Raw genomic sequence first — 144,179 nt, 5'->3', positions numbered from 1 at the left:
AAGGAGCTGAAACAATTGATCATGACAGGGTTGAGTGAAGAAACGAAGCAGACTCTGTGGGTTTGAGCGACTCACAGGCAGTTTTAGACAGAGTGGGCAGGGGCAGAATCAGGCAGCAAAAATCTGGAGAGAGCAATTTAGGCTGAACTTTACCACATGAATCAGGCAGGGAAGAGCTCAGGAGGTGGGGCTGGCCATGCCAGGATGGGGCTTCATGCAAGAGATCATCCAAAGGGACTAATGTGCCACCCAATTCACAGCACCAAAAGCAAGCACTGCCCTCAGGTTAGAGTTAGCAGAGGGATTTCTCTGCCTTCATTTCTCAGGTGCTTGGTAAAGATGTGCCTGCATCACATTTTTAAAGGAGTCTACTTCACTGCAGCTGTGCTGAGGGAAGCGTGGTGCTGGTGTTCCTAACCCTGGCAGTGGGGTTCCCAGTGCTGCTCAGGGAGCAGTGGAGTTTTGGGGTTAAGCAGCCTGGAGTAGCTGATGAAAGCAGGGTGGTGGGAACAGAGTGAACACCTCCACTTCCAGGAGAGGCTCAACCTCCTCCTCATAACCAGCAGCTCCAGGGGCCAGGGGAGGCTTTGTGGTTTAGGGGATGCAGTGGCAGTGCTGGGGGGATGGTTGGACTCTGGATGATCTTGAAGGTTCCTTCCAACACTGATGACTCTATGGTTCTATGAAAATATTTTTCACAAGTCACGTATCAGAAGATGAATTGCCTTCTAGTGCCCTGCTTGACTCTAGGCTGGTTCATTCAAGTGCCACAGCCTTTAAGAGAGACATTGAAAAAGAAGCTGGCTGCCTGGAATCACAATAGAGTGGATGGACATGTTCCATCACTGCATTAGTGCTTCTCACTAGCCCACATTCAATTCCTTGGCCAGATCCAGCAAAGGACAGAGGCATCTGCAAGAAGAATTTCAATAGGATTCCAGATAATTACAATGGAATTACACAACAGCACAGAAAATATAATTTATTGGTTATTATGGCTTGTATTTTTGTGGATTCCAAAAAAACTCAGCTGGGTGTAAATATTCCAAAAGCCATTGGAGTCCATTCCCCCTCTGAGAAAAAACCAAAAACCCAAAACCCCAAACCCCCAAAAACCCAAACAGGCACATATAAAGCTCTACTCAGTGTATTGTTGTTTATTCATTCAAGAACCCTTTAAAAGCCAGTGACACACAGACATGTCAGCAACAAGTTGTTCTTATATCAGAGAGGTTTCACTGAAGAGTTAGGCTGGAGAAAACACAAACCATCAGCTAGAAAGAAGAAAGGACAGGTGACAGATGAGGTTTTGCTTAGACTGCAGTCTCTGGGGGATGCTGTTTTTGCTCTCTTTGTGCCATTTCCAGCACAATTGTGGCCCTCAGCTCTTAGGCTTCACTGCAGTAGAAACTATAAATACCACCAACACAATAAGGTCTAAGATATTTTAAGGTTGGTTGTCTGGAGGAAACCATTAGGCATCCATCATGTGGCAGTGTGAACATAAGCTCTGTATGCCTCAGATTGGGAGGGTTTTTGCTGAGTTTTCAAAATTGTTTTCAACTGAAATGTGCAGTTAATATGACATGTCAGCTATCTCTGTATCTATTGATGCTGCTTTTCAAACTACAGGCATATTTATTGCTGGGGAATCCTAAATACACTTCATTTTTTATCCTGCTTTACACTGTATAAGGACAGAGACAGTTCTTTGATTACGAAAGCCTGGTTTGGTTTTGTTTTGTTCCCCCCTCCCCGATTTCTTATTGACATGAATAGTCTTTGTCTTTTCCTTTCCCACATTGCTGGAGGATGGTAGCAAAGCCATTAATGGATTTGGACCAGCAACACTACTTAAAGACTGTGAGAGGAGAAAGAAAGTCTCATTCTTCACTACTGAAGTCTGATACAAATTCACCAGTTCATCCAGGGCACCAGCTTTGTTGCCAATAGATGCAGAGGCTCCAGACACAAATGAGCCACTAAAAGGTAAAAAGTCTTCAACCTGATCAAATGAGAATAAAACATAAATAATCTCATGCAGATTCCCATGCCAGATCCCACTGATCTTTGCCTTACTGTCATGTAGCAAAGACCATCATGTGAGTATGCATTGCACAGAAAAGTATCTTTATCTCTCTGTCAGCAAGTACTACAGTTAAGTGATTTTTGATTCACTGAATATGAAATCAGAAAAAAAGGCCCTGGCAATAAAATAGAAATTTGTAGGCATTTAGTGAGCTTCCAAATGTAGAGGTCAAGCATCCTGTTAAACCATGAAAAAAAATAATAAAAATACCAGTTACAAGCTGCATGAGTAATCAATAATGAAATGTGATGCCTTTTAATCATGGGTTATTTTAAAAAGCCTTGGAGAAAAAAAAAAAAGGAAAGAAAGAAAAAAGAAGAGTGTGTAATTGCAAGAGCAATATTTGGTACTTGGGAAGTTGAAATCAATTTCCAAACTCCAGCTTTCCAAAAGATAGTAGGTCAGAGTTAGGGTGTTGTTAAGCAACAGAGGTCATAGCACTTACATTATCATTGAGATACAGGACCTGTTTATTTAAGTGAATTCATGTGGTTTAGTGTACTTTCTATGCTCAAAGTGCAATCAGGAGAAGGAAGTACCCCATCCAGAGAATTCCCTTCAGACCTCTGGCACAGCACCTGCAAACAAAACCTGCCTGACCACAACCTCTCAACAAACCCAACAGCTACCCCAAAGTTATTACAGCGCAGAGGCAGCCATTTCCCCAAATTCGAATGGTTCCAAAGAAGATAAAAACATCTGAGCAAACTGTTCTTTTGCATTAAACTTTCCTTAGCCAATGTGTATTATTGCCATACCAGAATATGTTTTGGAGGTCTTTTAAACCAGTTTTATACAACTCTGAATCTCCTTCCACAGCTCCAGCACATCCTGCACTGCACACAGGATGCTGGGATGCTGGGTTGGGCTGGAGCTCTTCTTCTCTCTCTGCCTGTCTTGTTCTGCATGCCACAGGAGCAGCTGGCACGTGGGGGCTTGCTATTGCTGAATGGGCACCGTGGAGCAGCTGGGATGGAAACAGGGGTGTTTTTGCCATTCAGTCAGCTCCTCAGGAGCAGTGCTTTGGCACCTGAGACACACCTGCTTCTTGAGTGCTGCTTTTTCATTTATGTGACCCCACGTGACAGCTCTCTCTCATGAGATTTCCTCTAACTTGATTTGCTGAATCTGAGCTCCAGCTGTCAGTTCCTGGGAGCACAGACAGCCAGAGCTCCTTCCCAAAGCCAGGGGAGGGAGGGCCATTGTGTGCAGGGCTGGGACTGTGCTGTAGGAAGAGCTTCAGCTAAACCATGGTCTTCCACACAGGAGTGCCTCTGCTTAGCCTATTCAAGGAAGTATTTGGGAAAATACCTAAGAGGATTTCTGCCTTCAGATTAAGTGATTTCTAGATGATTTTACCCATAGCAAATCAGCAGGGGGTGAGTTTAGCTGCATTTTGCCTACTCCAGAGGAAGAGAGGCTCACTCTTCTGAAAATCATCCACTAAATTAATGAAGACATGAATCTACACTAGGCTGAACCTATTTAGCTTATTAAAGCTTCTCTCAGATCACTTCCCTCTGTGTGTCTCTACATCACAGGCTCTTCTGTTTGTAATTTCCAAAGTTAATAAAAAAAAAAAAAAAGAGATTTAATCTTCTTTAGGGGTTACCCTCAGCTTTTAGCAGTCAGAAGCAATATGTACAGTAGTCAGCCTAAAATCCCATAGCAAGATTAAAGACCATGCTGTATGCAGTTATTACAATAATGACAACTTTTACCTTACTCATCTTTTACCTATACTCATCAAGCATAATCTGAGGTGTGTGCCACTGTTAGAAAGGAAGGAAGAACCTAAATGTGATGCCAATTTATGTTCTGCTGTGTTGGACTTATTACTGGAATCTTTGTTTTATAAAATTTTGGCTAGGATCATTCTTACTCTCCTGAGGGAAATAAAATCTTTTGTCAATGCCAGTTTCTTTGACTCCTATTGTTTTCACTGTCTTTGGGAACAGATCCTTATTTTTTCTTTATTTTTTAATTCTCTTTTACATCCTCCTATCTAGTGAATAGTCTGATGCAAGAAATCAGCAAAGAAGGGAAACTGCACTGATGGAAAATAAGGAAGTTATAAAAAAATTTACAGAGGCCATGTCAGGAGAAAGCAGAACAATTTTCTGTAAAATGAAGATGTACACTCTTCTTTTACTCTAAGAGACACTCAGAATTTTTCTGCTCTTACTGGGCTGAGGTTCCCAATACTTCCTGCATAGTTTTTGTGCTGTTGAAGTAGGAAAAAAAGGAAAAAAATCCAGGATCACGTAAATGACACACACTGTGGTCAGTGGTTCAGTCGTGCAGCTTCTCACACCTCTCTCCTCACAAAGAGGACACAGTGGACATATCTATGGACAAACTTGCCTTCCAGCCCTAAGAAGACCCACAAGGAAAACAGAACCTTTCCCAGTCAGAATAAGAACTTCAGCACTGCAATTAACTCAAATTAACTCATGAAACAGATTTTTTGAGTTTACTGTGTCAGCAAATTAGGTTCCTTCCAGAAATTTCTGGATGAAAAAATACAATGTTCTTTTGCATTCATTCAGCACCTGGTGTTCATGGGCTGAACAGAATTTTTAAAAAGAGGTATCATAAATTCTCCAGCCCTACACATTTCAGTGGGTGGAGAGTGGCTTTTAGTCCAAAGACTACTGGCAGTGGTGGGGATGCTCTAGCCCTGAAGAGCTGCCCATCTCCTCCCAAAGAGGGATGGGGTGTCCTTGATCCTGCTGCTGCAGTAACTCCTGTAGGATTCAGTGGGGTCTTAGTGCAGAGCATGGACCCACAGCTGTGCAGGAAGGTCCTTGGCTGCTCTCTTCCCCAGCATTTCATGTTTAGTGACCTTGCTTTGATAACTTTTTACTCGGTTTTACTTTGCTTTTTTTATTTTTTTTCCTTTTTCCCCAGCTACACTTCTGTCAAATCCCAGCTTCTACATGAAGTTTTGCACCAAACTGAGTGAAAGCACCAAGATAATCTATTTGTAATAAAATACTTTTCCCTCACTTTAGTAAACTTAGTGCTTCCCTGTAAAAACAAACTCTTTAGTTATTCAGGTGTGACTAGTCACCGTATTAAATCACCATATTGCCTCCGCAGTGTAATAATACATTTACTTAAAATTGCATTTTAGAACAACTCTTCTCTTGCTGACATTTAATTTTGCACAGGAGTAACACTATCATAAAAGAACACAGGTGTAAAAATATTGCATTTTTAGTAATTATGTACTGTCCATTACTACTAAAAACTAGTAAAACCATCAATATTTCTCAAAATTGCCTGGAATTACTAAGTTTAAACATTTAAGAGGAACCATTTAAGAGCTATGCTGCAGCAGTTACACTTGACCACTTGCTGAGGTATTTTTTAAAGTCAAATTAAAACTTTTGCACAGCTAACCAGCATATTTTAACACTTGAACATTAACATTGCTAAGATGCAGCTCAGTTCAATGCAGAAGAGCATCAGGAAGAGGAGAGACAAAGACGAGTTGCAGGTTTGGTGAATGCCATTTTGACAGGTTTGTGTCTTTGGCTTTCAGATGTTCTTTTGGCCTCCCAAATGAAGCTCAGGTTCTTCCAACAGGAACAATTATCACTGCAATACTTTCAGTTCTTGTCGTCGGGGCATTTTCTTCATTTTGATAACAATTTTAGCCTTGACTGAAAAATCTCTCCCAAGTGCTGTTAGAACCAACATGGTTCCCCTGCCCTGACCAAAAGAAAAAGTTTTAAGTTTGGAGAAGCAGCCATACAGACGTTCCTCCAAATAAAAGGGCTTAAATTACTTTTTTCCCCAGCAAATTCTACTTCCAAATGCACATTCCCTTGTAGGGCCTGACCCAAACATGTAAAAGTCCTCTGGGTGATTCTTTTTAATTGAGCATGGACCACGTGTGAGCTGGATGTTTAAAGCTAAACAAATCCTGAGGTTGCTGTTGAGAAGAGAGAAGCAACCATGCACCCTGACTCACCTGTTGTAGGTGCCTGCTTCAGGGGGGCATGAATCATCCCCTGGAGCTTCTCACAGTCTCACTCACTGCAGCCTCTATTTCTCCATGAATGGAAACATGCACCTAGTTGATAACCTGTTAGTCACCTCTTTGTTAAACCACACTGCCAAAGCTCATGGAGGTTAATTCCAGTCTGTTTTATCATTGACTTGGGTTAGACTCAGGATCCCTCAAGTTCCACTGCAAAAAGCCTCCAATACATCAAATTAAGACAGAAAAACATTGTGATGTTTGAGAGATGGGAGAGCTCTCACCAGTAGGCCTGAACGGGCAGGTGTGAAGGTCATTGCACTAATGTGTGCTGTGATGAGAGTCTTTCTCTTTTTGTTAATGTAAAACACCAGGGAGTCATGGCTTCATTCTAGCACAGACCAGATTAGACCATTTTTACAATAGAAGTTTTCATAGGCTAGAAAATATTACTTCCCCTTTCATCACTCTAAAGAGTATTCCAGAGGGCAGACAAAAATCTGCGCTAAACACAAGCCAACTTTGCATTTTGGCTTCCATGCAGGGGCCAATATTATCTTTTCTAGGCTAACAAGAGTCAGTCCATTCAGTTTTGATGCTGTGAGACTTAGACTATACTCTGCTATTTGTTATTTGGGCCATTGCTGCTGTCTCAGAGCCTGAGCAGGGGACTGAGCCTGGATTGTGCTGCATCAGGCCAAAAGAGCTGAAAGAACAGCCTCTCTCACAAAGGGAGAGCAAGAGCTGGGGTTTTCTTCCAGACCTGACCTGTAGCAGCACTGTGTCATAGTCCAGCTTCCTCCTTCAGGCAGAGATGCTTAAGGTGAGGCAGAATAACTGGAGTGTTTTTCCTCCTTTTGTGATGCTCAGAGACTGGGGAGGCTCTCCAGAGCTATCACAGCTTCTCAACTCCATGTTCTCACACTTTTCTTTCCCTCATGATTTTCTCTGTTGGCATTTCAGCACATCTAATCTCTTAGATTTCTCTTTGTCCTTATTTTTCTCCCTGATTTCTCTCAGAAATTTTCCACACGTTGTTATCTGCAGTTCCCGTCTCTGCCTCGTTGATGTTCTTTTTCCCGAGCTGCAAGTGGTTTGCATGGTGGTTTCTCCTGTCATGTTTTTATCAGGCATTCTCCAGTAACATTCCTGCATTTGCCCATTTTTGCCCAAGGTTTCGTTTACCTTCTCTATCTGCTCTGGGTCCACATGTTTTGGGGCTGTTGGATTTCTCATAATTGCATGGTTTGGGTATTTTTTTTTAAGGGTTGGGGTTTTATCTTGCTAAGATGTGTGTTTCTCTTTTCTTCTTGCATTGGCCTGTACATTTAAAAAACTTTCTTTTAATCAAATGAAAGGAATTAAAAATGAGGAGGGAAAGCCCAAGAATTTAAATTCCAGTCTTCTTTCTACCACAAGGAACCAAGAATTCTTTCTATTTAAGACAGTCACAGATTTTATCATTGTGACTGGTTTCCATTAACTTTGTAAGCAGAAAGACATTTAGTAAAGTTGAAAGCTGTCTCTTACATGATGACAGACTTTGCCTGTTTTAATATTTTTACTGGTTAACTACCAAATCCCAAGTCTACCACTGTCTACAGCCAACATTTAGTGTTCACTACTCCTCTGGCAAGAAACATGACTTAGAAATACATCTTTCCTACTAAGCTTTTGAAAAGTATAGTGTTTTGTGTTAGAAAAACAACAGTCTCAACATGTGAAAGAAATTGCCATAGCAAGGCCTCCCATCAGAGAAAGAAACAGCAAAAGAAAGGATGAGAACTGTTAGGCAGACACTTTCTTCAGCAAACACAAGGAACAAGAATCTACTTTAACAAATCCTGATGTATACACCTCAGGCAGGATGAACTGGTTATATAGATTGAGAAGCTGGTTAAACCAACAATGGTGCCTGCTGGGATGCAGTGATGCCAAGAGGAATTTTCTTTCTGGAAGTCAGGACCCAGTTTAGCCACGTTTAAACCCTTATCATTGCTGTCAGCGTGACAAAGGAAGCCCTGGAACCCAGTCTGTCACCTCTTCCCACACCTGGTGCCATGGCCACTTGCAGCTGCTTTCACTCCTCGCTTGGCTTGGTAAAATGGGAGCAACGGGAGCTAAAAGAATTCTGAGCAGCTTTGAAGAGACATTCAAATATAGGCAACACACAGGGTAAACCACTCCAGAGTTTATCTCTGTGCATGGCATATTTGGCTCTATACAAAGAAATATCCGTGGTGATACTGGAATTTATTTAGTATTTTTCAGTGTAAGCAGCATAGATTGGACTATTGCCAACTTCAAGCTCAGGTCCAACCAGTGGCAGGAAGGCACTGCCAGCCCAGTTCTGCTGTGAGGGGTAAAAACACATCCCCCTGGGAGAGTTATTTTGGTAAAAATGGTTGTTTAGGTCAGAGCTGATGTCCAAAGAGCTGCTTCCAGCACAGCTCACTCAGAGTGACCCTATGAAAACCAATTCTGACAGCTCCCATGGTCCTGGATGGCTGCGGGGCAGGGAGCACAGGGGAGTGCAGTGATGGTCCCCTGACCTGCCCAGTGGTGATTAATTGAGATCCTTCTTCCTCCATCTGGTTTTCCCCCTCCACTGAGGAAAGCAGACAGGAAGCAAGGCATTTTCCTCTGCCTGTGAAAGGTGAAATTTGCTCTTTCTGGTTCTTTCAAGCTTTGTCTTCCATGCTGCAGAGTCTGTCTGGCCCCAGTGCTACACATGGCAAATGTCCCAGGAGCTCAGCAAAGCTGCCTTCACCTTCTGCAGCCAGGCTGCCTCGTGGTTACCAGGTGCTGCCTATTTTAGACTACAGGCCAGAGAAGTCAGATTTGGATAGAGGACTGAGAAGAGAGACAAGCTCCTCTCTTGATCCATATCCTACCTGCTCAGCTTTTTATTCTTACAGTTTCTTGGGAAAGCTTTTCTGTTACAAAAAGTTTTTCTCTGATGTCCCTCTACACTGCTTCTACCCTCAGAATCTGAGCTTCTGAAAGGCTCCAATATCACAAAAAGTTGGAAAAAAATCAACAAAGTAGGCTCACAAAGCTTTGCAAATTTCCCTTCAAGAGTGCTCCAGGGCTCACCAGCAGGGATGGTGTGGAGTCACACGTGGAGTCTCCTCCAAGTCAGGCTGGAGAGGACTCAGTCAACCCAAACATCATCTAATCCCACCTGCCCTCAGAACTGCAGTTTTGGCTTTTCATCCTGAGTATTTGCTACTTTCATTCTTAGTTTATTATTGAAGAAATTCTTCCCTATTTAATTTTTAGAAACAGAGAATCCATAATATACTCAAAGCTGTGAAAACGTAATCCTGGGCAATTTTTTACTCTCTGAGAAAAGTCACTAGGACTGATCTATTCTTTCAATCAAGTACACCCATTTAGTTTATTTTTAACATTCCTTTCATTATGTTATGAGCTTCTTGCATAATGAAATAATTGCTTGTCTCTTTGATTGATCTTTGTTTTGAAATGGAACTTTAATAGTGTTATTTCTAGAGCAGGCTTACAATATAATACAATTAAAGGAAAACATGGCATTAAAGCACATTAAAGCACATGTTCCAATAATTAGACCTACAATTCTCATCAACTAGAGCCCTGTGTAGGGAGGAGTTACTGCAAAAATTTATGAGGGAATAATTCATATTATTCTGCCTAATAAAGCAAATATATCAATAATGGCATTTTATGACCTTGTGTAGCTGTAGCAATCAGTGAACAAGCTCCTTCCCCAGACTGCTCTGGAAACCTGGAAACGTGCTACAGGGAACCCCTGGCATTTTATTTTGTTCACAGGCAAACATGTCAGTAGAAAGTGGTACAGAGAACTAAGAATTCTAGTTTGCACAAATCCCTGTGATAGCAAATGATGGGGGAATTCAAAACCTGATATCATTGGGTATATCTGAAATGTGGATGTGCATACATGCAAATTAGAAGGAAAAATAAAAGGGGAGAAGAAAGCAGAGATCCTGAACCTGGATGCTCGTGCTGCCAGCTCGGAATACAGCTGTGCTGATGAGTAGCCTGCAAATGAGATAGTAATGGCAGATTATACTAGACTGAATAGGCAGGCATCTCCCACAAAGAATTAAACAGAATTGGTCAGAAGAGCCTTTCACCCTGTTGGGACACTGACATAAAGGCAAGGCTGTAGCACTGGGGTCCAGGATTATCTAAAATGTGCTTTCTTTTCTACTTTCTGTAACCTTATTTCTCAGTAGGAAGGCTGAGATCCCAGATAATCAAAATACTCAGTTTTGGTGGGGTTTTTTTGGTCCAGTTGCATTCAATTTAAATATTTGGGGTTTGGCAAGAAAGGGTGGAATGGTGGAAATTTTTGACGTTTTTGAATCCTAAACCAAATAATCTTTTCTTCATTTAAGATCAGTGAAATCACTTAAAGGCAGCTTAAGTTTGGTTGGATTTGTGCTGGACAAACAGCCTGGCCTCTGCCTTGGAGGAAAGGACAAGTGGGTCTGGAGCATCCTAAGGAGCTGTGGATGCATGTGGCCCAATCCTCTGAAGAGGTTTCAGTGATGTTGTAGTGATTTTTTACACCAAATGTGGATTCTCTAATGACTTTTTAACATCCACTCACACGTGGCACAAGCAGTGCAAACCCACATCAGCAGTTGAGCAATATCTGGCAGAGTGATTTGGCAACTTAGGAGGGAAAGGGAAGACTCTTGAGTGAACTAAGAAGGTTTAGGTCATGCTCTGCACTTGTCCAAACTGGAATCACAGGTTTGGTCCTTCTGCCCTTGAGAGGCTGGGCCAATGACCGAAGCTGACCGATGTTACTTCTGCAGTGTGGATGGGATCTCCTGGTCTTCTCTGAGAGCTGTCCTGGCTCTAGGTACATGTAAGAAGCAGTTCAAGCCTGGGACTATCCAGACGTCAGAGTTCGTGCTGGGAAAGGACACTGTCCTTGTTTTTCAGGATGCCTGCAAGCCTGCATTAGTAAACGCAGATGACGGCAATTATGCCTTTGGGAGAATCTTGGCACATTGGGAATGACTGTTTTTCTGATGGAGAACTGAGATAGCAGGAGAAACCTTTATCCTCTGGCCGAGCAAGAACATCTTGAATCTGTTTATATGTGTATGAAAAAAATTAATCAAACCTCCACAGGCGAGATTCCTCAAGGATGATAAACAGTCAGCTAGCTTAGAAATCTTGCACAAAAGTTATGGGTTAACCTGGTGAGCTGTTTAACTCAAGGTACACTTGAGGAGCAAGGCTGTGGGGAACATGTAGAGAAATATCACCAGGAGAGGTCCAGCACATTCTCTGTGCAGAGCAGATACTGGGTTGCTCCAGTTTTACCCACTTGGGTGTCTTTCTAACAAGGCCAACAAATATTACTCCCCTCCTTGCTTTTATTTGATGTCCCAGAGGTCAGAACCTGATCTCTGCCAGGATGAGTAAGGATCCTGGCTCGGTGGCAGATAACCTCTGAGTTTCAGTTTAAGGAGGATTAAAAAGAAATCAAACACAGCAATCAAACACTGGTTTCTCCGGGAGACGGGTAGGGGTGAAAGCCAGCCCAGCCTCACCTCTGCATGACTGAGACAGATGATGGCTGAATGTAAAAGTGGTTTGGTTTAGCCTGCGAGGTCAAACCGAGCCCCCTGCTTGGTTTTGTACCCCACCCCACCTTCCCTGCAGCCCAAGAACTGAGGAAAGCTGCAAGTGAGACAAGTAGCTGGTCAAACCTCGGGTTGCTTGAATCATTCTCTCTCACTCATCATTCCCTACACAGCAAGGTGCTGATGAGAGTTACCTCCTGGGGGGTGGATTCAAATCCACTTCTCCAGAGAGATTTGAACCTGCCATCTCTCACACCCTGGCTGAGTGCCTTAAATATTTGGTAAAGTATCTGGATATTCTCTACAGAGCTGTAAACCTAGGCCAAAAATAGTTTCCAGCTGCAACTATATGACTGATTTGACCTGAGACTACTTGGGAAAGTGAGGGGGCAAATATTTTATTCACAGATGAAAAATAATTGCCCTCCCCTCTTAAGAAGACAGAAAGGAAGAAGCTCTATTGCTACAGGAAATGAGCAATGAGGTCTTTTAGACAAGGTTAGGAGGCTACACTAATATACACCACCTTTTCCCAAGCTGCAGTTTGAAAAAACAGAGTTCTTCTCCCTGTCTCCTTCTGTACACAGCCATGTACTTACTTATGTTTGGGGTTCCAGGATATCTTAGAGTCACAGCATATTCTCATCATGTGCACTAACAATGATACACATTTTGTGGCTGTAACCCCCGGGAGTGCAGGTGGGTGCCTCAAATACACAATGTCTTTCCAGAAAAAAACCCAAACCAACAGCCCACATTCAAATTATAGAGTCATAGAATTATTTAGGTTGGAAAAGACCCTTAAGATCATTGAATTTGGTCCTAGGTTTTAAAAGGCATTTGAAGTCAGGCTTCTAGAATCCTATTTAGGCTTATAAATAAATAATCCGATTTTCACATGTGCTATGTTCAGCTTCTCTTAGATTACATGGTTGCAGCTGGAAGGGCAAAATTTTTGAAAATCAGGATACTTAGGGACTTGAATGCAGACTTGAAACAGAGATTTGCAAAGGGAGTTAGGTGCACAATTTCTAATGAGAAAAGGTTTAGTAGTTTCATAAGCACAACTTTTAGGTATCCATTAGGAAAATCTCGGCTTTGCTGTAAATGCCTCCGGATTCCTGAGATTTCATTCATTTGGCAGCCAGGCACCAAATTCTGTCGTCTGACCAAAAAAGAAATTGGCTGAGTTCTGTATAACTTATGTAGCCTTTCTTAGGAAAATAAATAAATCATTCAACTGGAAATACTCAAAAAGCTGGGCTTATGTCCAGATACAGTATGCCTAGCTTAGTGGCAAAAAAGTTACGGCACACATCCTGCATTGTCAAGGACACTGAATGTTTTGGCTGCCCTAATAGAAAAACAATAATTCAATCATGTATTATAAAGGAATTTCCTGGAGAAGTTTGGCCCCACTCAATCATCCTATTAGATTTATCCTTAATGTGGAAGAACAGCACATTAAATTCATTACATACATTAGGCCAGCTACATTTATTTCCAGATGGGTTTCCATAAAGTGGTCAAAATGCCTAGAAAAAGGCATTTTGAAGATGCCTTTATGTGTAACTCGTATAGCATGATAATAACCCAGCAGTCTTACACCACTGTATGCCCAGTAATTCCTTCTTGCAGTGCAAGGACACATTTAACATTACAACTAGCTGTAAGTATTTTATAAATCAATAATGACAGGCCCACAGGGCTGGGATCATTGTTTTATTTTGCTGGCAGGGGCTCACAAGACTGGGATATTATGCAAAGAGGAGAGAGGATGTGTGAGGAGATAGTTATGCTAATATACAGCATTTCCCCCCTCCCTCTTCCCTCCCTGGAGTAACTGTCTTAGCATTACAGGTGGTGATTTGTCCTCAGCAGTTCCAAATTACCTACACCTGTTGGCTCTGGCACATTAAAGAAATATCCCATTAAAGATTTCTCTATTCACCAAGAATGAGAAAAATGTAGTTCAAAGTGCTCTGCTGCAGCCCTACAACCTTCACCAAAGTGTTCTAGCTAGCTTTCAGATGAGAGGAGCTAGATCAGTATCAACGCTTTTGAAAGTAGGGCTCTTCATGTAATTTTGGAGATTTAGCTTTCCCAGAGCCTTGCAGACTCAGTCCTGGCCAGGGTCTGGGATAGTGCTGCTGGAAAACAGCCCTGTGCTCCCATCAGAGCCTGTAAAGGACAGTGTCTATGATGAGGAGACTAAACAAAAGTAAGGGAGGTGTGTCATCTCTGGAGACAATGCTCCCTTTTCACGCAACACTAGCTAGAATTCTTTTCTTTAAAGCTTCTCAAAGACCAGAACCTCCCAGTTTGTGAAGACTGGTTCTATATTGTGTGACTTTTTCCCAGCTGTCAAACCACAACTCTCAGCACACTCTTGGTGTTGACAGGATGCATTTTAATTTCTCAGGGTCCTTTAGATGTTCCCCCCTCACATTCTCCTTCGTCTCATAAGTGTGCTATGTGTCCAGCTTCTTCTCCCTGGATCAGAGACCTGGATGCTGCTGGTTAGCCAAAGGATCAGTGATCACTTCCCACTGGGATCCCAGGCCAGAGGAAGAGCAGCATGTTGAGGGGCAGCTCTTGTAAGTATCTCTCCATGAGAAAAGCAGAACTGCCTCTTCAGAGGGAAGATGAGCTTATTGTGGGAGTTGGGTGTTGCTGTTCTGATGTACAGCACCTTCTCTGCTAAAAACAACAGACACAATGTGCAGGGATGGGCTGGTGTACTACTTCAAGAAAAAAATCACCCCTGAACTGAAATTGTATAAAACACTCATTACTTTATTAATAAAGGATACTTAACTAAAGTACTTTGTTTTTTTGCTCTATACTTTTTGCACATACAGAGTGCCCAAACCAGAGCAGGACACTGCTGAGATTATGAAGCATCACAGAGCAGCTGGCCCCACTCAGCTGCACTGGGCTGGGTGCTATTTGGGAGCCACTTCTCTGCCAGGGTTACCAGATATGTGGAAGTTCTGCAGCAGGAGTTTTGACCAATGCAGATATGGAGAGTTGTTAATTCCACACAGCAAGCAGCTGCAAACCATCATTTCGACTGTACTTGATGCTGGGAAAGTCTTTACTATTCTTGGATCTGCCACAAAAGACATTTCGAGTTGTTGCAATGCCTCTCTTTGCAAAAAGGCAGAAGGCTCCAGTATTTCAGCTGTGCCAGTGCAAACAGTTTCCTCCTCACCTTCACTCAAGTGTCTCCTAATGATACCCCTGGACCTTGTGTTACACTCCATTACACAGAGGCTGCCACACATGTAAAATACATCTACATTTTCTGCACGTGTAAATATACATGCTTTGCATTCATGCATGTAATACACCTATCACTTTCCTAACTCCACAAGATCTGTAGCTTTACTGGTGCACAAGCATGGCCTCTGCATACTTAGAAATTATATCAACAAGATGTGTGTGCCAAGACTTTTCAGGAAGAAATCTGAACCGGGTGACCGGCCAGAAATTTCAATATGTGCCCATAAAGTACTGTTACATGCACTGGAGCTGTCTGTTGTGCTCCTCCTAGTGCCAGCAGCAGAGGCAGGCAAGATGCTTTGTGGGGACACCCCATCAGGCCTCCTGCACATCCAATGTTTTTAAGGAATAACACCTGGGTGTCCCTCTGTACACTGCTGGTACAAGTTGCCAGTAATATAATTTTACATACATTTGAATTGCTTCTGTAGTCTTAGAAAATGTTGAAAGCACACATATTTGTAAAAACTCTGGGTTGCCTGATGTGCTGGAAACGTGCTAGGTGCCTATAACGTTTCAAACTGAACCATTTCCCTGTTCATTTCTTGCCAGGTTTTCCATAGTCTCAAGGGGTAAAATTCTCATCTATCAGTTTCAAATTACTAAAACCATAAAGTTGAGAATATTGCAATTATCAAAATCTCAGAAATGATAAATGGAGGGTCTATTCAGAATATTTTTCTATGTGATCTCCTGCTGTGCTGAATCCACTGTCCCCACTCTTTAAGCTCTAAGTCCTTTGTTCTGCACTAATGGAAATGGTTTCATACAATTTCCCATGTCCCACTGGAACAGTTCATTGTGGTCATTACATTAATTAATCTTTTCTCTGAACTTGCAAGGCCCCTATTATAGATCTGTGTTTGTTGTCACACACCGTCTATAAATTTGCAAGTTCGTAATTTTCTTCACCTTTCTTGACAGTCAACACCTTCCTTCCTTAGTGTTTGTGATAACCAGAGCAAAAAAAGAGGAAATTGATATACAGGTCAACTGGACAGTCTTTCTGTATATCAGTTAATTTCTATTGTTTATAAAAAATGGAGAAAACCTGATTTAAAAAGTGAAATAATTATTAAGCACACTGTTAAAGCTAGGTAGTAATTTGTTGCTCTTGCTACAGGGAAGCTTGGCGCATTTTTCTTTCTTGTACGTTTTCCAGCCTTATTTTTCTCCATCCCTTAACATCCATTGCAGGAGAGCACAGCCTCTCTCTGAACAAAGCTCTGCAGACAAACTGGGATTACAGGCTGCATTCTGATTTCCCGTATGTTAGAGAAAATACAGTATGATGTCAATTACTTCAGGGGGGGAATGACTTTGGATTTATACCACTGTATCTGAGATCATAATTTTTCTCCTTGTGAGTAATTGGGGTCACGTGTCTTCCTTTTTAACTTTACCACTGCAATGCCTACGCCTCATGCTGGAGGGTGAGTAGCCTGAACCATCCCAGATGACTGAGTCATGAACATTTTTTCTAGATGAATACATGAGAGTTTATATGAGAGCAAGTAATTGCTCTTCATATGTGCCTGGGATATTATTTCATTAACCAAACTACTCCCCGTTCATGCAGAAGCCCTAAAGATTAAGCAGCTGCTAGTGCCAAATTAAGTTTTCCTTGGGGTTAGAGCACAAAGCCAAAACTTTTGGCTCCTTTTTCATTACCTTCCTCAATTTGTGACTTTAGACAAACTCCCTGGGATCTCTGTACATCAGTTACCCATCTATAAAGTGGAATGAAAGCTTAATTTACAAGGGAAAAGAGATGTGAAAGTTAAGCATAAGGGGCCAAATTCTGTACTCTTACTCATACTGAAACAGTCCCAGGCTCTGTGTTCCTTGACTGTTTGGCTCCATGACATCACCGAGGAAAGCTGCACTTGGTGTAAGTTCATATGTTTACCCCGGCTCTCCAGGTAGGTCAAACACTCTGGAACACTGAAATTCTCCAGTGAAAGCTGCCCTATAAATACAAAGTGTTCTTGTGACTCAGGTTCACTCTTTGTTTGGGTACAGATTCAACATCTCACTTCCTTGGCTTATGAGACAGGTTGTTATTACAACACTCTTTCCTACCTCCTAACACCTACTTAAACAGAAATCACTTCTTACTGGTCTCATGTTCAGGGCACAGAAATCTATTTAAACTTTCCTTGTGACATGAAGAAAATCATTAAAATCAACCTCAACCCCTCTGCCCCTGAGGGATTGCTGTCTTGTTACACCAAACCACTACAGGTAAAGCCTTCAGCATGTCTAACTTTGCTTTTCTTAGGAAGGACCTCAGCTTCTGAGACTGAAGAGACTTCTCTGAAGACATGAGCAGCATGGGAAAGCAAGGGCTTGGGGGAAAAGAGGAGTTCTGTTCCCAAAGAAGGAGTTTTAACATGGCTGAAGAAGGGAATTAAGAGTTCAGATTGAGGGTTTAGCACCATGTTAGGTAAGTGACACCCCTTAGCATAAAATCACTGTATGGAGGGTAAGCAGAATATTATCATTTATGTTCATATAATAAAATTTATATATTCTTATATCCATTTCATACATGTGTAAGTGGCTATATAACCTATAAGGCACTAGAAGCCTGTTTCGCCAAGTTTTCCTCCCTATATGTAATGTTTGTGCTACAGTCATCCAGGTTAGTGATAAAAAACTGCTCTTTTCAAAATCCCACAGCTGTAATGGTGGCAGGTTGCTTTAGTATCGGGATGTGGTTAAGCCAAATGACCCTGAGCCCAGCAGATACTCACCCAACACCCCCCCACACACTGGACACTTCTTACCTTGCTTTTCACAAGCCCAAGAGTCCAAACCCAGCTGTGTTCCAGAGATCTATTAGTGCACGCACTAAAGAGCATATTTATGACACCACAAATATTTAAGCATGGTCTCTGCAAGTGGGAGGAGAAACTGCTCTCTCCAAGAGCTTTTGGCCACAGGATTTCGCTTCCTTGCCAGCCTCCATGTGTCCCCCTGAAGCGATGGGTTTGGTGGGGAGGCCTCAGATAATCATCTGACATCTTCCACAGTGCTCATAAAAAGAGCTAGTAAGAACTCCTTACATATTATCATATGTATTTGAGTTTCCACAGGACAAAGCAACACTTCCAGGAAAGGAGGGAGAAGCATGCAGCTGGTGCTGAGGCATTCAGGGAGTTGTCTGCCAGGCAGTGGAGTGGGGAAGGAAGGATCCCGCCAATGTGTCTCAGAAAGCTCTGGCCATCTCCTTCCCTCTTTGCTTTCTTGTTGGGAAAATTCAAGTTTCCTAGCCTAAAATAGAGTGTGACTGTGAAATGAAGCTTATGAAAATGGGTCAGTGTCAGAGGAGATTCCCTTCTGAAGGGCTCTGAAGGGCTCACAAGGCCCACTATGCCAAACAGACTCATTTCTTAGGGAAGTCTGCTGCCTTCCTAGGATCTGGGTCAAAGATGTGGAGAGAAAGCTTTCTGCCCTGGTATGGACATTGGATTTCTATCCATTGCTGATTTTTCAGGTAGGGAGTGACAAATTTGCGACGAGAATTCCAAGCGCAATAAAGAGAGGCTTCAGGGCCTTGAGACAACTGGTTAAGGGATCAGGAGCACAAGCAGTGTTCTCTATCTTTCCAGTTGCAGGGAATGATGGGGGAAGAAACAGGAAGAGCCAGCAGATCAATAGCTGGCTCCGAGCCTGGTGTCATCGGCAGAATTTTGGGGTTTTTGATCATGGGTCGGTTTACATGACACCGAGCTGGATGGCAACAGATGGGGTACACCTGTGTCAAAGCAGGAAAAGGATCCTTGCACAGGAATTAGCAGGGCTCATTGAGGCAGCTTTAAACTAGATTTGAAGGGGGGAAGGGATAAAACCAGGCTTGCTAGAGACAGGCCTGTGGGCAGCACCCCAAAGTTTGAGGGACAGGGTGCTAGTGAGGTCCTTTGGTCTGCTGTCTCAGCGGAGGAAGGGATGGAGTTCTGTTCAGCAACAGAGACACGAGGGTTATTAACATGTTAGAAACTATGGAAGCACCTGAGAAACGTCAGGCAGGAATTGGGGCTTCTTTCTGGAAAAGGTGGCAGGAATATGCAGGAGAGACCTTCCTGACACAACTGGTGAGGGAACCAGCCAGGGAAGGTGTCTGCTGGACCTGCTTTTTGTGAACAGAGGACTGGTGAGTGATGTGATGGTTGGAGGCCACCTGGGGGACAGGGATCATGGAATGGTAAGAGATTTTGGTTGTCAGACAAGTAAGGAGGAGGATCCACAGAACTGCTGTGTAGGTCACCTGGAGGGAAGACTATGGCCTCTTTAGGATACTGATTCATGGAGTCCTTTGGAAGGCAGAGCTGAAGGCCGAAGGAGTCCAGGAAGGCTGGACATTGTTCAGGAAAGAAATCTTCGTGACAGAGGAGCAAGTTGTCCCTATGTGCTCAAAGATGAGCTGGTGGGGAAGCCCTGGCATAGGCTGCCCAGGGAAGTGGTGGAGTCACCAACCCTGGAGGTATTTCAAAGTCCAGTAGATGTGGTGCTTAAGGACATGGTTTGTGGTGGCTTTGGCAGTGCTGGGTTAATGGTTGGACAAAGTGATCTTAACGGTATTTCCAACCTAAGCAATTCTGTAATTCTATGATTCTAAAAGATGATTTAAAGTTGATATTCAGTATCCTGGTTTGGACTAGTAAATGACTTTCCTGAAATATGCTGCTCTACAGAATGGTCGAAGAGAGAGCCAAGCTGAGCCTCTGCAAAATGGAAATTATTCTTGTCCCAAAGTTTACTCTTTCAGCTGAAAACAAGGGATCAGGTTCTCTCCCTCAGGCTGAGCAGATTCTTACTCTGTAAGTAATTGTACTGAAACCAATGGTAGTGCAATGGAGCTGAAAGATGTCCTGGCATGGTGTAGAGGCCACTAGCTTTGATTCCAAGTATCCATTCACCTTGTTTACTTATATATTAAAAAGCTTTAAACCCTACATGCATTTCAGTATATTGAGACTGAGATGCCATGGCTGAGCTTTGTTGTCTGCTTGGCTCTCCCAGCACACATAAAGGAATCCAGGGTCAGAAAGGATGCATCAATTTTGTCCAAAAAGCCATTTTGTTTCTTCTGATTGCATTTTTTGATTGCTTGGTTTTGGATTTTTTGCTTTTCTTCCTCCCTCCAGCCAAATTCCCAGTCACACTTGTAAAGTGAGGATACTTCACTGGACACCCTGACTTAAATAAAGTAGCTTTTCCATTAGCAGATGAAAAGGGTGGGTCCCATGGGCATGGTCCTGCTGCTTCTTTTCCTGAACAAAATCCGCCAATTAGGTGAAGTCCCTGCCCTGTACCCCCTCTGTGCTGTTACATGTATTTCCTTCATTTTCCATGACATTAACACAACTCTACATGTGGTGCCATTTCCCCACGGCATTAATCTGGATCTGCACAGAAAGGAAACTGGAGGAGAAGAGGAGCTCCTGAAGACCTCCTTGGCTCTTTCCTTAGCTGTCACAGAAGCGGGTTGGAAAATCTCAGAGAGGAAATTTCTATGGTGGCAAAATGCCAGGTTGATTAAATCAAAATGAGCCTCCCAGCATAAATCTGAGGAGTTTCTCAGGTTTCCAATGAGCTCAGTGGGCTGGTGACAGGGAGAACCTGGGCTCAGCCCCATTAGAGCCACAGCTCCATGAGATAACTGGGTGTTGGTCACCACTATCTTTATCTGGTTATGTCACTGCAGGAATTCAGTGAGCTGATGTAATTCACACTGGACCGCGCTTGTGGCTTGGATGATGAGGTTATAAGGCCATGCTCTGCTCCTCAAGAGCTTGTGATGGGGCTCAGGAACCCTGGAGCTCCAAAATCTATGCTTTTGCAAATACCTGAAATCACCCTAAACAACACCCAACTACAAACTGGGTCACAAGGGGAAGGTACTCCAAAAATGCATTCAAAACACTTCCAGGTGGTAAGGAGGAGCTCAAAGGCAGTAATTTTGGGTTGCCTGTATCAACTTAATTCTGCCCTGTGTATAAAATCTCCATCCCTTTAGCTGTCTGGTCCTTTTCTCCTTTCTCCTCCCAGCCTGTCACCCAGTCTTTAAGTGGCTTGGGGATCCTTGCCTGCCTAAAGGGCATAAATCTTGGAAGAGTCCAATTATTAATCTCTAGAAGTCTCTACTGAATATATATGATTTCTCTTTCAATTTTCTTTCTTAGAAATAGATTAGTAGTTTTATATCCTTGTTTTTCAGCTTGAGGCAGAAAAATCTACCAGGAGTTTTCAGCTTGAATGATGAAAGTTTAGTGAAGCTGTACTGAATGGCAAATAAGACCTCTGCCTGGGCTGAGCAGCCTTGGCATGAGGTGGGACTCGGGCAGTGCAGGGTGGACTCACAGAATGTTTAGAAGAGCACTCCACTGGTTGTGCCAGACCCTCCAGGGCACTGCATTGAGTGTGTAAATGTATATGATCTGCCCAGAGGTCTCAGGGAAACAAGGATGATTCCTGGTTGGTTTCATGATGTTTTAGATGTGATTGTTCCAGAATCTCCTTAACTTGCCTTTCATTGCCATAAAACTCCATCTTCTCATCCAAATCTTGACGTCATCTTCTCTCTTCCCTCACCAGTGCCCCATTTCATCTGTTCCTATCAAATTGCCTCCCCTCTGATCTGTGGGGATGCCACAGAAGAGCAGAGCAAAGATATCAGAGAACAGAACACTTTTGTCCTCTGACCTCTGCTACCTCCTTTACTGCAAAGGCTTCAGAAGCAGACCCAGCTCTCACTTGATGTCCATGCAAGTGTCCAACACACTGGGGTGGATCTGTAGAGAACTCATCTTTAGTGGCCTGGCAGGTGCTTTGTCACTGCTGTTTATTAAAATTTGCAATACTTGGGATCAGTCTTTTATCCCCAAGAAAATAAGCAAATCTTCCCTGTTTCCACAGAAAAGGCAGGGAATGAGGTTGGTAATGAGTTGGCATTTAGCACCAACTCCAGGGATGTATAGAGCAGGGTCCCAGCACCCTCCCCTGCCAGGCTCCTGGCATCCCCCAGCTCATGAGGCCAGGCTTCATGAAGATGCTTCTGCTCCAAGCAGCCTTGACATGGCCCCATCACTCCAAAAGCTGCAGTTTTTTTCCCCTGGATCCCAAGATTTCTTCCCTGATTAGAAGAATTTTTCTGGCAATGCAAGGAAACAGTCTGTGCCTTAGCTCCTTCACAGTTACAGACAAAGAGGCAGGCGTGCTATGCTTAGGAAAACGGTCTGTCAAGTTCTTATAAACAATAATAAGAAGTAAAATAATGTTTCATTTTCTCCAAATTAGGAGGGTATTTGTTTTGCACTCATAAAAGTCTGCTGGTCCCCTGAAATGGATCAGTAGTGACATCCAGTGGCCACAAACTGAGACAGCCACAGTAATTTTGGGATGTAACAGCTTGGGCTGGATTTACCACTATTTACATGTATCCTAAAAGTGCTGTGTATGCAAAAAAAAAATTATGTAGATTTTATAAGTGCCACCATCCAGGGAATGAAGACAAAAAAAAATGTATATATATATATCTCCACCTAGATAATTTCTTCCAGATCTAGTGCAAAATCTTCATGTACTAGGACCCACTTCTGCTCTGACCCACACAGTGTTCCCTCCATAGATGTTGGCTTTCAGAATAAGCTTAATTCACTCCATAAGGTATTTTGGTGTTAAAGGTAAAGTATGGATGAACTTGGGGTGTCTATGCAGGCTGGCAGCTTGCTTAATCAGTTTTTTCCAAGGGCTTTTTTGGCTCTCAGATGGTTTCTATTCATCTCCTTGGCTTCTTAGGCGTTTTCTGGCAATGCTGTCTAAACAAAGGGGCTTTCTGCACTTAGCAGAGTCATACAGATGTCGTGGCTTCAGTATGATGAGTGAAGGATCTGCTACCAATTCTTTTTCAAAAGGAAATATATATGAAACATTTATTAAAACATTCGCAACCCCGTTTCCCAAGATTTAGATGGCCACTAGATCCAGGTAGTCCAAGTCCAACTTGGCAATCCTACCTCATGAGTGATTTTTTCTACATCATGAGTGATTTTTTTTCTTATCATGTTATCATGTTCCAACCCACAATGTGTTAAATACAGCAAAGGGAATATTTCAAGCATCCAAATGGCTTCCTGACCTTGGACAAGCAGACACAGGGACTGTCTTGGATTGCAGCCACTCGGCTTCACTTCCTGCTGAGACAGGGTTGCAGAGTGACTCCTGATGGGGGATGTGAACCAGGCCACCAAAGAGTGCATCAGCTGGTTTGGACGAGTTGGGGAACTTGAGAAGACCTTGATTCTCTTTCTTGGTGTGTTAGAAAAATACTGACCAGCCTAGTGTGAGCCAGACACAGAATAATTTTTTCTGACCAAGGGTGCACTAGGAAATGCTCAACTCTCCCTCAGAGACAACAGGCTTTTCTTTAGTGAAGTGCTGATGCTGTGACTCCATAAAGGAAATCCTCAGTAAAACACCATTTCTTACTTGACCTGACTTGCAATTTAAGAAGTTAAATTTACACCTTCTCTGGCATCCCTGTGCCTCTTGCTCAGTTCTAATCTGAAGTGACTGCTGTGGTTCAGTTCAGGGTTGGGAGAGATAATCAAGTTACTGTTGGTTGGAGAGTTACTGTGTGCTCCTCGAGGCTGAGGGTTTCACCACATGCATTCTTCTAGACTCTCACAAACATGCAGCAAAAATGCATTATCTTAAATCTTCTTTTGCTGACATTTAAATGAACACATTTTTTCCCAAATATGAGACAGGCCAAGAACATCTGGCTCCACTGATGCTCAGTAAGTAACTCATTACACTGCAGGAGCTCACTCATTTTTGAGCCCTGGGCTTTGGTAATGCTCTTGCCTGGTTTATGGCTCTGGTGTACTTGATTTGTGCTTGAGCCAGGGTATTATATTTAGGCACTTGAGCAACAAGTTTTGCACAGAGATCCAAACCTTTAATTCACAGTTGTGGAAAGTGTTGGAGTAAAACTCTGCTCACTATTCACTGCTTATATTTAGGATACAGATGCTTCAAGGAATGACAATTGAGTCTAAAAACACATGTATTGAAACTAAAAAGCAGAGGTACAGAAGCCAGCCTTTCAGATCCTGCTGATGCATTATCTGAGATAACAGCCTGATGAAACATCCTACTTGTCTGTTCAGGGTGGTTGCTTAAGGACATCATGATGATGACTGGCATTTCTGTCATGTCACTTTTTGTTTTGCCCTCATCAGGATGACTCTCATTTCTCTCCTTCTTCCATTTCTTGTAATGTTTGTTTACCTGGTTGGTAATGCTTAGTCCTCTTTTGGGATTAAAAGATGATAAGGCTCCAAATAGGACCCAGATGGCAGCAAGCTCCTATTATTCACATACAACTATTTATACTCAGCTAGTACTTACAGTCATTTGGTAAATCATTCATATTAACTTCCAACAGAGATGGGTATCTTCAGAAAATCACATTCTGCTCCTCTAAAAGAATACTGGGATGTCTTTCCAAACCATACACAAGGAACTTACTAATACTTCAGCAGTACAATTAAGCACCTCTGCTTAACCTTCTGAACAGAACAAGTCCATCATGATAAAGAAGTTTGATTCCTGTTAAGGAAACAGAAGGGGGAAGTAAGCAGTGCCTGTATCCACAGGAGGTCTGAGCTACTCCCTGAGTAACCCCCTGTCATGGGATGTGGAACATCCTCTAAACCAGGAGAGAGAGAACAGATAAACACTACCAGATATCAGAATCACATCTAAGAAAAATATCCTGCAAGGCAGGAGTTAAAAATGGGAAGCTTTATGTTATTGGTGCCAGGTGGGTGACAGAGCAGGGTGGTTGTAGAAAAGGAAGAAGTGAGTGACAGTATCAGTCTCCAGCAGAGTCTTTACGAGGCAGTATAAGTCTAGCAGGAGTTAACAGAATGTAATAGGATTAAACTTGGCTGAATTCAGAGCAAATAGTAAGATTTGCTTTCTCAGAACTTTGAGATTTGGAGGTTTGGCAGTTCAGTAAGAAATGAAACCTTAAAAGGGGTGGTTGGAGTATATTTTGTCACTATTATTATTACTAATATTTCCAAAAACCCCTTGCAGGGATAAGATCCTTAGGCAACCCACCTGCAGAAGAGGGAATATGTATGGAGGGTGTCTGCAGGCTGAAAGGAAAACAGCTGTTGACTGGTCATGTAGTGCTACCCTGTTGGAACATGGTGCAGTTCTGCTGGGCTGCCCTGGTCTTTCTCCAAGAGCTGAGATCACCAGCACTGCCACGGTGAGGGATTCATGACAGCTACCTGCTGCTGGAGATAGTGAGCATATAGATTTTATCCTTACTGCATGTGGAAGAGGGAGCAGTTCCATTTGCACAGGCAGCAACTGCTGGCTCTGTTTCCATTTTTTAAAAATTCTTGTAGCAAGAAATAAAGGCAGAATTCCTTGAACTTCCTGAGAAGTAAATTTTATTGGAGGAAAACAGAGCTTTATTGCTTTCCTAACTACTTCCCTCACCCCATCCCACTCCTTCCCCCACCTCCCCAAAATAAAGAATGTCATAGCATTGTCCAAGTCCATTAACAAGGCCTGTTCTGCTTTTTTTTCCCCTACAGTATTTCTTCATCCCTGAGCTGGAATAGTCTGTCACTTTACACTGTGGAAATGCAAGCAATGTATGAGGATACACCTTGTGGACCAGATACTGCAGTGAGCCTAAGGCTGCTCTGCATCCCATGGACAGGGGCCAACCCAGCTCCCAGTGAAAATGTAAGAGAAACAGAGAGAGGTACAAAACTCTTTATTAAGTTATGCTAAAAAATATTGTCCATCTGTCCAGAGGAGTCTCAGCTACTGACAATTAGTCAAGGAAGTCAATTGCCAGGAAGTCAATTACTTCCGTGGTGGTGGTGGCACCACAAAAAGTGGATCCCCCAAGGGAAGTAGATTCAATAACTGGATTCAATGCTGGTTTTAAGTGGACCTTACCCAGGATCTTCTGAATGAACACAATTGTGATGTTTGCTGGCTGTCTTTTATTTTCTCTCAGCTGCTCTCTTTGGACCTCTCTAATAGATTGTGGATTATCTACAGGTGAAGTACCACAACTGCATGGTGGGAAATGTACTCATGGTCTTCAAAATTTGTTAAGAAATGAGGGCTGTGCTCCCTGGTGAAGGTAGCAGTTGTATCATTAACCACAGATGAAAAAAAGAAGCCATTAATGCTGCATATTTTTATGCATGAGTTCAGGTCTCCTTGTGCTGATCTACCTCCACGGTGGCTCAATCCGGGGAAAAAATAGGGAAGAAACTGAATATCTTCTTCATTGTAATGATTGCTTGAGTATGTCTACACACCTGCAAAGCTCTTCTGTTGACATCAATAAGTAGAACTGACAAGATATAATAGCATATTATTGCCTGCAAAGGAAGGCACTGCACTTAGGTTTTCCAGCATTCCTCTGCTGCTGGATGCAGTACCACGTTACAGGAAGTCTGACTAGACAAACCTTGGCAAGATATAATGATCTCATACTCTTTGCTGTTCTGTTTTACATGCTGATGTGCAGATGCTGGTCAGTTTTGGAGAAAGCATAGGCTGGCTTTGCATCTTTTGCTATTCAAAAAGAACAAAGTTTTAGAGCCCCATGTCCCAGAAGACCTTGAGATGAAGCTTTGGACCATATTTTGTCTCTTCAAGCCAAGAGTATCTTCAGAAGGAGCTGTTCAAAGGATAATGTATTTTTATTGTGTTGGTTAGGCTTTTAATGCCACAGGAAATCGGAGGGGTTCAGCTACAAGTCCTTGTGTGGTTAACTCCTGAAGCATTTAATTAATGTGCTGAAATATTATATTTCACACTTAGTGAAAAAAAAACAACAAACCCAACCAAACTAACAAACAAACCAAAAAACCAAACCCAAAAATTTTAAAAAGAAAATCACAAACCTCTAGTATCCGTAATGTGATAAGACAGAGGGTATTCTCCTTTATTTCCCACATGAAAATCTATTAATTTTATTATGTTATTATGACCATTCTCTATTTGCTTTTCCTTCCACTTAGTTGTGCTGGTCTACAGTATGTATTTAGCAATAGCCTGTTTGGATCTACATGTCCAGCAAAATCTTGCAAGGTACTCCTTGGCATCTTAATTGCATTTCCAAATAACTTGTTTTTCAAGTTCTCCACCTGCTACTTTTTCATAGCACACAGGAGCACACGTACTGTTTGCCAGACCCATGCAGGACTTTGTTTCCTTGGATGAGCTAAATCAGGAAACAAGTGTAGCTAAAGCAGAATGAACCAAGGTGAAAGCAGAAAAGGCACTGAAAGTTTTGTTCCCAGATCAAAATAAGGGAAAAGAAATGCATGCGATTAATTGAGCATGAAATCTTCAGATGAAGAGGGATCAGGTATTGCAAATTCTCATCATCCATCACGAATTCTGGACTAGAGAAGCACTGAGCACATCAGGGGTATTGCTCGAGCTATGAGCAGTTGGGTCTTGTGTAAGCAATGGGCTATGGAAAAGAGGTGTGTTTGCATCAAAACAAGCACTCCTCAGAAAAGCTGTGAACCAGAACTCTTCACAGCTACCAAGAATCATTCTTATATTGTTTAACCAAACCCAGTGCTTCTAAATGCTTCTCTGTTAGAAAAGGGTACTTTGTATTGTTGGGAAATGGGGAAATGAGGAAGTGTGAAAGATGAGTCACTGAGCCACAGGGAGAGAAAATGTAGTGAGAGCAACCACAGCACCCTCACTGACCCTGTGTTCCTTCAATAGCACCTAATCAGTTTCCTGCAGCCCTGGCCTCCAACAAGAGCTATATCACCTCAGTACTGTGGGTAATGGGAATACTTTTCCAGCTGCCCCAGATGTGTCTACATGTCCTACTTATCTAACCAGCTTGTAATTTTAGTAGGCACATTCATCCTGATCTTACAGGTGTGACTTCAGGGCTTGAAGACCTAAGCTCCATCTCATAGGATTCAGGTGACTAAATACCTTCTGAAGATATGAAGCAACTTGGCTGATGTCTGTGGTGAGAATTCAGGCAGGAATCCTGGCATTGCTGTTTCACAGGGCTGTTCTCTCCAGGTTTGGCATCTGAATCATTATAATAGCCTCCTTGAATGCTGGGATGGGACAGATTCAAAGCAAAACCACCCTGACAGCTGGGCATATTGAGCCCAGGTACAGAAGAACAGAGAAACAAAATATTGAGCCAGAATTATGAGGAAGGAGGGCCGACAGAACTGTGCTGATGAATTCTGACTAAAACCTATATCTGTAGGTAACACTTGTGTCAAGAAAAACCCCAAAACAACAACAAAATGAAACACAAAATGTAAACCAACTAGAGAGTGTTACTGCTAACTCTACTAAGTGTAAAAAGTGGGGGAAGTAAAAGGGGAAAATCAATGATGTGAGAAGAACAGCAATAACTTGCTTTTAAATCTTCATTGCATCTGTGACCTCCTCTTCACCTAAATTTGAACCTGTGTTTGCTGTAATGGCACCTATCTTGTGTCAAATGAAAAATTTCCCCCAGTAAATGCACCTCTCCAATAAAAGACATGAAAAAGAAAGTTGCTGTGGGAAGAGTCACGCTGATGAGGGTAACTGTAGGAATCAAATAAGAACTTGGCCTTGTGGAAAAGCAATATTTTCATTGTTCTGAGAGGGTTACACAAATAACTTGGCATACACTTTGAAAATGTCCTTGATGGTGCCCTTCTGACAACAAGAAAGTCAGCGAGCTCACATTACAGCATCAGATATGCTGAGCAACTGGTGCGGAGGAAGTATTGATGCCCACAGATCTCCTGTGTAAAATCAAACACAGACAATTACCTCGGTTATGAACCATGGTGGTGTAACAGGCTTCAGCCAGCAGCCTGTCCAGCTGCTCCTTGGCAAAGATCCTGAACAGACTGTGCAGTTGGCCCTAAATCTTCAGCTACTTCCCACCCACCCACCCAGCCAGGAGCTGTACTGATTGCATTAAGCATTCACAGAGCTGCTGATGGCTGCCCTTTTCCTAGAGATATGGGCAGCTCAGCCAAATTGCCATCGACAGGCTCTCTCCCAGGCTTTCCCAGTAAAACAGCATGAGTGGAAGTGGGATATAGTCCTGAACAAGGAGAACATCCCAGACAATTGCCATTAGGAACAGAGCTGTAATTAGCTGAAGAAATTTGTGCTCCCGTCCTAACCGAAGAGAGAGGAACACCCAAATACACCAGCTCTGCCCAGGCCAGGCAATTCTGTTGCACAAATGCATCTCAGTGAATCTCTGTTAAAGACCTCTGGCCTCCCCTGGGGAGCTTTTGCACAGGGCAGAATTCAATCCTTTTACCTATCCACTCCTTTTACCCACCCTTCTGCAAACCCTGCTCTTGACAAGGCCTGCTGTTAAATCCCCACTCATTTTTTTCCTGCCATCCTTTTCAACATGCAATTTTTACATGTTTGCCTGGGATTCCCTTCCCCTGCCTTTGATACCCTTTGTGCCCAAGCTGCTCAGAGATGGACCAGAACCCTGTGTACCTAAAGAGCAGGTAATGGATGACTACACTCTCATGCTCCCTGGGTTGTGCTCCCTCCAAAGCAGATCATTTCTGCATGGTACAAACAGTATTGCCAGACTATGTTTTAAGCATTTAAGCTGATGAAGCAAAGATTAGCATCTCAGAAGTCTATTAACAAACTTAGGAGGGTTGTTTTTTTACCAAGTGTGCATATTTATATATAATTAATGAAGTCCATCCAAGGCTTGCAGTACATGCCTCTATCACTCCCATATCACTCCTGTGTACAGCAATGTATAAATTATTCCTAATATTGGTCCTTGCTGGTTTTCTCTTAAGAAGATAACAGTGAAAAGGAAGAGCTTTCTGTTCTTTCCAGGAAATGAAGCCCCAGTACCACTCTAAGTACAGAGCTGAGCTCATCCTTTTTCTACCTGTTTTACCTGCCTGAAATCTACATTCCCCTCTCAAACTGCTTTGCCATCTGTAGGGTTGAGGAATCAGGGGAAAGCAATAGAATTACTCTGAGATAACAAAGATAAATGCTGGTTACAAGGAGGTCTGGAAATCCATGCTTGCCTTAACTCAGTCTTTATGCTGGAATCAGTAGGGGATGAAGCTCTGGGGACACTGCTGTGACAGAGGGGTTTGCAAGAAAAACTCACACACTGCTTCATTTCTCAGAAAAATACTAACATTCTTCTGGCTCCTCCTCCAGAACCAGCCATTTCTGATCCCTGAGATAAACCCAACTGTTTTCTGTTGTTCTTCCTCTCTTGATCAAGCTTTGCTCCCACAGCAGCTCCCCCACTGCAGCACCTGCAGCAGTTCACAGGGCTTTGAGGAGCTTTCCAGCTTCCTCCTCCTCCTCCTCCTTGCCACCTTACCTCCTAACTCTGCTTCCCTCAGCCCCATTCCCAGGCGTGATGAGCCTCCCCAGGCTCTTGTTTTCTACCATTTTGCTGGATCATCTGCCATAACCTGCTCAAGTTTTCCTTTTTAATTCTTTCTATTCCCACAGCTCTTCCTACTCCTGCCAGAGGAGAGGAAGCTCTGACATGTTGATTTTTCAGACCAGCTGCCTGTTGATAAATAATGATGCAATATTTAGTGGATATTTATTGATTGCAGGGGAAAGCAAGCCGGTGGTGATCTGCAGAAAAACAAGGCAGGGATCATCCTTTCAAGCCTCAGCAAAGGACTTTTGTTGGATGATTAGCTCACAGCAGCATCTGCAGTGGAAGCAGTTAATAGTTCCATTTAAAAAAACCCATGAACATAAGACTAAGAGCATTTAAAAATATCTGTTCTTAATGTTGCTACGGAGACCTTTATTGTAGCCACTGTACGTGATGTGCATTGATTATATTTCTCATAGGTAACATTTCTCTCTCAGACTACTAGAAGATGACAACACTCCCACTTGTACGAGGTGGTAGGAGTACACAGGCTGTGGAACTAAACAGCACTTGAGAGCAGCTTTACTCAGTTTTTCAACCCTTAAAAATTTGTACATGTACAGTTTCAGCAGTTTATTAACAGTTTCTTGCCTTTGCAGATATCCCTTGTTTAATATACTCTGCCTTTTTAAAGCAAAAGGGCTTAGGATCAGCGCTTAGGATCATTGTAATTGGGGTGATAAAGGCAGCAATCCTATTATAAAAATAAGGGTTATCATTCATATGGCTGGTGGTGCATGCATTTGGAGCTCCCACAGTAAAATCTGAGTAGTTTCAACACATGGAATTCAAACAAAAACTGCACTGACTGCATCAAAGATTTTATTTGTCTTTGAGCTGAGTTGATCAGGTCACAGTACCAATGGCAGAAAATGTATTGCTCGTACTCAGGTAGTTACATGGGCTGCTCTTTTCAAAAGCTTTTGAGAAAATGTTGCTGATCAAATGCAGTTAAAATCTTGGCAAAAAACCCTCCAAGTTTTTATTACCATATTCTAAGCTTTACCCATTCCAATAAAAATAACATTATTTGGAAATACAGCCCTCACAGAACTTCAGTTTCACTTTTTAGATGACAGTTTTCATCTTCCTGGCTTTTTTTTTTTTTTTTTTTTAATATTGATTTGGATTAAATAACCTTGCAGGGATGACAAAATTTAGCAGAAATTATTCAGGAAGCCAAGCTGCTTTAAGGCTTATTTCAGAGAAGTTTTAAATTTCATATTGAAAATATTTGCTTCAGTTTTTCCATTTGTTAGATGTAGAGCTCAATAAGTAAGTTCAAATAGAAGTGTATGGGCTCCATTTCAGGCAGCTGTGGTTTTAGAGACATGCTTCTTAAATTAGTGGAATAACTGAAAATTTGTAGGCTGGTAGTGGGAGGAAATGCTCAACTGCTGTGATGCTGAGGACAACAAACAGGTTCCTCACTTCTTTTAGCCTGCAGATTAGAATTTCACCTTCTCACTCAATCCAGCATCCTCAGCATCACCGAGTGCCTGGGAAAAGAGAGTGGAAATTGAACAGATCCAAAACTGTACGAATATCCATGAGCTTTGCTTCCTGGCCTAATGAAGCTACAGGAGTACAGTTTGTCCAAAATATGGGAAACTGTTCTTCAGTTAAGAGGGATTTGGATTTTTTGCCTTGACAGAAGTTTGGAAGTGAACATGAAGATCCTTGTTTTAAATTGCATTTCTGCCAGAAATTTCCATCTATTTTTACTGATAACCCAAATTTTAGAACAGCCTCCCCAGTCTGTTGATTTTCCTTACTATTTTTCTTACTTATTTTTGTTACTTCCTTTGTGTAGGCAGTTCACTTATCCTGTTCCTCTGCAATGCCTTATGCACAAAAAAAAGGTGTTAAAAAAAGTGTTAAAAACTTACAGCCTAGACTCCATGTCAAAGGATAAGGCCAGATCTGACTGCTACTACAGAGATAATAGTTTTACAACTTGCAAAATGTTTGTGACATTATGAATTGCTTCTGTCCTTTCAAATGTATCATTTCTTGAGTGTGATCATGAGGTTGTGTTTCTGGGTGAATTTAAATTTGGCTGATGTTTGCCTTGCTCTGAACAGAAGCAGCGCAGACAGCTTAGTATGAAACCAGACTATTAAATAAACTCTAAAGGGAGAATGGCAGGAATTGTAATGTTATGCTTTCTCAGCTGAAATGTGTTATTAATGGTACTCACAGAGATTTTAATATTATAGCTATTTGTCTTACGTAGCTGAACAAAGTAATTCATGTTATTACAAATATGTAGCCCAAATTGACGTGTGTATGTATTAAAATACAAACATATGTACTTATATTAGAATTATCATTCAGATATGGTCGCAATGATTATTATTTGCCATTAAACATGGTCTTTGGGATATTTTCTGAGAAAATCTACTTGAGTTTGTGCAGAAATAAGTTGTGAAGAGAATAAAACTTCGTGCGTATAGATTAGCCTTGGGAGCCCATGTGCATCTTTTAATTCTCTGAATACAGAAGCATCAATACAGGCAGGGGAAGACAGTTGTGAAAACCTGTTAGTAGGAAGAAACAGAAATGAGAATATGTAAATAAATGTTTCCATTTACCTTTCCTGAGCTTCCCACCAGTATAAAAGGTATTTTTCCCCCTAGATTTATTTACATTAAAATGCCTGGTCTACCTTTGAGTGCTTGGAAGAAGTTATAGTCATTTTAGTTTAAACTGCTGGGTTGAGGGGAGGAAGGGCTGACCAAACAGGAGAGGAGATGTAAGGATCTCTTCAGGCATTTGTGAACGGTTCAGCTCCACAGACACGGTTACAGATGCTGAGAAGGACAGCTTTATGTACAGCCCTGCGAAGGTGCCTGAGAAGCCCAAGGCATGAAAGGACAGAGTCATGCCTGCCCACTGCACCTACACCAAACACACCTTCTCCATAAAGTACATGAGCTGATCAGTAATTTCCTTTTTTTTCTTTTTAATCGCTCGAGACCTCATATGAAACTTAGCAGCAATCAGAGACGCTAAGGTGAGTAATGCAGAAATCCCAGAATCTTCCTTCTCTGAAAAAAACTCCAGTCTGAGCTAAAATTACTGAGATACTCCCTCCAGCTTGGAGGATTGGAGCAGGTTCCCTCAAATCTCCTGCTCCCTTACTCAGCTTCTCTTTCCAGCTGAGCCCCATAGGATACACGGGCCGTGCGAGCAGCTGCAGGCATCCAGGACCTGCCACGGCACGTCCCCGATCCCAGGGCTGGAGCTGCTGAAATTGGATTACCGAGTCTTTGCACAAGTAATTGCTCTCCCGAGACCCGGGCACGAACTCGGGCTCGGAGCGTGGCAGTGCCGGGTGGTTCCCTCCCGCTCCCCCCGCAGCCCTTCCGCCCTCCCGCCGCAGGACACAGAGGCTGAGGAAGAGTCGGACACAGAGGCTGATACAGAATCTCCGCTCTGCGCCTCAGCGGCTGCAGCCCGGCCGCGTGTGCAGCTCTGACCTTTCCGCAGGGGTGGGCACCTCCAGCAGCAGGGAACGAGGCAGGGAGCGAGCGAGGCAGGGAGCGAGGCAGCTCTTGCCGTGGCCTGATTTGGCCGAGCTTATCTGGAGGCTAACGAGACACAGCAGATGCTCCGCGGCCGGCGGCTGCCGGAGCTGACAACTACCTGCGGATTGACGCAGGGAATTACACCTTTAATGAAGGGCAAGTGAGGCACAGAGCCTCACGGGGACCCTCATCTCAAACCCCACACTCATCCCTGAAGTGTGTATTAACCCTTTAGCCAGTGAATCCCTGCGCAAACCAAAATTGCTTTTTAATGCAGTTTCCTGAAGCCTCTCCATCAGCCAGAGCCTGCTTTGGACTAATCCAGGAAGTGAGCCAAGCATTAAAAAAAATAATGTGAGGTTATGGAATATCAAAAACATATTGACTATAGTGTAATTATACTTGAAATGGATTAGGGGAAGTAGATAAAACAAACTCCATTCTGAAAAAGATAATTTGGGCGCGTGCAAGAGGGTCTTGGGGAGGCTGCCTGCAATCCTGAGCAGGGATGGTGAATGTGCTTCAGAGCATGTAAGGAAAAGGTACTGGAATGAACACTAAATGACAAATGTGATAATAACTGTCCCAAACATATCACTTCCTAAGCCTTAAGCAAGCTGGCATTTACATGAATACCACAAGTCAGCAAAGGAAATGCAGATAGAAGTGAAATGTGTGTGACAAGTCTCACTCGCATCTGCGAATTAAGTAACAGTTTCTGGACTTAAGATGTAACAGCAGGCAGGGAATAAAGGAAATCTTCAGTTTGCCTTGGATACTGGTAATATTAAAAGCCTGAATTTGTTATATTTACAATTAAAATAGATATTTTTGAATTTTTTTTTTTAATCTTGGAAAAGTTATCTGAGAGCTACAGTTCCTAAGCGGAGGATCTTGTTTCATGATAAAATAAAAGCTAGGTCTGTGTGAGATAGTAACAGAATCCCTAATTAAGAACCAGGATACTTTAAGCTTGAACAAGATGAGCCTCTTGAAGCAAGCATCCAAAGCATCTTTACATCCAAAATGTTAAGCTCTTGATAAAACAAGCAGAACATACTTTAAAAGATAATGAAAGATGAGCTTCAGTGAAAATACTGGGTTTGTATTTGGGCCAAACTAAACCTTGGATACAAACCCTCACTGTCTTTTTTTGTTTTAACATGTTCTGATCCAAAGTGGTTGGGCTCTAAGCCACAATTACCAAACAATTCAAGTGTTTTACTTGTTGCAGGTAAGACTGCAAAGCTGTTCACAAATGAGAGTATCCCTTTTGTGAGACAGATTATACCAGATCTGTAAATTTAAACAGAGTTAAAAACCCTCTTCCTCTTCAGAAGTAAATGTCAATTTGGGGCATCCGCATCTTTACTCAGCTAGGGGAGGTGTTTTGGTTTTTTCCTCCTGCTGCACACAATATTCACAATTCCAAAGTAAATTCTGTAGTTTCTCATTATCTCTGAAAACTGAGGGTTGAGTATCTCAGGAAGGATCCACCAAAAAGCAATATGCAATATGCACTCCTAACTTGAAAAAATAAGCCTTCCAGTGAGACATTTCTAGGATAGGAATAAAACCTCCTAAAATTCTCAGTTGCCATCCTTAAAAATAACTAGAAGTTGGGGGATGCATGTGTCATATTTTTTAGCAGGACAAATGGATGCATTAACGCAATGAAGCCAATGATTTATTCCGGCTGACGAAATGCTGGTGGTTCTCTATAGCACTAACACATCCTAAATACGATTGAGTCACCCAAACTGTATTTTTTTCCCACAAAATTCTGAGTGGGGGAACGTAGCCTGTAATAGTGAAATGTACTTGAGAGATTTGGAAATGAATATGGAGCCACAAGCAATGGGTTCTCCTCTGGGCAAGGAATGGGCTCAGAGTGGGTGAGAGACAAATTCCTCCAGGTCAGTTGAACAAATCTCCCCAGGAACCATCTGGAAGCAGGGTGAGCTCTTTCTGCCAGCTCTGGGAGCAGCCTCACAGTGCAACCTGCCCCTTCGAAGGCAGAATTAAAACAAAAAAAAAGTAGGAATTTAGATGGCATCAAAGAAAATCTCACCTGACCTGAAGTCCCAGTGTTCTTAAAGAGGTTTACACCAATAAAATGCAGAATTGCCTGATATTAAGATAACACGGTGCTTGGCAGGGTTCAGAACTAGAACTGGAAGCAGTACTGATCACTGTGTTTCCTCATTTTTTTTCTTCAACATATCTTCAAAATTGGAGCAGACCAGCTGCTCTCTGTGCAGCATATCCTGTCTGAATTTGTAGATGCCTGAGGACAGTCAAAAGGAAAAGACACCCGCCAGCTGTCTGTCACCAGTGTAACTTCCAGCAATCTTTGTGTTTAATAGCCTTCAATGGATTGTTTTTTCCTCATGAATGTACCTAATCACTTTCTAAATCCTGTTTCATGCAGCACCACGAGAACGATAATCTAATTTTGGTCTCTAAGAGATGTAATACAAAAACAATAGGAGGCCCAGGAAAGAATGAAATCATTTTGCCAACAGATATTACAAAAGAAGGCAGTAATAATTCCAGTCCAGTGATGAAGAAAATTACTAAAACCACTCATTACAAAACAACCCAGCACATCCTGCTTTAAAGAACAATCATTTAGACTACTTTGCAATTTTGAAAAAAATAAAACCCACCCCATCTGTAATTGCCTTTCCAATATTGTGATATGGATGGTTCTTTCCTTGGTGCCACAACATAAACTTTAAAGTGTGCAGCTTTGACTGGTCCTACACTGCCTGGGGTTACTGAAAACTCTCCTAAAGCCTAGTGATCCTGGGATCAGGCATGAGTGAGATGAATTGAGACAAATGTTCCCAAGGCACCACCACTCTTTGCTTAGAACAGGAGAATTGCCTCAAACACATCCCTTCTGTGAATTTATGCTACTTGCACTCTATTATCAGTTAAGGAACTCTACTTATTTTGCAATCTTTGCACACTATCATTGTTGCAATCTCCCACAAAATGTTGAAATTAATTTTGAAGTTCTACACTTAGAGATTTGCTGCCATCATGTCCTAAACTGATTTACAAATTAAGAGTATTTTCCTTGTTTAAATACAGGTAGAATATCCCTTTTAATAAGCTATTTCCTTGTACTTTTTTAAAAGACCAGTATAAATATAGGCTTTTTATTTTGCATGTCTTGTGTCCCATTTAATAAGTTCCAGCTATTCAAAGAGTAAACAACTGAGTACATTCTACACAGCTCTGTGTAACCAGGGTGAAATTGGTGAGATTACATAAACCTTTCTATTTATCTAACTTCCAAAAAATGCAAATAAGAGCTTCCAAATGGAAGCCAAAGTAAAATATGCTCTTAAAGGCCCTTTTTAGATGGTATTAAGATGAATTTTCTCCTCTACCTGACGAATTTAAATACTTTTTTCTTTTATTTCAATCCTGTGTTATATAACATTTTTGCACAACCATTTTGTATTAACTTTACCACATTTGCTATTTCCCTCCATTCTCCCATTCTCATTGAAAATGCTAAAACACGCCCGATTCTTGCTTCATAACGTGTTTTTTAAGATAACATAGCTCCTGTTGAAAATGTTCCCAGGGAATGAGAAAAGCGATTACTGAGCTGAACATTTCAGAGGCTCTTAAGCTGCCATCAGGTGCACAGAATGTGCCAAATTCCCTATTCTGCTTGTCTAACAGAAGAAAATACTCAATTGAGACATCTGCAACATGACTTTTTTTTTTATCCTCCTGCTGTTCCTCCTGACCCAAAAGCAAGGCTGCTATTGCCTTTTTGAATAGATTAGTCCTTATCTGAAAAGCCATTTAGTTGCAAATCCCAAACCTTTCCACTATTACCACATATGCCTGTATTAGCCACGGTAAAGGCCCGTAACAGAGCAGTTCAAATGTTGGACTAATGACCTCTGGTATTTCTATAGAAGTGCTCTGTTAAACACTCAGGCATTTCAACTTTCAGTCACAAGACCTATAAAAAATTCATACTCTGAATCTCTAGTTTCAAACCACAGCACTACATCATTAAGAGCTTTTCAATCCTCCCACCCCACACACTTTACGAAGGGGGATGGGGAAGAGAGCTTTTATCTTCCTGGCAATAAAATTTCACATTTTCTTCTCCTCTTGTTTGCATTTTTAAGCAGTACTGGAGGTTGGGGAAAAAACCAGCCACCAATGTGAGCATGAGCTTTCTTTTATTCTATTAAAATATAACATAATCTGAGAAGTTTTAGCTAGGTATTTAGCTAAACATAAAAAATGGTGTAAAAAACAAGCTTAATCATTTAAGTAACTTTTGTCTCAATTGTGGCTGCCTTTCAGAAATCATAAAACTTCCAAGACTGAAAGAAAAGACTACCCCTGACAAAGGGAAGCACCTGGAAAAACAGTGTACAGCTGACATAGTACATTCCCCAGCAGTATATACAGCTTTGATCTGGCCTTTAAATGAGTCTGCTGGATTAGAAGAACAGGGGTTTCTTTTGGATGCATGTTTATATTTTCCAGTAAAAATATGGTTATTTTCTATGACAATTTAGTAAACCAAAATTGAATACAACGGCTCTTCTAACCTCTCAAAATGTTCAAAACGACCCTTTCTAAAGAGTCACGTTTTTCCTGCATGGTGTAACCCTGTCTCATGTCACATTTCTTCTTTCTATCCTCACTCACTGCTTTTAAAGCAATGCTGTAATGCCCATCCTTCCTGGTCCCCAATTTGATGGGGTCTCACTGGCCGTGCCACATGCACAGAGTACATCTGTCACCTCCCTGAAAGGGTTATGAGCAGCCTGGGCAGTGAGATCTCTCCTCTCCTCTCCTCTCTTCTCCTTTCCTCTGTGATCTCATCGAAGACACCGTTTGTCCTAAAAGAAACCTCTGTCCTTGATCGTCCTACCTACAGGACAGCAGCGGTCTCATGCACATCACAGGCTGAAATATCACGCAAAGCTCTCCGCTTTCTTTTCTTCGTGTTCCTTTTCTCCATAGGTTTGGTTGGGCTTTTTTTACCTCATGTATTCAATGACGACTTTTAAGCACAAGTAGATAGCTAAAGGGGCCGGAAACAGATTTATATCTTATCACCGATAATAGCAGAGCTGGATAAAATGTCATCTAGGGAGCTTTTTTTTTTTTTTTTTTTAATGTGCTAAAAGCATCTCTCATCAGCAGGAAACAAAGAGGTTTCTAGGAAGTCACACAACGCCCACGAAAACAGACTTTATCTCATCGCCTCTCTTCGGAACAATTTTACCGGAACAATCCCCATCCGCCGCCGATTTTTGAAGAGGCTCAGCGTCCTTTTTCTGCCACCGCCCCTCGGCGCTCCTCGGGCGAGCAAACGCCACCAGCCCCGGTCACCTTCCCGCGGGCGGTGCCGTCCCCCGCCCGTGCCCGCAGCGCCCGAACGGCGCCGGGAGAGCGGCGCGCCCACCCCGCCTGCCCTGCCCCGGACACCTCGCCCGCACCGCGACACCGGGCACGGCCCGCCGGGACACGGCCGCCTCAGGAGCGCGCCCCGGCAGAGCGCCTCGGGACCGTGCCCCGGGAGCAAGTCTCGGGAACGGGTGCGAGGAGCGCGGCCAGGGAGAGGGGTCCCCGGGCGCGTTCTCAGGGAACGGGCCGTGGGAACGGGTCTCGGGAGCGAGGATCGGGAGCGCGCCCCGGGATCGCTCTCGGGAGCGAGCGCCGCCCCTCACGGCCGCGGGTGACCCCTGCACGCGCCACCGCCCCGCCCCGCCCACGCCGCTCCTCCCGCGCGCACGCGCCCGCCGCGCCGTGACGCCACAGCGGTGCGCGGAGCCATGACGTAGGTCGCCGATCCCGCCAATAGGAGCGCGCGGAGGGCGGGGCCGGCGCCGCTGGTTGGCTGCCGCCGCCGCCCCCGCCCCGCCCCGCCCCGCGGCCGGCGGCGGGGGGGACCCGGATGAGGCGGCCCCTGGCGGCCGCGGCCGTTAAACGCCGGCCGGGCGCGGGCGCGACGTCCGCGATGGCGGCGGCGCGGTGAGGGCGGTGCGCCCGGGGCAGCGCGGAGGGCCGAGGATGCCGCTGCTGTACGTGATCCTGCTCTCGGCGCTGGCCGGCTGCTGCCTCACGCTCCTGCTCCAGCTCCTGCTCCTCTACAGGAAGAAGCCCGAGCCCCCCGGGGCGGACGGAGCCTACGGCGGTCTCGTCTACGCCCGCGTGGCGCCCGAGCACGGCCTCAGGGAATACCTGCAGGGCGCGGAGCCGGCCGGCGGCCCGGCGTCGGTGGAGCCAGCCCCCAGCCCGGCCCCGGCCTCTGCGCCCGCCGCCGCCCCGGGCCCCGAGCCCGGCCCCAAGCAGCAGCAGCCGGAGCCCCCTCCAGACCCCTCCTCCCGCGAGGAGACGTGCCACTTCCTCAATGCCATCTTCCTCTTCCTCTTCAGGGAGCTCAGGGACACTGCCCTGGTCAGGGACTGGGTCATCAAGAAGATCAAGGTGGAGTTCGAGGAGCTGCTCCAGGCCAAGATGACAGGGAAGGTGCTGGAGGGGCTCAGCCTCAGGGAGGTCTCTCTCGGCGATGTCCTGCCTGTCTTCAAGTCCGTGAAGCTCATCCGGCCGGTGATCTGCAATGGGGAGGGCTGTCCCGAGGAGCTGGGCTTTGAGGTAGACCTGGAGTACAATGGTGGCTTCCACTTGGCCATCGATGCTGACCTGGTGTTCGGCAAGTCGGCCTACCTCTTCGTGAAGATCTCCCGGGTGATGGGGAAGCTGAAGCTGGTCTTCACGCGCCTGCCCTTCACGCACTGGTTCTTCTCTTTTATGGATGACCCCGTGATACTCTTTGAGGTGAAGTCTCAGTTTGAAGGGAGGCCCATGCCTCAGCTCACTTCCATCATAGTGAACCAGTTCAAGAAAGTAATTAAGCGCAAGCACACCTTACCCAATTATAAAATCAGGTGAGTTGTCCTGCATCCTCAGCATTACTTGGGTTGGTGTGCAGCAGAATTGCTGCTTTGCTCTTAATGGGTATTAAGCATGGTACGTTGCTTGTCTGCTGGCAGAAGCTTTCCATGAAAGGAAGGATCATTTTCCATTTATAACAGGTGGAGAAGCCATTGCACGGTGAGGTTGTGGCATGCCCTCAACTGGGTGTAACTAAGTGGCAGAATTAATGTGTATAAAAAGTTTTGGGGTCTTGTTAGGTGTGTGGTAATAGGACCATGATATCCCTCTTCAGAAGAGGTAGGAGGATGTCTCCATGGAGAGTGTATGGGTTTGGGGTGTCCTCCCAAGCGTCTGCCACTGGTGAGCCACCACCAGGGCAAGACTTGTGGCTTATGCTTACCTGTAGAGGTGAGATGATGATTACTTAATATAAGAAAGGGTAGAGTTCACTCTCTAAGGAATATTTTTGAGATCCCATGATATGGGCAGTCCGCTTCTTTTCTGGTCTGCTTAATTCCTTTAGTAATTGGGGGGGGAAGTCTAAAAGTTGATAAGAGAAATATTGCCACTACTGTGGTAAGTAAAACTTTGGGGGACCTTTTGTTTTATTGGTTTCTTTGTTTGGTTGGTTGGTTTTTTATTATAGTATGTTTTCTTTTACAAATGCACACACTGAGCACCGACTACATTATATAGTGAATATAATGAAATGTGCAGTGATACTTCTGTAGCAGAAGTGGCAAGAGGCATATGTGCTTTGTTTCTGTCCTCTGATATTGATATCGAATGTCTTACCACTGTTCAGGTACTGTTTCCTTTCTGTTGTGTCTTACCATCGTAGGATACCATGTTTCCTTTCTCTCTTGTTTGTGCTTTGTAGCTTTTGTTGTGTATTAAGTAAGGATTTCAGTTTTGTTTACCTCATTCTTCTGCAATAAGCCTTTTCCCTGAAATTCGTGAGAGATGACTAACTGAAAATGCCCATTTGAATTTTGAAGTGTAATTAACCTTGTAGTGATGTAATTTTTAAAGCCTTTTCAGCTGGTTCTCCTGTAATTGAATTTATAAGAGCTCTCACAAAAGTGGATTTTTAAAATATCCAAGATTTGGATGGCCCTGTCAGGGCAATAAGTAGCTTTGTCAGGTAGTGTGGTAGTCCTTTCAAATTTTGAGGTACCAAATTGCTCTCCAGAAGAGAGTAACCCCTGGACAGCAGGGAAGCTGTCAAGAGCAAGTTTGCTTCCATTCTCTTGCTGTTTTGTAGAGAGTGAAGCTGTAAACTGTGGAGAAGAGCCCGAAGGAGAGGCTGTGATAGCACAGTCGTGGTGCAGAGTCAGCACTCCCAGCATACCTAGAAAGAACAAATGAACTTTGCACTCCCTAGACCAGCTTTTAGGGTTCCTGTGCAACCAGTGATGATGTGTTTCTCCCCTTCAGCAGATGTAAACAGGCATCTTCACTTTGCCTCTGAGAGATGCACAGGGACAGGAAGGTGTTTTCATTATTTAGTTGGAGATAGTAAGTTTTCCACGTGTTTCTCAAACTTTCTGCCACCAGAAAGAATGAATGAGGCATGTGTGAGGGACTGGAAGGGCAAATAAGGAAAGATGCAGAGTGCAGAGCCTGAGACAGAAGTGGGAAGTGTGAAGATAGAAGGTAACTGACACTAAGAATAATACATGAAGCATAAAGAATTATAAAATGAAGAAGAATTAACTGTTAAGGTAAAGTGTTCTCTCTAGTTAAAGGAGTTGGGAATTTATGAGTGTTTCAGAGTAAAATGCAGTATCATAGCTGATTTCCACACTACATAGTGGCTGGTAGCCTACTGTGTTCAGTGAAACAGTGTCCAACTCTATATGGTGCTTTTGACCTTGACATTTTATGCCATGTATTGAACATATCATTTCAACCCCCTGTGTTGTGAAGGGGGCATTAAGGCAGGACACTAAGCTCATTGCACATTAATGGAATTGTCCTAAGGAAGGAAGACAGGGTCATTGGTGTCCCAGCTGTCCATAACATGGCCTTTAAAGCTTCAGATGGGAACCTTTAGCTGTCCACAGTAGCCCAAGGTTTTGTGGAATACAGACTAAAACTACAAATTCTTCACCAGCATGTCCCAGATGAGTTTAGGCAGGTGAATGCCCAAACTTGATAACAACTGAATAGTAACAATATACTCTTAGGTGGTGGCAGAGCTGAGAGTTCAGGTGTTACTGAGAACTGGTTTGGAAAACCAAGTCCCTTGCTGATAAGATGCAAAACTTGGGGCTTTAAACAGAGTTGTAAGATTACATTGGATTTGGGGTTATGGTATGCTAATATATTTCTTAGCAAAGAATATATGCGAAAAAGTCAGGAGTTTCTCAACTGCTTAATAACCTGTTACTTTACTTAAAGCTTAAAAGTTTCTCAACTACAGGGAATGTGATTATTCTCTCCTAATTTTTTCCTATTGCTTATATGCCTTTAAGTACATAGTCAGTATTTGCTTCCATGTATAGTTCAAAACCTTTTTGGTGTCTCCCTACTCTTGCTCAAGTAACTTTGTAAATAAATCTTTGAATAGCAGTGATTACAACGTTGTAAACAAAAGCACTTGGAGTGTGAGGAGTTCTCTCTTCATCTGGTTAAAAGGGGCGCTTTGCTACTCTGTTGGCTTCCACACTGAAGCCCACAAAAGAGTTTTATCTTGTTTCAAGGTGTTAATCAGCATATAAAAATATGCCATTTTCTTTGGCTTTTGTATTAGGCCACTTCTAGAGGTTATTACTGGGTAGTGGATGGCAGATGAAGAGAACTTTTGCCAGTAGTTGATTTTGAACATCGTGTTTGTGTTACAGATCCTGGCCTCCTCTGTTATTTAGTAATAAAATCCTGTGTTAGAAAAATGTGTCTTCATATGTGTAGTGTCTGTTGCTACAGCCAAATTACTACACAAGTACTTTGTATTCTTTCCAGTTAGGTACAAAGTTTATGCAGCAGAGCAGTGATGAGTAAGATCATATTTTGTATCATCCATTTCTAGGACTGACTTTGTGTGATCTGCATAACTGTACCTTGAAAGTAGGAAAAGGCATCTTGCATTCCTGCTGCACTCCTTAGAGTCTCTAGGGAAAGGCAGTGTAGCCTAGTTAGTGCATTTAAAGTTTGTCTAGAATTTTATGCACTTTTTTCTCCATGAAAGCAATTGTCTACTAATTGAAAAAGAAGGGATGCACTTTATGTCTAAACAAATAAGTAGCAATTTGTGTTTTACTCTAATAGCATGTAATCACTTTTCTCTGTCTCTTTAATAAATGTGTCTGGCAAAACACCCTGTTTTGTAGCTGCTCTACCATTGAATGGAATTGCTATCTTGTATAGTAGAATTTGAGTAAATGGATGTAAGGCTGCTGGTAAAATCCAGTGAATGGTAGGCTGGGTTTTTCCTTTTTTTTGTCATCGTTGATAAAGGATTTATGCAATTGATAATAGCAATAGTTACATTTTATAGTTAATGTGAATGTATTTGTTGCTTTGTAACAGAAATACAAACAGCTTTTCTGCAAATATTTTGGTCTGTCAGAGCAGTGTCTTGTTCAGATGTGGGGAAGATCTAATACAACCTTTTTTATTCTCTGGTATACATGAGTTCTACTGCACTTTTGAGAAACAAAATAACTGTAAGTTAATATTATTTCTTTTTTATTACTAGCTGTAATGAATAATTGCAGGTATCATTTATTTGACTCTAAATGCTCCAAACTCTATTTTGACTTGGCCTAACTTTTTAAATTACCCTTTTTTTTTAGTGCTAAGATATATTGACCAGTGGGTAGAGCTTCAGAATGAGCATGGAAAGCCTTCTCTTCCCTGTTGGTTGGTTGTGATGTCAACTGTTGGTGTTCTGCAGTGGCCACTGACCCACTGGCTGTCTTATTGTCCCCAAATCTTTCATGCTGGCACTCTCAGGAACTGTGTTCAGTCAGTCTTGCATCTGCAGAGCTTGACTTGATGCTGGATTTTTCATGTAGGTTTCTTTTAGTAGAGCAGGGCAGTGAATACTATCAGCACAAAGCGGAGTTTATCTTGTGACCCGAGTCCAGCCTTTGTTTTTTGTTATACACACTCAGTTCTTTAACTGTTCATGTTGGTTTTAACTTTATCATGTCCTTTTAGTAGTGGATATTAAGATGGTTAACACTAAGCTGCAGTTCCTTGCATTGCCATAGCATGTTTAGGATTTAGAGGCACAGAGTAAGGACTATTTCAGGTGTCTGTCTCCTTGCTCGATGATGCTGTTGCAGTAGTCATGGGTTCATCTGTGTTAGTTCTCTAATGAGCTGTACCTTGCTCATTAACCTTTTATTAAGCTGCTTATGGTGACAACCTTGCTGTGCGCCCCCTCACCTCAAGTTTATCAGTACACTGATGGTGTTGTGTCCAGCTTGTTCTTAATAGCTGGGTGTATTTTTGCTCTTTTGCACAGCTCCTGATCTTGCTTTTAAATTTTGGAGAGGTTTGGGTTTTGGGTTCTTTCTAGGCAATAAAAGCACAGTTTGCCATAATGAAGATACAAAGCCTGGTATGTATATGTAAAGTCCTTCTTCTGCCAGAATTTAACTTCCTGGTATTTCTTAAGCAGTGATATAAAAAAAACCTGACAGCTGCTTTATTTTTTTCCTAAATGAAACATCTTGCAAGTTCATCCATTCAGATTCTAAGCAGACCTGGTGCTGCCTAAGCAGTGGGTCAGTTCTGTATATTTTAGAAACACTTTGTTTCTTAGGTTGTTACATTAAAAAACTCGAATATTTCGTATTGATACTAGCCTGCTTTGAGAAACTATATATGCTTTATTTTAATGCATGCTGCCACAGAGGGCAATAACTTTCTTTTCTTTAGAAGTATTCTCACAAAGCATTGCTTCTACCATTTCTATATTGGGTGTTTAGATGACCTCCTCTGAATTTTCCTTAGAACTGATCATTTGCATTATATTTAGTCATGTTAAATAGTTCTGTGCTTTATTTGGAAGCTGGGGCTATATTGAATTTCTCTGGGAAGAACAATTAGACTAGACTATTTTTATTTACCATTATAGAATGCAATCTGAGAGTTACATAGTAGTTTCCTATTTTTGGCAAAACTTAAGCCTAGAAGTCATGTAAATAGCTATTGATTTGAAATGTGTTTTACAACAGAAATTACTTCATAATGAGGAAATGGAGGTATTTGAAAAAGTATAAAATTTTAAAAAGTATGTATTATTCATATGATGAGGCTATATACAGGAGTACCAGAAATAATCAGAGCTTGGACTTGTGAGCATGTCTTTGCTTCAGAGACCTTTCTCTGTAGCTGCTGCAAAGGGAGGGTTTTTCTTTTTGACTGGATTTCTACTGTAGTTGATATGAATCTCTCTACTAGTTAAATCTGTAAGACACTCCTGTTTGAATTTCTCATTCCTACTGGTGCTGAAAAGAGAGAAGAGCCATTTGTTGGGTTTTTTATTGTTTATTTTTTTTAACACCACGCCTATTCTAGATACAAAAATTTTCCAATGTACAAAAGCATTAAGAAAGCCCCCAGGATCTGAGTCCTTTTCTGCTCTGCAAAAATTGATGGTAAAGCAGCACTGTGATTTGCAGACTGTCCCAGAGGTACTGCCCTGAATAATGCCAGCACAGACTATTCTGCTAATGGCAAAGTGGTGATAATTTGACTCAGTAGATCTGTCTGTAGATGGTAGTTTCATGCTTGGAAGGTTATCTTAGTAGTGCATGGACAAGCAGTTTTTCTTAGTCTTACAGGAATTGGATAAATGGGTCTGTAGGCAACCTGGCACACAATAAACACAACCAAACCTCAGAACAGCAAATATTTTCAATTTTTTCAGGGGTGCTACATATGTACAAGGGAGCTTTATAGTGCAGAGCTTTTTACTGTTTTGTTTTGGGAGGCATACATAATTTCTGGAGGGTCACTAAGTACAAGTTTCTTCAGATTGTATGAAATTCTATGGTACAATGTATGTATGTAAATCTTATGTAGCTATCAAGTTCAAATCCGTTGGTTCTAAGGGTTTTTTGAAACATTTTTAGTCATCTTCCCCAGCTCCAGCACTTCATGAGTTTTCACACTGGAAGGATTTAATTCTGAAAGAATGCCAGTTTGAAACTTGTTCATTGTAAAGTCAGATTTAATGAGTGACCAGCTACATACCAGACATTTCCCAGTATACAGGTGGCATTCTTTTCAGCTTAAGAGTGAGACTTTTTCTGTGGTTAGTCAACAAATCTTACATTTTCTATTCTTACCTGCAAGGGTGAGGAACTAACACATCACTGACTTGAGATGGTTTAGTGAAAAAATTGGGAGGTTTAGTCAGGGACAGAGAAAAAATCTCAGTTGGAGGGAGAGATGGATGAAGACATAAAGGAGTAAGTGTTGGTGATTAGTATCTGCCTTTTCTTGCAGCTAGAAATCCAGTAAGCTTAATTGGTCTGACACAAAAATAGGACCTCCTTCAACTTTTCTTCCTTGCAACAATATATAAAAGATTGTGCAATAATAATGAAAAGAAAATTACCTCATTTAATCCTTTGCTGGTTTGTATTTAAAAGTTACTTGATCTTAATTCTGCAATGAACTTTCATGTGGATAGTGAATAAAACTGAAAAATCTGCTAAGATTTTAGTACTTGATGGTGTTTCCTGTTCACCAGCATTGAGACCATGTTTCTGTTCACCTGGGCTCTGATCTTGAACTGATCTGCTGCCCAGTGAAAACAAGTATGGTTCTTTTTATCAGTTGTCCTAATTTGTGTTGCTTTCAATGCATATGAATAAAATACAAACGAAGCAGTAGTAGTGTTTATTTTTTGAAAGGTAACTTATTTCAAAATATAAATCATATAGGAGTTAATCGCTTTATTGAACTGTAGGCACCTAAGAAATGTCTGGGTTTCTTTCTGAGCCTGTCTGCTGAAGCAGGTAGGTGTGTTCAGGCACTGGAATTGGGCTATTCTGAACCCCCTTTTACAGACTGTATTATGATTTTTAGACTCTGTGCATAGATAGTATGGTTAATGTTCCCCACCTGCCACACAGAACTGAACAGTGGGTTTCCCTGAAGGAGATTACTTCAAGGAACAGAGACACAGAATTTACCTGTAAAGATATGTAGCTAATACATCTCTCAGTAGCTCATTTGATGTAAAAATGTAGGAGTCTTTTTTGTCTAACCTATTTATATGTATTAAATGCACAAAACAGTTAATCTTTTATTGGCAAATGACACTTGATCAGAAAGCTCTTTAAAGCAGCCTGGGTAAGGACAGTAGGTTTTAGTGGGGTAGAACAGTGCAGTGCTGGTGAAGCTCAGTCTCAAGCTGCTGGATTCACTATTGGAGCTAGTCCTCTCATGTTCTGGATTTCTGTGGGAAACTGCTTATTCTGCATTCCTGCAGAGATTGCCTAAAGTCACCCAATCTGTTCCTGTGTTTACAGTTCATGTTCCTGCTTGCTTGACTTAAAACAGTCTTAACATTTGAGTATTCTTGATATTATTTTTTCTTTAGAGTATAGTCAAAGACTTTGACTCCACTTCTAGGATTAACAAGCTTTATTTTCTAAAATGAGTATGGAGAGAAATTAGCAACCCACATTAGGTTACATTAATAGATAATTTGTGTCACCCCAGTCTGCTAAAAACCCTGAATTGTGGAAGTACAAAAACCTTTGGATGATGATCTCAAACCATGCTTTCATCCAGAAAAAAGCAATAATCCAATGTGATGATGAAGACTCCTACATCACACCTGCCCAAGGCCATTAGGGTGCATCTTCCTCCCTAGGCACCCTGCCTTCTGGAAGGACTCCTACCCTTGTGCAGCCCTGGACTCTGCTGCAGGACCCAGCTGGAGCCTGGAAGAGTTTTAGACCTCTCTGTGGCCAAACACAGCTCTGCAAAATGCCAGGAGATGCTGGCCATAGCAGACAAGAAAAGAAAGAGAGGGAAAACTTTAAATTTTGTGAGGTAAAAAACCCACAGAAATTGTGTTCAACCCTGAGTTGGGCTCTGGAGAGCTACTTGGTTTGGTATTTTCTTTCCCCTACAGGCTGCTCTAATTCATTTCAGCTTAAAAACTATGGGGTACAACTTACCTTCATAACATCTTAATTCCCCTGTTCAGTGCTGCTGGAGTTCAGCAGAATGGCCTGTGAGGACCAGTGCCCCAGCCCTCTCCATTAAAGCTGTTTCATGTAATGAAAAATACAGGAATTCTACTACAGCAATACAGTTCACACATTTTTGAAGGCTTACCAGATGTCATAAAGCTCTGTCTGAAATAGAGTGTGTATTACAGTGATCAGCTGATGATAGTTAATCAGACTGTTACACGCCCTCAAAGACAGTAATTAATTGCCAGATATGACTAGCATAAAATTAGATTATGATAATCACTTGGGAATTAATTTTTTGGCAATTTTTTGTTGCTTTAGCTGAAAAACCTACAGGGACACTTTGAGATGTAAATTTAAAAAATTTCTTTCTGTCCAATATTTTTAAATTATCTGTGGACATCTAATGGAAATCATAACACTTACATACTTCGTTCTGACTTTCTTAACTGAGACTTAATGCTAATCAGGATATATTCCTGCATCAGTGTCAATGGCAACATTGTTATGAGAAATGCTCACTCAGAAGGAAACGTGTACAAATACTACAATCTACTTTTGTAATGGCATTATGTGTTGTTTGCAAGTGAAATGAAGGTAGTAGTACTGGTAATAACTACTACCACATATGTAAAATGCTTTAAATTATGCTTAAACCTGTGAAAAATACCCGTCACATATGTTTTATATGTAGTATCTTAAAGGTAACCCATTGTGTAGTCACTTGTGCAGTAAATGGCTTAAACCATTATTCAACCATTATTCCTGTTTGCCTAAGCTCAAATAGGAAGAGTAGAAATGGAAGATCCCAGTCTTGCACAGGGCTTCCTGGTGGTGTTTGGATCACCTCTGAATGATCCGGCTTGGTGAATAGTTCCTAAGTAATTAACCAGGGGTTATGACTCAGAAAACTTCAACAGCTGTGTGGCTTTTTGTTGGTTTGGGGTTTTTTTTTAAGAATAACTGCATACTTGCTAACAAAACCTGATGCAACATGTCAGAAGAAACAAAACAAAGCCTAATGTTTCCAAGCAAAGAAAGAGCCCAGTGAATTAAAAAGGGAGGTGGGGTGGGAACAGCAGTGTTAGTGGTATTGTTTTAAAACAATACTACAAAAACTCAGATGGTTTCTTCTTTTCCTCTGTTCCTCTGAATGAAGGGCAAATTAGAGAGAGTATTCAAATTCCTAATGAGGTTGGTAGGAAAAGGTTATACTAATTTGAGCAGCTGCTTCTATCAAATGTAATCACAAGTCCTAATTGTAACTTGCCATGAGGGATGCAGGATTTGGAAAGGGCAGGAATCCTTCGTGTTAATTAATCTTACAAACCCTTCCTGTGTTTGACTGTCAACAGTGGTGCCACAGGTCATGTTCAGACTGAGCTTCTGTGTTATTTGATCCTGTTTACTGTATGGGTCTATTAATAAAATGCTGTGACTTGCCTTGTGGTGTCATCTTTGCTTGGGGGACAGCTGTACATGGCCATGGTGTGTCCCTGGGTCCATTTGTGCCCTCCCCACCACTGCAGACCCTGAGCTCTCTAAAAAACAGGCCCATAATGACTGCTGTTTACAACTTCAGGGTGAGCTGTCAGTCAGTCATCTCAGCTTTCAAAATGGTACTACGAAGCCTGAGCTCCCAGGCAGTGAATTGGAGCATCTTCTGTCTTGTCAGAAGTGACTGGATAAATGTAGATTGAGGAGAATCTTCTGCAGTTCGAGCATTTTTAAAACTAACTGGAGGAGCGAGGATAAACCTTGGGAAGCTCTCTTGCCTAGAATTCACAGTAGACACAAATGTTTTTTCACTTTTGGTTTACAGCTGTCAGAGACTGCTTTCAGCAGTGAGACAGTTGTTTCCTGTCTAAGCAGCCTGAGAGATGTCACTTTTTTCCACATGGATATAGGCTAGGGTTTAGAACAGAGGATTAAAACTCTTCATCTCAATGACTGAGTCGTGTTCAGAGCTTAGACTTCTCACAGAACATCATCTTTTTGCTCTAACCAGGATTGCAGACAGGTGCTGTTTGTAGAGGCTTGAGACTTCCTTATGGGAGAACATACTGCTGAAGTGAGCAAAAGCTAATGTTTGCCTAGCATCAGTCACTGGGACCAATCTCTAATCCATCTGGCTAAAGGTAGACTTCTGGGGTGGCTTCGCTTTTATTTGCTTTTCTGTGTGTGAACTTTTTGTTTTATGTTGTTTGGCTTTTTCCTGCTGCTGTTGTCCTTGAATGCCTAAAAGCTGGTTGCTAAACCACACCTACTTCTCTTTCAGCTCTATGTGAACATAAGCACATTCTGTGTTTTCTGTCCCATTTGGAGCAAAGCCACAACAATTCAGGCTTTTTGGTTAGACAGGGAAATTTTGTCTTCATCCTGTCTGAATTACAGCAGGATTTTCATCTCTTAATTTGAATGAACAGGATCTGAAAACTCAGGGATCAAACAGGCATTGACTACATTGAGTTAACTAAGCTGTTTCAGTAGTTTTGGAATTTAGGATTTGGGAAGCTAGTCTTCTTGAAATGCAAAAAAGTATGCACGTGGTCAAGTTGATCTAGTTTGTGCTGATAAGAAAGAAGTTTTGGTAAGATTTACTTTTTACCTGTGGCTATTTCAATACAGGCAGTAAAACCATATTGTTAAGACTCTCCACGTTGTATTTGCAATTTCTGTCATATAAGCAAGAAAAAAATCTACTGTCTTTTTTGAAAAAGTTACTAAGTTGTTTGCATTTATTCTTTTATTTGTTCTTGTGGAAGCCAGAAGTTTGAGAAGTGTCTTGTCTCAAGTGTATGATTCAAAATATACCTCAGAATTACTGAGAAGATAGAAGACTGTAGTTTAAGAATCTGTGAAACTTCTTGGAAGAAAAAAAAGAGAACAGTAAAATCCTTGCCTTTTTTTATTTTTCTTTTGAGGACTTGGTTTAAGGAAAAAAAGGGCACTGTTCATATATTGAGAACTTGTGTGTATGAGCCTCCTACATGCGTGTGGCAGAATATCCTGTAAGACAGTGGGTGGATTACTAGATCTGATTTGCAGTTTACCATGACTCGTTATAGAAACCTACCATAATTTGAATTGTTAAAGTCCCCTGAGTGTGAATACTGACACAGTTCAGTAGCATTATTCCTTGAGAAATTAGTGGAAGCTGGGGAATTGCTTTTGTGAAATGTATAACTAAATCTATAAAGAAACCAGTACTGCTACTTTTTTTTTTTTTTGTTCAAAGTAAGGATGAGCTCCATTTTTATATCTTCAGTGTGAAGAATGATATAAGCTGTTTACAATATAATTCCTGACAAGTATAAATGTTAGCTGATAAGTAGTTTTAAATCTTACTAAGGTGATGATGTCTTTTTAGAAGTGGATTGTAATATTTTAGATTTTTTGTAGAAGTAAAACTTCATCTTAAATTACACAGTGTAAGAATAGAAGGCTGTTTGTATCTTAAAATATCTGGTCTCAATGACTCTTTGAAATTTACACACTTTATAAGTGCCTGACTTATGTTTCTGTGACTCAGGTGAAAAAGGCAATCTAAAAATGACTCAATTCTGTTGTGTAGTTAATTAAACCTTTTGATTACTCCCCAAACTAAAAATAAATTCATCTGTTATTCTTTCAACAGCATTTTAGATACTAGAATCTTCAGATATGGTAGCATTTACAAAACTGAATTGGTGCTCTACTAGAATTTGAAGTAAAAATTAAGACTTGCAATGCATTTGAAGTAGTCCTATGCTGAAGATACTTGCATTTTTAGTTGATGGGTTCTTCTAAGATTAATTTTTTTTTTCCTTCTTATTAATATTCAAATGTAACTTAAGTTCCTAAACCTGAAAACGTTTGATCTTTATGTCAGTAGAGTAGTGCTGGGATTCATATCATGCAAGTGTTTAATGTACTCTTAAACAGATGTTCAGTAATTTTAAGCACTGTTTTAGATACCAAACTTACTGTATAAAACCAGAGAATAATTTAAAACTTTTCCTATAACTTACTCTAGAAAAATATTCTCTCTTCTGAGTAAAAGCTCTACGAAATCCCACCTCCTCCTGCACTTAGAAATGAAACTGTAAGACTTTCTGGTTCTCCCAAGTAGGAGATGGAGTACTGAGAGCTTTTGAATTTTGATCCTGTTTCTGTTTAGCTCTGAACAATTTATTATTGTTTTTTTTACTGTGATTGTGTATATTCTTAACTGATGCAGTGAGCAGACACAGAAGCATATGGTTATCATACCAGATAAATCATTTTTTTTTTAAGTTCTCAATAGATTTCTTCATGCAACTAAAAATATTGTTAAGTAGGTACTGAGGGGACCAGTTAATTTAGGTAATAGGTTAATTAAACTAAGGTATAAAAGACTTCTGTCCTCTTTTCTGTTAAAAGCTGGTTAAAGGACTACAAAACAATCATCACAGAATAGTGAATATAAATTAAAGGCAGTGTGGGTCAGACATCTTTAAAACTTAATCACTGAATTACAGACTTGTTCCGTGTAGGTGAGTTCTGCTCCCACAACTGGCAACTGGAAGGGAGAATTTCCCCCATTCAGGGCTGAAAGCACTCAGAATGAAGGGAATAATCTTGATTTGCTTGGGGTTTTTCTGGATACACTTTTGATCTGGACTTTGATGAGGTGATGGTGAGAGGGAATGAGTCACTGAAGAGCAAATGAGCCACTGAAGTGACTCTGAAGTCTGGCACGAATGGAGTGTAGAAGTCCTTCAAGTGAAGGAGACACGGCCAGCAGTGGCTGGAAACATTTTTGCTGTGCTTTGTGTGTGGAAGAGCTTAGTATTGTGCTATTTTAGTGTACACCTTTAATCCTATATATTAATTGAGTAACTTAATCTTAATTACTTTCAGTGTAATCATCTGACTAATTCCTTGTGTGAAGTGGAATTTTTTTTGCTTTTTGTATCTTGCAATATTTTTTAACAAACACTTCTACTCTACAGCTTCTTTTAAATATTGCTTCTGTAGGGTTGTGGTTTTTTTCACTTGCTAAAATTTCACATGAAGTTTGATTGATGGGTATTCCTCTTCATATTAATGCTAGGTTTTAGCTAGCATTCTCTTAATAGTGTGCTGTCTGAATTTCACTTTTGGACAAATAAGATGAGTTTGTGGAGGGACTCTGGTAATTTAAAAACAAGTTGAAAAGGCACTATAAGCATTTAATATAAGGCACTTCTAAAGACTTTCTGCAGAGAGCATCCATTGCTGGCCTGCTGCAGTCCAGCCAAACAGAAGGAGAGAGATGATGGCTCTGTAAGAACGTGTGCCCTGCTTTTAGAAGGTGGGGAAGCTCACAGGCTTTTCCTGCTTTGGGGAAAAAGATGGGAGAACTGTGCTGCCTGTCCCTGTTGGGAGCATGGATTTCCTGTGCATGGTTTTACAACACAACAAGGGAATCGTCCCACCCTGTTACCAGCAGTCCCCATCTGGGTCTGTATTAGTTCACCAAATCCCACTGGGAAAGTCTTTCCAAATAAATAATGTTGTCTTGCACTTAAATATTCTGACAACAGTTCAGTTCCCTAATATGTAATTGAAATCTACAGGAAATAGTTTAATTTTGGAAATGCACAAACTCTCTGTAAATTAAATAGATAAGTGCTATGATATAAATTTGGAAGGCTTCAGAGTAGCACTCAAACATTAAAAATGCATTTAATATGGGATATTTAGCTCTTTGTATGTTGCTATGGAAATGGATGATGTGTTCCTTTTTTGCTAAAGATTTTGCAAATGAGTTGTGGCGATAAGAATATGAACATAAGTGCTTGTTGTAAATTAAACATGGTGTTGAGGCTGCCTTTTAATCCCATATTTGTAGGGAGTTTAACTAGTGCTGCACAAAGTCCTGCATACACTGCGAAGTGTTTTGCATATTGTTGTGTATAACTGTATTGGTATTTTAGAATTATTTTGCCTTTAATTCACTGTTGTATAAATTTGTTAACTTTTTTTTTTTTTTTCCAAAATAGAAATCAAAAATATAGTAAACATTGTCTTAATCTAGCAAGGAAAATGGCTTGCTGGGGATTATTTCATGATACTGTGCTGCAGCAAAGGCTTGCAGTGTGTGCTGTACTAACACTTTGTTCTGAAGTCACTTGAGGATGATGTTTTTGGTTTGAATGTGTAGGTGGATATGTCTGCATTCTTACTGGAATCTGTTATTTTGCTCTTCTGGTTTGTTCTTTTAGTATTTAAGATAGATTTGTCCAGGTTTGTGTTCTTGCTAAATAGGCTGCAGGATGTGTGCATATTGTAAGCGAAAGGCCTTCAAAATACCAACACTTTTAAGCATGGTATTTGCAGAAATTGGAAGAGCTGAAGGTAGCCTATTGAATCTTCTATCTTCTTTGTCATTTTTCCCTGCCAGAAGTCTTGTTTCAGTAAGTTACTGAAGCTTGGAATGGTGGTTGTGCGTTTGATACTCCCATGGAAAACTGTCTTTTTAATAGGTTTTAGGAAAAGGCGTATTGGCAGTTGCTGGTACTAATTGAAAAGTAGTTTATTAGTGCTTAAAAATCCTCAAACCTACAAGTATCTATTCACTCAAAACTTGGCATTATTTTCCAGGTTGTTTGCCTAACTCTTCTGCCTAATGAAATCTGAGCTAAGCCTGTATTTTGAGGGAGTAAAATCATTCCTAGCAGGTACCATTGCATGTGCTTAAAGTGAGAAACATGAGGTGGGTCTGAGTGGGGAGGTGGCCAGGCCCTGAAGTGGTACTAAGTTCTGTAGAGTCAAAATAGTGGGGTCATCTTGGTGTTTTTTCCCTACCCTTGTGATGCTTACTATTACTTTAGTAATTCAAGAACTATTAAGGAAAACTATGAGTAAAATACCAGACCAGTCAGTACATGCACAGGGCATATTTTGAGTTGGTTATTTGTGGTATACTCATAAACCTAAACCATGGCCAGGGTGATTTAATAGCCTCATATTTGTCATGCATAAGACTTAAAAAAAAAGGTGTTTAAAACTGAGTATTTTTATGTGACATATTTCAAAATGGTTTTCTTCATGAAGGAGTTAATGAGGGAGAAACTTGGAACCAAATTAAAGTTAGAAGTTGAATTGGATTTCAGGAAAATAGCTGCTGTGTTGAGTTGTGTTTATTCACAAAGAGAACAAAAGAAATGTCTTTCTCATGGCTCTGTACGAGGCTGTTGCTCGTACAGAAACGGAGCATCTTGAATCAGAGAGCACGGAGCTCCCTCCCAAAGTGTGTGCTGACAGTTAAAGGACGCTTAATTATTTATTTGAGTTTCTGAAACTCTTCAGTTCAGCTCCATGTGACTGTTTCCTGAACATATTGTGATCTCTGAATGTGACAAGCAGATGCCTCTGATGGTTGAGCAAACAGTACTTATGAAAGACTTCTTTCTTATGAAATGGCAGAGACATCCTGCAGGCTGTGCTGCTCCTCTTCTGCTGTTCGTAAGTCTCCGCACAAATAATCGCTGGGAGGCTGTGTCAGTGACAGAGGATGGAAACCAAAGCACAAGGCAGTGCTAGGAAATGAGAGCAATAAATAAAGACAGAAGGAAGGAATACCCTGTAGGAGGGTTTTTTTTTTTTTTTCCAAAAACTTTAGTACAGATGCTGTGATATCTTCTTTGTGCAAGGTTGTGGCCCTTGCTGTTGGGATTGCCTGTGTGTGTCAGCCATGTGATGGGGCTGCAGCTGTGCAGCCTCTCCTCCTCCTCCCCTCCCTCAGATAGGGGCTGACACTGGAGCACTATCACTTAAAAACCAAATTGGTATTTATAACTCAGCATTTTCTAATCCAAAGGAGAGAATTATGTGGTGAGATAGTCAGTGTTTTACACACGTTATCTTGAACATGAACTGCTTTTCCTGTGAATCACATGCTGCAGTGAGGGAAATAAAGTGTAAGGGCAAATATTTAGAATACCTGTACCTTTATTTTTATTTGAGAAAACTGGCTAAGAAGAGCAACTGAAAGTTTTTTTACAAAGTGGAAGACTCAATCTGTGTAACTAAAGGGAACTGTTCATTAGGGTGCGCCAACAGCACTGTCATAAAAAGTTGAAGTTTTAGGGTCATAGCATATTTTATCTTTCTATGCTGTGATGTTTATTCAGATGAACTTAAAGACCTGGGAAGATATTTACTGTAATAGGACTCTTGTATTGAATCATATTTGCAATCATAAACATACTGTGTGATTTTTACCAGCTTCCCACTTTCTCAGAATTTCCTGTGCTAGTAAATGTAACTCAGTCTATTCCTGTGAAGCAATCATTGTTTATTGAAACAAACATTGTTTATAATCTGCTGCATTTAAAAAGCTTTGGTAGCTCCTACTCATTCCCTTTGACCAATGAATATGTAGGAATGGCAGTATTTTTCTTAAAGAGTGTTAAAGATTATCATCCTGTTACCTTTTTTATAATTTTGTGTGTTCATATTATTTGTGTAATTTGAATTAAGAGAAATTTCTTCTGTATTTTTCAGGTTTAAGCCATTTTTTCCATTTCAAGTATTGCCATCTGAGGAATATGAAGATCGAGACCTCTGTATACAGGATTTTCTGTTGACAGAAGGTCGACTGAAAGTCACATTAATTGAATGTACAAGGTATATTTTTGTGCACTTTTGCTCGTTCTTGACTAAGCAAGGGCCAGTGTTTCCTCAGTTTATAGTAATTATAGCTGTAGGCCAGTTCTGATTCACAAAGTGGCAGCTTTGGTGTTGTGATTGCACTCTAATCAAGAAATGTACTTTCCTTAAAGTAAAAATGAACAAAGGAAATTGCAGTTACTTTGAGAGACTTCTGTTTTGTGTGGGTGCAAACCTTTGCATTTCTGAATTTTGCCTGGTTACAAGCTAATCTGTGCCTCCTCTTATTTGTTTGATTTGCCTTTCTGCCACACCAAATTAGGAGTCTCTTTCCAGGGCAATATAAATGTTGCAATTATATTACTGTATCATGTAAGCAGAGGGAAATAATTGTTTCACTCACTTACTTGGATAAATCCAAATCACTTTTATAAGACATTATTTATTGTCTTTGTCTTGAACAAAATAATGGAAAGAAATAAAATCTGTTTCCTTCATTCATTGAAAATTGCTCTCTTCAAAGCTGGAGAGAAGGTGTGTGGGCTCTTGGTTTGTTGGGGGTTTTTTTGTCAGGCCTCTTGGTTTATGTTAGATCTTATCCAAGTAGTGCTAAGGCTTTGATCTAGTCATGTGCAGTTCTATTCTTTATGAACTAAACTGCTTTGCAGCAAGACCTTTTTTTTTTTTTTTTAACCTGTTCTTTTCATTGCTTGCATTCCCATGTCAACTCCTCTTGGCACTTTCTTTCTGTAGCACTGTACAACCACTTGAGCTGTATTTGCTGTACTAGTGTGGTTTATCAGTGCTGAGGATTTCCAGAAGATGTTCTTCTGCTTCTAAGGGTTCTGTCATGACAACAGTGGTTATATTTTTGTGTTAAAATTCCTGCTTACCTATCTCCCTATGTTTGTGATGTTTTCTGTGGATAATCCAAGGATCCCAAAATGTCTGTCTGAGTTCCTTGTCCACGAGGAGCATTTCCCCCTTTGCCTGTACTGAGTAAGGGAACTCTGATCTCTCTTCATAGCAATTCTCCAATTTCAGCCCAGTGGTGCATTTCTTTTTATCATAAGGGCCAAAATGACCAACCTTGCACTGTGTGCAGTGATTCTTGGTTTGGAAAGTAATCTTTTAAATGTTGTCTTTCCTGAATCTGAAACACTGTGCAGCATCAACTCTTGAGTTTCTTTGCACTGAGAACCCAGATTGCTCAGTCTGACATCACCATCTGACCTCTCAGTATTTTCAGCTGTCACAGATGCTTATCAGATGGCTGGGAGAGGATGCAGTTGCTGATTTGTCAGGTCTGGCATAATCCAAGTGTTTTATGCAGCTTGGGCTTTCTCAACACACCCTTCTCAGCCGAGATGTCTGACTGTTGGACCCACAGTAATTCCTCAGATCTTCCAGTTGCCCCATTTTTTTTTTGAACAGAACAGCTACAACTGCTGTCCATAGAGTCCCTCAGTGAGTAAGTACTCTTGCTTTGCATCTGAAGATATTGATGAGGTAGAAAAAGAAATAGGGAATTTTTGTAGTGAAAGAAGAAACATACAATATATACAAAAGTAACAGTGATCAAATTTCCCTTTTCCACCAGCCCTCTGTGAGTGGTGTGAGGGTTGGCTGGGCCAATTCCCAGTGCAGCACTTTGTGCTGACGTCCAGGGCTTTTGCACTACATCTGCCACAGAGACCCGATCATTTTTCATTCTTTCATTCTCATTCCAGAATGAAAGATCACTTTAATTTCTGTGGTTTTCAATTTTGCTCAGTGCCCCAGAAGGTTTTATATTTTCTCTGTACAGTAGGTGATCTTTGACTTCTGTACAGAGTTTGGAGTAGAATTCTTCCATCTAGTCAGGTAATGGAGTTCTGCTGCTTCTCCTGTTTGAATCTGGACATCAGTGGTGAAACTATAGTGGTAAAACATTTAGCAGACTTTTTCTATGTTGTAAACGGCCTATTTAATTAAATTATGCTCTTCACATGACCAAATACTTGCACTTCTTGCGCTTTTTTTCTAATTGCAGGCTTGACCATAGCAATTTTCTGCTGTCATGTTTCTTTCTGTTGAAAGAAAAATTAAATTTTGCACATCTTTTAAATCAATGAAAGGATGGGAATTTTGGTGTAAATGAAAGGAGTATGTTTTGCTAGTTTTTATCTGACCTGTACGAAAACCTCAAATTTCTGTCAGTGTGATGCCCTCACAGAACTTAATTGTTGCAAAAATGCTGTTATCTGTCATTTTCTTCAAACTTTGAAGAAAAAGGGAAAAACAAAACAGCATTCTGCTAAATTTTGAGTTGTTTGTTGTTTTCTTTTTAAAGAGACACTATGAAGAAGGTAACAAAGCCTATAAACTCTGATTATATTAGGTGAGAATACGCTTCCAAAACTGTGCCATAAAGTGGGCACTTTTCAATTTGTAGGCTATAGATATCTCTTTAATATATAGTTATGTATAATCATGTCAGTCTTTATGTGCAGCCATCTTACAGGCTACAGCACCTTTGTTTGCATATTAATGGAGATATTGTTCAAACAAAAATTTTCTTAATGTAGCAGCAGTTAAAATTTCCCCTCTGTCTTTCTGAAATTGCAAACTGAGCTCCAAACTCCAGCATGAAGAGCTCTTTAAAATTTTCATGTGTAGTTGGGCTGTCTTGTGATGTATTTCTTCACCTTTCACCAGGTTAACAGGTGCTGTTAACCTGCTGTAAGGTGAAATCTCAATATGGCTCTTTGTTTTCCTTGTGACTTTCATGTTACAATTCTAGCTAAAAATTGTTCTATTCCTGTTTTGACCTATCTCATGTGCTTGTTTTTCTATCCAGTATAGCTAAATAGCTTCCGTGCTGGTATTTTGGAGGGACCATAAGTACCCCTGAAAAATTCCCCAAGAGTGTGTCTAAGTGATCAAAAGCAAGCTTGAGAGCTGTCACAGTCACAAAGGTGTTTTCCTGGGTTGGCTTAATTTTACCAGTTCTAATTATTGGTGGAAGTTGTCTTCAATAGCTTTACTTAATTTTCAAAGTATATTTACTACAAATCTCCACATCTGAAAGAAGAGGTGCTTTTTTGATTATAAATATTTAACCTAGAAATATTATTTAACAATGTCAAGATAAACAGAGAAAATTGACATGTTTTTCTGACAGCTTTTGTCTGTATCATCTAAAGAGCTGTGTAACACATCACAGTCACAAATAAGATACTTTGGATGAGAACTTAGAAACTGTTCTTGTCAAATGTATATAGAAGGTTGAGGGGGAATTATAATCTAACAGCTCTTTTGAATGACTAAGGTTTGTTAGAAGTTTTTATTCCAAAATATTTATCTGCCTCCAGCTACTGTGAGATAAGCTGTGAACAACTTGATTGTTGTTCTATAGCCTAAAGTTTATAGTCTGATTTTTTTTCCTTTTCTAGTACTGATATCAGTCTGAAAAGCTTTGTAGCCTTCTGGAATAGGGTATCATGCATGAAGAACCACTCTTTCATTTGTTATAAATGTTACAAAAATCACAGATCAGAGGATCCCAGTTTAGTGAAATACAACTGTAAGCAGTGGTAAACTGTGACTTTAATCTACGTAAGAACTCTCTTAAACCAAGGAGAGCTTTGCATTGTGATGTTTAGGACTAAAGTGGAAGACTCTGGTGGCTGTTCTTGGTCTTCTTAAAATAAAAGACAAGTCCTTTATGGAAAAAATGCCAATTGAACACTTTGTTTAAAAACAGAAAACCCAAACAAACAAACCCAAAACCAAACCAAAACAACAACAACAACAAAAAAAAAAAAAGGAAAGCAAAGTAGGAAAAAAGTCAACTCAAAAAAACCCCTTAGCTAAAAATTCTGTTGTATTTTACATTTTTGGAGTTCTTCCACTAGAGGGTGGCAGTGGCTTTCCTTTGCTGTAGGGCTGTGCCTGTGCAATCTGTTCCGTCTGGACTTCTATGTGTACATATTGGTACTAATAGTGTATAAATGAAGGATGGGGAGTTTAATGTGATATCTGGGGTATATGTAATGGTATTGCAGTTCTTACTATTGGCTTTTCTCTTTCAGGTTACTGATCTTTGGATCCTATGAAAGAGAAACAAATGTTCATTGCACAATGGAGCTGAGCAGTAATGTTTGGGAAGAGAAATCAAGAAGTTCTATTAAAACGGTAAAAAAGAAAAAAGGGTGTCATCATTGCATATTGCATGCAGTTTGTCTTGTGCTCCTGGTACATCATCTAGAAAGTGTGTCTTTAGGTAATCAAATGGGTGATATAACAGGAAAAAAAAACAAACCCTAAACGTAGCAGACCAGTTAGTTTTTAATCCATTGTCAAATTACCACGTATGGAAAACATCGCATTCAGTTATCACAACTGTGCTTGAAACTATACCTGGTTTGAATATACTGTCAGCTGTCCAGCTGCATTAAAACAAATAGTGGAAAATAGGCATTTTATAATGCTGTTATATTTGGGTGGGGCAGTGTTTAGAAAGCAGTGAGTAAGATTCACCTGTCTTTGCCTGGCCAGTATTGTAAGGTAGTGTTTTACTAATTATTACACTTGATAACATGAGTTTAGCAGCATACAGCCTATAGATTGCCTGCCTTTTTGTGTGTGTGAGGGTGAGAATGACCTTCCTTTTGTATCTTCAGAGAAGAGGTGTGATGTATGAAAGAGCCTTTCAGTTTTACATTAGAGGGATATTGTGTTAGTAATCAAATTGAATTGGGCTTGTGCTGAGCAATAAGTAGCGTGCTTGTTGAAGAAAAACCCCCGAAGCTTTAAAAAGACTTCATGTTAACAGTTGGTTTCATGTAAAGAAATCACTGGAACAAAAATCCCTGTCCTGCATTTTACCCTCTGCTGAGTGCAACTAGCTTAAGCATGTGCCTTTGTTATATCTGACTGGAGTTGTGTTTGGAGACCAGCATCATTTTCCACTGGAGCAGCAAGAATCCAGAATTTCAACGTCTCATTCAGTTTTCCACCATTAAATTCCCCTTTGCATTGGTTCTAAAATCCTTCTAACAAACACTGTGATACTTGTTTCCAGCTTACTGTATATTATGTTTTGCCAAAAAGGGTATATGGCTGAGTAACATCTGTGTATGAAAACATGCATGGATCTGCAGGGTTGATGCTCTGGCAATGAAGGTGGCAGTGCATTGATTTACCAGTACACTCCTCTGCACAGATAAGGCTGTGATTATTTTTAGGTGTTGAGTAGCACACATTCTTTTACACTCTAACAACACAAGAGGAAAGGAAAAACGCTCTGTAGGCACTGTGGCACCAATGTGTTTGTGACAGCAGATGGCAGTAAGAGTAAATGAGTGAGGGTGGAATGGCTGCTTTTTAAAGTACTCAGGCAGAGACTCTCAAAAACTCATCTTCTGTGTCAGCATCTAAAATGAAATGGCAGTTTTTAAAAATGTCTTAAGTGTTTGGAAATCTGGCCTGCAGTGTACGGGAGGGTTTTCTGTGCAGTCCTTCATTAAGCATGTTCAAACACTGCCAGAGAGCAGAGACTCCTTGGTTGGAGTTGCTGCATCTCGAGTTCAACTGGCACTGGAGAATTCACTGTGCTCAACCACCTTGAACTTGAGGCCACTGGAATGGTGGCCTGGTTTAAAGATCCTGCTTTTAAAGGTCTTGATGTGGTACAATACAGAAAATTAAAATTAGCAGCTTGCAGAACTACTTGTTGCTTCTTGATTTATATTCAACAGCTGTAGTGTAATCATGGAAATCTCTTTTCCTTAGGAAATCAGGTTACCTTTTCAAGCTAAGTTACGAAATGTTAGGACATCTCACCGAGTGGTAAGAGTATTGCCAAAGATCCTCAACAAAGTAGGAAGTGTTGCTGACACATTTAGCACTGGAACTTTTTTTTTTTAAGAAATATTAACTGTGTGAGTAGTTAAATAGCAAGTTATAATGAAAAAAAAGTGATATTTTTCCAAACAAGAAGTTTACTTCTATCCTTAATTGTGATTATTAGTCCTAATGCAATATTAACCATGAGGCAGCAAATACTTAGTATCTTTCTAGTATTAAATCCTTATTTTAATGCTCACGTGTGCAATATTTACTCAAGATGAAGTTAGAATGAGTAACAACTTCAGAAACTGTGAAGAAGAAATGGCAGACAAACTTGAAGTGAAAAGTTAAAAGATATATTCTGGTTTAAAAGGATCTAATTTATACAAGCTTCACAAAGGCATGACAATACATCCTCTGATTCAGACTATGTTCTACAATGTTCCTGAGGAAAATTCTCATAACTTTCTATACTTCCTGACATTTTCATTCTTTTTATTGTGCTGGTAGCAGTGATAAAAGATTAGACAGATTTAATACTTTGTAATGAATTTTGGCAAGACTTTAATCTGATCCCAGAATTTATGGAACATTAGTAGATGTCACAATTGATTTTGAAAAAAGCTGCTGTGTTACTGAATATTTCTGGAGCATTATTGAAGTGTCTATTACAATACAAAGGTGTCTCAGGCTTATGTTTCTCAGGTCTGAAACACCAGTAAGACTTCAGAGAGTGATTTGGCACATTCCTGTGTGAAACATTCTTAAATATCTTAATTAGTAGTACATGCTGCTGGAATTAAACGTTAATCAGTGCATTGCTATGTAAAAATTATGTATGGCTAGGATGCAGTAATTAGCATTAGCAGCATTGGATTACTAGGCAGGTGTTCCATGGTTAAATAATTAGATATGTCTCAATAGTGAGATACATGCTTGTAGATATGAAGTGGAGGCTGTATCATAAATGTGGATGGTTATGTCCATTGAACTGCCAGTCAGCAGTGCCAGATTGATTTCTACAAACAAAAAGAATTATTCTATTTTCACTTGGAGCACATCTGTTTAGAGTGACCCCTGGGCCCTCTTACCCTCGATGAGACTCTTGCTGTGACTTTACCTTTGCCAGCACTTCCTGTATAGTGTTGTGAAAGAACAGCATGATTTTTCAGCAGAAATCAAAGTTTCTCTATGCATAAGAGGGGAGAATATAGTCTGCCTTCTTTAGAACTGGCAGAAGAATGGACATGGAGATGAACTCGAAGTATGAGTAGCAGAGACCTGAGGTACCTTTGTAAGTACCCTGTGCATTGACTGCTGTGTCTTGACTGCTCTGTGGATGCTGGTGCTTTTCTCTGGATCCACCTCTGTAGAGAAGAGTGGCTCAAAAGTATTGTTGTATTGAAGTGAGAACCTTGTTTCTTACAAACTGCTCTGCCCATCTTTGTAGTCATGGTTTTTATATACATCCTGATTTTTATGATAAAGATTAAGTAGTTTTCTAGAAATTGCAGAAACTATTGCAAAGAGATTGGTATCATCTGATACTCTTATACCCAGAAAACATATGTAAACTGTAATTGGTTTGTACTTTTTATTGGTTGTAAGAATCTATTTAAAGTAGTGAGGAGAGGTTCTCAATTGCACACCAAAAATGTATCTGTTCCAAGTTTTCTCTTAGTATTTTTAATAGAAATTCAGGAGCACAAGACAACCATTATTGATCATGAAATAATCAAGTTAGATAACCCAAAAAAAAGAAGGAACACTTTTAAACTCTGGTGTCAGCTCGTTGTCTGAGGTGGTACTGTGAGAAAAGCCCTGGGTTTGTATTTCTCCACAGTTTCCTATTTCTACAGGCAGTAAGTGTTGAGGCTTTTTTGTTGTTGGTTGGGTTTTTCATTACAATTTTTGTGGAAATCCCTTCTGTAAATATTAACTTTAGTGATACTGAAACTGCATTTTCATATTCTGCAAAGTAAAAATTTCCATCTAAAATGCCACGTCTGGTAGCCCATAGGATTCACTCTTGCAGCAGTTGTCTCAGGAGCACACAGATATCTTCTGAAGTAAACTAATAATAGAAAGAATTAAAGAATTAAGATAAACATCCCAGTGCTTTTTTGTGAATACTGCTTGATGTTTTCTCCAGTTCATTCTGAACATCGTGGTCAGCACTGGAGTAACTCCAAGGAGATGACCTTTAACACCATCTTTCAATCTTGCACTTTGAATTTGTTCATAGGTATACCTAGAAATATATAGGCTGTGATCTCCAGGCTGGTTGGTACCTGTTTATCAAAAAGAGCAGCAATATTTCTCAGCTTTTCATAAAACTAAATTTCCTTTATCAGGGATTAAGGGAAACTTAATGGTATTCCACTACCATAACATATGAATCTAAAATGAAAAATAATGTAAATCAAATCCAGCCCTTCTGAAATGAGTTGCCTGAAGTTACTAAACTATAATGTCAAAATTTAAAGCAACTGTGAAATGTTAATTTGTAAATACGTGGAGTTAAATGCCTCACAGTTGGCATTTCAGTGTGCTTATTTTACAGCCTGCCATTTCAGCATTTAATCCTATCAAAAGAAAGGAGGAGGATTAAAGCAAGAAAAGCTTTTTGAAAATGTCACTTTTTATGAAAATTCATGATCTTGTAAAACTTGGTAATATTTGTAAATACAATGGGGAATAGTTCTGAGATTTGTGCCTTACATAATATTCTGTAATCTGTCTTTCAAATAAACTTGAAGGCCATCAGGATTTTTTCAGTCTCATCCTAAACATTTAAGCTTTTTGACTTGGGGCTTCAAAAAGCTTTACTGTGATTTAATGAACAACCTCCTGTGAAAATGCACTGTAGTTCTTTATTGCTTAGGGATTGTTGAATATGAACATTAAAAACCCACACCAAAGCCCCACTGACAGAGGGGTTTATTTCAGTGTATATTCAGATAGTTCTTTAGAACCCAATGTCATCATTCTAGTCACAGTCTGACCTGGTACTTCTTACCTGCTCATCAGAAGCTGTTCTGTGCTGCATCCCTGGGCATGAAGACCCTTGCTGGGGCAGGCAGAAAGTGGAACTTGCCACACTGCAGCATTTGGCAGCAGGCCAAATACTAAATGTATCTATCATGTGCATCCAAGTCTGGAGCTTCCCTTCCCTGCACCTTTTTCTCCCTATGTCCAAATTTGACATTGTGATCTTTCCCTGGAGTGCTGCAGAAATTGACTGCTTGCAACCAATCTGACTTGCTGAGTCTCAGATTTAAAATAGTAGATGAAAAGATTCATGGATGAAATCCATTAATTGAGTGAGAAGAAGCTGTGCTGAATAGTGCTTAGTGCTCTCTGTGTTCTTGAACTTCCAGACCCCCAACTTTGAGAGCTGCCAACAAGGCTAATTCATGATACTTGGGTTTAGGAGGAGTTCTGCAACCAGATACTTGTATAGTGAAATAAGTTTGATTTGAAGCCTCTTAATTCCACTTGAAATCTCCATTAGATTTTGTAGCCAAGTTGTTTTGCAGATGCCATTGGTGATACTGTCTATCCAGCTGGAGTCTTCCAAGCTGATATTTTGCAGGGTGTTGAACTCCCTGAAAACATGGCAGTGACCTCCTGACTCTTCACAGAATTGTGAAAGGGGCTCCAGCCTTTTAATTGGTTGTGTTGGGTGAATACCCCATAGTAAGACTTCTCTGTATGACTATTCTAGGACAAAAGTTACATGAAACTTCAGGCTTGCTCAGGATTAGTTTTGTTTCTTTAGTACTTTTTACAGAGCTGATATGAAAAGAATACTCATTTCTGCTGTGGTTTTATGCATGTAATAGCCAACCTGTAGTACAGGTTCTGAGTTACCTTTCATTTGACTATTTTATATATCATCCTGGTAGTACCCAGTTCAAGTGGCAGTTGTAAGCTTTTCTTGTCATACTTTTTAATGTACACTTTTATGTTTAAATATATATAATAAGAAAACAGTAAATTATACCTTTTCCTTAGAAATGCTTGTAAAAGTAAACACTGTTTCAGAGTGTCACTAGATGTGGTACTGGTGACTCTTTTTTTCCTAGTCTTGTCACCTGTTCTGCAACCTGTCCAAATGCTGAATGCAGTAAAGAGTTTTAAGTGGGTTTTACAGCAGCTGTCTTTCTCATTTGCAGAGAAATTGGTTTACAGTGATAGCTGATCTTGCTAAATAAATAGATGGCTGATGCTCGAAAGCTAACTTAGTTTGTATAAACAGTATGGCTTATTGTAAGAGAGATAACAGTGTTTTATTGACCAGGGCACACAGAGTGGTTTCTGGGTAATTCAGTATTTCTGGAATGACTTTTTAAATTATTTTGTTACATCCTATTGCAAAGTTGCATGGCCAGATAAGCTGGCAGCTTCGTTTGAAGGCTGCCTCACATGGCTGGAGTGGAAGGGGAGGGACTAACTTAAACACAGATATCCACAGCCACCTTTGGAAAAATAAGCTGGTTCTATTCTTATTGGTTTGTAGTTTGTTTTCTTCTTTAGCCATCCAGTTTACTTTTAAAATACATTTTCTCTGATAACCTTATAATAGCTAACCTCTGCCTAGCACAGGCTTTTTCTTTTCAGATTGAGAGACTGGGATCTGTTCTCACTAAGGAGGTAGTAACTGGATTGAAGCTAATTTATTTATCTGTATGGATGTTGTGATGATGTTGCAATGTTTCCCTACCAAATCAGGACCTCATCAAGTTGGGCATATTGACAGATGCTTTCCTTCTGTTGGTGAACAGTTATGTCTCCCAAAATAATGAAGAAAGGGAGTCTGTGCTTGAATGTGTATTTACTGACCAGAAACGTTTTCCAGAGAGAAAGCCTGGGAGTGGGTAAAAAGCTGTGGAAAAGAGGCTCATGGCTGTGCATAAAAATACTTGTTAAGAAATAGCAAGGTACTGGCACTTGGTGCTCATAGGCTGTCCTAAAACCAGTCATCTTCCAAAATCTGTGTGAGATATGTGCAGGTTTGACACACGACAGAGTTGCAGAATTGTTCTGACTGCGAGTTGCTCAGTGGGAACTTGCCTGAGCATTACTGCCACAAGCAGTTCATCATCTGGAAGTTCATCTTGCAGCTAAGGAGGAGAAAATTACACTGGAGTTTCTGCAGATTGTCAAAGGATAGGCAAGTGCTTGTAGTTGTCACAGAACAGCTGATGTTTAACTTCTGCCCTTCAGGAATCTGATACTGTCCTTGCTTCCAAGTATAAACATCTCACCTGTTTATAGACTTTGGAGGGCATTAGTAGCTACTGAGATGACTGTACAAGAAATCTCAGCTGCTTGGTTCTGATTCCTATTTTTATGTTTACACTGGCTAAGTTAACAATTACATTAGCTTAAACAAGAGCATCATCAGGTTTGATACCAGGAAGAAATTTGGAATGGCGATTTAAAAAAATATGCTTAATTAATAACTATAAAATAATTATTACTATTAATTATTTAACTAATAAACTTACCAGTCTTTAACGTAGGTATCTGATGCCCTTCAATGGGATAGAAATGAATTTTCATACACCACAAATAGTTGATGTCTAGTCATTTTAAGTTTTGTGGTTCAAGTGTCAAAATACAAGCATAAAATATACTGAGTGACAGCAAAGCCTTTAATTTTCTGGGAGGAATTCCTTATTCTGAGTACACTCTAATGTATTGTAACTATTTTTATGAAGTCAAATGATTTAAGCAGTTCAGATTCTTGGACTCAAGGTAATGCAGTGTTGTTACATGTGTCACATCTTGCCTTCCTAGAATGTAATTATTTAACTGAACATTATCTCAAATGGACTATTTATCTTTTCTTTCTTTCTCCCTCTTCAGTCACAAGCTGAACCAGAAATTAGATGCTTGTCTCAGTGTTACAAGTCTTTTCTAGTTCTGGTGGAGCTCAACACGTGGAGGCCACACGGAGTGATTGAGAACAATGCTTGGTGTGTTTACGTTGTTCCAATTTCCACTGGTTACTGCATTACCAGTTACCATGGCTGTTCTGTGTCTGTAGAGTAGCAGGAGTGAAATCTCACTTCGTAGGCAAAAGTGAATATTAAGATAATTATCAGTGCAAGATAAGTGATTCTTAATGATGACCAAGTATCTTAAAAATAGTTTCCATAGTTTAAAAAAAATGTATAAGCAGAAATGTTATGAGGCAAGTGCAGTGCATGTTCTCCCAGAGCTCTGTAACGATGGCAGAGAGCACTAAGAGAATAATGTGAGTGGGCAGCACAGCAATTGCCCTGGAAAAGCCTTGGGGATCAAACCTGGAACTGCCGATTCCCGTCACACAAATGAAATGACTAAAAGGTCACCTGGTGTATTAAGGTTAGAGGGAGCAGAGTGATGCTCTGCAAAGGCCACCTGCAGATCAGAAGTGATCAGGAGTAAATCATCATCAGAAAATGGAGCATTTCCCTTAATGCAATCTGGTAAAAGGCTGCCTCTGTCAGAATTTGGGTGAGATAAATAGAATTTATGAACTATGAATGTCTTCACAGATACTTTAACCAAAAGTCAGTATATTCAGATCTATACTTATGTCATCCCTTTCCATTTTTAGATGGAACAAATATCATGTCTGTGCACCCTCAGATCCATTTGATGTTAATCGAAGCTATAGATTTTCCCTGGCTGAAGGAAAGAAAAAAACCTAAGTCCTTAGAAACCTGAGGCAGATATGCAGAAATATTTGTGTGTTTTGTTTGTTGGAGCTTTTTTAATTATAAAAGCCATTAGAAGTATATATATTATAAATATGCATATGCACTTCTTGTGTAAAAGTAACTGGATGCACTTAGTAAAATATATATATAGATAAAATGAAAAACATCAGTTTTTCTACTTCAGTTAAATGTAGATGGAAGTCTGATGCATAACAAGTTGACCATACATTAAAAAATGTGTGTACTTGCAAATACAATAAATGATCCTTGAGAAATTGGAATTGACTTACCTGAAGTTCATCAGCACTTATAGCTCCAGTGATCTATAACAGAGTCAAGAAATAACAAAGTTGATATTTAGAGAGCAATTGCAGAAATCTGTTTCTAGGTTCCACAGCAGTTAAATCACACATCTGTGGGGAATATATCAGGAATAGTCTGCACAGCAGCTTGTAAACTAAAAACAATCACTTTATATAACTATGTGAGCTACATGTGAGGGGAGCATAGGATAGTATGGAATCTTTAAAGTGCCTGATTAATGTATGTTATCTACAGGTTTGAGAAACTCCCAGGAAATATGTGGTTGTACTATCACAAACATTGAGCAGCTGGCTTCAGCAGAAAAATTGGCTTGATTTCAAGCATTTCTTTATAAATATATATATAATCCAAGCATTTCTTTATAAATATATATATATATAATCCAAAACAAGATTAAAATGGTATCTGGACAAGGTATCTGTTTGGTTACTAGACTAGAGTCAGTAATTCAGAACAGAAGGGAAGTAATCTGGTCCCAGCTCCAGCGAGGTCAGGGCTAAGCTGGCTCAGACCTTCTTCCTGAGCACAGTCAGGCAGTGCTTGTTGATAAAAAAGTCTTTTTTCTTCTAATTGTATTTTCACTTTTGCTAAATAGTCCATGACAGACTATACTGTTGCACAGGAACGGGAGGGCAGCAGAGCTATCTGAACTGATTGTGCCTAGTTAAAGAAAAATAATTCACAAAAAGACTAATTAAGTCTTCAGACTAGCCTAAGAATATATCTGTAGGCTTGGCTTCAGATGGAATAAACTTTCTTTGTGTAGCAGGCAGTCCAGCCTAGAGGCAGTTTTAGCCTAAAAACTCTGAATTAAATTGCATCAAGATGACACCTGAGGTACAGACCTGCTGGAGAGAGAAAGTAATATTAAACTTCTTCACTTTGGCTACAGTGGGTGTATAGCCAAGACATGAAAACATCTATGATGGATTTTTATTCCTTGTAAAACAATATTTGAGAAAAGAATTCATTTTTTTAAACAAGTTTTTTGCCTAGCTTGATAAATGTTTGTATTTCCACTAGAGTTCCTAAAGCTTTAGCTTTGGAAGAGAATCTGAAATAGCAAATATTCTGAAAATGTTTGTAATAACTAGGAGCAAACTTTTGGCTGCAGTTGGGAGCAGAGGCATTCAGATTCTTGCCAACTGCTGTGTAGAAGTATATGAGGAACCAAAAGTCTTGGTTGCACATGACTGAGATAACCAAGAGTTGTAATTAATTGCTGAGCTTTAAAAATAGCTGCTAGGAGGAACAGATTTTATGACAGGTCATTAAAGCAACATTCCCTCATATCTAATAATTGTAATGAAAATAAATGAGATTTATCATAAAATTAAGAACATGATTCTTGCTAGGGAGAAAAAATTTACTTCTACAGAGATTTGTTTTATTTCTTTTAACAGATGGGAGTAGTAACCTATAAAGGCACTGGAAATGTGTCCTGGACACAATACACACTTTTCTGCATGTTCAGAAATAATTTAGTGGAGCAAAAGGCTCTTTTTTGATTTTGCCAAATCCTCAACCTGGTGTATAACTCCTCAAATGCTGAGGTACGTATTTGAAGTCTACAGCATAACAGACTCAAGGAATGCTGCTGTGGCAGCAGGAAGAACAGTGTAGGGAAGGATGCTGTTTGGGTCTTAACAGATTTTACCCTGGCCCTCCTTTTCAGCAAAGCAGTGGTAGAACAGGAGAGGTGCAAGCAAGTTCCTTTCTCTTTCTTCTCTTCTGTCTATATCAGAAATAACTCTTTGACATTGCAATTTGGCACTCTTCTTTATTTTTTATGTTTTCATTTTATTGGGGAGTAACTTTACCAACCAGCTTCTGAAAGAAATTCTTCTTCCTTTGGAAAGCTAGATTCTTTTTGTCTTGCTATGTGCTTTCCTGATGACTGGTGTCTAGCAGTTCTACAGATTACTAGGTAAGATTCAGGTGTTATGTACTGACAAATGCAAAGTTCAGGAGTATAAATTTCTGCTGTCAATAGAATGGATTGAATTTTTTTGTAGGTGGAATTTCTCTTGAGGCATCAGCATAAACCCAGAATAGGAGAACAGTGGTTAATTTTTCATTACAGAAAAGTGAAAATTTCGCAAGTAGATCATGAACTTGAAGTGTCCAGACATCTTTTTATGTATCTGTAGGTATCATGCATTTCTGCCTAGCATTTATTAAAGAAAGAATAGCAGTTGAGAATGCTGAATGAGCAGGCAGCCAGTAACTATCAGTTGGTCAGAAATACTTCAAAGCAATGCCTTCTGTAAGAGAGAGAGTGTGGCTGATATGCAAAATGTGTGTGGGTGGTGCACTATAGATGCAGACAAGCTTTTTTGAGTTTCTATCACTTCACCTCTTCCCCAACATATATTTAGTTCCAGTTTTCAAGTATTGCTGCCATTTATCTTGAATATTGTGTAATGTGACTGTTGGCTAGAAGTCTTATCTAGTGTAAAGATTTATTTTTAATTGGTTATTGTTAGGAGTGCAATTTTTTATTTAAAATTTTCAGAAAATCATATTTAGCCACACTACATTGAGGTAATTGTGTCAACTGAGTGAGTGTCACTGAAATCTGGAGGCGTAATTTTGATATCCATTTCAAAGTGTCTCAGTGCTCATTGGAAGAGTCTCGTCTTTGTATTAATTTAGCTATGTCTCCTTTTTTATTCCTCTGAGTGTCTGTATACCTGTATAATGCCTTTTATATTTTTTTTTACAAAAGCAGTTATTTGTAAAATAGACTTTCAACTTCTGTTGGAAAAGATGTGTTTACCCAGGCAGAGACTTTAGCCAAGAAGGTGGCCTAGCTTGGCTCTAGTCCTTGTTACTCTCCTTGGCCCTCCATCCTCAGAGCTTTGCTATTTGTATGGGGTTTTTTAAGCTGTATTTATTTCTCAGGCATTGTATAGTGTTGACTGATTCTTTGTTCAATTTTCAATTAAATGAGTGAGTTGTGAAATCTTTGGAGAAGGTAATTGGCCACAGTCCCAAGCAAGCTGGATTTCCAGTGAAGGAGGAGAGAAGGGGGAAATGGAAATAGAAGGATGTTGAGTTATGAAATCTGGTGGGAGAAGGGCCTGTAAAGTGCTTGCTACTTTACTCTCTGTGTAATAAAACCATAGCTCTCTCAATAATTATTAGCAACTTACTAATTGATGTTAGCATTATATTCAGATTATGATCCTTGCATGCCATTTTTAACCTGAGACTGCTTTCTATGCAAAATACTGTTTCAACTCAGAAACGTGTCCTTGTATGAAAATGGCAAAAAATAATGATGCTTCTGCTGAAAGTATCTAGATTACAGTTAATTTTGATGTTTGTCTGCCTTAATAGTGTAGACTTACCTGAGGTTTAATTACTTTGTAATGCTCTTGATCAAATGGTATGAAAGTATGTAAGTCATAGTCTGGTTTTGTGGACCTCAGGAGTTCATGAAGAAGGGCAAGCTGTGTATGGTGAACACACATGTTTATTCATTATGATTTTCTTTGAGCATTGCAGGCTAGCAGACTCCTAAAGTAAGCATTGATAGTTTTGGTTTTTTAGCTCCAAAATTGTCTTTATTTTTTTCCTTTTTCATGCGAAAAAGGCAATTCTTTTCTTAATATAGTGTAATATATGCATGGAGGTCTCTACCAAATGTAACATTGTACACAAATAATTGAAAAGCTGAGTTTAATCCATTGGTTTCTTGGTAGTTGATGTAAATTAATTACATTTTATTAATCAGGGGTCATGGGAATGGGAAAATTAGAAATCTTTTGCCATCGTAGTGCCGCCATGGGTTTACAAACTGCAGTTTTCCAGTCCAGGTCTGATTTTTTTTTTTTTTTTTTTTAGTTCCATCTCCAGTCTCCTTTCCCTTCCCATCTCTATATATACAGTCATTTTGCCCCTTTATTTTTTTTCCTCTAAACTCTGACTGAATGTAATTTTTCTGGTAGGTTTTTTTAGTGTGTTGCAGAGGTTATAAAAAATATTGAACTCTAGTGGGAGGAAAGTGGCTGTATAATATTGGGAGTAAGCGGATAATTAAATTTGTAATTTTGTATCCTGAAGCTTTGCTACTAAAAATTTTGTTGGGTTTACTCTTTTTTTTTACTGTGAGATATTTCATCATTTATCACACTGCACATTTGTGTTTTCTATAGAGTCCTAATGTCTTGAGCTTGTAGGTTTTCAAATGAAGTATTTTTAAGAGCATCACTCTAAAAGAAAAACCTCAGAGTTTTGAATACTTAGTACTGAACGTGCCATTTATGAACGATGCCTTTTTTGTCCTGTTTCACCAATGCCCTTATGGTGATGATCAAAAAAGTATGGCAGCGTGGTCTGAACCAAGTATTCAAATTATTTTACAAGTTTTCATCAGCTTCTTGGATGCAATTTTCTTTTTTTTTAAATAAAGGTCAATGAAATTAAGTAAGCTGAATTATTCATACCTTCTTCAGTATGATTTTTTTTTTTAAAGTTAGATTTGTTTCTCAAACATTGTACAGTATTGACTAATCCTTTGTTCGATTTTTCAATTAAATGAGTGAGTTCTGAATTCTTTGGGAGAGGTAATTGGTCACAGTCCCAAGCAAGCTGGGTTTCTGGTGACAGAGGAAAGAAGGGGAAAAGGGAAGTAGAAAGATGTTGCTTTACGAAATCTCATGGGTATTTTTCATATATATTTCACCAGCTATCAATAAAATCTGTTGCTAATTTAAAACTAATAGAGCATAAAACCAGAGTGTATGAAGTTATAGCAACTGCTGAAGTAAAAGAAGTTTTTAAGCTTGACATAATTTCCTATTCATTCTTTCACTTACCTTACCAAAGGGAGATGAGGAAATGGTATATATTACTTCCCTGAGCCAGAAGATAAAAAAAAAAAAGGTCAAAAGGAATGAACTTTTACTTCCACTATGGGTAGTGTTCTGTTCCTCTTGTAATTTTTTTTTTGTTGTACTCCTAATAAGCTGTTTCTGGAAGAATATTTATTTTTAGCTCTTTTACATGCTTTAGTGTTAGTGGTTTGAGATCTAAAATTGCTTTCTGGAGAAGATGTAGTTACACAAATTGATTTCTTGTCATTCAGATAGCTGACTATAGGGAAAGGAAATCCTACTTTTTATTAGGAAGTTATGGTCACGTTGATTGCGTGGAGAGAAAACTTCACACAAAGATCCCTTCTGTGAAAAGTTCAGATGTTTGGATTTTCATGAAGCTTTTTTAGAAGCTCAGTTGTAAAGCTGGCTGGAATGTGATTCTAATTTATAGCTAATGTTCCGTTTCTAAATCATTCTTTGTAGCTGTTGGGAATTGATCTTTATGTGCTTAAAAAAATAATCTGGATTATTCTTCAAGTGCAGAGGAGATAGAGCTGGGTATTGATTTCTTTTGCAAAGTGAATTGTCAGTATTTGACTGAGTTGATGTAAAGATATTTTCAGTTTAATAGTTGTGGCAATTTTTATAAGTGATGGTCAGTAACAGAATGAAAATCTGGTTTCTAGGTGTGCTGTTGTCTTGGTGCTGCTAATTAGATGTGACATTGAGCTGCTGTTTCACTGCCTGCCAGCGACTTGTGCCCTATAACCGTAAATAAATTGATTTAATGTGATGTGTTCAACAAAATAACCAGAAATAGATGTATGGCTGTGGAAATCTTTACTGGTTATATATTTGTGTGTTTATACTGCAGTGTTTTGTCCAGAATTTAATTGAAAACAACTCAGTGTGGTTTGGCTGCCTTTCTAGGTACAGAAAGATTATTATATACAAAACCTTGGCCTTCTTGCAGGAGTTACTTGGAATACATTAAATACAAATCCTCATTTTTTCTGGCCATGGTAATGCAGAATTTCAGAAGAAAAGTGTGGATCTGGTTTTACCAGGCAGAGGGTGGGGCTGGGGCTGTATGCAACAGAAACTTCATTTTGATACAGATGGGTCTTCTATTTAATCTCTGAAGAGCTGTTAAGATCATGAATCATTTTACTACATCTGCTTTAGTTCCTTTGGGTTTAGCTAGTTCAGTGGGAATGTGGGAGTCTGAACACTCACTGGGTCACGCAGGATATTGTTCAGGCTTGTGCTTTGCTTTAATAGCCAGCTAGCCATTAATGTTGATGAGAAATGTACCAGTTGCCAAGAAAATAGTGTGTTTATGCAGTGCAGAAATAACAAACTGTTCTCTTAACTTCTATGGTATTTCAAATTGTGTGGTTATGTAGGTTCTAGGTGTGTGTGAGATCCCTATTGCTTTGGCTGTGTTATTGATAAGAGTATAATTTGTATTATCTGCAGTCATAATGGTTTGTTTGTGAGAATGTAGCTTTTCTGTCAGGAAAGTAACTTCTAAGCCCTTTAAAATGTTACTTTTATGCCCATTATTGAAATCTAAAAGTGACTACTTTCTAGTGCATATTAATTACATTGTATATCTGGTTTCCATGGAGACTAGCATCTGTGATGCACATTATTGTAATTGCAGTGGATAATAACTTTTTGTATTTTTAGTTTTGATGGTGATATCCATGTCAGTATTCAGATAGCTAATGCTGCTGGTTCTGATAATGAAAATTGCCAAGCAGTTTCTCTGTGTGGAGAAAACTTTTCACTATGTCTCTTATTTCCATTATCAAGAACCTTACCTGATAGTCCAATATTTTGAGCTTATTCCAGGAAGATTAATAGTAGCTGTTTTATCACTGTTGATTAGGTGCTTCCAAGATATATATAAGTAAGTACTATTTTAGAGGGTTTACTTTTAATGCATACACTTGAATGTTTTCAGGTTTTTTGCTTCCACCTTGGAAATGAACAAAACCCTGGGTTGACCTCTCATGTGCACTTATTCACAGTGCCTAAACTCACAGGTTTTCATTAATCTCCTTTATCTGTGATTTGCAATGCAGTGATTCATAACAAAGTCAAGTTTTTATTGGTTTGATGTCACATATGGTATTATTTATGAACTTAGTAGCCTTATTTCAGTATTTCTTTTTAGACTACCTGAGTTTTGCACAAAATATTTATGTAATGACCAAGTAATGCTTAAGCAATATTGGAGGAAGCCTTTTTCCTATCAAATACTCATATGGTGATATAACATTAGGAAAAAAAAAAATCAATCTTTTCCATTTCGTCAGGGCCAAAGGAAATCATCAGAGTTGGGTTTAATAAAGACTAAAAGGATGTCAGTGAGTAAGAGCACTTAAAGAAAAGCTACGTTGATGTTTGTGCTAAATTGCTCTGCAAAGAGCTCCACCTAAAACTGAAGGCCTGTATTTTACCTGCTTTTGACACTTCAAAGTTAAATGCAGGTTTTCTGCTGCCTTGTTTGTCTTTAACTCCTCCATTCTTGTCCTGTAATTGCTGTAAGAATGCCCCAGCAATTCATGATAATTGCTAAACAGTTTGCTTTTTGCATGTTGTGTAACCTGCTTCACCCTGCAATTGGAAGGTGCAATTTTTTAAGCAGTAGCTTAGCTTAAGAGCACCTGCAATGTGTCAGAAGTACTGGGCAAAATAAGATATAGCTCCTCATTTTGTTCTGTAACAAGCTTGTTCTGGATTTTGCTGATGTCAAATGTTTTCAGTGCTCATCAGGCAGACATGCAGATGTTTAATTTTACTACAATGAATTGTCACATTTATTTTCAGACAAATAGCTCATGATAGTGAAGTTAGACATGTGCATAACATTTGCAGTATTGTGGCCTTAATGAATTACTATTTTAAATATGATTTTGGTCCAATATGTAACTCATTTCAGAATGAAATTACAGTCATATTTTGTAACTTGTATTTTTTGGGTTTTACAAGCTATCGTGTACACCAGAAAATGAGTCCCACTGCCTTGCTATTTAAGATGACTAGTAAGAAAATATCAAGACCTTTATCCATAAATACACTTCTTCCTAAAACTAAAACAAACCAAACAGGAAAAATGCGATGTTCATCTGAGATCGTTGTCTCCCCGTGCACAGACCACAGTTCACTAGGCTACAAAGACTAACAGAAAAACTTCCCTTTTTTCACTGTTTTATTGTCATCAAAAATCTGTTGTTCCTAATAATCCACAAAACAGCTGGTGGCTATTCCAGACCTTTGTAGGAAAGCAGAGGTAGAGAGTCCATCAAGCCTGATGTGTCTTTCTGTGCCACATTTGCTGTACAGACTTTTTCATCAATAATGCTGTTTGGGTTTTAAAGAGAAAGTAATTTTGTTAATTAATTTTAAATTAATTTTACCTTCTTTTACATTTTAATTAATTTTGGCGGCCAAAATGTGATGTACTCATTAATGGGAAATTCTGTCTCTTAAAAACTGCTGCCAGTATAGCTTGGAGAAAATCCTATGTTATGCTTAAAGATACTTTAAATGGACAAGATTAAAAATGGTAGAGAGTAGTAAAAATATTAGACACTCTCAAAGCAACTGAAGTGCTGCACTTTAATATTAATATACCTGAAATAACTGAGCAGTACAAACTTCTCTGTACTAAGATTTAGTGCTGTCTCAACATCAAACTCAGAGTGGGCTAATTCATCTTGTGCTGACTAATTTGACATCAGAACACAGACCAACATGCTTAAAGTCAGCATATATGTTTCAATGTTTTGGTCAAAGAAGAACATAAGAACCAGTCGCCTACTGGCCATTTCCAGATGCCAGTAAATGTAACAAATCTTTTGAAGGCAAAGGTGTTTCATGTGTGTGTTTGGGGGGTTGTTGGTTGCTTGCTTTTGGGTTTTCTAGCTCTTAGTGAAGGGGAGAAGCAATGGGAAAGTGGTGTGGAGGTCATGTGCATCATCTGCTGAGATGAGGCACTGGGAGAACAGTAAACACAATTTAAAAAAAAAAATCTTTTTCTGGAACTGAGGTGTTTTTACAAGTTAAAAATGGTCTTTTAAAGGTCTAGTGCTATTAGGACTCCAGTATTTCTTTCTTAACTTTATTCTGAATGTTTTAATTTCTGAGATTTTAACTTAAATGGTGCCTTTCAAAATGACCACGTCATTTCTCTGCTCTCAGCTCTCAGAACTCCCTTTAAGAAGTCAATGGCAGTCACACAAAGCTTGCAGAGATCCTTGTGATGGTGGATGAACACGAGTCAATCCATTGTATTAGAAGCGGGTCATTTTACAGAATTCCTTTATAAAGGAACTTTAATATTCATTCAGTGACACTTATAAAAGATACCAAGGTGTAGCCAGTCCTATAAGGCTGCTCCAGCTGATAGGGTATGGAATGCAAATATATGTCAAAAATGCAGAAATTGCAAAATGGGCAGTGTTGAATTAAAGGAAACAAGCTGAAGAACTTATTTTCTGATATTGCAAACCTTTGTACTAGAAAAATTGTGTGAATAATTAGTCTCAAGATGATTTTGAGTATTGGCTGATTCCTTTGTTTTACTGATGAAAATTGTTTTCAGGACAGAATGTGTTTTTCAGAGGTTTTGGATAGAAAGGTGGGCAGTTTGAAAAGCTGACTTTTTTTTAGGGGATTAAGCAAGTGAACATCTGCTCAGGACAGCTGTGAGTACAGAAAACCCTCCTGACTCATGGGCTTTCAGCACAGAGTAAGAGCTGCAGTGGAGGAAAGCAGAACACCAGGTTAAGCAAAAAACAATTAATTAAAACTGTCTAAAATTTGAAGGATCAGCCTGGTCCAGAAACCCACTACAAACACTACATTGAACACTGGGTAAAGGTAAGGAAAGGTTTAACTCTCAAATAAGGGGCAGAGAACAGAAAGAGAAATTAGGAAAAGGTGGTTGAAATTTTATTTTTATTGGTGATAGCTCCTTATGGTGAAAGTCCATTTTACAGTTAGTAGCTTTTCCAAACTTATTTTGGTTTTGCATGTTAAATTTTTAATAATATCATCAAATTTCTTCTTTCAGGGAAGATGGGTGTAAGAATATATTTTTGGCAGTTTCTCAGTTTTGACTGTAAAGGAATTGTGCAAAAACAATAATTGGGATTGCTGTTCAACAGGTTGCTTTTTTTTTTAAGCAGCAGATAATTTCCTTTTGATTTCTTATTGAAAGTTCTATTCATACATATATATATGTATTTAAATGTTTAAGTGTATTAATAAACTTAGTTACTTGGGGAAAAAAATTACACACCCCCCCTTCACCCACTGTTCTGTATATAGAGAAGAAATACATATTCATTCAACATATTTGCCTGATATGTTTTCTTAAGATACTAAAAAAATGATGGGGACAAATCAAAATGATTGTTGAAATTAACTGAATGAGTGTAAACCTGGGAATGGTGGAAACATACATTAAAATTTCCACTTGAATGATACTAAGAGTGTCTTTGGTATGGAGGAAGGATCACATAGCAAAAAAGAGTGTGTTACTGTCACAGAAGTCTTGATACAAATTTTGGAACAGTAACAACTTTAGATTTAACATCAACTAAAAATTAAAGTCAGATTTTTATTCAAGCAGTCTTTTATTAACAATTTGACAAAATTATTTCGCAAATTAGTAAATTAATTTCCAAGTTTGTAAATGTGTTTTCTAGTATATGTTGGTTTCTCAGAATGGCATATTGCTTCTCGCTGTGATGTACACTGATGTTTTAAGTAGCCAGTGTATTATCTTTTACATTGCATTGCCATCAGTCTCTTTCTAATGAGTGAATAACTTACGTCAATTTCCTATGTAGATTTAATTTGATTGCAGAGATTATTTCCTTCCTTCTCCTTGTTTGTCATACTGTATAGTCATTCTGTAAGTATTACTACAGCTTTTTATTTTATTTAAACCTTCTGTCAGTGTGTTTCAACATTTCTGAACCTGCTAAACGAAATACACTGGTTAAATCTGGAGATGGAGGCACATCCATACATCTGCATCGTTACACCTCTGCATGTGTAAGACATAACAGTGAACACAGTTTGTAATCGATACTCAGTGCATACTTCATTGACTACTGAGCTATTTAAGCAGCCCAAGAGCAGGGTTAGCTCTTGGATGCTCAGAAAAACTTTCCTCTCATTCTGTTTTTGGGAGTTTTCTCTATGCCTGGCAAATGAAAGTGTTCCTGTCATCATGCATTCCTTAGTCAAGGTTTGCATCAGGACACGTCAGGGATTGTCATGCCCCATGGATAGGAGAACAGGTTGAAAAAGACTTGTGCTACATTGGCACTCTGTTTTTGGGCTTCAGGGCTGTGTCACAAGGAGAAGAAAAATATCTACTCCTTTTCTAAACCATAGATTGAAATCCTCCCAGAACATTAAAAGAAATTGATTTTCTTTCTTTTGTGTCCAGTGTTCCTAAGGAGCAAATCGTGAGTGTGGCGATACCCATTTCCTTTCACTGCCTTCTCTCCCCCGTAGATAATCTCAGTCACTTTGCTCTGCAGGTCATATATAATAACTGCATTCAGTAATAGCGTTGAAAAAGCAATAATACCAAAGTCCATGTTTTAAAGATGTTTGCCAAAAACCTTTTTTCAATAATAAAAATAACTGAGTCTTCAGAAAAGAAGAAACTGTTTCCCAGTTTTGGACTTTAATGTTTTGGGGGGTTTTGACATGAAATATTCCTTCCTCTCCTCTTAGTGTGCGGGGTTATCTGGAAGAATGTAATACTTTACAGACATATTCACAGACATTTTCACTTCTTTTTCCTCAAAACACATTAGACCATGCCTTGCAAGAATACTTAAGATCCCCTTTGGCAACTCCGATGGTTTGACTAAAATAATATTTTTATCTGTGGTACAGCACTGACATGGGTTCAGTTTATGCTACATAGAGTGCGTTACGTTCCCTGATAGGGAATAGGAAGGATTTGGAAAAACAGTATTCTTTTAGTTGATGTAAAGTCAGTAAAATAAGATTCCTTATTTTTGCTTAGCATTTATTCTTAGCATTTATTCAAAAGAATGTGACATGCTTACTAAATTCTAGTGGATTTACTATGTTAATACTTGCAAATAATTAAGCAAATACAGAATATTAGTTACAGAGTAAAATTAAGCTTTCAAAAAACCAATTTCCTTTTTAGTTCCTGAAAATAAGCAGGAATAAGTCTTAAGCCACAGCATGATAATTAGAACATAATTTTGTGATTTTCTATTTTTGTATGCACATAATAGTTTTTAAAGTTTAGCCAAATGCTGTTGCACTGCTGGTTAGAGATTGTCATACACACTTTCCTAGATGTTGTAATCTCTGTATTTATTAATGGACATTATTTGTTATGTCTTGTCATAGAAATTCTGAATGGAAGTGTTACATTCTACTTACAAGACTACAGTATTACTGGTGGCATTCTTACCTCTGAATTAAATCATAATCTAAATTCATATGTACAGTTTTGGAATAAATAGTAAATGAGATGGCATCACATTTGTCTGTTGCCTATAAAAGGGATGCTTGTTTATTGTCCTGTTGTATTCATAAATTATTTCAGACTGATAATTTAATGAAGCATTTGAAGATTAAAACTGCATTGTGTTTTGACACTCATATAAATATTTGTCCATTTACATGATATTAGCAAGCTATAAACTTCTGATTAATCACTATGGAGCTGTGGAGTTCAGTATTGGTATGTTTAAAAAGGTTTGGAAAAATTGATTTTCACTGACATTCAGCTTCTAGGCTTTCAGAACAAGAAGGCTGAGGCAAGGAAAGGCTATGAGGCACAAGATAATTTTCTCCTGCATTGTGTTTCCAAAGCATACGTCCAGTATTGAACTGAAAGCAGCAGTGGGGTTATGCTCTGCAGTGCCTCGTACACTGGTGCATATAAATGAACTAAAGCCTGGGCTGTGAAATTAATGCTTAAGGACTCTGTCGTGTAAAAATCAAGCATTCACAGCTCCACATCAAAATGTTCTATTAATTTTAAAGTTAATGGTCATCTTATGTCCTCTTGTTTTATTGTTTTTGGGTTTTTTTTTAATAATAAAACACTAAGGAAATTTGTTCCTTTTTTTTTTTTTTCTCCCCCAGGATAATCATTCTTGTTTTGTTGCATCTTAATCTCAACAAGTATTTAATAAATAGTCTGGGGATTGCTTGCCTTTTTTTTTAAAAAAGGTATATTTTCTCAGTTCTGGGATACAGTTTAGTTCTAAGTCTTTCAAAATAAAACAAACTGACAACAAAGTACTAATATCTGTTTTGTCTTGCTCCTTATTTAAATAACTACTGAGGTTTGCAGGAACTAGTAAAATGGAGCTATTAATTAGATCAAATTAAAATAAACTTGCTTTAATATGATATAGCTATAATTGGTTAAAATTTCCCTTTCTCCTGGGTGCAGCTGTTAGTTTTTCTCCCTTCAGCAAGGTTTCTTGATAATAAATGTCCTTTCATTATCGGCAATTTCCTTCTAACCTCTGTGTCATTTAGCTGATTTTCATCCTCCTCGTGTTTTGTGTTCCAATAGCTCTTTGGCTCTTCACATTTATTATCAAGTCTTAATTTGAGGGGGAGACAGAAAGGCATAAAGTAGCTGTGCTGGGTGTACAAAGATGTTTGGGTTTGTGAGTGTACTTGTTGGGGTGGAGGGTGTTTGAAAGCTCAAAATGGTCTTCACCTGCATTCATCTTACCCTGAGATAACGTGGTATTACTTGCAGTTGCCAGAAAGAATAATCAAGGAAACTATTCATCTGGTTTGGGTTGATAAATAAGACCAGTTTACTTCATGAGAAAGCTTGTGACTGTGCCAAAGTTAATAAAAAGTTGAGATGAACTTTGCTTGTTGTGTTCAAAGGCTGTCTCCTTCCAAAACAGCTTTCCATCAGATATTGCTGGGATATTGGAAGTCTCCTTGCCATCAGTGAGTCATACGTGTTGTAATCTGCAGGCCGTGTCCCTGCATGGGAGCCAAATGTTCAGAGATACCTATGTATCTTGGGTCCCAGCTGTCCCTCATTTCTTTCATGTGGTCTCTCCCTGGGGGAGGAGGGAAGGGTGAAATGCTGGGGACCACCTCAGGGGTTTCTAGACTTTGCACTACAGAATATTTTCACTGTTGAGTCATCCACTATGTAGCTCTGCTCAAAGGAGCCCTTGGATTCAAAGGGAGCTCAAGAGGATGAGAGTCTGTACCAGCAAATTCTGAAAAAAAAGAGCTTTTGGTAACTTTTTTTTTCCTTTTTACTGTCTAATTATGCCCTTCCTTTGTAATATCTGCTCATCATGTATTTTGCCATGATTGCAAGTACCAACAGTGGTTAGAGGTCATTGCTGCCTATCTTCAAAACACTAGATACTGCAACACCAGCTCTTCTTTTCCTCCTGACGTTCTCTTTCAGACAAGACTTGTGGCTTTCTGAAGAAATCTTAACACTTTGGGCCGCTCTTTGAACAGATCAGGAATTATCCAACTGTAAAAGAAAGGGGTAGGTTTGCCTGAGGTAATTCCTGTGACAGGGTTGTGATGGCCACCTTCCTTCAGTAGTTGGGTGATTCTCTGCTCTGCTCAGAGACGGAGTGGACAAGAGTTACCTCGTGTTGTGAACAAACTCACAGCAATGTCTCTCCTGCTGCCATGGAAAACTAACAGGGTGTCTATCCTGGATGGGAGTGACTCTCAAACATCTTGTCTTACTAAATGAGCTCCAGTTCTGGGCATTGAGATACAGAACTAGTGTAAGATTTCAGAAGAAACTATATGCGGTTAAAATAGATGACTCTCTAAAGGAGTATAATTAAATGGCCAGAATAACATGGTGTTAAAAGGAAAACCATCTCGAGGTTTTTGTTGGGATTTTTTTCCCCTTCACTGTTCTGTCTAAGCATCCATTTCTTTCCCGGAATTCTCTCACTAAACAGCTTTCTACTTCATTGTGCTAACAAAAATTAGGGGAAAAAGTGGTTATAATTCGGTTTTCAGCCCTTTGTAGTTTTCGTGTTTGTCAGCATTCCTTAAATGTGAGTTTACTTCCTGATCTTCATTATGATAGTTCCTCTTCTATTCAAACACAATGATTTGGAAATATTTTTTCAAGCTTAATCACTTAGAGTGAGTCTTACAAAGGAACCATCATAGGAAAACTGAGATTTGAGTACTTGGACCCCGAGCAAAGCTCAGAAATAATGGTTTCCTCATTGTTTGATAAGAATGTGCAGTTATATTACTGTGATCTTTGGATGTTGTTTTTGTTGCAGCTTTGCGTGCTGCCAAAGCAAATTCATGTCATTCGTTTTTTTGACAGTTAAAATACTCAATTAGTGTTGTTTGAAATTGCAGTAATTGTTTATGTTGTTTCCATACAGGACATTGCAACATTTGTGGGTTGCCAGCTTAAAGCTATATTGCATATAAATAAAGGACTAAAGCAGAAGAGCAATTTTTTTTTTTTTACAAAAAAAGTTTGTGTTCTTCCACAGACATTTCTAATACTTCTTTGTTTCTTAACACTTAGGAGTTTATTATTTAATTTTTTTGAAATGCAATTATGTAACAGTGGTTTTGGTGTAAATGAGGATGGCATTTAAACAAATGAACAAACATCAACCCAAAAACCCCCATCAAGGTTGTTTCTGTAGGCAGCTATTTACTTGTTTTATTCTGAAGTAACCTTAAATCTGGGAACTGCATTTAAGCTTATATTGGTCTTGTTATTCTTACATACATTACTGGGTATTCACAATAGGAATTTGAGAAAAAAGAGTAAGTGCCTGGAGGAAATGCAGAGAATAGTGACAAAGCTTAGAAAGTTAATGCAAGTCTGCCTCTTCAAACTCAGTGCTGTTCTTAAGCAAGCTGCCAAGCAGCACAGCATTTTTATTTATTTATATTTATTTATAAAGAACTGAACTATGGTTAACAAAAAACCAAGATGTGGTGCTGTTAAAATTATAGGAAAGGAGTGACAGCCATGGACTGAGCTGAGTAATCCACTTCATCTATGGAAAGCCATTGCACAAACTGAGTAAACAAACATATCCTCCAAAGAGGAGGCTCAACTCCAGACAGTTCAAACATCCACAATTGAATAGCAACAAAGTAAATGCAGAAGGATAGAGGAGAAGGCTGTCTACCTGAACTCAATAGATTGAAACCAAATACAAAATTTCCTGTGGAGGTTTCTACACTGTCAGCCTCTCTGTTCTTGGGAATCAAAAAAGCAAATTAAATTTCTATCCTTGAAGCTGAAACATATGAGTTCCCCTTTCAAATAGAATATATGTTGCTGGACTGATGGTAGACAGTCATTTGAAATAGTCTAAAAGGAATGTGCTTTAGGGGAAAACAGGATATTGTTAAATTCATTAAGGACTGCTTTTATTAGGAAAAAAGTTGCCAGAGATCTCAGGCACTGAGGTCTGTAAACAATTGATCACTACCTAGGTCTCCTTGGTCTGTTATCTGAAAGTCAACTACAGGGACACCTCAGTTGTCTTCTTTTTTTTGTTTGTTTTGGGTTTTTTTTGAAAAAGGTACTTGAGGTTATTTGAGTTAAAATTTAAATTGTATTTATTTTGCAAGATATGTATGAGGGAAGGGTTTGAGTCTTTGAAGAAACTTTGTAGGCTATTTGTTAATTGAGATTTGTTCTAAATATACTTTAGCAATGTATAAGTACATAAGAATTTTGTCACTCCAAACACCCTTTTGCACAGACTACTGGAGAGCTGCTCATAGTGTTAGGCTTTATAACACAAATGGGGTACATTCTGAGTGATACCTGGATTGGTGGTACAGTGCTCCTAATAAAATGGATTATGAGGTTGTGTTTAGTCGTAGTATTTTATTTAGGACTCGGGCTTTTTGTGAATATCTCCAAAGGTGTAAACTTAGTTGGTAGACAGTTAATCAATCAGGTGATAATCTTAAGTGGATGTCCTAATGTGTTTTTTAAATAATAATTTGTTTTTAATAATATAAATGGTACAATTTTATTTAAATTTTATTTAAATACTATAGCTTTATTTAAATTATTGTTAGTAGCCATGAATCCTTGCAAGGAGCTTTACTGAGAGACTTTTGACTTCTTTCTCTGCAGGCAGAACTTGTGAAAGGGAATCTGCAAAGCGTTGGGCTCACGCTGCGCCTTGTGCAGTCCAAGGAGGAGGATGCAGGGCATGTTGTCATTGAAACTGTGACTCCAAACTCACCTGCTGCAGCTGCTGATCTACAGAGAGGAGACAGACTGCTGGCAATTGGCAGTGAGTGATATGTCAGCTTTCACAATAAGGGTCATCTTGTCATGTATGCAGTTCAACTAATCTCCCTTTCTTAATAATTGCAGTTGTGCTTGGCACTCAAAAGCTAGCATTTATGTACTTATGGTCACTTAAGGTCTTTGTTTGCTTGATTTATTTTCTTGCATATTTATTTACTCCTTCCTAGGTAAAAGCCGAAAGAAGCTTGAATAAACATTTGGCAACAATATTAAAAACAAACAAACAAACAGCAAAACAAAACAATAAAAACCCAAAAAGCCAAAACATTCATATGACTGTGCTAGCAGGAAGTTTAAGCTTTTATAGAGGTTTTACAGACCAGAGCTTAAAAACTAGGAGTTCTTTTACTTAGGTACTGCCTAAATAAGTCCCCATTGCAATATTCCAGTGATTATTTTAAAAGGGTTTTCAGTTGCTTTGAACAGATAGTTGATGATTGCTTTAGAACAAAGGAAAAGTAATTTTTATATGATCCCCTGCATGGCTGTATTTGTGTGCCCATTAAGATGTTTTAGCTTGCATGTAACTTGGAAATACATCAAACAACTGTGAAAGTTCTGCTGAGGAAGATGGTTCAGCTCACTCCAGCCATACTGATAATGTAGCATTATGGCCACCTTTTTTTAATGTATTGGAACTATTTTCTTTTTTTAGCATGCTTCTGTTTTAATTATCACCGTCTTTAAAGATACCCATCTTTTATGAGTCTTTTGTTAAATGTCTACTGCAGAAAAGTCCAAACTTACAGTAAGAGCAAAGTTAAAACTGTTTCCGCATGAAATCAACATTACTCTGTAAGATTACAGTGTTATTACCAAGCAACAAACTGGAGTATTTATGTAATTATTTTTTCCAACTCCATGTTTGCATTAATAAAATGGAGAGAATACATCTGTTACATTTCAGTTAAGCTTTTCTGTGATAATTAACTTCCTTTGTTACTGAGCAACAATGTGTTTGCTGACTATTTTTGGTCATTTAGATTGTTATCATAATTAAAACTTAATAATGTCTGTCTTGTTTTTAATAGGTGTTAAAATCACATCAACTGTCCAAGTGTTGAAGCTTATTAGACAGGCTGGGGACAGAGTTCTAGTCTTCTATGAAAGGCCTGTTGGGTATAATCAGCATGGACCAGCACTGCAGGATGGATTTGGACAACTGGAGGACACTGCTTTCTTGGCACAAGCAGAAGATGACCAGAATAGTTTATCAGCTGATGCTGATGGCAGAGATTTTGATTCAGAATTTGAAGACTTAGCTTGTGATTCACCTGAGCAGAAGGAAGATCTGCCAACAACTCCAAGTCCCAAACGGTCGGTAGTGATTCTTGCTGCTGCTAAACCTCTTGGAACTATATCGCCCATCCTGAATCGGAAACTGCATTTAGGAAGTTATCAGACAACATCAAAAACGCAACAAAAAGATGGGGCTAAAGTGGCAGCACCTAAAACTGTTGAGGTTTCAGATGCATCACAGCCACTGGGTAAACAATCACAAGGATCCAGTACTAAGCCTCCTGTGCCACCTAGGCCACAAATTAAGCCTATTTTGTCTACTAGTGATAGCCAAAATGTGTTAGAAACCGGAGGTGTATGTTCCGATAAACCAGAGAGGCCACCTCCACCTGCAAACAATGGAGAAAAATCTACAGAGAAGATAATTAAAATTAGTGATCAAGTAGAAGACCCAGCAGTATCAAAAGTAGTAACAGCACCAAAGCAAGATACATTAAAAGATGGACTTACAGAAAATGCACGTAGTTGCAAAGATAGTGATGATCAACGAACATGGGAATCACCAGAAATTCCGTATAAAATCCGTCAGGGCCGATGGCCAATGACGAGAACATCCTCCTGTCTATTTGAAGTAGAAAGATACCATAAGTACCTTAATGTTGCACTCTGGTGCAGAGACCCTTTCAAAGCAGGTGGTTTTATCTGCTTAGGATATGCAAGCATAAAACTTGAAGAAATTGCTTTAGATTGTCTAGCTACAACCTCGATGGAATTTGTTAGAACATTTAAACTGGATGCTCCTACACCTAAAGCAGCAGTCACCAGAACAGCGTTGCGGAGTTTGACAACCCATAAAGGTTTCAATGAAAAATTTTGTTATGGTGATGTAACTTTACAATTCAAATATTTAAAAGAAGGTGAAGTGGATGATTCAAGTATGTTGCTGGAGAAAGAGAGGGAGTGTCACTTAGAAGAAGAAGCTCGTGCCCTTCAGAAAGAGGATCCTTTCTCGGGACAAGTTCTTACAGAGAACAAGCATAACTTTCAAGATACTCAGTTTCAGAATCCAACTTGGTGTGATTACTGCAAAAAGAAAGTATGGACTAAAGCAGCTTCGCAGTGCATGCTCTGTGCTTACGTTTGCCATAAAAAATGTCAAGAAAAATGTTTAACTGAGACGCCCTTTTGTGTAGGAGCTGAGAAGCGGCTCGATCGAACTGTGGGCGGTAGCAGAGCAGAGGGACAGGAGGCTCCCCCAGCCGCAGCCTCTCGGGTTGATTCCGAGGCCAAGTCTGTGAACAGAACGACAGGTCTGACCAGGCACATCATCAACACGAGCACCCGCTTGCTGAACCTCCGGCAGGTGCCCAAAGCCCGCCTGGCCGAGCAGGGCCCGGACGTGGCCGAGCCTTCGCCAAAGCACACCCCGAACACGTCTGACAATGAGAGCAGCGACACCGAGCTCAGTGGACCAAGCAGCCCCTCCAAGCGGGCAGCGGGCACCGGCATCAAGCTGGTCCGGAAGGAGGGGGGCCTCGATGACAGTGTCTTCATTGCTGTTAAAGAAATTGGGCGTGATCTCTACAGAAGTTTACCCACAGAGGAGCGTTTTCAGAAATTAGAGTTTATGTTGGATAAGCTGCAGAATGAAATAGACCAAGAGCTGGAAAATAATAACTCGCTCGTTAAAGAAGAAAAAGAGACAACTGACGCGAGGAAAAAAGCTCTGATTTCTGCTGCGCTGGCTAAGTCGGGTGAGAGACTGCAGGCCCTCACGCTGCTGATGATCCACTACAGGGCAGGCATTGAGGATATAGAGTCCCTGGAGAACATGTTCTTTGAGAGGCAATCCAAAAAAGTAACTAAAGATTTTGAGGAATCCAGTATAGCAGAAGAAGTGGATATCGAAGATGGCAGTCTGACAGAGGCTCCAACATTGAACATCATATCAGAAGAACCAGTTGATCCACCTCAATCAGTAGACTGATATTTACATATTTAGTCTTTGAAAGAATGGACTAAAGGAATCCTTTGCACTTAACTCCAAACACACACAAATTAAATTAAAACACTGGTATAATGTGCGTGTCCTGCTTCTCCACAGTTAATTGCGAATAGTGGTTCTTCTACAGCTACAGCACCATCATTTTGTTAAACTGGCTGGTTAAAACTACATTTTGGGGTTTATATTGGAAATTTATTTTTAATAACTTATTTTTATTTTTTCTAATTATGTAACCTTACCATTTCACATCAACGTGTGTGGTTTCCCTAATGTGTTACTTGCCCCCACTTCCCCTCCCCATGTTATTTTTTTTTAGCTAGTCTTTTCAATGGGAAACGGGCAGGATTTTCAAAGCATTCAGTTTCCATTGTATGATGAAAACATTATAAGCTTGTTGCATGCCTAAGCTGATGACTGACGCAGAAGTCACGGAGGGGCCAGGCTTTTACGTGTTGATCACAGTTTTATTGTATGTCTTCTAGGTAGTTGTGTATTTTTTGCCAAACATATCATGAAAGCAAACAAAAGGTCTTTCATTTTGTCTGTTATTAGTAGTTACTGAAATTACCATTGCATATCGTTTGTTTTCCATGTTTTTGTTAAATACGAGAACTTTTTGTAGTTTGTAATTAACACAAAATATAGTAATGCTAAGCTAAAAGAAATCCTCCTTAGAACTTCAGACTATTGTGAGATACCAAAGTATAAACTGGTGTCTCATAATAATTTAATTGGGAATATTTTCAAGGTAAGAGGCTTGTTGCCTTCCAGAGCAAAATCATATGTTTGTGATGTTGTATTATCTGATAGCCTGATAAAGGAAAGTTGTTCTTCACAAGAGCTGGAGGTTTCATTGCATTCTGTGAAAAAGCATGTAATGATGGTGTAAGTAATATAAGGAAATTAATATTTTGCTGCAGACTATCATTTTGGAAAGCTTAAGGTGCAAAATACAAAGTAACTAAACGTTCTCTCAACACTTTGGAGTAATCAGAGTGGTAAGTTGCATTCAGCTTCTCAGACAGAACATACAGTCTGAGCAGAAGGATCACCTTTGTCAGCAAAATGTCCTATAGTGTATATAACATGTTTTATTTGAGTCAATTTGTGAGTCCAGTAGAGATGAGGAAGAAATTCAGCCAGCTGCTTTTGAAAAGAACTGTCTGGTCTTGTGCTGTGTGTAAACTGTGGATCTTAGCATCACCTGGCTAAGGCCATTGTTCTTATTTATTTCCTGTAGACATGTCTTTGTTTCACCTTCTGCATATAGAAATTTTGTATAAAATATCATCCTTATTTTAGGTACTGTGCTAGGTACTTGTATCATTATCACTGGTATTGCTGGTAGTAGAAAAGAAATGCCTTTGTGGGAGTGGAGTTTGAGATGGTAAAATAAATCCTTTAATTTTTGAGGTCATCTATAATGCACCTCTCCTTTAAATTTGCATCTTGGTTTAATTTGTGATGGGCAAAATTAAGAAGCAGTGGTTTTCACCATGGAACTGCATACTTGTGCTTCTAAGCAAAATGGTTACTGCCAGTCATGCAACTACTTGCACTTTTTTGTGAGTTCTGGGCAGTTGATACTATTTAGTTGATGTATGGAAAACACTATCCATGCTAAAACAGGCATGTGACACACTTCTGAAATTAAGCTTCAGCCAATAATCGCACAAAATTAGCTTCCCTTCTTGTCTAAAAGTTATTTAACCTATACTTGCTTGAGATGCATATTAAGACTTCCCCACTGCATTTTCTCAGTGGCTTACCATTGGTGGTGATCTGCATTCAATCCCATCAGTGTTTGCTCTTACAGAATACTATAGAGGTTTTCAAATATATCCAAGTGCTTCATTTAAGCCCTGGTGCACATGAAGGAGCTGTGAAAACAATGAAAATACTGATTTCAAAAACACATTCATGGTTTTAAATTGTCCTGTGGAATACAGTGGGTAAGAAAAGCTGGATATCGTTTTCCTCGCATAGTGTTGCTTATGATGATGATTGTAAGAGGTAAATTAAATGTAGTGCAATATTTTTAAATATACCGAATGGAAAAAGGGCAAAATAGTTGTATTTTAGTGGTAAGAAGGAAAACATAAATTCCTATCTGGCATTATTTACAATAAGCAGTGAATCTCGAGGGGGAAATTGTCATACTACATTCCTGATGTAATCTTTGCTTCATGCTTGACTGTAAATAGCTGAAAATAAAGAATACCACAGAAAACAAGAATATCTTGACTTAATGATATCTGAATAGGTGGCAGCTACACACATTTGCAGAAGATCTGCCTAATATGATTTTGTTGGCTATTATTTTATCATGAGAATAAGCTTTAATAAAATAGTTTTGCTAAATTATCAACTTCTTTGCATTGTGTCAATGTTTTTTAAACATTTCTATTTCAATAGCTTATCATCTAAAGCCACCACTTAAAGGAAGGATCTTCAGGGGAAAAACACATTTTGCATTATATTAAACTACTGATTACTGGGTTAATTGGGCTGAGAAATTTGAAATAAAGCACCTGTGGAAGTTTACAATGGCAGAGGAGGAATAAGTAGGGGGAGGAAATGAATTAAGTGTCTTTATCACACTTAAATTGACACAGATCAAAATATACAAAATATGAAAAATCCGTATTTTTCCAGAACAGGGGGATTTTTGTGTGTTTTCTGAGTAAAATTTCTTCCTGACTGTCAGCAAAAAAGGTTTGGTTACTCATTACTGAAAAAATCCCGAACAACTGCTAAGTTTTTGTTTGGGAGTGGGGGGAAAGGTGGCTCAGAGGTTCCAAACATGGGTGTCTGTGTGGATTTTAGTTACCTTCCTCTTCTGGTGGAGCAGGAGTGGAGCAAAAGCAGGGGAGCCCCTGTACTGCAGTAATCTGCTCAGGAAATCATGGGAGGATGCTGCTCCCTAAGGCCCAGCAGAAACCTGGCTCCAGCTGCAGAAGAGGAATGTCATCCACGAATCTCTCCTTGGGTCTCCTCCCCATAGTCATGTTGCAGATTAATGCAAACTCCTCCTTGATTTTGATGTGCCCAAAAGTACAAAACCAAGCCATGAAGAAAGCCTTCCTGTGCTTTTTAAGAAATATATGGGAGCTGCTATGTTTGAATTACATACTTGTGAAGTCAAGCAATACAGTGGTTGATCAGCTGGCAAAAAAAAGAATGTGTCCTGTCATAATTTAGGATTTTTGCATTGGTATTTCATTTTCAAATTTGATTGGATTAACAATGTGATGTTGACCACAGGAGTTAAGTAAAATAACTTCTCTTGGGGCAAAGTTTCAACTGTCCAAATCACAGTAAAATCTGAACCTAATGTAAATAGTCACTGATCTGCACAGTTGTTACTTACTTGGTGACAGTGAGCACTCAGCAGATGCCAGAATGCTGGTTCTGAAGCAGCTCTGAGAAGTGCTTTCCCACCAGCTGAGACACCTGACAGCTTTCTCCACGTTGGTAAAGCAGAAGGCAAATCATGAGGGAGGTTCATTCTTTTTTAATTCTTTTTTTCCACTTTATTACAATAGGTCATGAACTTCTGTCAGATAACTTTATTTTGATACGTTCTGAATGCGTAATTATTGACAGAGCAATACTTGAAGTTTGATCCACTATATTTTTCATATTTTTTGACCATAGTATATACGCTTTACAAAACTATATGTAAACATAGTATCTATGCTGTAGTACATAAAACATCTGCAATTACATGAGAGAAGGCACATAAAGATTTTCATTTTACAAATGAAATGATACAGCATGGTTGAGAAGGACATTGGGACTGTTTTTAAAACACTTTCTTTCCAAGTCTTGTTTTGTCTAGTGTAGATCAGGATTGCCTAATACAGTACTTCACCTGTAGTGGACTGTGTCCCCACATGTTAAGAGACCTTGGCAACAAACTGGCTGGTTCTTCCATTTTTTTAAGCAAAGAGTATATTTGAACTCATTTTAAAAAAATAAATATATATTGTATTTTTAGATGTGTATGTAAATGCATGTAAAAGAGTTGTTTGAGCTGTTCCAGTTAGCAGCTCACTTTCAGTACATGCTAAGACTAAATACTGTAACACTGCAGCTTTTCTTAACCAGTCACTGATGATGCAACTAAAATAAGGTTGAGCTATGTTAGGAGATCCAAACGATAAAAATACAAAAATTATCCTCATGCTGTTACATTCCCTGCCAAGGGAAAGGAATGATGCATATTCACACCAACTTGTTTACCTGGTGGTGTGTGTCTGGGGGGCTGCATGTTGCACAACTGCTCAATTAAAACTTTCTTAAATACCAATAATAGCAATACACGTAGCTGTTTAACAACCTGTTTTCCTCAACATTGGTGGTTCAGGGAGAGCTCACTGCTTCAACTGGCAGAGAAGTTGTATCTCTTATTTAGTTTCTTATATGTATTATTATGACCTGAATTTGATGAAAAAAGTGATAGTGCTGTCCAGACTCTGAATTCCAGCTCGTTTCAATGTACCTACAAGGGTGTCACTTAAAAGGATGCAAATTGGATAGGATTTCTTTGATGGTTGCTTTTTTTAGTTTCTAATTAAATAAGAAAGACTTGAGCTTTTGGCAGTAACTTATGACACCAAGTAAAATATGAAATACTGTCAAGGAGGTGACTTTAAGAACCAAATAGTTAAAATTCACATTTTATACAGATTTATACTACACATTTAATAAAAAATAGAGTGTAATATTCAATAAAATTAAATACACAAAGAGTAACACTATACAAATGGTCTATAAAAGCTCTTCTCCCCCTGTAAGGCGGTTTGCAGTCTGCTCTATAGTCACGGGCAATAAATAATGTACCTTTGGTTTTTCTGACCATTTCACTATTAAATGTACAGTACAACTAAAACCTATTTCTGGATGAGATGTTTCACATGAACCACAGCATTTTGTACATCTAAATATGTTATATGGCTTTTCTGTTATTCATCACTTTCATATTCCTCCTCTTCTTCACCTATGGGGTAGGACTGGATGTTGTTCTGGGTGTACATTTTTGTTTTCACAGGACAGTTGTGATCCATGAGTATTGCCTGGAAGAAAAAAAGAGAGAGTATTTCTGTTTAACATCCAGCTGAGTCTGAGGCTGATCCACCACACAGCCAGCATGCTGCATGCACCACTCAGGGATTCACCTCTCCTCCCTTGAGGCAGAGCCCAAACTGATTGCAATTAGGGTAAATTGAATCCACAGGTCTGTGTGAGGTGGGATCTTAGCCCTAAAGACATCTCTGGAAAATTTCTCTTTCCAGTATTTCAGCCCATGTATTATTGAAATACATTCACCTGCTCTCCAGATACAGTAGTTTACCCCTCCCATATTTAATCTCCATTTATTAAAAACTGGATGAATGGTCAAGAGCAGTCCTACTGCTTCCAGCCAGTTCTCTTTTACTACTTTTGTTCCCTTTTTCCATGGAGATCCAGAACAGCATAACTGAGGGTAATGCCAAGAGGGGCAGCCCCACTACTGTGCCTTGCCCCCCATGGCAAGCTGAAAGTGGTAATCATGATAAGGGCCAGATGAAGTACTAAATTCTCTGGGCTGAATTTTCCCAAGGAGTTTTGGAGCCATTGTATAGTATTCTTCATGGTGAATGTGATTATGTTTAAGGGGGTTAATTAACTGTGCAAAGACCACAATTTTGGAACCCTCCTTTTGACTCTCCAACCTGAAAGAATAGGTCCATCATTTTACTGCCATAAGCCACTTTGGCAACAGGAGCTATTTTGCATTTAAAGGTATGTTAGAGGTGGCAAATGCTGGAAGGTGTTGGAGCCATGGGGAGAGATCCTGTCCCTTCAGGGATTGTGATGTTACAAATTAAACTCTGTCAGGGACGAGGGAAGCACCTGATAAATCTTATATTGCCAGGAAACAGCAGCTGATTTACTTTTTTTTTTTCTTTCTGTTCCTCAGCCTTATTTAATATATGGAAACCAAAACAAACTAAACCAGTGCAGTCAGCAAAGGTCATGACAAGGGATTAACTGGGATCTCTGGGATTCTGCAGTCCAAATATGAGCAAAACAGAAGGTCTCTGGCCTGACATGCACCATTATTTCAGCAAGATTCAGTTCTCCACCTTCTGTGCTCCTGCCACTACAAAGTGAGCAGCACAAGCAGCAGGTGCTATCCTTACCTTGCAGACATGTGCCACTGCACATGCCACTGCAGAATAAGACCATGACCATGCAAGATCAGTTTCTTTTCACCCAAATGAACAACCAGCACCTACATTTTGGGCCCAGGGCAGCCTTGTTCAGGAAGAGCAAGGATGGAGTGCTGGGTGGGCTAAACCTACAGCCTGTGACACTGTTCTTACACACCCTACAGTGGCTGGGGAACCCTGAGTGCTCTAGAGCATTAAGCCTTTGGCAAATTTATATGAAAAAAGAAAAAAAACCCTGTGGTACAGATTGGACAAGAGAAGTCATTGCTTTGTAGGGGCAAGTGAACTGCATGGAGGAAGGAGAAGAAGGAAAAAAGATGATGTAAAATATACTGTAGAGGACCATGGGAAAAAAACAGGTTTAGGCACACCAAGGAATAATTTGGTCAATTGGCCAATACAGTTCTGTCTCTTCAAGGAAAACAGAAATGCATTCTTTACTGACTCCACCACAGCATAGACTGTTGTCAGGGATGTCTGCCGGACCCTGTTTACTAAAAATCACATTTGTGACTTTGTAACATCTAACTACTAAAGAGTTTGCCTTTATACATCTTGGACATAAAAAGAAGGGGGAGTTCATTCCAAAGTTAATGCCTGAGGGTGAAATACACTGTGCTGGTCCCATTTTGAGGAAATGAGAGGCAAAGATGCAAATATAAGTTACCATTTGTTTCACTGAAGAACCCAAAACAAAAAAAAAAAAAAAAAAAAAAAGAAACCAAGTTACTCTTACCATTTTCTCCTCTTTGGCAGGTGGACTTCGAAGGAAAAAGCACAGGGGAGCAAAGAGGATATCCACAATTCCTATAATTGTCATGAGCCATGGGAATCCAATGGCCTTGGCAATGGCACCACCAGCAGAGGGACCTTGTACAGATAAAAACCCTTTTCTGGAGATTGCTCAGACACAAAATTTTCAGCAGTCACTTTAAACGAGGGTAGTTTTATATACAAACCCCCCGTCTTATAAATGGGTTTGAGGAATGTAAAGACATGTTTGTAATTATGTGACAAAACTTTCCTGGCTCCATACCCCACATTCCTTGAGGAGATTAGAGGTGTTCCTAAGGGCATCTGTGTCATGCACTCAAGGAGGCAGGGGGTCAGTGGGGAGTTCCTCCCCTCACAGACTCTTGGAACACAGCTGTGGTGTTCATTTTAAATGTTCCAAGGCCTCTTTCCTAGGCATATCCTATTTGTGTTCAAACACCTCCAAGCCTCTTACAGCTAATGAAGTGAGCACAACACTGCTGCAGAGGGGAACAGATGCCAAACAATTCCCTCTGCTTTGGTTTCTTGCAGAAAATAAGAACCCCTTCTCATATAATCTGCAAGTGCCGCTGGGATTCACACCCGGCGTTGCAGCAGATTCCTTTTTCTTAACTGTGCTTTCCAGGGGGAAGGGCTGGACTTACCTATGGCAAAACCCATGCAAAAGGCAACGTCAGCTATTGCATACACACTGCCATAGACTGACACGTGGCGCAGATCCACCAGGTAGCCCATGATTGGCATCATGGAGGAGTCCACCATTCCTGCTCGTGAGGGAGCAAAACATATTTCAGGAAAATGCTGCTCTTTTTTCCCCCCTACTTTTAACATCTTGGTGAACTATGTGCTAAGAAGGCATGCAAAAGCAGCTAAAAGGATGCTTATTCATAGCTAAGCAAAAGATTTGTGTAAAAATAGTCTGTATTATCTTTGCTTTTTATGGTCTTTGCTGTGTCTGGGGTCATGTGTGGGCATGTACACAGGTGTCCATGTGACACCTGCCAGAGGGCAGGAGAGATGTGAGCTTAGAGTGTATCCACACTGCCCAGCAACTGTCTGTGCAAAGCTCCCACCTCACATTACCAGCCAAGTAACTAGGGGATAGTTATCTGGTGTGAACTTAACATATACTCAAGGCCTAAAAGACAACATTAGCCCCCAGTCACTCAGAATTACTTAGAGTGTTTTTATCATGTCTCTTGATACACACCCTCATTTCTGGCAAGAAACAGCACAGACAGCTCGCAAAACTGCTGAGACACTTGGGATCTGTAGTTGTGCCTGTGACTTCTTTCCTCACTACACATCCCTTGTGTGTGAAGATGCCCCAGAACATTTGCTGAGCAGTGAAAACCAAAGCAGGGTCCCCACTGCAGCCTGCATGGCCCAGCATAAGGAAGGGTCACACGTGTTACTTGAGGAGTGCACGTGTGTGGGCTTGGGAATTCCTCCTTGTGTACAAAAGTGTTAAGCCTTTTTTTTCTGTGGAAGTATCTATATAAATCTTTTTCCACTGCAGGGAAACTGCAGACTCTGGATTTGGGGCAGTGCACAGCTTCATTTCTGAAAGCAACATTTACATTCATGGACAGGTTGAAAGATCTGTTTAGGTCGATGGAGTAATTCTGGGCTTGGGGGTCCAGCTTGTCTAAGGCTGCCTGGTTCAAACATCCTGAGCACTGTCCTTTAATCCTTTTTGCTCTGCCTGCCTGTATGGGCCACAGCTGAGGCTTCACCACCATTAGATAAGAATGGCAACAAAACTGATTTTCCATGTAACTTCATATCAAATCATTTTTAATAAATAAGAGACTGTAAGAACTCATTGCAAATTTTCTTACCTATGGCAAATCCAACTCCAAAAGTTGGTGCTATGAGCCCATAAATGTTTTTAGCAAATGGTACCTATAAAGGAAATTTCAGGCAGTTAATTATGTCACACTGCACATACTAATGAGGTTGGTTTCTTTTTCTGAGATAAATTCTCCAAGCAGTTATGGCCCACATCTGAGAGTTTGATCCTTGTTCTGAGTTGTCATTTCAGACAACTGTGCCATTAAACCACTGACACAGTTACTATTATCAGCAAGAACAAACTGCTGAGTGACAGCTCAACAGAGGAGCATCCTCCTTTCAGAATCATCATTTCTAAAAATAATTGAAGCACTGAAATTGGAAAGCACTCAAAACTCTGATCTGGAACCTATTAACTACACATTGCTTAATAACATGTCATAAAAGTCTCATGGGAAAAGGGCATATTTGAAGATGAGCACACAAACATTCACATGATTTAAAAGATGCATGATTGTCTACTTACACATAAAATACTTATTCCCACGATTAGCATCCCAAGCAAAGCACAAAGCCACCTATTAAAGAAGAAACATCACTCAGAGATGGGTGATAATGAGATATTAGAGCTGATTCTGAGTGTTTCAAAGCCATGTCTGAAGTGCTGAGTTAAACAGCAGAAGTAGCAATGTGTTCAAAAAGAAGCAATTTTGCTACAATAGAACAAACTTTAATGATTTCCACTATCAATAAACTGCCCTGGGAAACACTGGAAATGGTACACAGAGAGACTGTAAGATCATTAGTATTTTTAAATTAACCATACCTTCCAATTTTGTGTGCAAGTATCCCAAAAAGATTCGTCCCAATGAGATAAGAGATGCTAGCTGGAAGAAAAGCAACGCCTGAAAAATACGAACGAGACGTTTTATCAGCAAGGACTTTAGTGAAGTGTTAGAAGAAACTAATAAATCCCAGACACTGCAATTTTGATCTAGACACATCTAATAGAGCCCAAAGAATCAAATATCCGGTTTGTTGCTTCCCATGAAATCTAAGGACATCATCTGTGAAATGCAGGAGCAACGTCATGCCTTTGAAAAGAGTTTTTCACCATCAGCTACAAGAACTGGTCTGGGAGAGGGGACAGAACAACAAAGAGCAAAAAGTTTATATCTAACTACAGTAAGCTTTGGGATAGGTCAAGGAAAGCAACTCTCCTGCAGCTTCAGGGCTTATGGAGCATATGCTCAGCACATGCAGCCAGCCCAGGATGCTCAGGGGTGGGTAAATCATCCCCCCTGCAGGAAGGGACAGCAGAGCTGCTGTGGCTTTGCAAGAGACAGTCCCCCTCTAAACCTGGGAATTCCATGAAGCTTCCTGTTACAGGCAAGTTTGTAGTGCCATGATATGGCCCTTGGTCAAACAGAGACTGAAGTCAAGCACGTATCAATAATGAAAGGGTTAAAAGCCTTTAACCCTTAATTTAGCCATATTTTTAATTTTTTTAAAAATTATGTATTGGTTTAAATAAATTTTAAAAAACCAACCTGCAATAACTTGCAATGAGGACACCTGAGTAAATTCTTTCTGACTCTCTCATCCCCTACCTCCACTTGCAAAAGCTCATTTTTGGCACCAGCAAATGTTTTTCTATCCTTGAGGTTGCCACAGCAGTGGCCTTATCTGGAGTAGATGCCGTTGTCTGTGACATCTCTGGTTTAAAAGCCAATTATTAAAGTCTGTACTGGAGGATTCATCCTCTCCTTACACAGAAGTCCCAGGGCAGGACGCAGGCAGAGATGTGGAAAGCAGCCATGACATCAGGGTACATGACATTGCCTTCACATGTATATGCTCCTCATCTTTCACCAGGGCAACACAGATTTTCTCATTTCCTGCCTATCCATCTTCCTTCCCATCTCTCTGATATATTCATAAGAAAAAAATCAAGAGGTAATTTTTAGCACAGCAATATCCTGTGATTAAAAACCTTGTGGGTTACAGTGGTGATGCTGGGGAAAGACTTAATTTTCACCTGTGTAACCACAGCTACTTCAACACTGCTTGGAGCTGTCTGGTTATACCAAATGGTCACACAGAGCAGACCTTGGCAGCTGTAAAAGAGAAATAATACTGCAAATCTTGTAAAATAAGACTTGCACAGGTTGGTCTGTAAGCTGTGGTATTCTGAAGCAGAACCATCATTTTCTAAAGAGGTTTTATGCACAGTAATACTCAATGGTCACATCAAGGCTTTTTATACCTTCTTCAGATCATGCTTCAAACAGCTTCATTTCCAATTGCATGAGGTAAGAATTTGCTTAAAACCCTGCAGTTCAAGGTACAATTTAAGAGGCTTAAAAATTTTAATTAATGCTGTCAAATCAGACAAAGGGAAATGGAGTCAATTACTTATATCATTAAGGGGTTAAATTAGTCTTAATTTAAAATGGGTATTTTTCTTCGAGTAACCTCTGTTCAATGAAGAGATTTGTGAATCTCATTTCTATTGCACCAGTAATAAGAAACTAGTGAGGGAGGTAGATAAGCAATGTTTATTTTTCCTTTTTGAGGCTCAAAGTACCTATGTTTGCATGTCACTTTGCTGTATTACAGGCTATAGGTTATTGCCAGGTCCAGCAGTACAGCAGCACTTTAAGAACTGCATCTGTGGCCACCCTAGATCTCAACTGCACTAATTAGAACTAAGGTTTGTGCTCTCTATAGGGTGTAGGGACACCTCCATTAACACAGAGTAGGAATATCAGCAGAACATGGTTTTTGTCAGGGATTTCTCTTTTTCTTTCAAATGTCATACACTGATTTTAAAAATACCCTCATGAAAGATCACAGCACAGGACACATCATTAAATTTATCAAGGAGGTAGATGAAGGCTGGGCATCCCCCACTTAAGAAGATTCACATCAACCTCTCACACATGGTTTGTCACTCACTAGAATTTAACCCACCTTCTGGTAGTTTTTTTTCCTGCTCTTGTTCACCTCAAAGAGAAAGTAACTGCCCCAGCTTTACTCTCTGGTGTAAATGGATACATGAGGCATGTGCCCTGTTTGCCGGGGCACTTGGTTTCCCAAGACTGTGTCCCTGTTAAAAGTCATAAAGAGGTCCAAGCTGGGGCTCCCCACTGCTTTCTGTTGAAAGGGATGATTAAGTAATCACTAAATGGATGTCAAATATACCAAATCCAAGGGAAAGTGCTCCTCACGCCCTTGTGGCCACATTTTAAGCAAAAGTCCATGTTTCTACCACATGTTACCAGGATCAGCCTGGAAGGAGCCTGTGCTGCCCCAAACACGTTTTGTACCCAGCACAGTGCACCTGCTGCAGACTTCTCTGCCTGCCTGCTCGGGGCAATTCAAACTAGGAACTGAGGAGGGACTCCCTACAGGGAAAAAAACAAACAAAGGCTTTTGCTCTGCTGGGCTGGCTCTGCAGCTCCACAGGCACCTCGCAGCTACCCTGGCCAACACTCCCTGCCAAAGCAGTGCTGGGATTCCCAATGGAGCTGGATCAACCCCAGTCCCAAGGCTGCCTGCAACTATTTTTCCTTGAAATGTGAGTGTAGCCCATTACATCACCCCACCCTCTCCTTTTCTTACACACCAGTGTTTGTAATTGTTCAGCTTTAACACTGACACTTTAAAGATTGTAAAAAAAAAAAAAAAAAAATTACCCTCCCCAAAGCAAATAATCTTTGACAGGACCAGAACTCAGACATTCAATGGATAAAATATAGAGATGCAGACAATATACTGTACTTTACCAAGCTGCCATTTTTTTGAGCACATGGTCTCCATCATCCAAATGGGTAAAGCCGGTTCAAGCATAGCAATAGCCATGTTTGCAAAACAGATTGATCCTTAAAGACAGAAGGGAAGGGGTCAAAAATAGCAGTAATTATTTCTTTTGACTATAAACAAAACACCATGCAAAGAATGGGTGCTTTTATATAAAATATTGCACTTCTTACAGCCCTATTTTTCAGATGGTGATTAAATAGAACACAATGTAAAATCACTGAACACTAACTTTTTATACGTTTCTATTCTCCTAGAAATTCTACAATAAAGGTTAAGCTATTTCATAATGTGAAAGTTTGCAGTGAGCTTGATGACATTTGGAAAGTTCATGAGGTCTGTTGTACAAATGATTAGCTGAAACCACAATCACTTGGTCTTTACCTGGTCTCCTGGGGCAATTCCAGAGCCCTGTTGTGTAAGAGGCTCAGGCTCTGACCCTATGCCTCTGTCATCTGAGAGATCATGCCTATATCACGTGATGGGATGTGGAGATCTTGATTGTAAAAATACCCAGATACAACCACAGGGAAGTCTGTCCCCCCACAAATGGGAATTTTCTGTCAAGATCCCATAGTCAGCAGCCAGCAAGCCTGTGCAGCAAACGTGGGTTTGGCTTTGAGCTTGCCCAGCCCTATGAATTTCAAACACTTACGAATCTCTTTTGAATTCCTGGGCCTTTAATAACCCAGACACAAAGGGTAACAAGTGGTGGAAGTGCTGATTCAGTCTTGCCTGCCAGCTCAGCTCTGCCCTACACCACTGCCTGCAGATCCAGGCTCCAGTGGGTTTGTGTCGTGTTCATCTCTCCTCAGTAGTGCACTTCAGCTCTAGTGCAGGGATTATGAAACCCCATGGTATTTCTGTGGATTCAAGATGCCTTTCATGCTTACTCAAAAGACCCTCAGGCCCTCAAAGCTTAATGCAGGGCAACAGGACATGTCCCTTCTGCTAATCCCTTATGAAATGGCTTTTGGAAATCACTGCTGGAAGTGACAACCTCAAACTTGTGTTCCCATCTTTCTTTCAAATATTTACAATCTCTGAAATGTAGGAAAATATTCTAGACTCTTCCAGCCATTTACTATACAAACTTTACTTTTTTTTTTAGAAATAAAACCAGATTTTTTTCTGAGGTCAGAGAAACATTATTTCTCTCGGAACAAGTTCCTCATCATAAGGTTCAAAACCAAATGAGCACTGATGTCACTCTTTGCTCAAACCTGTCAGGATGTATTAGACTGTGTATCTGCAATTCCTAAAATGGGCTTGCTGGCTAGCTGGCTCACTCCCTTCCTGGGGCAAGGAGCAACAGTTCAGCTCTGCTTTGCCCTAAAGACAAAAGCCAACCTTTCCACTCAGGTGCAAGCTCCCAGAGTGTGTCTGTAAGGAGCTCCAGTTAAACACCTTGGGGCTGCCCTCTTCCAAGCCAAAATCAGCCATGCTCAAACAGCTTCCTTGATGCTGGAAAAAACATTTCAGGTTGCACAAAGTGCAGCCAGAGGAAGCAGGACCATTCTAACAGAGATGGCTTAAATAGCAAAGGTTTTATTCTGCTCGGAGCAAACCTCACAAAGGAATGAGAAAGAGGTGTGCTTGCACATGTTTGTGGTACTTATTTCTCCTGAGGCCAGGAAGCATCACCAGAGCTTACCAAGGTACTCAGGGATATGGTGATAAAGGTGCTTCAGATCCGTGAAGTGTGCCCCAAGAAAAAAAAAGTGAGAGCCTGAGCTGGTACTCTGCAATCTCGGGGCAAAGTCCAAGACCCTGCTACCTCAGCAAAGCTTCCCCAAAAGAAAACAAAGCTTTTTTTTCCTCAGTCTTGCATGGAGCTGACCTTTCTTTAAAGGGCCATGTATCAAGGGCATGAATACTACATCTTTTCTTCCTTGAATTAGATTAAATGTCCTGTGCTGGCCAGAAGGTGTGAAATTGCAGCCTTCCAGCTGAATCCCATCTCCACAGCCAAGAACCCCCTCAGCTTTTGGCAGAGTGCCACAGACATCACTGGCATTTTCCTGTGAAAGAGCAGGCACCCAGTGAAAAGCTGTCACACTCAAGGACCTGTGTGCTCATGGTGATATCTGTCTCAGTCTGGTTTTGGAATCTGATCATTTAAACTAACTTGTCTGCCCATGCAACCTTATCAGGCAGTGGCACCTGACTTTCCTGTAATCCCTGTCAGTGAGGTCTGGCTGCAAGGATGACACTGATTTCACTCCCTGAGCTCCCACCAGCAGTGACAAAACGTGTCAGGAACATTTCTTCTGCCTGGGTTGGTGATTACTGGTGGCACAGACTACGAAGCATCACCTCTGACACAAACCAGAGTATTTGGCATTCAGCTCTGACAAAACCAAATTTGGTCTGCAAGGGAAATAAAGCAGGACAAGAGACTGAGGTTAGAGAACATCAGCATCAACTGTACAGTCAAAGCACTGGGCAGCCTCTGTCCTGGGAGGCAGAGACCCCAGGTGTTCTCCTTAATCCCATTGATAATCCATGGGAGGGACTTTCTCTTACTTTATGTGCTTTAGCTGCTATAAGAGAAGTTATTGAATCAGCTGAATGACAAATTTGATCTCTTATGACGAGCGCCGTCTTTGCTATTCTATTCTCTCAAATGCTTTTACTCACTGGTCTTTTAATGCTCCAAGAATTTCTCAAGCAAAAGGGATTGTATAATTTAGGTCACAGCTCGACCAAGTCACAAAGTTAAGGTTATGATAATTCCCTAAGATCAGCAAGAAACAGAGAATTTCAAGAAATGCCTGGAAGAATTGCTCTGTTGGACAAGCAAGTTAGGATGAAGAAAGAGAACTGTGAAAATAATTATCTGTTTCCAGGTATTTTATCAACATTAGAAAGGGCTGGGCTTAATTACAGACTTCAGAATAAGCATTCAACAATGTGCAATGCAAAGGCAAACTTCTTGTGAGACAGAAAAGCTCGTTAGACAAATGACACAAATAAATACCACAAACCATTCAAACCAAACCTTTTCTGAAATACAACCCACACTCAAGAGACCAAACTAACTCCCTCTTCAAACAGATCAGTGTTACTCCCTGTGCCTGCCTGTGATGTGCTGGGAATCCCTCACTCTGAAAGCCTTGGCCCAAGCCACTTGCCTCACAGGAAGTTTCCTGGCCACATCTCACTGCCTCAGCAGCCACCTGCAAGTCATTAGTGGCCTCTCAGTTGGAAAGACACATTCATTTCAAGCTTTCTGCCTATTGTGCTCCTACTGGTATATTCATCCTGTATTACCAACACAATCTTAGATCTTTATGTAAAGTAAACCAGCAAATGATGACACTGTTAAAGCAGCTCAGCCCAAGGCATTCCAGGAAGCCAGAAATGACACCAATGGCTGGTTTAAGGAAGAAAAAAAAGGTCTGGTACCTGCTGCAATAATGATATACGGGTCCTTCAAAAGCATCAGTATAGGTGTCCCCTTCTGACTCTGCAAAACAAAACCTTGGGATTAGGAAAGGCAAAGTGGCACCCATTGCCTACAGTGTTTTACCTTAATACTCACTTCTGCCTGTGTTCTGGAGGGCTGCAGGACAAGTAACTGAACAGCTGTGAAAAGAAATCAATGCTGTTAACACTCCTCCAGGAAGGAGAAGGGATGGCAGGGATGGGAAAGGGATGTGCTTCAGGGTGATACTGACGCAGGGCATCTACTGACCTCCATCAAACAGAGCCAGCGCTGCCAGCACCAGGAAAGGAGAACTCTTGCCCACAAACTCATACATGATGCTCCCAAAAGGTGGGCCCACTGCCAGGGAAAGGAAAGGACACAGCTGTGAAGCCTCTGACTCTGAACAACCCACCTGCAAGCATTCAGACATCCAGGTACTGGCACAGAGCGACCAAAAATCCAGTTTAAAAATCCCAAAAAAGATTGTTGATCGTGGCAATAACCATGTCCTTCATTCCCCAAAGCACTAAGCAGTGTAAACAAAACCCAAGCAGCTCAGATAGTACTGCCTGACACGTGTATCCAGAACATATGCTGTGGGAAAACCTGTTTTTAACATGCACCATGAATCCAGTCTGGAGACTGCACAATACCATTAGACCCAGTGAGACCCTTCTGCTGCTTTCAGATGTCCCAAGAACACGGCTGGGGGATAGTTTCTTTTGCCAGCAGAGCCTCCAACTCACTGACCTAATACTCCCATAGCCAGGCCTCCAAGTGCAATTCCCATTGCATTGCCTCTCTCCTCATCATCCGTGTACACAGTGGCAAGCAAACCCATGCCTACAGTTAAAAAGAAAAAAAAAAAAGAAATAAAAGGAGAGAAAGAAAAGAATAAAGTTCAGCACAAAAATAGGCATCTGTGTGCTGCAGTTTGTGGTCATCATTTGCCACAGCTACTAAACGTTATACAGAAATGACCAAGTATTTCTGTGTGTGTGTGTGTATATATATATATATACATATATATATATATTTAGTCCCTCCCTATTGAACTAACTTCCAACCACAAATGGTTTTGTCAATGCCCATGGTCTCCAAGACCATGTTCTATTGTGCAGTATCAGTCAGGTAATTTAGTGATGCCCTTATTTGTTAGATTCTTTACTCATCTCTGTCACAGAGCTTTACGACAATGCTGTTCAATGAGCAGAAACAAAGCTTTTGACAAGTATTCACCATTGTTTGTTTATACTTGGAGTGCACAAAGGTCTGGTGACCACTTAGCTCCAGTTGTGGTCAGTGCTCTGAGCAGGAGATATTATGCAGAGCTGATTACTTTGTAAATGAGTATTTCAAGTCCAGCATCCAAAATTAAAGGATTCTTTTGACCTTTATCTTCGCATGCCTTATTTCTGCACTTGATTATGAAACTTCATTACACAAAGGGAAACATGAAGCCTAATTTGCTTGTCTTTTTGTGGAGCACTCAGACTCTGTAGACGTAAATGCTGCAGAAGAGTCCTTATAGAAATTAATCATTCTGTTTTCAAATCGAGATTTACGCAGGACTCAGCAAATAAGGTCCACAGCTACACAGAAAAGGAAAACAATACATTGTATGGTTGATCATTAAGTAAATACCATCCATCATGTGCATCAAAAGAGCAGAGGTCCTGTGTGGATTACCATGTTTATTGAAAAGAGTGGATGATATCAAATTGTCTGCATGAACAGATGGAGAGCTGTTAGAGACCTGCATTAGAATTCACAATGAATGTGGGACTTGGGGAAATATTCTGGAAAGCAAGAAGGAGAGGGCAATGCAAAGAAGATAACACAAGGTTTTACACATAGGTGGGAATGACTGCACACACAAATGCAGGAGTAAATGATTGGCAGCAATAGTACACAAAAATCCCCTTTGCCTGTGAGATACACAGTGTGACTCTCACTGCTGGTGGCCCCTGTAAGGAGTCAGAGCTGCTTCCCAGAGCTGTGTCTGGTTCTGGTGCAGCACAGGGAGAAAGCTGGGGGTGCCTGGAGACCATGCAGAGAATGGCAATGAGGGTGAGCAAGGGCTTGGAATAATACCTGTGAGGGACAAGTGTTCAATTTAAAGCCAGAGGGGAGAAAACTGATGTGAGAGGTGATAAGTCTTGCAATATGAAAAAGAGCCAGAAAGATAAAGAAAGGAAACTGATCTTTGTGTTCTCTGAAGGATGAGAAGCAGAAATAAGTTCACATGACAGTAAGGAGCCTTTAGATGAGACATCAGGAAAAAAACTTCCTGACCATAAAGGTGCTTAAGCACAGAGCTGGATGCTGAGGGCAGTTCTGGAGGCTTCTGAGGTCATGCCTGTCAAGTGTGCATGAGGAATGACAGATACTAAGTTGATCCTGCCTTCAGGAAGGGGATGGACTAGATGGTCCCTTGGACTTTTCTGCTCTTTTGTGTACATTGGCTGAGAAAAAAATAAAGTCGTGCTCATCTAAGAGCCAGTAGCTCAAGATGCACCCTTGCACAGGGACTGAGCTAAAGCTGAACAATAGGTTTGATTCTGGCATGTGTCCCCTTGGGAAAGCTGGACTTGTAACCTTAACTGATGTCAGTTCCTGCTATTGCAGGAAATTTTTCCAAGATTGAAATATTCAGCATGAACAAAACATATTATCTCCAGCCTCAACCTCAAGAATGCTCAAATAATTTGGGCTGAAAACCCATACTCCATTTTACCTACTCATTTAAAAATGAGACAGTTTCATTGGAAAGATATACTGAGGCCAAACTGGCAGCCAGCATGGTAAGCCCTTGAAAACAACATTTCATAACAGAAGTTTCTATAACAGACAGAGCTGCAGTTCTAACTGTAATAAGTACCAACATAAGTTCCCAGTGACCTTTAAAATGGCTAAAAATGAATTTAAAATGTTGAAGACACAGGTGCAGAAATCCCAGGGAGAGTGCAGTTCATTTAGTGCTCTTACCTCTACTGCAACCCAAATACCAAGGAAGTCTTAAAAGACATTTGCTTTTGAGTTACTTTATATGAAAGGGCCAGAAAAAAATAAAAAGAAATTTATTTAATTGAATATTTTTGTATAAATTATTGAATGTGCTGACAAAATTCAATCCAAAAAATAACTGAAAGTGATTTGCACTTTCCTCTATCACCTCTTCTCTTACCTGCCACCGAAGAGCAGGAGGAACCCACTCCTTGAAGGGACCTGGCAATAAATAGTAGTGCATAGCTTCCAGAGAAGGCAAACACTACAGAAAAAAAAAAAAAAAAAAAAAAAAAAACACCAGAGGTAATTTTTTTAATTTGGTTAAGTCTAACTAGGTTAAAAAGCTAGATTTCTTGAAACTATCACAAAAACTTCCTACAATTTAGTCAAGTGTTTACAGTGACTTGTGCCACTTTCAATACTAACTGCATTATTTTCTCTTATTGCATTTAGATGTGTCAGTGTTGAATTGCTCTCAGGTGTCTAGGCCTCCAGGTAAGACAGAATGCAAGAACCCAAGCAGTTTTAACTAATTACTTAGGATTTGATTACATCTGCTCTGATTCAGCTGCACACAGGAGGAGTAATAAGACTTTTTCTTTCCAGCCTCACCTCTCCACACTGCTTCGTTTGAGGCTGCCCAGTCTGGAGCTCCAGGCACCTGGGGAAAGCAGGATGTAAAACACACTCACCAATGTTTCCTCCAATAATGAGTGGGTGGAGAGAGCTTTTCCCAGGTGCTGCCAGCCCCATGCCATCTGTGTGCAGCACAGCTGGCTGAAGGTGCAGGGAAGCCAGATCCACCTATTCAAAACCTGCAGGAAGTTCCTGCTCCTCCCAAAAGCAGAGACACTGCACCAGAGAATGTGCCACTCTTTCTTTCCCCAAGAGATTTAAGCTAAGGCTTCACCCTCAGCCACTCCCTGGACGCTGCACTCAGCCTGGCTGAATTCCCCACCCACAACACTGGAAAACAGGAGTGTCCCAGAAACCCAACCACATCTGTGCTTGTAGAGCCCATGTCGTTGTAGATGTCATTAAATCTACAATGAGATTTTAAGGCTTTTTATCAGCTCCCATCTGTTGACCACTTAAGGAATTTTGCTGGCCAGGTTATAGCTGCTAGAAGTTGTTGTGCACCAATTAAACATGGGATCCACGTGCACTGCTCCCACCTGCCCTGTGGGGTTGTGCCTCTTGGGCTTTTCAACAGGTCTTATAGAAATCCCTACTATGTGGACAGAGAAAAATCAAGAAAAATAAAGGGAAAAAGGATTTCAGCAGATCAGTATTTCTCTCCTTTGCCATGAATTAAGCTCACTACTCTTGGCTACATCCCAACCAGAATTTATCTAACATGCTCCTAAAACGCAGAGTTGTCAGTGGCTCTAAGACCAGGTCATCATCTATAGTAGCATTCAGTCCCCTTGAGCATATAGTTTTAAGATCATAGAATCATAGAATGTTTTGGGTTGGAAGAGACCATAAAGATCACCATGGCTCCAATCCCCTGCCACGGGCAGGGACACCTTCCACTATCCCAGGTTGCTCCAAGCCATGCCCAACCTGGCCTTGAGGACTTCCAGGGATGGGACACCCACATTTCTTCTGGAAAACCTGTCATTATTCTTTCTTTTATGTACAGTGGACATGGAAAACTGTTTGTCCCCTTCCTTTTTTGTCATAGGCTCTAATACATCTTACATCTGCCTTCCGAGGCAAAAACGGTTCTTCCAGCGATCCTCACAGGCTTCTAATGACCCTTGATGTTCTCTGTGCTCTTTCTGTCTGGACCACAGCTTTAAATGTCAGGCCAAAACCAAACATAAAACAGCAGCTGAAGCCTTATCAATGCCATTAGAGCAGGCAAATTATCTCAGCTGACTTGCAGGCTGTGCTCCTGTTTGCACATCCCACAGAGATGTTTAGCAACGTTGTGATCCTGTTGACTCATACTCTACTCATGAGCCACTGCAGCCTCATGATCTTTCTGATAAGCCCCCATGATATCTACTTGTTCAGGGCCTTGCAAGACAGCTGTCTCATGGCTGTCTATTTAAAATTGTCTGAGCACTGCTCCAGATCACAAAGACCTGAAAGATTCAGCTAAGGAAGAGGCCCACTGAGGTGGGATGGAGGGTTGTGGTTAGAACACATTCCTAAGAGAGCACTTGTTCAATCTCATCAGTATCACCATCAACATGTGGCAGGCTCCCTTAAATTTTCCTTGGAAATCAGTCCCCATATATCAACAAGAAAAATTCCTAGTGACAATTATTATGGACCATTTATTTAAAAGTTGTCCCTAGGCCAGACCAGATGAGATGTGGACACTTACTGATTGTTGAAACAAACATGATGCAGAAGCCAGCAAACAGTGGAATCTGGTAGCCTATTCTGGAAAACAAAAAGAACATTCAGATTTCTGAGGTTGTCCCACGGAGGTTTTGAGTTAGCCTTACATGAGTTCACACACCACACCACAAACCCAGCCTACAGTTTCTTGGTAGGCTTTGAACTATTTATTGTGGACCACATGACCATATTTGTCCACATTACAAATTTATTTTCATCTGACACAACAGACTTTGCATATGAAATCCCTGGAAGAAATCCTTCTCATGATTGCCCTGATTGCCCCGTTCTCATTCTGCCTTAATTGTTCCCAATAAAACCCCTCTGAGCAGCCTCTACGAGGTTGCCAAAGATATGCCAAAGGAAGATTTGCCTGAGTGTGCTGAGCTTTGAAATATCCAGTCATGTTTCAATGCTCATCTGTTTCCATCCTCATGAGACAATGATCATAATGAGACACGGTCAAGCCAATGGCTTTTTTACTGGAAAAATTTGTCATCAGCTTTTCTGGGAGTTTTGCCTCAGGAGCACTGGAAGAGTCCCAAAGCGCCTGAGTATAATATTTTTGCTTTCCATGGGTTTATGAGTAGAAATGGAGCTGATCAAAGCTTTCTTCATTAGGACTCTAAACAGCCAGTAGAAATGCCTGGTTACTCCAAGTATTTTCAAGTTTCCAGGAAATAAAGAATTTCCTGGCTGGGAAGCAAATACATTTTTTGAGAGGCTAAAACTGAAAATTCAACAACAACAACAAAAAAATCACAATATATTATTTTTCACTCCATTAAAAATCTACCCTAGAGTCAAAACCTAGGTAGCTCTGAAGATAGTGTGCATATTCTATCCTGAACACTTTGTTCACAGCTTCATTTTTTGTAGGATTGTGCATCTCTAAATGTATTTGCCAGGACATTATTTAATGGCCAAATTCTTCAACAATGGATGATGCTTTTCAGAGGAGCAATTTGTAAGCAGATGTTGTAAATATCCAGAAGAGATTGGTTACTCGTGTGCTACTTACCTGGACTAGCATCCCAAAACAAATTAAATCCCTATCACAAACTTTCTCTTGGCCTTAGGATAATAACTTCAATCTCTCAGCACCTGGATACATGGCATATAAGAGAGCAATATACTTTTTGGCTGCTTTATTTAAAGTGAATGATTTTTCTACACCAGCCTTTCTCTTGCTGTGTGTGTGACAGGTATTCCACAATGGGATGCTGGTCTCCACTGGTGTTTCTGTGTACATGAGGAAATAAAAAATTACCTCTTGCCAACCTCTTACCTGCCTCAGAGATGAGGAGAGCACTCCCCTTCCCAGTGGGCCCAGGCAGAACAGGCCACAGAGAGTTTGATCATAATTGCTTTGATTTTGAGGTTTTTCAGTTAAAGAAAGCACTGATAGGAGTACAGACAAAAAAAAAATAAACACTGCAGGTATGGATACTGCTGGTGGTGGGAATTATCAGCTTTCTCTGGGGTATGAAAGCAGAAGGTGAATGTCCTTATGCCTTCTCCCACTGCAAAGTAAAGTAGGGTTGTGTCTGTCAAGGCCATCCCAGAGGTATCTAGGATGGACACTGTGGGGGAAAATTCTGCTTTCAGTACAGAAAAAAAGCAATTCATAGACTTGACACAGGGCCTATGAGACAGCAATTTCTTTCTGCTACAAGTACATTGAAATAATATTCAGTTATTTGCATGAAGAGAAATGCCATCCAAACTGGCTCCCACGTTCACGTTTCCATCGTTACATCAGGGACATGAGCCATGAGATCTTCCATAAGCATTCATGGGTTAAACACAGAGCAGTGCTATCATACTAAATAAAGGAGATTTCAACTCTTCCAATAGGCTTCCTACGCCTGGGAAGTTTCTGGTGGTTGAAGGCAGGAAGAAAATAAGTATTTTGGAAGTCACTTCCAATGCTCAGTGAAATCCTGTTGGAGCATTGCTCTCAATTTTTGCAGTTGCAGATATTACTCTTCCTTTTCCTTGGACAAACAGGGACACAGCAAGGTGGGAAGTGACACACAGCAGAGGGTGGGAGTTAAAGAAGTCCTTATAATACTCTGGAAAGATAATATTGCCTAGAGCATCTCCCACAATGTGGAGATGCACAGTTCTGGAGTGCTGCCCCTGCATGGGATTGCTGAACCTCTGAGTTGGCAGTCGTGCTACCACAAATGTCTAACCTGCAGCTGCATTCTCTGGTGTGTCAGAGAGTACAGACTGGGAGGTTTTGCCAAACCAGTAGACATATAACATAAACAATCACAAAAAGGAGAGGCCCCAGCTGTAACAGCCCCTTCAGTGATTCTGTTCCTTGGTCCTGGGACATTCATGTTCTTTCCATGTGAAAAGAGTGAATATGACTTTCTCCTTCTCAGCCATGACATGGCACTCTCCATCACAGTTACATCTCCATTTTGTTCCTCTGCATGCATCCAACACCAAAGAATATTACAGCCTCTCTATTATTTTTTCTTGTTACTATGGGCAAGCATATAATTTTCTTGGGCACTCCTTTCCAAGCAATTCTGAAGCAGAGTCCAGCATGTCTCACCAAGGCTGCTTGCAGCTAAAAGTGCTTATTACAAGTATTTTTGATCTCTGAAAAAGTCTGAGTCACTACCTGAAGGAGGGAAGGGAAAGGCTGCCACTGATGGAGAATGCCCACAAGAACTCCATTTCAGTCCCAATGGCCCCAGATTGTAGGACTCAGGACATGATTTATACCCATTAACAAAATTACCCCAGAATAAGACAACTGACTGGTGGTTCTGTGCAACAGTAAAATAAAGCTTACACTGACCAGGTGAGCAGCTGTGGATTATTAGAACCTAATTATCAATTACAGTGCTGCAAATCCACTGATTCCAGCCTTGCTGTTACACAGCTCCATGGCACCCCTGTGAGCACCCATTGCTAGGTCTGTCCTGGCTGGCACTCTGGCTCTCCTTCACTGGCAGTGAAGACAGGGGAGGATTTATGGCAAGGAGAATATGTTCCTGGAGGTTTTGAAGCAATGAACCATTTAATGTGTGTGAAGGTAAAGGCAAACATGTAGGGTCAGCAGGGACAGGACATGTGGTCCCTGCACTCCCCACCTGCATGCTGGAGCACAGGGAAGGCAGAGGGACAGAGTGACCTGCAGAACAGATCACTTCAATCTCCTGCCAACACCTGGAAGGAAAGCTCACACAGGAACTGAACTGTAAATAAGTAGCTACAAATGTTATTTATTCCTCTGCCTCCTCCTTTGTGTGTGTCTTGGGCATGAACACATTGTGGTCCTAGCTGCTCTCTCTCTCATGCAAAGGAGTTCAAAGCTATAGCCAGGATAGTGTCAAAATGATGATGATGATGAAAGTATCTAATAATTCTTTAATGGTTTTTGAGGCTGATATGGATAAGCATGAGGTTAAAACTACATATTTTTTCAGACTGATAAAAAAAAGAAGGGGACACACGTGGCAGAGGCATTGATCTGCTCTGGTGGTTGAAGGGTTGGCACAGCTGGGCTCACAGCCTGCTGCACAGAGCTTGGTGAGAGTTTGAAAAAAGCAATGGAATAAATCAGAGAATCACAGAATGGTTTGGGTTGGAAGGGAATTTAGACCCCCATCTCCTTCCAACCCCCTGCCATGGGTAGGGACACCTTCCACTGGACCAGGTTGCTCAAAGCTCCATCCGACCTGGCCTTGAACACTTCCAGGGATGAAGCAGCCACAGCTTCTCTGGGCACCTGTTCCAGTACAGCTGGATAAACCAGTTATAAAGGGCAGCCTTTTGCACACTCTCTTCACTGGACAGCTTTAGGCAGAGCCTTCACTCCTCCTGTGCCAGTGCATCCTTCTCACCAAGACCCCTGTGTCAAATTCTGTCCTTTATGTGCAGTTCCTTATCAATTTCGCAACCAGGAAAAACATAATGTGCTTCTGACCCACAAAATCTTATCAGCTCTGCCCTGAAACCATGCCACAGTGGGAAGTGTGTTGTCGACTTCCTATGGCAAAGCCATCACCTGTGTTTGCTTTTCTAGGACTTTGTTAGGGCAGAGGGAACTTGTATTGTTTCAGGAATTGTAAACCTGTTCTCTGAGCCAGGTGTGTCTGGTATTCCATGGAAAGAGCTGGACTTTAAATAGGGAATGTTTTTCTCAGAACCTACTCCTTTAATAAAACCAATTTTGAAATTTATAAAAATCTACACCTTCAGTAATTATTAGAGAAGGGAAAACAGGCCTCCAAAACTTTCAGAAAACCTAAAAAATAGTGATTATTTGCACACTCATATGAGCAGAACATCCTGTTGCTGCTGTACAAACTCAAGCACTCAAAGCCAGTGCCTGGTGAAAACCAGCACCTGATTAAAATTCTAAACCACTCTTGAACAGCTATATTTGATAGAAAAATAAATATCACTGTACACAATGTGCTACTTATTTGAAAAAGAAACCTACTGGGCATCTTAACCAACTGTGCACACTCATCCTGAAACAAGAAACCGTTTCTCCTTAAGCTTTGATATTTTGCTGGAATTTTGTAGAAGTAACAAAGGCAAAAAGCTTAACAGTAACCAAACAGCTTATCAGCAGTAAGGAAGAGCCTTTCTAGTGATAACTCAGATATTTTCTGTTTCATTTATAGCATCACAAATTTTAGTGATCATATACATTGTTATTAGAAATAGTCAGTTTAAGAGGGGGAGAGTATCCAGTAACTTCTAGAGTTAATTGATAAATGTGTTAACTGATCTTTCCCACTAAACATTTCTCAGAAGAAAGGCAGATACCGGTACCAAAATACAATAATGCATGAAAGAAAATCAGTGAACCCTAAATCTAATTTAAGGCCACTTTGCCATTAAGGCACTCACTTCTGCTGTATGAGGGAAGAGTTTGTCATGTGGGATGAGGGGATGACGTGCTCCTTGGTTTTCCTCCTCATACTCACTGCCCATCTGAGCAAACCTGCCCCTGTGACTGCAGTCACACACCCTGCCCTGGGCAAAAACCTGCAGGATGTTTCCAGGAGGAAACCTCAGCTCACAACACTGAAGTTCACACTGGTGTGGTGCCAACCCTGCCCCTAACAGGAAAGGGAGATGCTACAAGGACATCTCACTCCTCATTGCCAAGCCCAGGGATGCAGCACGCACGTCCCAGGAGCTGGCTCCAGGGGAGAGGTGTGACCACACGCCTTTCTCCTGCCTTGGCAGGCTCTGGAGATGGTGATGCTAACAGAAAAAGAGCAAATATCAATAGGGCAATAATTTAGGTACTTAGGAAAAGTGACACACCTAAAGAACTATTATAAAAATATTATTTGATGTTGTGTTACTTTACCTGCAGATGAGCCATGATATCCTCACTAAACAGTACAGAAAATCCAGGTAAGAAAAATCCTTTTTTCTCCTCAGCTTACAGCAATATTTGTGGAAAAGTAATTTTGTGGTGGCGTGCTTATATCTGTGTAGGTGATATGTATTGGTGATAAGGGGAAATGAGAGAGAAATGAAACTGTCTCTCTTAATCATTTAAAGCTTTTGTGTTTAGATCAGTTCCACAGATCAAGCACAGGTTTTGAATACATAACACTGTGAGCCCAAATGCTGCTTAGCCCTCCCCTGGATAATCTTTTATGAGATTGAAATAAAACCCTCAGGCTACACATATATATTTGTGTGTGTGTGTGTGTGTGTGTGTGTGTCTACATGTATGTATGTACATATATATATGCTCTAAAGCCTAAGGTAGTTTTGGCTTCAAAATCTGAAATATCTAGCATTGGAGCTTGTTGGTTGTTTTAAATATTGTCACCTATGATGGACATTGACAGCTTAAACAAAAGTGTTCTACAAGTACAAATTTCTGCTGCATATTATCTTCTGAAAGGAATAATTCTTCTCTATGAAAGCAGCTTACATAAGAAATATGTAGATCAGTGACTGGGTTAAATACAATTTGGAGTTTATTTCCTGCAGAGATTGATCTCATAGTGTGTTTGGGAGGACTGAAGCTGCTTCTGTGGGGAGCAGTTACACAAAATGCTAACAATGAAATCAAATTAATTATTAACATCAAAAAATTAAATGATATTATATATACTCTTTAATCTTCATGTAAACATCATCAGTACTTGGATTTGGAGAGGGGCTTTAAGTCATTTATATTGGTATTTAAAAGCTTGATCCTGGGTTAAATAAATTTTCTGTAAAGTCCCATTTAAACCTATTTGGTTAAAGAAATCACATATTTGCAAGAAATCAGGGGGAGCAGTTAGAAGGCTGGGCTGAATCATGTACTGATGGAAATGTGGGACCCACTGAACTTGGTGATGAACATGGCATCAGCAAAATTGGACACTTGTTCCCTTTTCACTGAAGTCCACACAAATTTCCCACTGGTTCTCACCTCAGACAGCTCCAAACCATCACACACCAAATCAGACCAAGAGCTGCTCATCCCATCAGTGAGAGCAAGGAAGGGACCTGAACCCTGCCTAGAGTTTCAACATCATCTTTGCCTAATGTGGGTGTCACAGGAATATTGACAATCTGTGTAAATACTACACTGCAGTGTTTTTTGGCCTCCTATAGCTATATGGGAGATAATTCAACACCATTTCAGCAAATGTTTCTGTAAAAACCCGAGGTCTCAGGAGCTGGAGGAAAAGTGTATGATACTGATGGCTGATGTGCAGCTATTTTGGAAAGGGTGTGAATGCTTACAAGTGTTCACCAAATGTATTTCACTAAAATATTGCTCCAGAAAAAGCAAGAAGGCAGCAAGCCAGGGCCAAAAGAGAATTGAGAATAATTAGTTTCAAATACTAATCCGGGCTAAAACATGAGTGTGAAATCCTAAGTGATGGTGCAGCAGCAGTTCCGTACCTGTTTGTCAGAGGCCCTATGAAGGGGTTGGTCAGCAGCTGCACTGTTGCTTTTGAAGCAAACAAGAGACCGACTTGGACATTTTCATTCAGCAGCTCCTTGTCATCCTTGGGGCAGTCAGAGGAGGAAGGAGTCACACTGACAACCATTTGTTCTGTCTGGGTCTGGTGCAGCTCTCCAGGTCGTGTCTTGTCAGATTCGTTTCCAGTGACCATGGTCGAATTGTCGTAGTAGGAAAAGATGCTCTGAAAATTGTCCATCGTTGCTGAGGGGAGGTTAGGCTTAGCAGTCTGGATTTCTGTGGCATTTTTCTCATGTTCGATGCTGTAAAGGTAACTGGGAATTATTGGCACTGGAAAAACAAATAGAATACATTGGCATCTTACTATCAGGTTGTTTGTAAATGGAATCACCAAGTCTTCTTGCTTGCTTTGCCATTAGTTGGGAAATGCAAGGCTTTCCTACAGAGCACATTCAGAAACAAAACTGAAAGAGAAGTTTACTCACAGGAAAAAACACACCCATAACTCGGAAGCGCAGTTTAAAACAAAAAGTTCATTTCCATTATTCTCTATGTTTTGATAGTTTTCATAAGATTCTGTAAGGTTTTCTATACAGACATCATTAAGCGAAATATAAGAAGTATCAAAACCCATGACTGAAGCCTCTTTGTTGCACGTGGCTGCACAAAACCTTTTATTAGACTGTGAAAGCATGATTAATAAGAACAGCATTGGAATGATTATTAAACCAAAATATAAAATATACAATAAACCACATTTCTAAAATAAACCACAAAAATATTGATAAGTAGCAGCCATAAGAAGGAAAAAATGTAACAGTCCTATATCAAGGAATCAGAACTAATGTGTTGATATTTGCATATCTCATTTTTTTATAAATTTACATTGAAAAGATCACCCAGAAGGAACCGTCTTTACATGCTTTAGGATCTTAGCTGCAATTTAATTGCTTTAACATGTATCTCAGATATTAGGATTTCAGAGTTTGTAAAAACAGATGTCAGGTTCATTCATTTTAACACAAGTGACAGACTCACCCCTTCCCATCCTGCATTTCATCCTGAAAAAGCCCACCCTCCCAAGGCTGAAAGCTATATTAATTTCTAGGGCTTCTAGCATACATATTACTATGCAAGTGATTAAATATTGATAATTTTATAAGGAATTATATTGATGTAAAAAAATTCCGAAATCAATTTGCAAAATATTGGGGTTTTTTTATCTAAGGTCTACTTTGTGGCATCAACTTTTGATGAAACCCCTTCAAGAAATTCAGGAGTCTGATTCAGAAGCTGAGTGCAGCATCACCTGAGAGCTGGCTCTGCACAGACCGAGCCATTCCCAGGACATCCATGTGCATTCATGTGTGTTTGTGTGCACATCCATGAGCCACTGGGTTCTCTGAAACATTTTCTTTAAATTCTTATAAACATTTGAATATGAGCAATTCTAAACCCACCAGTGAAAAATATTCAATTGTTTTATTTGAGTAGATGCTTCAATCTTGACACTATGGCGCTGAAGTAATTAAAAGATTTTAGACCTTGATCAAAACTTGGATTATTTTATTAAACTAACCCATGGAAGTGCTTTTCTTAAAAGTGAGTTAGATAGTTTTTTTATTAACCTATCATTTTCAGACCTATGTGGGGCAAAGAGGAGCTATCACAAGGAAACAGGCATCTCCAGTGTTATCATATCCACTGTTATCTATAGCCTGTTGTTTCAGTTGCATGCCCACAGGAGAAAAAACGATGATGAGCTAAAAATACTGTTATCTCTCCTTCTGTGAAGTGTTTGTGGCGTTTAGTAGGAAAAGGGGAAAAAAAGAAGAAAAAAAAGAAAAAGAGAAAAAGAAGAGTTATTAGGACCTTTTTATACCATTTCTTATCCTGCAATTAACATGGAAACAAAGCGAGACTTTGATGTCCACGGCGGCGCGTTTGCAATGCCTGGAATATAATTCACGGTTTAAAATAACTAACTAACTAACTAAATAAATCAGTGTTTGAAAATGTTGGGTTTGAGAGCATTAATCAGGCACTCAGGGAGCACATCTGCCGCCGGAGATCATGCCTGGCATAAACCGAGAGAGGGAAACAAGCCCAAGCCCATTCCACCTACCGACCACGGTGAGCAGCATGTTGTCCAGTAGCAGGGCGATGAAGACGATGAGCAGGATGAGTTTGCGGGACTGGCGGCTCTCCCGCAGCCAGCGGAGCAGCCCGAGCTCGCCCCAAGCCATGCTCCGGCCCGGCTGCGGACACCCAGAGGCCGTGGGGGCGGCGGGGACGGGCGGGGACCGGCGGCAGCTGCGCTCCTGCAGCCCCGCTCCGCGCTGCGCTCCCGGCGCGCGTCCCCGGCCGGCCGCTCGCTGCCGGCGGCACGGCGGGAGCCGGGAGAGGAGGAGCGGGAGGAGGAGGAGAGGAGAGGAGAGGGGGCGGCACCTCTGGTCCCCGTGTGAGCCCGGGGAGCGCTGGTAGCGGCGAGGGGCGGGCTCCCCTCCTCTGTCCTCTTCTGCCCTCCTCTCTCTGTCCCCCCACCTCAGGCAGGGATGCTCCGGGACAGCCGGGGCGGGTCGGGCCGCGCCTGAACCTCTGTGTGCCCAGGGAACCTCTGCGTGCCCAGCCAACCTCTGTGTGCCCAGCGGGATGCGCCAGAACCTCTGTGTGCCGAGCGAACCTCTGTGTGCCCAGCGGGATGCGCCAGAACCTCTGTGTGCCCAGCCAACCTCTGTGTGCCCAACGGGATGTGCCAGAACCTCTGTGTGCCCAGCGAGATGTGCCAGAACCTCTGTGTGCCCAGCGAACCTCTGTGTGCCCAGCGGGATGTGCCAGAACCTCTGTGTGCCCAGCGAACCTCTGTGTGCCCAGTGGGATGTGCCAGAACCTCTGTGTGCCCAGCCAACCTCTGTGTGCCCAGCCAACCTCTGTGTGCCCAACGGGATGTGCCAGAACCTCTGTGTGCCCAGCCAACCTCTGTGTGCCCAGCGAACCCCTGAGTGCCCAGCGGGATGCGCCGAGACAGGGGCAGGGAGGGGAGAAGTCGCTGCCCAGACACCGGAGCACATCGGTGTGGCCTTTGGCGAGCCACACAGAACAACTGCCTAAAATTAGGTATTTCATAGAATCTTAGAATATCGGAAGGGACCCACCGGGATCATCGAGCCCAACTCTCAGCCCTATGCAGGACACCCCAAGAATCCCACCATGTGCCTGAGAGCATTGTCCAAACATTTCTTGAGCTCAGACAGTCTCGGTGCTGTGACCACACCTGGGGACTGTGTTCCCTGCTGTGAACTTCCCTGGGGAGCCTGTTCCAGTGCTCAGCCACCCTCTGGGGGAGAAACGTCCTCCTGATATCTAACCTAAACCTCCCCTAACTCAGCTTCATGCCGTTTCCTTGAGTCCTGTGACTGGTGATGAGAGGGAAGAGATCGGTACTTGCCCCTGAGCTTCCCCTCATGAAGACCACAGTGAGGTCTCCCCTCAATTTTTCTCATCTTCTCCGCATGGCATTCCAAGTGTTTGACTCACCTTATCAATTTCTTCTCAATTTACGTTAAAAAAGCTATTAACCACATTGAACTGGCCAAGATACACATTTTAACAAAGGTTTAACTTCTGTAAAACTCTTATCCTTCATATCACATAACACAAAACTTTCTTTTAGTCACCAAATACGGAACAAATATTTTGTGAACTGTTCTTTGCTTCACAGAGCTCCACTTTTGGAAAAACTCACTGAATGGGAGCTTCAGGAGTTCAGGAGCCCCAGATCCAAACGTGATGCTGAAGATAATGACATCATGTCTACTCAAGTCATTTATTTCTGTAGCTACATTGCCTGCTGTGCATTTTAATCACTTTAGTGGTTTCCATCTTGGGTGGGATGTGATTTCACTGCTAATGCAGGTTTCTCAGGAAAGGTGCTCAAACTTCTGCTGGTGCCTCTGTGGCAGCAGCCATTTCATGCACTAAACCCCCAGATTGAGAACAAAAGACATTTACACTGGAGTTCTGCTAATGTCACTTATAGGAGGAGATAACTTTTTATGGTCTAAATTGGTCTCCTAGGTCTTAACCCGTCTCTGGGTGAACTTTGACAGGTCTAGGGAATGGGAATAAATTTTCAGGACAGAGGGTTATTTGCTATACACAGATTTTTCTAAAAAGAATGAAAAGTGGGAGAGGATCTGCTGACAGCTTAGCTCTCTTTTGTTTGCATGCAGCTAGCTTTGATTTTATTTGACATGTCCACCATGTATTTCTATATAGAACCTATTATGCCAGCACATGACAAGTATCACCCAAAGCTATTAATAGGTTATTGATTCTTGAATGATGGCTTGTAATTGTCTTGGGGTTTTTAAACTTTTTTTTAAACAGCAGCTTCACAAGTTGGACACATTCACATTTTAAGTTCCAAAACAGCACTTCTGTATTCAAAGGAAATAGAAAAATAAAATCAACTGGACCGAACTGAGGAGAAATGTTTCATCTTTCGAGTGTCAGACACTGAAGGCACTTAGTCAAAAAATGACATTATTTAGTTAACAACTTGCATGGATTGCACTAGGAGGAGGGGAGCACCAGCTCTGGTCAGCAGAAGAAGCAGCATTAATATGGGATGCACGTCAGTGGAATGTCAATAGCAATATTTTACCAGGAAAACAGGGATCTGGGTATTTTGTATTCCCAACAATTCACAGGAGAGTTAATCAACAGCAATGCTGTTGTTCTGTCACCTGTCAAAAAGCAGATGTGGAGAGAAATGAGGTGTTTTTCTAACCATTCCTGAAGAGGGACATGACTGTAGAAGCAATTTTTTTTCTACCTCTTGGCATCAATGACATGACAGGAGGATCTTCCCTTCCTCCTGCCTCCTCTCTCAGTCCTTTCTTCTGGGATATTTCTCCTCCTCATGCCTCTCTTGCTGTGGTGCTACAACACACTGACAACATCTGGTCACTTTGCCGGAGTTTTGCTTCACTCCTCCTTCCTACTGTCCTGGTTTCTCTTGCCTTCAGCTAATTGATTGTTTGATAAATAATGCTAAAATATAAATGCAGAATCATGCCTGTGCTATTAGCATGGGTAGACAGAAGAGCACTCAAGAACATTAATTTGCATGTGAAGGTGCCTGTTGGTGCACGGATACTTTTGCTTTACTAATCCAGCTGATGGAATTGTGGTTACCCCCAGGAAGGGAGCAGGGCAGAAGCCTGCCAGGTTTGCTGCTCTGCAGGTGTGAACTGCATGCAGGAAAATAATGATTCCTCCACTAATATCCATTTGTCTTTAATCAGTCATCTTTGTGTCTGCTGAAGAACAAGCAGAAAAGGAATAGGACTGCAGCCAAATCAGCTGTTGATGTTTTCAAGTTTTTACTGTTCTGTAGTTTTTAATTAAGATTGGTCAAAAAAGAGTGAAGAAAAGCCATGGAGGTTTTTTTTCACAGTTGTTATTCTAGCTTTCAAGAGAACAGTGGAGTAAAAATGCTCAAAAATGCTTTGAAAAATGCTGATCAGCTCCACCTCTTTTGCTAAGTCTCTACTTTTTAATTGCTTTGACTTCTTTAACTATGCACATGCTTATTAGACCCATATTTAATAATGCACTCACTTTATTAATTTTAATAAGAAATTAATATGAAATAAACTTTTAGTAAGAAAATTTTAAAATAAATAAACTCTGAAACTAGTTCCAAAAGCGTATTTTTATTTAGACATAAAAATTTTGAGAACTTACTTAAAAATACTTCCCATCCCTGGAAGTGTCCAAGGCCAGGCTGGATGGAGCTTGGAGCAATCTGGTCTAGTGGAAGGTGTCCCTGCCTGTGGCAGGGGGTATTGGAATTAGATGATCTTTAAGACCCTTTCCAACACAAAGCATTCCATGATTCCATTGCAAGCACCAGGGAGAAGTGGAATTTTTCTCATTTGCCTACAGGCTCCTTAAATGTTGAAATTTAGAAAAAAAAAGCTCCTGGTTCTCACAATCCAGTCTGAGAAATGCACTACCTTGCTGGCTTCTTTGGGAAAAGCAATCCCTTTTAAAGCTGTCTCTTTTTAAGATTTACATTTCTTTTTTAGTGCTTGGAGTTTTAATTTGCAATACTTCATAATTAACTTAGCTTTCTCTATGAATTAATAATTTGAAGTTATTGCTACTGGGGAAAACTCCTGCCATAAATAATTCTTACAGTTTAAGTTGGAAGGCATACCTGGCAGCTTATGTTTTACTAATAGCACGTAACATACTTAGTCAGCTTTTTCATCCTTTGCAGCTCTTTCCAGACTTTTTTTCCCCCCTCTGTGCCCAACAGTCATGCTGCTAATTACTCTGCAGTGAGATTGTGTGGTAGTTAGTTCCACTGAATAATGCATCTCCTCTTCTCCAGGCACAGAGGGTGTGCATTATATTTTAATCTGCAGAAATTATAACCTCCAGAAAGTGTGTGTGCAAATGTGTATTTCTATATCTATGATTTCTCACTATGGCATGTAATGTTCAGAGGAGAGAGGAAAAAAAGCAGAAATTTTGCTTTTCATAGAATCACTGACCAATTCATCTATAATGCTAAACATTTATTTGGCTGAACAACTGTGTGTGATAACCAGGTCTGACATGCTCTGAGGGGGTAATTTTTAAAGCTGGAAAGGCTCAGGGTGGAGGAATGGGATGTGGGAGAAGAAGAGACATTGCACAGCTCATGTATCTCTGCTAAAAAGGAGTAAAATATCACTTGCTCCCCTTTGAATAGAAACAACAGCATTAATTTTAGTGTCAGAATACAGGACAGGCATTTTCCTCACCAAGAAACTACACAGGTGGTTCTTGGTGTTGTAGGAAAGCTGTGGTGGAAGAGGAGATGGTGATGTGAACATAAACAGCTGATGCTTTGTTGTGATGCTTATGGAAAATTATACATGTATATATGTGTCATGGACAAAATCCTGAGCCTCTATACATAATGGCAGAGGCCAGCTATATGCACTAAATAATTTAACCTGCTAAAAAGTAAAGTTTTTCAAGTTAGGGCACTTATTCTAAAATATTGTTCACACATAGTCTTGGCCCAAAATAGGAGTAGCAGTCTGAGATGCTGTTCCTTCAGGTTTGCTCTGTACCATTCACACTGAAAACAAATAAAAAAGAGTTGAACAAGAGTTGAACACTTCAAACCTTCATTGAAACCCTCACAATATAATATTGTGAGGGTTTGAATGAAGGTTTGTAATTTTCAATGTGTTTCAATACTAGGAAATTGTGTTCTATGGTAAAGCATCTCTAAAATTCATTTTTTAAGCTATTTTGCTATTCACACTAGGAAAAAGCATTTGACAGTTCTGGACTTGGGGGACTGCTTGAATAGAGAAACAACACTTAACCCTGCTCCCTTTCTAAACCCCTGAGGAAAACACATCAACTGGGATACTTAAACATGTTACAGCATGAAAAGAGCGTTTAGGTATAGCTGGGAGAATATTTGGCTACATATCTATATGGTAGCTAAAGTAATGGCAGAATAAACACCACCAATGCTTCACCAGTGGCAATGGCTTCCTGGCATGCCAGGTATATCCTCGTGTTTTAGACTTGCTTGAAAATTTAGCCTAAAGAAACCAGGAGACTGGAGAGGAGGGAGAGGCAGTGCACTTCCGTCCCACACCCCAAAACATCGTCATTTCTTGGCTTTTTATACCCGGAATATTTTTCATTCCTGAGAGCAAACATTAACAAGAGCTGCATGGGGCTGAGGATTTAATGTGTCTGTCCACATGAACTGTCCAGGAGAAGCATCATGCTGCAAGATGGCCAGGGAAGCTATTTTTAGCATTTCCATGGCAGGCTTTGTCTGAGTACTCTGGTATTACTGACCACAGGCTAGTGATGGAGAGATCTGGCTCTGACAAGACTCATCTGACAAGAAAAGAGGCTCTGCCAAGCACATTAAAAGCTGGAAAATAACTAGGCTAAATAACACCTTGTTGTATCTGTTCTTTCCAAGCTGGTATTCCTTGTGGAGTGAACACAGCCCTGAGGGCACTCTTAGCTCCGTGATCAATGGGAAGACATGCTGGTCTCAGTTTTACAAACCTAATTATTTTCTTCAGAAATCTGTCTGAAACTAAAAAGCATCTGACAAAAAAATGTTCTTTCTATCCCTGTAGCTCAGAGGAATTCAGTCATTGCACGTGAATTGTGTTTCTATCGACTGCTCACGTGTCTTTTGAAGCTGGTATTTTCTAGGTGGCTCTGCAAGAAAACACAGTCCCCCTTCAGGCATGAACTGTGAACTCCTTGTATCAAGAAAAATATTTAGCAATGAGAGTGCAGTATGAGTTTGTATTTACAGACATAAAGGGATGTGGGTGTGTGTTTAAGATCAGTTACTCAGGTAATGGTGCACAACCCACTCACCCCAGGAATCCTTGTGGAGTCATTCCCTGTTCTTCAACACAGCTTTAGTGAAGTTGGTTTAGCATTTAAGAATGCTAAACCAAGCTGTACCTTTGTCTTTCTAAAGGACAAGTGTCAATAAAATAAAATAGGGTTCATTTGCCATGTTATGCCAGAATTATGATGTTACAGTAGAGTCCCTCAAATACACAATCATCAGTGAAAATGGCTCCAAAAAGTTGGCTTAATTAACATTTAAGTGCAAATCCCGGCCGTCATGGAAAGTGAATCTACTCTAAAATCCTTGAATTGCCTGCCAGACCTACATCTAAATGTATTATCCTAGAATAAACCTTGTGGAAAATTCATAATGAAAAACAAGCCAACCACCCAGAGCAGGTGTGACCTGCAGGCTGCTGAATACTGTGATTGTTTCCCATAGATTGTAATTTTAGCAACACCTGGGCTGAACGTGCTGTGCTGATGCAGCAGCCTCATGGGTCCTAATGAAATAATTATGGGATAAGAGCACAAAGAAACATTTAGAGCTTGCAAGAAAACAAACAACTGTAATGTAGGAACAAAGATACTAGATGAGCTGGGGGACAAAAAGCTTTTGTATGGGTTTATTTATATTGCCTGCATAAATGAAATCTCTTCACACCTTTATGCAATATGTTAGATATAAGTGCAGTCAATTAGAAATGTTAACTGCCTGGTCTGGGGGAAATCACATCAGTTTTACAGGACAAGGCCTTACATAAAATATCCTGGTCTTTCAGGAAAGATGGGAAGGCAGAAGAGGTTTCTGCCACCTACATCTGCAAGTAGGAGCAATCCCAGACAAACCTAAGAAGTCAATGAGTTTTTCTTTTGGTAGGTGATAGAGGTCAGGTTGAAGGAAGATTGGTGAAATGTACCAAGAAATAAGTATGTTGAAAATAAAAATGCATGACAGTGTCTAAAATATCTGAAGATTAAAAATTGACACTGAACAGGTCTGAATCCTGGCAAAATTCAGTTCTGAGATTGTTCTGAATGATGCAGTAGAACATCAGTGAAATGGGGGGTCCATGAGCTCTACCTCTCAGCCATGTGATTCATGCAGGATCTCCCTGGACACCCAGAACCATCCATGGACTTGCTCCCTCACCCACTGCTAATGGATGAAATTCAAGGAAGATTTCCACTCTGACAGCCCTAAAAGTTACTCACATGTATAATCCCTGACTTCAAGATGTGACTTTACAGGACTGGATCTAAAATACCTTAACAATAATTATAAATATTCAAGTTTTTTTTAAAAAATAAAAAGCCTTCTGAACAGTTCTCTTTTGTGTAACTTTTAATTAGAATTTATATCTCTCTGAAATATCTATTCTAGAGTCAATGAAGAGACAAAAATTAAGTTTATATCTTACATGAGATTGTTGAATTCTTTACACAGAAAAACATGATTTACAATCTAAAATGACGGAAACCCTTTACTTCAACAAGCCAGTCATAATCTCTTAGATGCCAGCATACACAACTGGAAATGCTGCAGTAAATTTCTTCAGCCAAATTCCTTTTTTAAAAATCTTAATTGATTTTCTTCCACCAATAGTGCTTGTGGTTTTACACTGGTTTTCAACAGGAGATTTTTTTTTTTGTCCCTTGGACCATATGATCTTCATATGAGTCTAAACACACTTGGAAAAATAGGAAGCCTGGGACTATAAACTGCACTTCTGTGCTTAGTCACAAATGGCTGAGCACAATGAGATTTTACAATAAACCAGAAATGTCTGTGTTTTGTTGTGTCAATAAATGTTCCAGGGATGCTCTTAAAGACAATAAATTACTGGTAATGGAACACTTTCCTCAGCATGTAGAAGTCATTTTCCACTTCCAGACATTCTCAGATTAGGTTTAAATTGCTATTAGAAAATCCTAAATGTGTTTGGTTGAAGAAAATCTTTTTAATGCCTAGAAATAATCTGGCAGTGGCTGGTTAGAGCAGAGTTAGCAAGAGTATTCCTGGGGAGAGCAGTTTACACATATGGAAGGGAACTTGGCTCCAACAGATCCCTACCACTTACAGAGGGAACAATACACAGAGATTTCAGAGCCTGTAATTTTTTGCAGCTGCTCAATTGAAGTGTAAACATGTCAGTGCTAAGGAAATCATCTTGAGGGACTGAGTTTGTAGCAGAAGTGTAAGTCCTGGTCCGGGCTGCCCTTGGCACAAATGTCTTCATAAAGCTTGTTCTCAAAAGCCTTTGAAGTGGCAGAAATAAATGATGGACATGGGAAGCAGGGAAGGATAGAAGGCAAACAGGGAAGGGAAGAATCATAAGCAAAAGAAACAGCAGAAAACAGGACTCTGGTGTACAACCGTTCACTTTTTTGCAAGTATAGCTGTTCATCTCCCTGAGGATCCACTGAAATCCGTGGTGTATTTATCACCAGTGTTTGTGTGCTTGTGGTGCCTGCAGCCCGGGCCTGAAGGTGCAGATCCTGGGGTTCTTACACACCCTCTTTTCTTCAGCACTGCCTTTAGCAATAGAAAATCAAAGCAGGAGAACCCCTCCTTTTTTTTTTTTTTTTTTCCTTATTAATGGCTGCAATACTAAAGTCCAGAACAGTGTGTGCACTCACAGGTGTAACAACTGTGAACAATCTTCAAGACTGCCACACTCGTCCTGCTCCTACACTGAAAAATAAAGAGTTAATTAGAGATGCATAGCATTGAGAGGAATTTCTGTATTGACTTTCTAGGTTTTTCAGAAAGAAATCCACAAGGGATTCAGAAGGAATTTCAGAGGGACTAATTAGTTTTGTGCTCTGTGAGAAATATCACTGCTAAACTTAGATTCTGCTGGACTGCACTGCACTGTCTCCCACACTAATGACCCCAAAACAAGGGGCAAATTATTCTTTCATGATCAATGCATTCAAATTCAAAATTGCATTTCCCTTAGCATAAAGTCCGCTTTATTTCATATTTTATTTCGCTTTGTAGAACCCTGAAATGAAAGGAGAATGAATTGTTGCTGTTAATGGATACATTTCCATTAGCTATAGCAGGGCTTGCCCATACAGGTGATGTTTGGCCTGTGCTATGTAAGTGAAAAATAAAGGTTACTATTTATTGTCAGAAGCCATCAAAGCTGGCTGTGCTCCCTTCTGTCTTCTGTCAGTGTTTCAAACTTTTGTGAGTCCTGTGTCGTCTTAATGTGTCAGATAATTTTGCATATTATGTGCAGGGGTCCAGGAGCATGGACACATAATGCCACGTTGATGTATAAACACACGTATTTATATGTAGGTTTGGATAAATTATATATGTAAACTGAGCTCTGCAGTTTTGTTTTCAACCCTACTTAAAAAAATTATGTGTGTTTTATGCATTGCAACTGCCCATTTATATTGCAGCATGTCTGACTGAGCTTTTCCTGATGTCTTTATGGACATTTTCCAAGGCAACACGAAGAGTAAAAGCATTAATAAACTCTGATTCTATGAAGCTGTGTTAAATGCATTCAGAAAAAGAGGAAGCAAGTATGAGCCAGCAGGCTCCAAGCAGTGAAGAGAGTTCTGGTGAACCTGCTGCACACTGTCATGTGAGATTCCACTTTTAAGGATCAAAACTTTCCTGCTGTGTTCGGCCTGCTGACAGCGACAGCTCCTCTGGGCCACAGCAGTCCTAGATGAGCCCTCAATGGTACATGGGCTAGAGGATTTCCATGGATCTTCCAGGGGAAAGCAGTTCAATAAAATGCCTCTTTACACCTGTACTTTCTCAGATGCCTTAATTTTTGCCATGGTATCCAAGTAACAGCAGAGGAGCAAAGCTGGGATGGTGTCGGATGGTTAAAAAAACCAGGAATTAACAGATACAATGGCAAAAAATCTCAGCTGGTTGTGTCTGGCATGTAGAAGGGGAGGTGTGTAGGTGTGAAGCATGTGGGATCAGTGAGCAAAATGCCATCAGCCTTCACACAGGTGAGAAAAGAGATCAGCAGGGGCCCTCCTGGAGATGGGAATTTGGAGCAGCTCTCAGGTGAGACTCCACTCAGTCACTGAGAGCCACTCAATCTTCCTCACAGGGTCCAGGGAGGGGGTGGTTCAGGCCTTTGGTGTTGAGAAGTTAACTACAAATAACAGAGCCAGTGCTGAATCAAAACAGGCATTTGCTCAAACTGAGAAGGCATGAACTGTAAAACCTAAGTTGAAGGAAGAGCTTTCCCTGAAAGCATTACAAAGGCTTAGCTTAGCACCGGAGATTTTTTTTCTTTAATGTAGCAGAATGCAACACAATGGATAAGACTGCAGAAGCCATGAAATGGAAAATTATGATTTGCTGAACACTGCATTTAAAAACCTTCAGTACCTCCATCTCTATCCAGAGACCAGCCTGTGAGCAGGAGAGTATTTCTGCACAGGGGGTGAAGGGATTCCTCTATTCATGACATCAAAGGTTAAATTTTCGCTACATAACATTTTTGCCTTTCTGAAAAGGAAGGAGAACTTATGTAAAATCAGGATTCTGTGACAGGGAGTATCTTCTTTGTCATACAATCCTGGCTTAATATAGCTTTTTTTAACCTATATAGTTTTATACCATTTTTCCTTTAATTTTTCCTGTGTGAACAAAGCCAATCACATACAAAATATCTGGGGACAACTTTCCCACAGTCAGAAATCTTTCTAGTTCCTCTGCTTTCCACAGCAGCTCACCACAACTGGTGTTTTGATCCAGGACAGGTCAGTTAATCCTTGTGAAGTTTAAACATTTTAGGGGAGGGAAGTTCCACAGTTAGATATTCAGAGCTGGCAAATGTTTAGCATCCTACATGTGAGATGTGAGTGGAGGTGACCATCCTGCAGGTGCTGGGACACAGGCACTGGGGCTGAGTGGGGCCAGAGGGCCGAGGGGCTCGACCTCCACCTGCTGTGTGACGCTGCCTGGGCTCTCTATTAAATTAAACATCCTCATTTTCCAGTCACCAGATTTTTCCCTGCAGGAAGAGTCAGTCATTGTCAATATTTATAAAGCCCAATGAGACCTCTTCACTGTAGGGCGAAAAGTGTTTCATCATTATGAGTTTCCAACTCTTCAGTGACATTTGATGAAATCATATTAAGGGTAATTATATTTGAGGGGAGCACATCTAAGTTCTAATGAGGCTTTATAGTTATTCATTCATTATCTAATTTCTTCATTTTCATTTTCCAAAGGTTTCTTTGCTTCATTCAGCTAAATTAAGGGAGAGCCATGCTCATAGCCTCTTCCCTTCAACTTTCAGGTCCTTTACTGAGTTTTATAACTCCACACTGGTGAATATTTGCACACAGTTTCTAGATTTTTAGCTTCTAGGGGGTCCCATTATATGTGAGAAGTTACAGACAAGAATAGCTTTATGAATAATACACTCCCAGGTTTACAGGCTACATTTTGGGGGGTTTTATTAAAGGAAATTGTTACATAAAAGAGTGGGCTTTGTGTTTTCGGAAATGACTGCAGTTAGTGGGATAAAAGCCAGGCACTACAGATGCTTCACACAAGAGATATATGCAGATTTGAAGCATAAATCCCATTTTGGCCACATATTCTGGATTGAAAGGGAAATGGACTGAGATTCACACTGACTTGTACTAAAGATGAATATCTTCTCTGCCAGTCTGGTTTAGTTCATTATTTAAGTCCCTAATTTAATTATAATATATATATAATTATATATATATATATATAATATAATATATATCTTATATAATATATATAATATATATATATTAATTATATATAAGTCCCTAAATTTAATTATAATTATAATTAACTATCTAGATTGCCTGCAGTAAAGAAGGTGAAGAAGTGATAAAGGTGCCAGTTGGCTTCTATGTAAGAATGTGTTTCCCAAAAACTTTTCCTGATTTCTGGTTAAAAATTCTTTTTCAGGGCATATGAAGTAAGTTTTTGGAATTGTACACTGTGAACAATCATCATAAGGAACAGCTTCTGATAAGAAATATGAAGCACCAAAATATCACAGATTATCACATATTAACAGAGCACAGTTTTTCAATATTGTGTATCTGTAACTGATTAATTTTCTAAAATAAATATTCCTAATTTCCTAAATTAAATAAGGATTTTTAAAATGTAAAACCTTTTTCCTGTTTTTTCTTAGATTGTCCTGTAAGTATATAGTAGCAGATCCCTCATACTTTGAGATACAAACAACCCAAACCAAGGATCTGAGAATCAAGATCCTGTAAACTTCAGGAATTCTGGAAATTCAAAATTCAAATCTAGATATTTCTAGATAGCCATTTTGATTTTATTAGCTGGACATCTGAATTCTGGGCTGTTCCCAGTCTCAGTTTGAATCCAATTGTGTCTTGAACATCTCTCGAATTTCACCTGCAATTAAATACTATGCTTTTCTTTCCATATGAGTTCTCTTTGTCAAAAATAATCAGGTACTCCTTCTTCTTTGCAAAAAAAATTACCTCTGATTTAGCTCTGCTAGAGCCTGCATCTACATGAAAGGAACTTTCAATAGGCTACCTCCACTGCCTCTATTTTCAAATCACAATATTTGCATAGACTGTCTCTTTATAAGAATAAATAAAAGAGAGAAAGCAAAGCAATGAAAAGGAAAATTCGAGGATAAAAGAAATCATTTGCAATGCTGGTGAAGGCAAAGCATCGTGCTACATCTTTGTTTTTCAAACAACCCAAACCAGCTTCAAAGTTAGACTCTAAAGGCAGGATCAATATCCATAGCAACTAATTGCATTTACTGCACCTGCTGGAAAGTGCAGTGGCCTTGTGCACGAATACCAGAGTAACCTGGCTGCTGCAAATGACACAGAGCCTGGCTGAAAGTCTGTCCTTGGGCTCCTCTGTGCCATCTTCAGGATATTCTGCTGCTGATGCTCAGACTCTGTTATGCTTTTGAGAAATATATTGTCCTTCCTCTTCTGCTGTTCTTGACACCAAAAGCATTCCAAAGAATTAAAGAAGCTCTGTCATCTTCCCTCAGACCATGACGATTACAAAAATCTTGGCACAGGTGGCACATAGAAATTGCTGCCTGCTTGATCATTAGGAAGTGCCACTTCCCCCCTTGCTCCTGCATGCAGCTCTCCCTCTTCTGTTTGGAGTAACTGGACGTTGCTCAGGGCAGGCATTGCCTTCACATTATTTAGTTACACAGTTCATAACATAAAGGACTTCCAGTCCTGGGCTGGGACTACAGTCTCCTTCCATACAGGAACTGACACATCAACAGGGGTTTATCAATACTCCTTGCAATGCCCCTCTATCAGGCAGCACGGAGCTGAGCAGTTTGTTCCATTGCAGACTGAGCGTGACCACCTAAGCCCAAACAGCATTTCTATCAACCATCCAGCAGTGCTGTGTTCAAAATGTTCACAAAAGCAGAATATCCTGTAGCTGGAACTTCTCCTTGTGGGTATTCCACAAGCAGAACACTCCTTCTTGGTGTTTATCAAATATTGTAATTCAGCTGAATTTCTTTATGAGACAATAATCCATTCAGTGTAAAAGGCTGACAATATTAGAAACTTCTGTGTGTGGTTTAGTCCTATTTGATTGCACAGATAACATACTTCTATTTGTCAGTTTTAAATACACAACTTCTAGAGTCAGAAAGAGACCAGGGTCTGAAATATATAGAGGAGATCAATAGACAGCAACAAAGACATCTTTTAAATGTTAACATTTCCTTTCTGGGTCCTGTAAGCCTTGCCAAGAATTGCCTATGGATATATGATCTCATTCAAAGCACATTGCTTTTGTGATAGGTGTTCAAAAGGTACCTTTATGAAACAGATCTTGCTCTTTTTAAAATTTGTTTGTCCCAAAAAAAATTAATTGACAAGTGTTGATTAATACTCACCAAAATAATTTGCTTGCTCTGATATAACCCTTGAACTCTTAGTTAGTGCTTTCCAGCCAGTCCTTTCTAAGAAGAGAAGCAACATTCATTGGGCAGATAGTGAAATGAATGCTTGGGCTCATTTTCTGTACATGTGCAGTCCCCCTCTCGCTGTGTGTGTGAGCAGCCCTTCTGTTTTGTCTCGCTCTTATCTGACAACAACCACTGCCTGGGAAAGCAGGGGCTGTTGCAGCCCCAAGTCACGGAGTCACAGCCACGGCTTGAGCAAACGCAAACGAGGACATTGACGAAGCTCAGAGTAATAAATCTGTGTCAGGAAGATGGATTTGGGTCCGTTTTCACCTCTCTGTGCAGCCCTGGATCTGCAGAGCGGCCCGAGGGGCTCAGTGCTGATGCTGCCCCGGTCCCTCTCTAAGCCCTCGCTGTAAATCCGTGCTGCTCTATGCAACAATAATTTCTGCCCGGATTTCTGCCTGAACTGATGTGAGAATTGCCCTGGAGGAGGCGGGGGGAGAGGGAAGAGGGCAGACATGGAGGACAGGGGAAGGGCATGGTGGCTGCTGTGTTTGTTCTGCATGCTCAGCCCCTGCCCTCTCTCCTCCTTGAAAAGCAAACACGGAGAAATCCCTGCAAGGTGCAGCACTGGGGAACTGCAGGGACAGCAAAAGGGGCAGCACGAGGCCACCAGCAGAGATCTGCACCCATTCTCCCTCCTCCTCTCAGGAAGGTACCCACCTGGTCTCCTCCATGGCCCGGGAATGACACTCAGGAGCATGTCACCACTGGTTAACATCTCCTTTTCCTTCACACTTCCATCAGTGATCCCATTTGTGCTGATTGCCATTGCTGGCAGCCATTCTCTTTCCCTGTGCATTATATTTCCCCCTGCATTCAGGGCAGGGAAAGTTCAGCATTTGGAGCAGCTTTTAGAGGGGTGGTGAGGTCGGTGTTATTCTGGGATGGGGCTGTGGTGCAGGGACTGACATTTTGTGTGTTTACATCAGATCTGCCTTGTGCAGTTATAATCAGCCATGCTACTGGGACTATAAGCTGAAATGATTCAAGTCCTGTGGCCTCTACCATTGCAACATAAATTCCACTAAAAATAGCAATAATAAGAGAAACTGGAGACATTTAAGCAGGAGTCTGGGCCAAGTGTAAACAAGGATGGAAAAGAACAAATAAAATATTATCTGTCCTTTGAAACACCCACATTCCTGCCAATTCAAATATTGACTAGCTGCAGAATAGGAAAAATCACTGCTTGCAGTGGGATGGAAATGGCAGAGTTTGCTTCAGAATAACCCAGAAAGCAAAAATTATGTTTGGAGGCTTCCAACAAGGACCAGAGCTCCAAAGCAAGAAAAAAAAGGCACTGTGTGCATTGAGGAGGATATTTCAGGGATGCTTTTTCAGTGTGAAGTCTGAGTGGAGACATAAATCTCACACCCAGGCTGCATTGTGGCATTTAGTGTTCATAGATTAGAATATCCTTGGTTGGAAAGGACTCACAAGGATCATCAAGTCCAACTCCTGGCACTGCACAGTGGTGACACCAGCTTTATAGAGTGGTTGTGAAAACATCCTCTGTGCTGGTTGTTTCCATGGGCATGGTGGGAAACGGATGTGGAGCTGATCTGGCTGAAGAGAAGACTTGTGCATTCAGGGTATCCTTTACCCAGCTCCATTTTCTCTCTCTGTTTCTAATCCTGAGATGGTAACAACTTCCCATTGAGTTCCTGAGGTGATTATCCATCTCACACCACCATGGGGTGTGCTTGGTGACATGACTTCCAAGAACTCCCCTGTCTTCCATCACACCCTGAAGTCAGCACTGTTCTTGTTGTGTTAGGGTTTGTTTTGACCATTATTTTAATTGTAGTGGGATGGATGATGGTTTGGTTTGACTTTTTAAAATTTGTTGTGTGTGTCCAGTGATTTTTTTTCAACACAATAAAATTCAAAATAAATCTTTCAGGCTGAGATGTTCATTTTTTTTACTGCAAGAAAGGCCTGTAGAGATCAATTATAGGAACAAAGAATTAAAATCTGGCACCTCCTCTAGTATGAATTAAATCTTATATCTTATGGTGAGCAAACAGTGTATCAGACTTTGCCACAGTCCTCAAAGGCATTATTACCACACTACAGTGGATGAGGGCAAATAGAGAGCTGTAATTTGCTTTAAGTCATTCATCCAAACTGATGCAAAATAAAAAGCAGAGCGTAAAATGTCCTGTTCTAGATCAGTTTCTCTTGCCATCAGCCAGTGCTTCCCCTGCTGGCATGCAGAGCAATGTGGGCAGTGGTTTTACCCTTCTTGGCCCTCCCTGCACACGAACAAGGATTGCAAAGGTCTCAGTTTTCACTGGCTGCCTCCCACATGGGTTTGGGTGGGCCTGGCTTAGGAACTGACACTTTGTCACCTCCTCTGTCCCTGCTTTGGGCAGTGATCTCAAGGTTCCACTGCAGGAAACTCTTTTGCACCTCCTGAGGAACAGAAGAGGAATTGGAGAGAGGCAGGAGGAAGAGCAGCACTGTGAAGTCAGCAGACCCAGCTTCTGGTTCTGGCTCTGGGCCTGAGCTGCTGTATGGCTCTAAATCTTCTGTGCCTCAGTTTGCCCATCCATATGGCCATGATGAAGAAATTTCAGATTTTTCAATACTTCCTATATATTTTTTGTCTAAAAGGAATGTTAAAATAAGAACTGATCTAGGAGCATCTTAAAATCTATGCTCTCTCTATGCAGAAAAAATGTAGGGCTTCACATCAAATTATTTTTATGGCCTTTGCTTGCTTTAAAACCAATAACAGATTAACTATTCTGTGTATTTTGTTATTCTTTCCTTCCTAAACTTCATTCGTATGCTCCTTCTTTTAAAGTCTCCAACTAACAATCCTACTGTTCCTGTGTAAAAAACTTGTTCCTAATGTTGCATAGAATTTTCTAAGTCGTTCTCTGCTTGCCAAGGCAGACGAACCCTAATGAACAAATGATTTGACGCCACCTCAGCCGTGCCATCTGGTGGCACTGGGCCTCCCGAAGGAAGGAGGTCTGCTTGCACCATCTAGTGGCTTCAGGTAACCGAGCCGAAGGGATTTTCTATTCCCAGCCCACATCCCCAGCAAGCCTGAATAATAAAAATACAGACGAGGCATTTGCAATTTCAGGTGACTCTAAGTGAGCACAGGAAATGCAAAAAGCAAACTTACCTCCAGGAAAAAAATGAGAATTTTCTACTAATCAGTTCTTTTACCCCACACCCATTTTCATTTACCATTACCACCATTCAAAGCACAAGAAAGCAGAATCCTTAAGTAAAATAAGGAGGAGAGTTCTTCCACAACAATACAAAAGAAGGCATCTGTCCAATCTCACTTCCCAGGGTCGATATTGTGGAGGTCAGACTGTGATCATTATCACACATCCTTCCTTTAGCAGTTGCTTAAGAACAGCTTTGCTTTCCTCCAAAGAGAAGTAGAGCTGTGGAAGCAAAGCTACAGAGAGTATCTCATCACTCTTTTTAAGTGAATGTAAAGAAAGACATCTCCAAAGAGTTTAGAAGTACAACTGGAACAACAGGAGCTGCGTTATTCAGGGATAGAGTCACATTAAAACTCCTTGGTTTTCCATTGAAGAAAATAAGAGTTTTGCAGTTGTTGTCAATCACTCTGAATTTGGGAATTTACCTGAGCTAAGCAAACAGCACCTTGCTCTCTCACCATGGAGACCCATGGATGTGTCAGAGGATGGAAAGCCTCCAGGAAGAGAGAGGCACTTGGCTGTGAAGTTCCAGGTTGTGTTTAATGGATGCCTATAGACTTCTTCAAACACAAATGATTCATCCCTCAAGACAGCATAATAAATGTAGAAAGTAGAACACTTCATTACGAAACACATGACCTGCTAAATGACCTGGACAGAATTCTTTGTAAATGGTATCCTTCACTCAGAGTAGCCTTTGAGTCATGTTTGAACATAAATACACAGCGACTTGGAAAGCCTTTCTAGGAATTTAAGCCCTTGCTGTTTGCCATAAAGTGTTTTTAGGGTCCTTCTGAAGAGAGAGGGCCCTAAATCTTGCAGAGGCAACAGGAGCCTATTTGGTTTAAAAGGTTCTGGGACTTTAAGAGAACTTGAGCTCAACTGAACAATTTTTTATGCATATTGCTTTCCACTTGTAAATACAAATTTAACTTCCCTTCACTCACTGTGTTCTCTGGGACTAAAAATTATATTTAAAAAGGCAAATAGTCCAGAGAGGTTATCCCTATGTTAACCTTGCAGAAAGGAGCAGGAGTGTATTCTCCAGACTGCAGGGACCCAGAGACCTCTCTGTGGAGCTAAAAGAATGAAAGGATGCATCTTGCTTTGCTGTCACCAGAGATCCAAATAGGCCTGCAGAAGTGAGGGGAGTGCCATCCTTTGTCCAGGGGTTCATCTCTCTCCCAGGTTTGACCATTACAACCTATCAGACCATGTGTGCATTGCCCATCTCTCTCTCAGACATTATAATCTGCTTTGCTTTGATTTTTCTTTCTTTTTCATTAAATCAGGTTGCTTCGAGCCCTTCTTGCTATGAAGTTCTCTTTCAGCTAAACTTCTTTCTGTACAATTTTGACAAATATTTCAGGGAGTGAGCCAGGAAGGCTCTGAAATGAAGCATCTCCTTTAAGGGTCTATCAGTGTCTCAGTCCCTTCTCAACAATAACAAGCATTCAAGTGTGGTTGCTTCTCTGACTGATCTCTTTCCTGCACCTGTTCCAGCTTAGTTCTAAGGCAGCTGTTGCCTGTGAACAAGTGATGCTTGTGGACTCCTGAGTACAGATTTTCTTACCATAAATCACTTAATCTTGGCAGTATAGTAATATGACTATAAACACTCCTATGTAAGTACTTCTCTGGCACACAGGCCTTCTAGTTCAGTCTCCTAAAATGTGCCAATGATTTGCAATTTTGCAAGTTTCTCACATCTTTCTTTCCCCACTCTAGAGAGAGGAAAACTGTTTTCCTCAATCTGTGCTTGTCAAATTCTTTCTGTGCTGGATTACACCACACTCCCAGCTTTCCAGGCAGCTTCAAGCACCTTGAACAAGAGCTATCTATCATCATGAAAGCTAAATTAATGTCCAAAGGCTGACAAACTCATGCTTTCCTCAGTATTTGGAGTCATCCAAGAGATTAATGTAGAGATCAGTAAAGATATTTCTAAACACTAAAACCCAAAGCCAATGCATTGGTTGAGCATTCACTGATTGATTGGCCGGGTCAAGTGTCCATGAGCTGGAAGTGAACTTCACCATGAGGTGAGGTGGCACAGCTGGAGCAGTACAGATGGGCAATGCAGACACTTTCTGTGTCATGAAATTTCATGGTGTTGTGGGAGACTTCTGCATTCACAGCTCCTATTTTACCACGTTTCTTCTTTTTTGAAATTCACCGCAGCTGCTTCACAGATCTCCTCATTCACCCAGTGACACATATTTGTGCACATGCCATGAGGAGTTTCTCTTTCTTGCTCAGCCAGCACAGGCAGGAAGTGAGAAGGGCTGCTTTAGCTTCAGAGATGCAGCCAGCAGCAGGCATGAAGCAAGAAACTCTCAGATAAATGGTGATTTAAAGTCCTTATCGAAGATGCTCCGAGGAACTGCCATAACAAAAATAATAAACTCCAGAAATAATAATTATTAACAGAATTCAAGGAGCCTGACCCCGATCCCATGCTGGGTTTATAATTTCATGATTTTTTCTGACTTCGACAGAGCTGCTTCCCTCTGAAACTGCTGAAAGTGTAATCAGAGTCAGGGACCAAATCTTTCGGCCTCCTTATTTATAATTGAGCTGCTCTGAAAGGTTGTATAGCCCCTTGCTGATGCCATTCAGACTAAAAAGCAGGTGAGATTTTTAGATCAAAGCAGCATTTGCCAAAGTCAGCCACTTCAAATCTTTCTGTGTGAAGTGGTAGACTGCAGAATTTTACAGGAACAGGCTCCCTCATGGCTTTTTATGGCACCTTTTCCAAACAGTAGAAATGCTGAGAACAGTTTCTAGTGTGGTTTCCTGTTCCCATCAGTAAGAGCTTATAACTGAATAAATAAAATACCTGACTTTAAAAACACTAGACTTCAATTAAGCTCAAGTCAAAGTTTTTATTGGAACATCATCTCTAAAATCTGTTTTAAAGACACCAGGAGACTGAGTTTAATGACTACCTTAGCTGCTGTGTTTACAGGGCTGTTATTATTGATGCTGCTGCTTTCCTGTTCTCTTTTAATGGAAAACAAGACCAACAGAGGGAATATATCCATGCTTCTCCAAGGAAGAAGTTAATCTCTGACCCGTGGCAGGGTGAGCCTTGGTGTCCTGGGGAACATGTCACACTTCTCAGGCTCTGCCAGAATATCCAGGGACATGCTGGATCCAGATGGGAACTGAGACAGGGAGTTCTGTTCAAAGCCAGTGACAATGGCAAACATAGACACAGAAAAAAAAAAATTAATAACCACATGACTGCTTAATGTAGGTATAAGACACATCTTAATGTTTGTCTGGTTTTGACCAAGAAGAACTTGGATTTATTGAGAAATTTCCCTGTCTCCACAGTCTGGACTCGTCCTGATTTCAGGTCAGTGCTGCTGGCCTGGAGAAAACCCTTTATCTAGCCCTTTCAAGAGAAAAAAAAAGACAAGTAATCAGTAATTTAGGCAGTTTTGTGTAGGAGAAAAACCTTCCCATGCTAGGACAGTTTAGGCATGAAATGGCTCTTCCAAAACCAGAATCAAAGTGATTAATGGCTAAACATATTAAATTTGTCACTTGTCTCCAAACCTGACTTTTCTAAAGCACTGTGAGCTTTGCCACGGATCTCAAGAAGATCAGAATTCAGCCCTCTCCTTCTTAAATAGCATTATAAGTGGCTTTCTTAGAAAGCAAACACATGTACACATGCCAGTCCTTAACCTCTTCGAGCACAAGAAGTGTTCATTTCCTTGGCAGAGAAAATTGCTGTAAAAACCATTTGGCACTGTAACTTTTCTTGCAGGGGAGATATAAAAGAGGTGCTGTTGCCTGTCAAATGTTAGTCCAAGCATTCACTATTTACAGACCCATTCAGAAAGACTTTTTAGTCTGATTAGACAGAAAATTATGTTCTGCTCTTAAACTCCAAGGAAAATTCATGAGCCTCCATTTGCTCTCTTATTCTCTCTTTCCAGGAAGTACAAGGCTACCTTATAATAAGAGTATTTAAACTGTTTGAGAAACTTTTTTTTATCAAGAATGCCACATATTTCTTTGTCTGAAGTAGATCACACCAGTGTTTGGTGTTCTCCTGGGAGATATGGAAAAGCTTGGAATGAGCCTTGGAGAAACCAATCTTCTTTCACCAGCAGTGTGACCGGGCACGTCTCTGTGTGAGAAGCTGGAGTTGCAGTGACAGCATGGGAGGATCACAAAGAGCTTTGTCTTTCAGGTCTTTCCCTTCTTACTCACATGAATGGCTCATCTCACAGAGTCATTCACGGGTGGAATTGTTAAAGCCTTTCCAGAAGCTCGCTGTTGACCATCAACATTTTGCAGTTCAGCCAAAAATCCCACTGTACACTCAGATTTGCTTTGAAAACACTTACAACTTTTAGCTGGCAAGTGTATTTGGAAAACTGTTCACTAAGCATCAGTGAAATCTAGGTAGTCAGTGCTCTCCTGAGAGTTTTGATGGTTGTGTGAGAGAAAAAAAGCCTAAAACCATGTGTATTATCAAACTGGTGAGCAGAAGGTTTAATACATAACTGAATTCCCCAAACTCCCAAATTCCTTTAGGAGCAGCATCTTCTATTACTTGCCAAGAAAAGTATAAAGTGAGGAAAATATTAGAAAGTGAGTGTCTTATACCCACAGTCAGAACCCCAGCCTCCAGCTCTGGTAATGTTTCTCAAATCTTTTTGCCACGTGTGACACAAGGCAGCAAACGGGTGGCTCTCCCCCACAGGGCACAGATCAGAGAGCACGATGACAGTCTGCAGTGCACAGCAGATCAAGGAACTCTCTTCCAGCAGCACATCAAGAACATTGGCAATTTTATATGCTGGTTTTGTGGTGTTCTCTCTGTCAGTTTCCCTGTTCACACAGGACTTTGTGGAAGCAGATAACGTAATGAATCAATGTTGTTAGACAGCATCATTACCCTGATTTCTCATCAGTAGATGCTTAACACAGCACTTCATTTTTCACTGTCAAATTTCTACTCTTTTCTTCTTGCTTTGCTTTCCTTTCCCTTCTTGCCCATTGCTTTCCATTTCTTCTGGACTTTGGTGCACCCTGAAAATGCACAAAGTTTTATGCACAAGACCAGTGTTGGAAGGATTCTGTCTCTGGCCAGACACTGAGAGCTTCATCACTGTGAAAAAGCCTGAACTAACCTCAAAAGAACTACATTTTATCTACTCAGACACTGAATTTTTAACTCAAAGGAAAAAAAAGAAGAAAAAAGCTCAGATTCACATGCAAACTCGTAAGCAC

General features: G+C 40.4%; 2 protein-coding genes and 1 long non-coding RNA gene across 4 annotated transcripts; 1 reads left to right on the top strand and 2 right to left on the bottom strand.

The window, feature by feature from the left end:
- Positions 1–30,589: 30,589 nt before the first annotated feature.
- LOC138112875 (uncharacterized) lies at positions 30,590–34,080 on the bottom strand. The gene is made up of 3 exons (XR_011151888.1): positions 33,959–34,080; positions 32,366–33,016; positions 30,590–31,975 (listed from the first exon to the last, which is right to left on the bottom strand). It is a non-coding gene; the product is annotated as an uncharacterized lncRNA (long non-coding RNA).
- A 5,883-nt stretch (positions 34,081–39,963) lies between these two features.
- PDZD8 (PDZ domain containing 8) lies at positions 39,964–93,384 on the top strand. 2 transcript variants are annotated; one of them, XM_069020123.1, is made up of 6 exons: positions 39,965–40,083; positions 40,438–40,950; positions 57,622–57,744; positions 61,800–61,902; positions 87,597–87,759; positions 88,808–93,384. In XM_069020123.1, exons 1-6 carry the CDS (start codon positions 40,073–40,075, stop codon positions 91,000–91,002), a joined length of 3,108 nt encoding a protein of 1,035 aa, XP_068876224.1. In that variant the 5' UTR covers positions 39,965–40,072; the 3' UTR covers positions 91,003–93,384. The 2 variants fall into 2 exon arrangements, with proteins under 2 accessions (XP_068876223.1, XP_068876224.1); XM_069020122.1 differs by having other exon boundaries at positions 39,964–40,950.
- A 1,144-nt stretch (positions 93,385–94,528) lies between these two features.
- On the bottom strand, positions 94,529–121,677 carry SLC18A2 (solute carrier family 18 member A2). The gene is made up of 15 exons (XM_069020463.1): positions 121,470–121,677; positions 119,323–119,674; positions 112,406–112,464; positions 110,246–110,329; positions 107,809–107,901; positions 107,326–107,415; positions 107,173–107,216; positions 107,037–107,097; positions 103,595–103,690; positions 100,633–100,711; positions 100,333–100,384; positions 99,854–99,917; positions 98,657–98,776; positions 97,975–98,108; positions 94,529–96,098 (listed from the first exon to the last, which is right to left on the bottom strand). The coding sequence occupies exons 1-15, from the start codon at positions 121,588–121,590 to the stop codon at positions 95,988–95,990; spliced, it is 1,560 nt and encodes a 519-aa protein (XP_068876564.1). The 5' UTR covers positions 121,591–121,677; the 3' UTR covers positions 94,529–95,987.
- Between the last annotated feature and the right edge of the window lie 22,502 nt (positions 121,678–144,179).

The sequence above is a fragment of the Aphelocoma coerulescens genome, chromosome 6, assembly GCF_041296385.1.
Source record: "Aphelocoma coerulescens isolate FSJ_1873_10779 chromosome 6, UR_Acoe_1.0, whole genome shotgun sequence".
Classification (NCBI taxonomy): domain Eukaryota; kingdom Metazoa; phylum Chordata; class Aves; order Passeriformes; family Corvidae; genus Aphelocoma; species Aphelocoma coerulescens.
Note: the sequence above shows the minus strand (reverse complement) of the source record. Positions and strands in the feature narration are given on the sequence as shown.

Coding starts and splice junctions, on each gene's coding strand:
- PDZD8 (XM_069020122.1), top strand. CDS start 40,073: ATGCCGCTGCTGTACGTGATCCTGCTCTCGGCGCTGGCCGGCTGCTGC. Junction 40,951..57,621: donor TTACCCAATTATAAAATCAG/GTGAGTTGTCCT, acceptor TGTATTTTTCAG/GTTTAAGCCATTTTTTCCAT. Junction 57,745..61,799: donor ACATTAATTGAATGTACAAG/GTATATTTTTGT, acceptor TTTCTCTTTCAG/GTTACTGATCTTTGGATCCT.
- SLC18A2 (XM_069020463.1), bottom strand. CDS start 121,590: ATGGCTTGGGGCGAGCTCGGGCTGCTCCGCTGGCTGCGGGAGAGCCGC. Junction 100,712..103,594: donor CTCAAAAAAATGGCAGCTTG/GTAAAGTACAGT, acceptor CGTATTTTTCAG/GCGTTGCTTTTCTTCCAGCT. Junction 99,918..100,332: donor TGGGAATAAGTATTTTATGT/GTAAGTAGACAA, acceptor TTTCCTTTATAG/GTACCATTTGCTAAAAACAT.